General features: G+C 42.7%; 1 protein-coding gene and 3 long non-coding RNA genes across 12 annotated transcripts in view; 3 read left to right on the top strand and 1 right to left on the bottom strand.

Moving 5' to 3' along the window:
- Positions 1 to 14,660: 14,660 nt before the first annotated feature.
- On the top strand, positions 14,661 to 18,287 carry LOC135182306 (uncharacterized). The gene is made up of 3 exons (XR_010305163.1): positions 14,661 to 14,760; positions 15,549 to 15,628; positions 18,087 to 18,287. It is a non-coding gene; the product is annotated as an uncharacterized LOC135182306 (long non-coding RNA).
- A 1,946-nt stretch (positions 18,288 to 20,233) lies between these two features.
- MDFIC2 (MyoD family inhibitor domain containing 2) lies at positions 20,234 to 74,340 on the bottom strand. Of its 2 annotated transcripts, none has more exons than XM_064156248.1 (5): positions 74,119 to 74,340; positions 73,339 to 73,426; positions 40,818 to 40,856; positions 26,807 to 27,028; positions 20,234 to 20,568 (listed from the first exon to the last, which is right to left on the bottom strand). In XM_064156248.1, exons 2-5 carry the CDS (start codon positions 73,424 to 73,426, stop codon positions 20,309 to 20,311), a joined length of 609 nt encoding a protein of 202 aa, XP_064012318.1. In that variant the 5' UTR covers positions 74,119 to 74,340; the 3' UTR covers positions 20,234 to 20,308. The 2 variants fall into 2 exon arrangements, with proteins under 2 accessions (XP_064012318.1, XP_064012319.1); XM_064156249.1 differs by lacking the exon at positions 74,119 to 74,340 and adding an exon at positions 73,968 to 74,018.
- LOC135182305 (uncharacterized) lies at positions 24,870 to 34,971 on the top strand. The gene is made up of 4 exons (XR_010305162.1): positions 24,870 to 24,971; positions 26,874 to 27,015; positions 28,086 to 28,213; positions 34,813 to 34,971. It is a non-coding gene; the product is annotated as an uncharacterized LOC135182305 (long non-coding RNA).
- A 21,612-nt stretch (positions 74,341 to 95,952) lies between the features above and the next one.
- LOC135182302 (uncharacterized) overlaps positions 95,953 to 121,896 on the top strand; it is a 213,398-nt gene continuing 187,454 nt past the window's right edge. For all 8 annotated transcript variants that reach the window (XR_010305155.1, XR_010305152.1, XR_010305161.1 and 5 more), the window contains exon 1: positions 95,953 to 96,040. This is a non-coding gene — a long non-coding RNA (uncharacterized LOC135182302). The remainder of the gene's footprint in view (positions 96,041 to 121,896) is intronic.

The raw sequence follows: 121,896 nt of genomic DNA, 5'->3' as shown, positions 1-121,896 counted from the left end.
CATACACATCTTGAAAATCTAAATTACACACTGAGAATAGGTTTGGGTTGCAGTGTACTGCAAGAAATTTTCAAGTTTACAGTTGGCAAGAAATTAGCATTTACTATATGTAGAGAGACAACATGATGGAGTATATTTTGCTCTTTGTGTTAAACTTCCATTGATTGCCATGGGAATATTCTATGTGTGGAAAGGGGGTAGGAGCTGTGCCTTTAAGAGTAAACAACAGTGATAGTCACTGATGTTTCTGTCTGCACTGAAACAAAGTGCTAATGAAAAAAAACAACCCCAAACTGTGCTCTTATTGTTTAAAAGCCACAGTCGATAGATTTTTGTTTTCCCTACTGAGTTGAACAGTAAACTTCTGTAAACAAAATCTGACATGCCTATCTTGTTAAATGTAATGTAAATGAGCACTGGAGAAAACCAAAGATGCCTTTAGTGAAAAAATGCATGGGGTGGAACTTGGAAAGTTTTTAGGCAGCGCTGCTTTTCCCAGGTAATTTCGGGCACAGAACTTGAGTTTTCTGTTTCTTGCAGAAATGTTGCAGTGCCGCATTCACATGGGGTGTTTGGGACAGGGTGGGGAGAAGTTGGGACAGGGTGGGGAGAAGTTGGGACAGGGTGGGGAGAAGTTGGGACAGAATGGGGAGAAGTTGGGACAGGGTTTAGCATCATGCACTCTGGAGCTGTGGTGTTTGCGGGTCCTGTGCTTCCGTGGGTTGCACCCAAACCAGGTTAGATCCTCCCAGAGGATCGGGAGCCTAGACAGGAGCTGCACACTTCTCTGGTGCCTCCTTCCTCCCCCTGAACTCCCCTGCATACCAATCGACGTCTCTTTTCCTTTCAGCGCCAGCCGGGAATTTTAATGACCGTTGATGGGATTTATGTGCAGGCTTCAAGTGTAACGCAGAGACTTCGCTGACACACTCCGTGTGCTCCACCCACCCATCTGACCAGACACCGCTGTAATGTGGCAGCCAAATTTGAGGGCAGATTTGGGTGCAGGTATAAGCCCGCACCCAGCGCGCAAGGCAGCAGCCGCAGCAGGTAAGGACAGCCAGAGGAGCCAGGGCGCCTCTGCTGCGCTCAGCAGCGCGCCTGGGGAGATGCTCTGCGGTCCAGGCTGGCCTGAGCATCCGCAAATGTGCAGCTGCAGATCCGTCTGTAAATAGCTCCCAATCCAAATCAATCTCCAGAATGAATAACTGCAGGCTGTATGCTCTGTATCTATTGCTGCTCACTGTGCTGCTCGAAATTCCCCAGCAAGTCTTTCCCGTTTGATTCAGGCGAGCAGGTTTCTATTGGAGTTAATGGCACGGCTGTCATCTACAGTGAGCTGGGTTTGCACATTGCTTTGCCCCGAGTAATTTTATGGGCAAGTGGATCCTGTGAGGAGCTGATCGGATGTCCTGAACACCACAAGCTGTGTGACTGCCCTGTGACTCCTTGTGTGAAGCCTGACTGTCACGAACTAGTTCTGCAGGTTCACTGCACACGGGAGGAATTAAGCTGCTTTTAAAAATAGACTACTTCCCATCACATCCCAGTACTTTCACTGTTTTTTGCACTAATTTCCTCTGTCTCACCGACACTAACATTTCTGAAGTTTCTTTTTTTTTAATAAACAACATATGATTTAAAAAAAACCCCAAAAATCACAAACCAAAACCCACCCCAAACCCTGGAAGAAAATCTATAAGCGTAGTGCCAAGGAACTGTGGAGTGCTGGAAAAATGAATGTTTTTCTGTATTGATACAAGTTCAAAATGGATCTCATTTTCCTGAAATGTTTGCATGAAACAGGAACACAGGGGAAAGGAATCACTGTAAGGGCTATGAAAGCCTTTCAGGTGCATTGTGGCTGTAAGATGTGCTGCAAGGATCAGCTCAGCATCTCCAAGTCAGGGGCAGCTCTGGGGCAGAAAGCAGCACTGTCCAGTGAGGGCTTATGAGATATGGCAGATCACCGCACAGGGACGCAAGGTAGCCCAAAGCCCAAACTTCTACCATAACATCCCCTTAATGAACCCTCTCCCAGCCTCTTTTACACTGGCAGTAGGATGTAAAATATACACTGGAAGGAAAAGGTTACATTTTTGCCTTTTAGTAGCCTGTAATGGGATATTCAGCATGACTTTGATGGTCCCATTCTCTTCCCTACAAAGAACACCCAAGTGAAGGTATTCACTTGGCCTCTCCTCAGAGAAGAAGCAGGCTTTCAGCTTCTTGATTAAATCTATCTAAACTGCTTAAAAAAGAGTCTGCACTTTCATGCTAGAGCAATTTGCATTAGGTTTTTGCCAAGCAGATTTTTTTTCTTTTTAAGACATGGTTTTTTGCTTTATTCTGTACATGAATAGAGTCCAGGTAAAATATTTTTAATTCATTTCAGGCTGGATTAGTTATTGGAAAAAAAGAGATATTTTTTCCCCCTTGTTGTTACTTGATTTAATTAGTGCTCTGTTTTTAAAGTGGTAAGCCAAGTTTTGCCAAGTCTGGTTCTCTGACTCATGCTAACAGGGTTTTATAGCCCCACCTGCATTTAAGAGAAGAAAAAAAGGCCCTGAGCTTTATTTTTTAGCTCCATGTACATACCTCGTCCTTTCCATTAAAACACAAACACAAGGTCTAGTGCCCACTGGGTCTGCCCAGCACGGGTCTGTGAGCTGGAGCCCACCACCACCTGCGGTACTGGTGGTCCCTGGGATCTGCACGAGTCTGCAGGCAAGGATGGAGACAGGCGAGGATCTCCCTGATGTTCCCTGATTCCCATAGACAGTGCTTAGGTGAGCTGGAGGGAGAGGTTTTAATTTTGATGTGTATTGTTTGTATTATTAGTATTTTTCTCATACAGGAATTTGAGCCTTCACACCCATCCGGCAGCCAGGCACTCTGTGGGCAGATCTGGGACTGTCTGCAGTGGGTCACCCAAACCCTCACTTGTTTACCCACCCCCCATGTGAGGTTTTGGGAAGAGAAAAGTTCTGACTGCAATTCCTTTCTCCCCCCCCTTCTCCCCATTTTCTTCTCCCTTTCTCAAACTAGAAGCTGTTTCTAGCTGTGCTTTGCACTCCTGGACCACGAGCAGATGCTGATGGGGACTGTGAGGGTGAGCGTGCTGACCTGCAAGACTTCGCACAGCCAACCCCAGCTCTGAATTCCTCTTCCCACCTCACTCACCCCAAGGCAAGTGTTCTTCATTGGCCTCACCAGGAATCTGGGTGCAAACCTCTACTCTCATTAAAAAGCCTCATATTTACTACTGCTGACTTTTTTTTTGCAGGATGGGGCCTGCTGGGGTGAATCTGTTCAATCTTAAACCATTTTGGGTGAAAAAAAAGTAATTATGAAAACTGTCAAGGGTTTGGCATTTAAAAGTTTTCTTTTTTGTTTTGATTTTTTTTTTGGTTACTTTATTCTTCTGGCTAAAATCAGTCTTGGTAATTCTGTAAGGTAAAAAAAAAATAAGAGAAGATTTCAAAATAATCAAAACAAGTAATTTGCTTTAACTCTGCTTTTTTTTTTTTCTTTTCCAAAGGTCATCTCAGCAATTATTTTTGTTCTAAATCTTTCTTTTCTTCATCCTGAACTGGGCAAAAACAAACCCTTGAGACATCAAAAATCTGTGGCAATGTGGAAGACCCCCATCTTCCCAGTCTCTGCGTAGAACAACCCTCTTGTGAAGGTGTCAGGCTCTCTTTCCCTCCTTCTGTGCATCCCAAATCCATAGTACTGGAAAATAGAGGTTTGAGAAAGATGGTCCCAGAGGTGGCTGGTTCCTTATTCCCCTATCTCTCAGGGCCAGGATAACCTGACATGGGGCTTGCTTATTCTCTCCCAGCACCTTGCCTCATCCCATTGGCCCACAAGGGCCCCAATCCATCTCTTCCCAACGCCGCTGGCAAACTCCTCACTGGCTTTGGCAGGAACAGGTCTTTCACTGTTGATTTTTTTCCCTGTCAATCAGTTACTTTGACATCTAAATGTCAAATGACACCACATGGCATTTTTTTTCCCTTTTCTTCTTTTTTCTCCCCCCCTGTAATTTAATTGCAAGTGCAAAATGGTGGGTGCAGCGCGAAGGGTTTCGAGAGACTGTATCATTAGCAAATTCAATTAGCTGGCACTTGTGCTTGCTGGCATGGAGGGCTCTGACAACTGTGCCAGGGAGGCTGCTGCCACGTCGAGGGGGACGTGGTGGAGCAGCAGCTCTCCCAGGCTTCCTGGCTCACCTTTTCTTCCTTCCCTTTGAGAGCAGGAGAGCCATCTCCTAAACAACTTGGGATAAGAGGCTCCACAGGCAAATTCTCCTTCTGCAATGCTAATAATACAAGGGTCTCTCCTGCTTCCAGGAATTGTCTTGCTGTACCAGCAAATCAGCATTTCTTCAATTGTAACATCATTCCTGGAAATAGTGCTACATGACATGCCCTCACTGCCTGTCTCGGTGTGAATGAGAATGCAGCAAAGCTCATGTTTTCCATTGTTGAAATTCTAGCATAAATCTTTCACTAATGCACTGCTGTCTTTTATTATAACAGTCACTGCAGCAGAGAAAAGTACGTCAAATCTCTCCTTGTTGGTACAGTCAGTTGTTGGCATCGCCCTGACATGTTGTTTCTTTCCTTAAAATGGTTTTGTAAAGGGACTAAAAAATGAGTTGCTCAGCCTCTGGCAGCACCTTTGCATGTTTTGACAAATCTGCGGCTTCAATGTTGTACGTAAGAAGGTTCAAAACAGTAGGGAAACAGAGTCCTAATGATAGGTTTTGACAAAAGTCAGATGTGACAGTCCCAGATCTCATTATCGGGGCAGATTCTGTGCTGGTGCGGGTACAGCAAGAGGGAGGTGATGTGAGGGATGGGGCAAGTGCTTGAGAATGAATCTCTCTTCAATTGTGGGGTGGCCTGGAGCATTCATCCTGTGCCATTAGGATGTTTGTGTGTGCCCAAAACACCTGTGGATGCAGAGGATCATGTCCTCCTCTGGCAGCTGTTAACAGGGACTCACTTCAGTGTGTGGATACCAGCCTGAAGGAACTGAGGATAAGGCACAGCCGTGTTGAAGTTAAGATCAGTTGTCCTTTACAAAAGATTGTTTTAGGCTGTGCTGCAAGGGCAGTGGTTTGGAACCTGTCTTTTCCTCTGCTTTGTGGGGGAGACTAAGTTTGGACAGACATGTGAAGGTACCTATGGGCTTTGTGTTTCCCTCTCCAAACGGAGTATTTCTGCTGTGTTGGAAGGAAAGCTGAGAGTTGACAATTTGGGACAGGTTAAGCCAGTGGTCATATAGAGAAATAATAAAACCACACTGAGAGAAGGAGTAAGTGATTGGATGCCTGGATCCTAGAGCATCCTATATCCATCTGTTTGTGCCTTCTCCCATCAGGTCTCTTGATATGTTGTTGCCTTCATGTGTTGTAAGCTCCTCTAAAAGGCTTATCACTTCTCAGATGCCTCTGTGGCCCCTTTTGGCTTTTGAATGCTTTCCCAATAGAAGAAAATACTCTTTCCTTGTAAAAGACTTCATCACAGCTTCCAGCAGCTATGGGGCTATTCTGCTGCCAGGAGAAAGGCTGCTGAGGCAAACGCATCTGACGCTTCATCCCAGCCTGTCGGAGTCACCACAGCTTGACAGGAGTACTGGGGAATGGCCACCGGTAAAGGAAACACAGTAAGGAGAGGAAAGCTAGTTGGGGTAAAGTCTATTCCTTCACTGCTCTGCCTCTGAGCAGTGCTTGGCTGATGCCTTCTCTTTTCTCCATGTGCAGTGTAGGATGTTCTCCATCACCTGCCCCAGATAGGACACTGTTTTCTCTCTCTCACTTAAAAATTGCTGCACTTAGTATTGTTACTTCTCTCTTTGCAACAGACAAGTGCAGCTCTGCTCGTGTCCTTTCAGAGAAGCAAAGGGCACAGCCTAAGTCATCATTCACCTTCGTCCACTTTCTTTCCAAGCTTTTTTCCTTCTGGGCAAGAAGGAATTTCCTACCCATGAGACCTGCTCTCTGCATCTGCCATTGGGAAAAGCTCTTTCTTGGTGTGGAGGAGAGCTTGTCTTGTAGATCCCTGAAGGGCAGTGTGGGCAGCAATGCCAAATCATTGCAGAAGTACTCGTTAAAAAGAAGATAGCTCATGTACTATATTTTGCTGGTTTTCTGCTTCTTGCTTTCTAAACTATGGGACTGAGAAGGAGGTGTCCCTTCAGTAGCCAAGACAGCTGTGGAAAGGGCATATTAATATTTAAACATTTTTTCCATATAGGGAAACTGAGTCATGAGTCATGTCAGCAGGGTTACAAATGAATTCTCTGGCAGGACTGAAATTAAATTGTGCCTCAGATGGAAGTTTTTCTCCCCAGGGACATCAGACAGCCTAATCTCCATGCAGACATCACAAAACTGCTGCAGTCTTTGGGAACACAAGCTCTGCCCCAGCCCTTCTCCAAAGGTGCTGGCAGAAGGGATGTCCCCGCCTGGGGCTGTCATGGGGGAACTTTCTGGTGCCCCTGCAAAAGATTGCTAAGCATTTGGTGTAGGTGCAAATAAGCAGAAAGCGTTTGGCAAAGCTCCTTGGCATTTCTTTTCTTTTCTTTTCCCACTCTGCACAAGATGTTTTACAGCCTTTGTGAGCCCATATAGATGCTGGTTTCTGGCATGTGGCGTGCTGGAGACTGCAGGCTGTTGCTGAAGCCTCGGGAGTGCAGCTGGCCTTTAAACCCAGCTTTATAGGAAGGAAACTCTCTGGTCCCACTGGAGGGAGGTATGATCTTGTGACACTCAGTGGAAATAGAGCAGGTTTAGTTTGGTCAGAGGCGGAGTATTTCCAAGGAAACATGAGGGCTTTAAGAGTGCTCCAAAGCCAAAGCAAGTCCAGAAAAATCCTGCCCTGTTGTCTTGCTTTCCCAGGCTAATTTTATGAGGAGGCCCTAAGATGTGAATGAGGAGTGAGCTTGTTCAGCCTGAAAAATAAAATTAACACCAGTATGAAGAGGACTGAAGCCCAGAGAACCACAAGTGTCTTTTCTTTCTCTTAACCCAAGGATGCAAAGGATAGGCTCAGCTCAGGAATGTAATTGAGGTCCTTTAGAATAATGTATTTCATACTTGCCTCTGAGAAGAAAGTTACAAAAGATCCCTTTGGGTGGAATCAAGCCCATTTTTAGTGCAATAAAGGAGAAACAGGGATATTCATTCTCTTCCTTTTCTTATGGGGCTTCCTACCCTCTCCTGGGTTCTTTCCACTCAAACCTGCCATTTCTTTCTCTCCATCCTTCACAAGGCAGTCTGTCCTTTATTTTCTTTTTGTGTGAGTGCTTGGTACCATTACAGTTCTCAAAGTTCAACAAATAGTCCTGTGTCCAGCCAGGCAGGAGCAAGCCTGGACTGCGCCCCTCCCTCCTCAAAATTGATGGTTGTACTATTCTTTCTTGCCAGCAACTTTGGAGTTCACCTTGAGTCTCTGTTTTGTGCTTTATATGCATTTTGATTCCCTCTCTTTCCCACTCCAGCTCAGCACATCAGCTCACCTTCCCACCATAGGCACCTATTTACATCATCAACGTTTCAGAGGGGTTCTTAGAAAGCAATGAAAGATAAATCTGGATAACCCGGGATAGGTTGCGATGGGTGACTGCCTTAGGTAAACCGGAGCACTGATACTTATACCACTTCAGTTGCCTCACTCCCTGGAGTCGCTTTCTGAGGTGTGACTGTTTAGAGTCCAGTCCTCCCCCGTAAGTCAGATACTCTTCAATAAAACAGACTTCAGAAACTTCATCGCTATATATAAAGTTTTCCTTCAAACCTTTTCTGAACTAGGTCCTGTCTCCTCCTCAGGAAGCATCTGCTTCTCATTGCCAAATTCTTCTGCGTTCCTGTCCCTTTGGTCGTGTTTTCTCTGAATCCTTTAAAAAATGTGCATTTTGGCTGCGCGGTCATGCCAAGGAGTGTGAGAGTTTGCACATTTTGAGCAGGGATTGGCCCGTCTCGAATTGGTGCATCCAGGGAACCTGTCACAAGTTCCTTGAAGCACTTCTGCCTTCTGTTGTGCTGGCACCAAGCTGACGGGCGCTCATTTTGCATGTCTCGGCTCCTCGCTTGGCTGGGGAGGATATTTGCAAGGCTGGATATTTCTGGTTCTACTCCACAGGAGCCTTAAATGGAGTATTTGCTGTGCTCTGCCTTATGAAAAGGAGCCTAGTAATAAAACTTTGAAGGCTCCTGCTCAAAACCCTTATGTCAGACCTGCCTGGGTGGTGCTTTGTCTCTCTCTCTCCCTGTTTGCTGAAGGAGTTTCTAATTTTTTTGGCTGTCACCACTCTCCCCTAGTTTCCTTGCAGCTCTCCTTGCTTTGTCTTACCAGTGGATTTCACAGGGTTTTTTAGTGCCATTTCTTCCTATACCAGTCAAGCCATTTTTCTTGCGTAGACTCAGAAGTTTGGAAGTTGCTTGTAAGGCAGTTCAGACTACTTCCTTCTGTTAAAGACTGCACTGATGCTGGTCCCTATGCCTTGAAATACTCTTTTGACAGCAGAAAATGCCAGTGGTCTGAAATCCTAAGGCAGGTCCTTTTCCATGAAATATTGTATTTGGAACCTTAAAAGCTGCATTTCTGCTTAGCCTCTCAGGGCTTTTTCATCAGGCAGTAGCAGAAGGAGCCTGTACTGACCGATTAGCAAACACCAACAACTGTAGATCATTATCGTGCAGCTTGAGGCTCATTCATCCCTTGGTGTTACCAAACTAGAAGTGGTAGCATATGGATGCAGGTCTATCACCTGTCTCATCTGTCAGTGGTGACTTAATTATCTGGCACTTGGAATCCTCTTACTGTCCAAGCAAGAAGTAAGAAGCTGGAATGACTGATTTAAAACCTCCTTTCTCCAAGTGGATGCCGATCTCGTGTTGCCAGACAATTTTAATGGTGCCTTCTGACCTTAAGAGGGATGAAGCTAAGTTAAATATCAGGCATTTGGATCTTGGCAAAGTTCAGATTTCCAAAATGAAGCAATACAAATAGCTCGAAAGGCGACACTGCGCCTTCTCGGGACGGCTGAACAAGTGCCATTAGCGCTTGAGTGCATTCCCAACTAGATATAAAAGGAATCGGGAGTGTTAAGGAAAAACAGAGTAAAGTGAATGCCTATTACAGCTGTCGCAATAGGAAAGTTGCAACATTTGCTTGTAGGAAAAGATGCAGAAGCACACAGAGTACCTGTTAGTGCGAGCGAAGCCAGACTTGGGCAGGATTTCAAGTGTTACAGACACAATCCTGAAGGCTATATGCAGAGCAGCGTGACTTTTCCATGCTGATGGTTAAGAAGACGTGCCATTGCAAATTCTTTCTTTCTTTTCTTTGAGGCTGTTTAAATTTTCTTGGGCTTTTATAGAGCAGACACAGCTTAGGAGTGTTGAGTGCACCAAGGGGCTGAACTGAGGGAACAGAGGCCTTGGCTGTGTTATAAATACGACTTGTCCCTTGCCCACCTCGCTGCAGATCAGATTTCGAGTTGAGAAACAGAGTTCCCAGAGTTAAAAAAATCCACCCTCGTTCCTTTGTTCTGCTTTCCTGTTTGCAAACTCTAGTCTTAAGCTTCTCCCTCTTTTGTCTTCAAAATTAGGAGCTCTCTGGGTCAGACATAGTCATCTCCCATGTCACAGGATCACAGAATGTCAGAGGTTGGAAGAGACCCAAGATCATCGAGTCCAATCCCCCTGCCAGAGCAGGGCAATACTGTCTAACACAGATCACAGAGGAGCACATCCAGACAGGCCTTGAAAGTCTCCAGAGAAGGAGTCTCCACAAGCTCTCTGGGCAGCCTGTTCCAGTGCTCTGTGACCCTTACAGTAAAGAAGTTGCCCCATGTGTTGAGGTGGAACCTCTTTTGTTGCAACTTATGTCCATTGCTCCTTGTTTTCTCCCAGGGAGCAATTGGCCAGAGCCTGTCCCCCCCCTTCCTGACCCCCAGCTCTCAGATATTTATAAACACTTATCAAATCAACTCTAAGTCTTCTCTTTTCCAAACTAAGGAGCCCCAGGTCCCTCAGCCTCTCCTCATAAGCCATGCCCTCCAGTCCCCTAATCATCCTCACAGCCCTCCACTGGACTCTCTCCAGCAGATCCTTGTCCATAAAATACTGATCATGACAGAGCCATTACAGGGAAAGATAGGGAGATTATTCCATAAGAGATACTAGAGTGTGTGGGAATATAGTGTTTCAGGTAGATGTTAGAAATAAAAGAACTCTTTTTAATAATATGGGCCATTTCTTTGCAAAAGGGGTTTGTAATTATAGAATTATGATTAGTGTATAGTATGGTATGGATTCAGTGGAATGGCCTTCCAGTATCTTTGTTGGTGACATGGACAGAGGCACTGAGTGCAGGCTCAGCAAGTTTGCTGATGACACCAAGCTGTGTGGTGCAGCAGACAGGCTGGAGGGAAGGGATCCATCCAGAGGGACCTGGACAGGCTGCAGAGGTGGGCACAAGCCAACCTCAGGAGGTTCAACAAGACCAAGTGCAGTGCCCTGTGTCTGGGTTGAGGCAATGCCAAGCACAAATGCAGGCTGGGCAGTGAGTGGCTGGAGAGCAGCCCTGAGGAGAGGGACTTGGGGGTGCTGGTGGGCAAGAGGCCCAACATGAGCCAGCAGTGTGCACTTGCAGCCCAGAGGCCCAACCAGAGCCTAGGCTGCATCAGGAGAAGTGTGGCCAGCAGGTTGAGGGAGGTGATTCTCCCTCTCTACTCTGCTCTGCTGAGACCCCACCTAGAGAACTGCATCCAGTTCTGGAGCCTCTATTACTAGAGGGATGTGGAGATGCTGGAGTGTGTCCAGAGAAGGGCTCAGAGGGCTGCAGCAGCTCTGCTATGAGTGCAGACTGAAAGAGTTGGGGCTGTGCAGTATGGAGGAGACTCTGAGGCGACCTTCTTGTGGCCTTCCAGGATCTGAAGGGGGCCTACAAAAAAAGCTGGGGAGGGACTTTTTAGGCTATGAGGGAGTGACAGGACTAGGGGGAATGTAGCAAAGCTGGAGGTGGGGAGATTCAGACTGGATGTGAGGAGGAAATGCTTCATCATGAGAGTGGTGAGAGGCTGGAATGGGTTGCCCAGGGAGGTGGTTGAGGCCCCATGGCTGGAGGTGTTTAAGGCCAGACTGGCTGAGGCTGTGGGCAGCCTGCTCTAGGGTAGGGTGTCCCTGCCCATGGCAGGGGGGTTGGAACTAGATGATCCTTGTGGTCCCTTCCAACCCTGTCTGATTCTATGATTCTATCTGAAGGGGGCCCACAAGAAGGCTGAGGAAGGACTATTTACAAGGTTTTGTAATGACAGGACAAGGAGTAATGGGTTTAAAGTGGAAGAGGTGAGATTTAAACTAGATGTTAGGAAGAAGTTCTTTACAGTGAGGGTGGTGAAACTCTGGAACAGGTTGTGGCTGCTCCCTCCCTGGAGGTGTTCAAGGCCAGGTTGGATGAGGCCTGGAGCAACCTGTTCTAATGGGAGGTGTCCCTGTCTATGTTGGGGGGGTTGGAACTGGATGATCTTTGAGGTCCCTTCCAACCTAAACCATTCTATGATTCTATAAGGATTGTCAAAGAAAACTCACTCTGGGGAAAAAAAAAAGGAAAGAGTTTCTGTTCTAGGTCTTATTTCATATTGTAATGAATTCAAACATGGTTGACCTGAATCTCAAGGACTTCCCTGGCTCCTGGGCAGGTCCCTGGGTTATTCTTTCTGTGGGCTGCCAAAGTTCAGTAGAGTTCTCCAGGAAAATGTGCAGCTATCTTGCTCATGATGCTGCAAGGTCTGCTTTAGCGAAGGATCACTGTTTGTGAACAGCCTTTGTGCTGGAAATCTTCTGTTCAGCCTCAGCTCTGATAATTACACAGTTTCTAAAGGCATTTACAGTAATGTTGGTTCTAGTTGTGTCTTGAGGTTTCCATCGTGATTAAGCTTTGCCATTCTACATCCTCTCTTGCTTCTTGGAAGGCAGAAGCATCACTATAAGTATCTGTGAGTATAAATATGGATTTCTGTGTACACATACACACTCAAGTGCACAAATTGATATTTTATTGCATCAGATCATACTGTGTTGTATAATTTAATGTGATATTGTGTGTCTGCAATGACAAGGTGTATTTTCATGTCCTAGTTAAAGTCAAGCATCAAAGATTAATTTCCTTCTGCCTGAAATTTGCACAAAGAAAGTTGTCCTGTGCTACGAGGACAGGCTGAAAGTGTTGGGGCTGTTTGGTCTGGCTCCAAGGTGACCTTCTTGTGGCCTTCCAGGATCTGAAGGGGGCCCACAAAAAGCTGGGAAAGGACTTTTCAAGATATCAGGGAGTGACAGGACTAGGGGGAATGGAGCAAAGCTGGAGATGGGTAGGTTCAGACTGGAGGTGAGGAGGAAGTTGTTCAGCATGAGAGTGGTGAGAGCCTGGAATGGGTTGCCCAGGGAGGTGGTTGAGGCCCCATGGCTGGAGGTGTTTCAGGCCAGGCTGGATGAGGCTGTGGGCAGCCTGATCTAGGGTAGGGTGTCCCTGGCCATGGCAGGGGGGTTGGAACTAGATGATCCTTGTGGTCCCTTCCAACCCTGACTGATTCTATGATTCTAAGTTAGATCTGACTTTGCTGTGCCATGATAAACTTTGTGTAGTATATTTTGTATAAAGGTAAAATACATTTTCCATGACTTAAGCCTTAGTGGATCAATGTTATGCTAAGGGCAATTAGATTTAACATCCCTGGAAGCTCCAAAGGCATTTTAAAGGACTTGCTCTTTTGTTCCAACTCTAGCACTCAGAGACTGAGACATTTTTGGAATGAGTTTTGATGGACTTGTATGAAAATTTATATGACTAAGAACTGGAGTTGTTCCTCTGGAATATTATGGATTATTTTTATGTTGGAATTACATAAGTGTGCAGAGCTGCATGCAGTTGGCTTAATGTAGCTAAAAATACATCTCCTGATTTCCATTTGGAAAGGTAGCTGGATTTTTCCAGCTTCCCCTCTCAGTGATGACTTTATGGTGTGCATGGGCAACAGAATGTGTGGTAAAATCAAGAGATTTAAAATGGATTAATAGTTGGTCATAACTTTGAGAAGATGAATATTGGTGTCTGTCCTTCTCCGCTCCTCGTTTTGAAGTGTGTTGAACCCCTTTACAGATGAAACTGTATGTAAATGAGGAAGAAGTGAGCAGCACATGAGGAAGCAGAAATCTTCAAGAGCTGGGGCAAAGGCCTTCTGATGCTTGTCCTACATTCATACCTTGACTTGTTGGCCTCTGATACAGCAAAACTCACAAAAATTACCCTGACAGGAGAAAACTGTTTCAGGGAGCATCAGGAAATCATGAGCTAGTAGCAACTGCTGTGAGTACAACAACCAAAGTTACTTCATCTCTTTCTGCATTTAAATCCTTTACCTGTCTCTCTCTCTCTCTATATATATGTATATATACAGTAGACTTCACTGAATACTGTACTACTCAAAAAAAGCTTCTTGGAGACAGATCTTCCGGGCTATATTTTTGATGCTCACAAAGTGCAGAGTGAGCTTTCCTGTTCTGAAAATCCCTATCCCTGCATTTCAAACAACTGACTGCCCCTCTTAATGCCAACCTTCAGCACATTTTGCTCCACCCTCCACAGTGAGCAAAGATACATTACAGCCCCCCCCCCCCCCCCCCCCCCGATGATTTTAGGAGCTGAACCTGGTTCTGTGGGCAGCTTTGCTGTTTCCTGAGGAGAAGATTTTGTGGCTATGATGACTGTATCAAGTGATAAGTCACACTGACTGTCTGAGAGGATGACTGATGCACATACACTGCAATAAAGATGAAGGAAAGATGCCCCTGTAAATGAATGTCACACTTGCTATTTACCTAAATCAAGTACAGCATAAAACTGAGGAGCTGGTAGGACACTTCCATCAGGTTTTTAAAGGTTGCATAAGGTGGGATATGTTTTACAGCATAAACCTAAAATTTTAGTTCTCTTCTGCTGCTTCTGTCCCTACCCTGTATGTTTTCTAAAATGAACATGTCACTTTGGCTGTATTATCATATTTAGATTTGATTTTATTCAATCCCTGTCTTTTCTCAGCTGTTCTTGCTAATGGAATCACTCATGCTTTTTATACAGTGGGTCTAATAATACTTTCTTCACTGCTCTCTGGCATTATTTTTTATTTTGTAGAAATCATGGCAAAGCTGGAAGTATAAATTGAGTCTACATTTTGATGATATTGATGGTGATTTCCTTGTGTGCTTGCATAAGATGAGGTTTGGGTTCTCTCCTTTTTGCCATGGTCATTTTAATCCACTGTGCCATCACAGGATCACAGGATGTTAGGGGTTGGAAGGGACCCAATGAGATCATCTAGTCCAAACCCCCCTGCCAGAGGAACTATCTAACACAGATGACAGAGGAACACATCCAGACAGGCCTTGAAAGTCTCCAGAGAGACTTTTCTCTCTCCAGAGAAGGAGACATGAACATGTGAATGATTGTTTCAGTTGTGATATTCTCTAATAAGGAAGAAGACTTTTCCAGTATTACTCTGTTGCTTAGACTGCTCTGCTCAGGCAAGACACCAGCAGAATGTCCATAAGGCATCTTCTCTTTTTTTAGCTTCCTGTTATGTTACCAGGACACTCAAGTGGCCTGTGACCTGTCCTGCTGGAAATTCAACAGTCTCTCTTCAATGTGAGGAGGACGATGATGGCTCACCACTGGAAAGCACTAAGAGGTGGTAAATCTGTTGACTTCCAGCATTTTCTGTTTTATATGTTTCTTGAATTTCAATTCAGGACTGATAGATTGACACTTTTTAATTCATGACAATAGAATTTTTTTTTTGTCTGCATACATCTAGAAAGAGGACAAATTATATACTGCAATGCCTGACTGTGTTTCATTTTATTCTTGGCCAACCCTCATGCTGACACCAATGTGTGTAGGGGGAAAGGGCACAATGAGTGTGTCCCTTAAGAGTGGATTTTCTCCTTATTTTAAAGACAATCTGAGATGCCAACTGCTACCTCAGGAGCATGAAACCCTTTACAGAAGCAGCAGATGCAGTTCAGCATTGCTCTGTCTAATATGCTTCAACTTTGACCATGGAAGAAGTAGCTCTTGGGACAGAAAGTGCTCTGTTTACACTCAGACCCTGGCATTTTTCCTGAGGGTACTAATTATAATGATGGGTTTTACAATGTGGGCACACATCCATTATGAATTGGCTTGCACCCACTAACTCATTTTGCACAGGCCGTGGAACATGCATCAGATGGCAATGATTCCTATTGGTGTGCAATGTTAAAGAATAACAAATTCCATGGAATTGTTCTGTGGTGCAGTTATATGAAGTATGCTAAGAGAAAGTGCAGTCTCTCAATAACTCCCTCCTTTATTATTCTTTAAATCACAGGAATGATAGATTATGAATCAAAGTTAATACTCAGTTACTGTGAATTATAGTGAAGCAGTGCCTGGAATTCCCAGCCTGTTTGTTAAACTTGTTTTCTTGTGTAATAGGAAACTTACACTGCATTAAAGAGACCTAAAATATAGCTTGGCATGGATGAAGATTAAAGGAATGGAAACACCCATTGCATGTAAGTAAATGAGAAGTTTAATAGATACATTCTTAGTCCAACACTATTGAACAGTCTTTGATACTGTATAAGCATAGCAATTGGAGAAATGCAATTGCAAATATCTTAATTCTTCCCCTATTTTGCATTCTTCCTGAGAACCAAAGCCAGTTGTAAAGCTCAGGCTGAACCCCTAAGCAGCCCTGAAGTTAAGGCAGAGTTGTGTGTTGTCTTGATGTTTGGAAGAGGTTGGTCATTCTGGCTGTGGTGGCTTAAGAGTGTAGAAATGGTCAGAATGCACTGGGAATCAAAGTCAAAGTAAATAATGTGCTCCATCCTTGTATTTTGGGAGTACATGGGCTGATTTTTGTTAGCCCCATAGTGTGAATAGAAAGTAAGGCACCAGAATGATGCTATGGAAGGACTCATGTTCAGTCAGAGAATTGGATTTCCTTTGAAATAACTGATCTATAAAAACGCTGGGGAGGGACTCTTTAGGATATCAAGTAGTGACAGGACTGGGGGAAATGGAGCAAAGCTGGAGATGGGTAGTGTGATGGTTTGGGTGTTACCCCCTCCCCCCCACCTCTGTAAAATCACCCAGGCTAGACTCAGCTGGCTCTGGAAATTGGATGAAGCTTTATATTTACAGCTTAGCACAATAGACAAGCAGATATTTACAATATATACAGCTATAGACATAAAATATACCAGTTAAAAGGTAATACAGAAACACAACAGCCCTCCCAGAAACCTGAGTCCCCAGGAGGTCTCTCATAGCCCTTCCACCTTCCCCGACCCCTCACTACCTCACTCCAGATGCTGCCTTGTGCCCAAGGAAGACTGGGGTCAGCCAGGGGGTTAGGAAGAAGGTGGATTAATGACAGAGATAGCAGGTTAGGTTAGAGAGATGCAGCCCAAAGCGCACAGAGAGTGACTGTGTTATCTATATTTACATTCTTATTCTTATACATTTCAGCAAGCCTATGAATGAAGTAGGCATCACCATTGTTTTCTTCTCACACTCTGTAATCTAGTTCTTCTCACCAAAACATTCTAGCTAGCTTCAAACTAGCATAGATAGGTTCAAACTGGACATGAGGAAGTTGTTCACCATGAGAGTGGTGAGACCCTGGAATGAGTTGCTCAGGGAAGTGGTTGAGGCCCTATCCCTGGAGGTGTTTAAGGCCAGGCTGGATGAGGCTGTGGCCAGCCTGATCTAGAGTAGAGTGTCCCTGCCCATGGCAGGGGGATTGGAACTAGATGATCCGTGTGGTCTCTTCCAACCCTGAGTCTATGATTCTATGAGTATTTGGCAGATGAAAGTTTCTAGTGTGAAGAATTTGCATCCTAGTCTTTATTGTGCCCTGAGAACACAGAGTAAGCAGATGAAAAAAAAACAACATTATCCTTTCAAGGATGAGACTGCTGGGTCATTTCCATAAGGAGATCCTTAGAGAGCATCCCATGGTCCCTTCCTGTAGAAGGTAGCAATATAACTCTTCGTTATTATCTCTGTCTCTCTCTTCCCCCAACCAATCTGTCAGTGCATTTCTGGTGCTGAGGAGAGGCGTCGTGTCGGAGCGATGTTCCCGTTTGCAAAATGGTAACTTCTATTTGTTGTTCTGAGGAGCTGGTTTCACACACTGTGGAGCTGACATCTCTCTGAGAGCACAGCTGAGTCCAACATGTTCAGAACAGCCATCCACCCAAACGCCTCCTACTCAAGTGCTCAGACCTCCCTTCCCAATAAATAAAAAATACAGAGACAGGCTTGAATTGTTCCAAAGCTTTCTGTTTCACTGGAATGCCTACCCACGTTCAGATCTGATAAATGGTTATTTATTTGGCCTAGGAAGTCAGTTTAGTGTGGGAATAGGATGGCTCTCCAAAGAGGAAACCCAGTATATGGAATATTTAATGGGAAAGTCTGACTGATGAGTGTCAATACATTAAAAGGGTTCCTGTGCGTCATGAAAATACAATGTTGTAATTAATAATTTTATGACAGAAAACAAAGACATCATCAGCTGTTGCTTCTACTAGGTTCTATGAAATAACATGTTTCTCAAGGTTTCTTTGCTCACACAGAAGGCCTCTAAAAATCTACTTCCTAAGACAGGAAACTAAGCACTGTGCCATTGTATGCTGTAGGTAAGGAGACATTGCTGCGTTATTGATAAATCCCTCCACTCACTACACAGCAGCTCTCAACAGATCCCACAGTGGGAGCCAATTCATATTGTTGGGATATCCTGTCTAGTCATGGGTATGGCCACGACCATTGTAGTTCTGTCTTTGACCTTACCCATGACCTATAGTAGACATGACCTCAGTTTGCCAACCTGCGGATTATAAGTTGAAAGAAAAAGCTCTTTTGAATAATGCTTCCTAGGAAAAGAGTTGAAAAATAAAAATGGTGCAAGTAAGTCTTTAATTCAGGTCCCTGGCTGATGTGTCAATGTATATTGCCTTGCAGGTTCAGAGCTGGAACAAGACATCTCAGCTTGCAAGCCAAGTTCCCCATCTCCGGATTCCACATGGCAACACATTGGATTGTGCCACCCTCTGGTTTCTGCTCTTGGGCTTCTTCCAGCCATTGCATGAATTTTCCCCTTTTGGACAGCAGCATCGACATCAAAGACTGCCAACTTGCATCTCTATCAGTACTTCTCTAAGAAATGGTATGTGGGACAACTTTTGTCCTTTCTGAAACTTAAGTGCCTTAGGTGTCAGTGTCTTTATTCATTCATGCCCGCTTGCCGCATTGTTGAAGACAGTCTGTGGTAGAGAGTGGGTTGAACAAATCTTTGTGGCTTGATACACTGCACTGTGAGTATAATTGTAAGGCTCAGTATTGGGAAATTTAGGGTAGAAAGAGTCTATGGGAGTGTGCAAACAGAGCATTAAAACTTGGCATTGCTCAGTCCAGTGAGTGCAAATTGCTGTCTCCTGGGTGGTGATGGTTTGTGATTTTCAGGGTTGGATCCAGACCCAGTTGGCAGGCTAGTGCAGATGTGACAATTAAGCACTAATGGTTTTGTTCCTTTAGGTGGCTACAACTTAAAGTGTGACATCATGGTTGTTAAAATAAGCAAACCTCTTTTTCTGCCCACCGATGTCCTGGAAGGAGCACAGGAGCCAGGTATGCTGGGCTGCTCACTGCTCTCCTGTGGTTTATTATCCTTAGGTCTCTAAGGTTTGTACGATGCTGTCCAGAGATGTTAGCAGTTCTACCTACTTCTGGCTCTGATTTTTAACCCCTCCCCCTTTTTTTTTTTCAGAAGGGGGAGGGGGGGGGAAGGGGAAAAAAGGAAATTCACAAAAGTTTTTGCTTTCATTAAATATTTCTGTGTCAAGTTTACACATGTGAAACCCAGTGGCTGTAATGATTTCAGCAACGCTGAATGTCCCAGCATCTTGTCCAGGAATCTTGTTTGGGATTCACCAGATAGTTCTGCACTGGGGGGCTTGGGGAGAAGTTTTAGTGCTGATACAAAGCAAACACTGTCTTTGGTGTTTGTAAGTATCTGACATGTTCAAGCAGGTCCATATATTTATAGGTTGGACTGGATGATCTTGGAGGTCTCTTCCAACCTGGTTGATTCTATGATTCTATGATTTTAATCCATGCTTAATACTTGTGTTCTGCACACTTGGGCAGTTGAATTTACATGCTTTTGTTGCCAGATGTGTAATGTGCAATATGTGTTTTCTTTTTACTAATATGAGCTGCCATCAGAAAAGAGATAGAGAGAGATTGAAAGCACAACCACTGTCACTTACACACTGTCATTTTGCAGTCCTTTGTGCATGGGTGAGAGTTGCCTGTTCCAGCAAAAAATAGGTGGCAATATTCTGCTGCTTGCAGAAATCTTACAAATGGAAATCAAGCAAAGGAGGTACTGGTTATCCACAGGGTAATTCTCCTCTGGAAGTGTGCAGTCAGTTCCCATTTAGGCTAATTACACATAAGGAGACCTTTCCTATAACTAATGAACAATGGGCATAACCTGTTATTACACAATCATAGGCATGCACACTAAACCACTGTTGAACTGCACTACCCTGTTAAGATGCTTCCTCCACAGAATCCACTGGAGGTTTTCAGAGACATTTGCTGTAATTACTGCTAGCATGGTTTCTAATTCATTTAATTTTCTTTTCTACCTAAACTGAGCATATAAGTGTGTTTTAAGAGATTGAATAAATAAATTTTTAATTATAAAATGATGCTATATCATACATTATTAACAATAACCAACAATATGTAATACATATTTAGGTAGGAATCCATTAGGAAGATAAACTAACATATATCAGTCCTAAAATAATGTCCTAATTTGTCCTGTGTTTATGAATGGGGAAATCTGTGTTTAAAGCAATTAGAGGTTTATAAAAGCCTTGAACTGACCCACTGGTGAAGCATGGAGCATGCTTGGCACTTAGGAATTCTTGTGTTGTCTATGGCAAAGGAGAAGACCCTTTTTTTCCCCTTTATTGGTTTCAGCAGTTTGTGAAATCATACAACCAGGATGGTATAGATCTACAGACCTCCAGGATGGGAGCAGCAGGATGCACATAGTCCTGGTTAATATTGTTATAATTAAAAACCAAACCAAAACCAACCCACAAACTCCTCTGTAACCAGTCAGTTCACTTCCAGGCAGTTTTGGGGATATTTTGTCACTTATTTTCCTATTAACGGTAGCAAACTTCTGAAATCTCCATGGCAAGTTCCAGGCATTCACCAGTCTCATGGCAGGACTCAAAAAGGCTGCAATCAATGTCACAGTCACAGTTGCAATCGTTGTTGGCATGGTCTTCATTGGAGGTCTGGTAGTATCTATTGGATGGACAACAGGTATCTGTCAGCCAATGTTCACAGGTATCAGGCAGCATTATAAGAAAGTCCCAAAACTGGCAGAACAAGCAGGCCAGGATAAGTGTTGCACATTCATCTAAGAGAAAGGAAAAGCAATGAGACATAAGAAAAAGGGCATGTTTGATTACCCAGGTTCAGGCTAGTGTGACTACACAGAAATGAGATGTAAGGCAGCTCACAGGGTAAAAACAAATTGATAACAACTGCTTCCATAAAGTCAGATGGAAGGATTTGTTTTCCATGTTGTTTGTTCTGGGAAAACATTAGCAATGGGAAAATGATTTGAATGAAAATGCTCTGTGGCAGTGAAGTCCAGAGGAACAAGTGCTCTGTGACTAGGCTTGATGATCTTAAAGGTCTTTATGATTCTAGGCTTTTAAAGGGGTTGGGCTATACATTTCAGCACAGAATTGAGCACCGTGCAGCAGGGATGCTTTGATAGGGGTTTGCAATGCTACCTGTCCAATGCACTTAGCACTGAAGTTCATTTTGTTTGCTTTTTCACAAGAGTTTGCAGTGAAAAATAAAAATCACCTGGCTGCTCCTGCTATTTTGAGGAAGGGGGAAAGGTAAATCAACACAAAAACCCAAACAAAAAAAATTCAGGGGCATATTTGCCTGCATACAAGTTTGGAAGTGAATCCTTCTTACTTAAATGCTTTCTGGGCTGGAAGTTTGTTATGGACTGAATCAATCTGGGCTGGAAGTTAGTGTACATCCACCTAAAACTTTTGTGGAGGGTGGATCAGGACCTCAAACCCTCCAATTCTAATTCTTGCTGTTCTTTGTGGTCAGCATGGGATACATGGGATAACATATGCCTAGCTCGTGGATTGCATCTGGTAGTAAGACTGTCTAAGCAAAAACAGGGAGCAAAAGCACATCTAGAGAACAGCACTGAGGGCAGTGAGCTGATCAGTTCTCAGTCCAAGGTCCTTCCACATCTCCACCAGGATGGATATCTCAGATATCCACAGATTGGTTGATCTGAAAGAATATGTAAGTTTGGGAAATGGTGTGGCCAGTGGGACCAGGGAAGTGATTTTACTCAGCACCGGTGAAGTCTCAAATACTATGTTTAGTTTTGGGCTCTTCACTGCAAGAAGCACATTGAGATGCTGGAGTGTATCCAAAGAAAGGTGATGAAATTGGTGAAGGCCCTTAAACATGAGTCTTAGGAGGAGCAGTTGAGGAACTGAGATTGTTCAGGCTGGAGAAAAGAAGGCTTGTAGGAAATCTTCTCTCCCTCTCTCTCTGCAGATACCTGAAAGCAGGTTGTGGAGAGTGGGGGTCAGTCTGTTCAACTGAGTAACAAATGACCAAACAAAAGGAAGCATCCTCAAGTTGTGCCAAGGGAAGTTTGGATTGGATGTTAGGAAGAGCTTCTTTACCAAAGAATTGGCTTGTCTAAGGAAGTGGTGGATTTGCCATCTGTGGAGGTATTTAAGAGCTGTGTAGATATAGTACTTAGGCATAGGGTCTAGTAAAGGACTTATCAGTGTTAGGCTAGTGATTGGACTTGGTGATCTTAGAGGTCTTATGTCTAGGCCATTCTGTGTTTGTGTGATAGTATCAACTTGGATGAGCATCTGGAGCCAGTGAATATGCCTGAAAACATGGTCCCCATGAATCAAACGTGGTAGTGTGTTTGTTCCCCTCACAAATCAACACATTAAGTCCCACTGTTCAAACTGTAGCATCTGCGGTGGCTGCCTTTGGGCGCAGCAGGGCTCGGAGCAGGTGTGAGATTCTGACTGTGTGAATCCAGTTGGAGCGCAGAGACCCAGACCTTTCAATTATTTTTTCTTTACATTCCCTCCCCCTCCCCCTTGTTTTTGGAAGGGAAAAATGCCTTCAAACAATCTGAATGCCTTTTCATTGGTTCTTCCAGGAAAGCATATGGTTATAACCTCATTTCTTGCCCTAGGATGACTAACTGTGAACTCATTCAACTGCATTGGTTCTGTTGTGGCATTTTCTATCTCCTGCAACATAAAACTTCGCTGCCAGGAAGTTTCCAGAATTATGCTGCCTTTTTTTTTGGGGGGGGGTTGGTTTTGTTTTTTAAAGCTTTCTTGATGGAAAAAAAACACAATAAAAAAAAAATCATTCTGTCTTTATAACAACAACAACAACAAAGTCAGTTAAAGCAGGTAGCAAGAATAAATAGCCTGTGATTGAATGTCTTTCTAAGTACCATATCATCACCAATGCTATCAATTTTAATACTTATTTAAATATGTCAAGATCTATTTAAGTTCAGACAAGCACAACTAACTTCCAAGTCAGTTCTGCAGAATAAGAATGACTAGATTTTGGTGATACTTAGCAAATCCATGCTTATATTTTTTTCTAAGCAAATGAACTGAAATAATTACAAAATTGAAACATTTTATAAGGTGACACTGCTGCATTTAATTGTATGAAATTTGCATTGCAGAAAATGTAATTTTATCCAGTAGTCTTTGGTGTAATTAAGATTATTCTTTTTACATATCTCATATTTATGAAATGTCCTTCCTATACATAGATGTGAGAGACAAAATCCAAAGTTATCTATCAATTAAGGATCTTTCATTCCCCCACCCCCCTCCAAAGATCTGTTTTCTAATAACAGTGGTTTTTTTTTTTTTTCCTCCTAAATGTGTTAACCATAATGGGGCTTATGTAATCTGGAGAGAATAGATATGATTCTTAGGGCTTCATCCAGGAAAGAAAGCACACAAAAAGCACAAGATTTTAATAAAAAAAATAATGCTTCAGCACAGAGTCTGTGATGTGCAGTAAAGATGCTTTTAAATTCCCATCAGAGCACACACCATGAACTGTGATAATGGATGTAACACATTTCAAGAAATCTGCATGTGTGAGGCTTTTTTTGTCCTGTTTTAAGTGGGGTAATGTATATAAATAATAGATATTAGCAATTAAACATCCATTCCTATGCATTCATTTATATATTTGAAAATAAATTAGCCACAAACTGCAGAAAAGAAGATGCAATCTCCTGTTTTCTCTTCTGTTTTCCCTGCTGTTTGCATAACAGCATCACTGTATTTATCTCAGTGAGAACAATGACCTCAGCTCTCATTCTCTCCATTAGTAGATTAATTAGCACAAAAGAAGGACTTCTAAGGATTTTTCTTGCCTGCCTCCTCTCTAAATTTTCCTGCTCTTGCTCGGTGGCTGTCAGCTCTCCCTCTGCTCACGCAGATGACACCCTGATCAAACCTGCTCCTCACCTCACTGTGGCCACGATGGTCACTCTTAGTAAGACCTATAAGCTTTGGATTTGCTCCTCTCCCAGCACAGGAAACTAAATAATCATTGATTTCTTCAGCTATTACTCTGCCTTCAGAAGTTCTCCATGCACCAGCAAACAGGATTTGGCCTCGTGTGTGTGGAATAAGCAGTAAGTTGTCAGAGTAGAGTAAGTAGAGTATGCAGTGACAACCACAAATCTGGCTTCCTTTGGTTTTCTTGGCTTCCATCCAGCCCTTAACATTATTAATTGAGCACAGATTGGGTTTTTTGTGTAATTTCCTTCACTTTTAGCTTTTTTAAGGAGGATGAAATCTGTTATTTATGTCACATGGTACACACCTGTGTGCCAGTGATGGCTGAGGGGCCGTATCAGATAGTCAGCAAACTCAGAAAATAGTGAGAGTCTGGATTAAAGGACAAGTCCCCTAAATCAAATAAATGCTTCAGATCTTCAATGACATTCAGTATATTCTAATAGATGTGCCAGAGACATCCCTTTTATTACAGGATCTGTGATAGATAGAGTAGAGATGGGACTGTTTCCTGGAGAGCATGGGGGGTTTGTTATGTCGATCTGCATTTGGAAAATCTTAATTTAGGAACTGTTAAATGATAGATGTGATAGATTCCAACTCTGTTGGATAGAACACACTAATCCATTCTTGCAAAAGACACATGTAAGAAACTTCCAAAATGCTTCACAGAAACCCTTCCCCACCCCACCTGCATAACCAGAAATAGCTGGTTCTCAGCAGAACTCCACTAAAATCATGGGTGGTTTATGATTTAGATTAACAGGAGTCATGCCACTTATTACATGTCTGTAATAAATGTTTGCAACCCATTCGATTCCTCAACTCTTGGTTATGTTACTGCCTCTGAAATTCTCACAGAAGCAAATGCAAGTGTTCAGCTCTTTGCCTTGTGCTTCTACACAATAAAAAGGATCATCTCCTTTTGAGGCAAGGTAAATAAGTGCTGGTTCTTAGCCCTAGAACAAGTGTTGTTTTTACAGCACCCATTTGCTAAAATGCACTTGAACTATTTGGGCTCCTGCAGCAGATTTGGTTTGTAATCTCCTTTCATAACAATTTGTTTTCAGACACAGTTTCTCAAAACTCAGGGCATACTGAACTAACCAGAAGTCCTATCCACCTGGACCAGCTTCTGCAGAAGCAAGATAGACTATGAAGAGAGCTCCTCATCCTGACCCATGTGAGTTTTGCAGTGCAGTCAGCAGAGGGAGGCTGTGGTGATGGGTCAGCAGAATGGCAGGGTTGGATGTAATGGTCATAAAATCGTTTAGTGTGGAAAAGATCTTTGAGATCTTTGAGTCCAAACATTATTCAGGTACCACTAAACCGTGCCCCTCAGCACCACAAATGTGATGATGTCTGGAAGTCTTTTCCAACCTTTATGTTCTGTGATGTTTTAAATACCTCCAGGGATGGTGACTCAAACACTTCCCTGGGCAGACAGTCCCTATGCTTATGATCCTTTTGGTGACAGGATATTTCCTTTTTAAAACCTCCCCTGGTGAAAATTGATGCCATTTCTTCTTGATCCATACAAGAACTGCATGTGTAAGTTCACAGAAGTAATATACTGACCACCAAATAACAGCATCTGTCCAGCAACCATAGCAGCTGCTGTGGAGTTTCTGCTACTGGGAGATATATGTCCATGTGAGATATCTTTTTATCTGACAATGACACCAGTACCTCTGTGGAAACATTCATTACAGAACTACAAAAGCACTGTTGCACCACAGGCTCTAAGCTCCTCTTCTATGACTTTAATCACTGTCAATTTAAGATCATCTTCTGCAGATTCTCATCTATCACAAAAATGTCTGCAGGGCAACTTAATGCTGCTTTTGGCTATGTTCTTGAACTTCCTGTTCTGCATGTGAACTTTTATTTTGAGTTAGACTCACACAGTGCTCTTGCAGTGGGCAATCCCAAGCACCAGTATAGACTGGGCAGTGACTGGCTTGAGAGCAGCCCTGAGGAGAGGGACTTGAGGGTGCTCGTGGATGAGAATAATAGAATCATAGAATCAACCAGGTTGGAAGAGACCTCCAAGATCATCCAGACCAACCTAGCACCCAGCCCTGTCCAATCAACTAGACCATGGCACTGTGTGCCCCATCCAACCTATTATTTTTTAACACCTCCAGGGATGGTGACTCCACCACCTCCCCGGGCAGCCCATTCCAATGCCAATCACTCTCTGTGAAGAACTTCCTCTTAACATCCAGCTTAGACTGCCCTCAGCACAGCTTGAGACTGTGTCCCTTTGCTCTCAATATGAGCCATCAGTGTGCTCTTGCAGCCCAGAGAGTCAACCAGAATCTAGGCTGCATCAAGAGATGTGTGTTCAGCAGGTGAAGGGAAGTGATCCTCTCCCTCTGTTCTGCACTGGTGAGATCCCACCTGGAGTACTGCATCCAGTTCTGGAGCTCCTGTTACAAGAGGGATACGGATGTGCTGGAAGGTGCCCAGAGAAGGACTACGAGCATGATCAGAGGGCTGGACCACCTCTCCTATGAGGAGAGATTGAGGGAGGTGAGGCTGTTCAGTCTGGAAAGGAGAAGGCTCCCAGGTGACTTTATTGTGGCCTTCCAGTGTCTGAATGGGGCCTGCAAGAAAGCCGGGGAGGGACTTCTTAGGGTGTCAGGTAGTGACAGGACTGGGGGGAATGGAACAGAGCTAGAAATGAGTAGATTCAGCTGGATGTTAGGAAGAAGTTCTTCACCATGAAACTGATGTGACCCTGGAACGGGTTGCCCAGGGAAGTGGTGGAATCCTCATCCCTAAAGGCATTTAAGGCCAGGCTGGATGAAGCTGTAGACAGCCTGATCTAGTGTGAGGTGTCCCTGCCTATGGCAGGGGTTGGAACTAGATGATCCTTGTGGCCCTTTCCAACCCTGACTGATTCTGTGATTCTACGTTTCAATGATTCTACAATTCTATGATTCTGTGGTTCTTTATATTTATATGGGCATATATTCAAATTGGCTTAAATGTGATCTGTTTCATAAAACATACCATCACTGTCTCTCTGATGCACTGATGCATCATCCTCGATGTAAGTGAATTCTCTGCATTTCTCCAGGGAACCAATGGATGATGTGCTCGCAGCTGACAACTTCTTCTCATTCTTGGTGCCCTTTGATGAAGCGTCTGTGATGCTGAATTCTGCCACAGAACTCATAACTATACCTTTCATGGGCTTCTCATCTGTGTGTTTTTCATTTGTAAGCTGGTTATCTGGTGGGATTAGGGAAGAAAAAAAAAGAAAGAATGAAAAAGACTTGTTTGTGGTACTAAGAGATCTGAGAGAATAACATATGCAGAGTTTCCAAGCCTACAGTTTACTTCCAAGGCCTACCCCTACTTACCCAGTGGTGTCAGTCTCTTCATGCAAGCAAAGTTTACTCCTGGTTTAAATGGTTTTGAGCTTGCTTTCCAAGGTTTCCCTCTTAAACCCAGTGGACTCAAAAGGCTGAGTAATAATTCAGCTCCACTGGGTGGGATCAGGATAGGAGAGAGAACAGAACTATCGCTTTGACATCGATTTCAGGTGTGATCTCCTATACTTTGCTTTGTGTGATATAAAAGGAGGCAAAATAATTATCTTGTTATTTTTCAACAGCAGCTCTTTTTCTCTAAATTTACAGCCAACAATGTGTGTGTAGGTGGTACCTAGGTGCAGATGTGCCAGCTTGCCATGGCTCATAATCTTGCAGCAAAGAAAGCCAGATGGTCTCTGTTTAACATCCAGATTCATTATTTCATAACTTCAGCCACACTTGTGGTGCTGGCCTAGAAGTCAACTAGAAGATAGGATACTTCATATGCTGTCAGTGTGCCAGAGAGGCAGCTTAGAAAGCAGAGGGAAGCTTAATTTTAAATCCCAGCTAGGGGAAAGGTTAAGAAGAGTTCTGAGCTCAATTTCTTCTTGAAGAGCTTCTCAGGAACAGATAAACATGGGCTGATATATAGTTTCACTTACTCTCCAAAGTGATCAGGAAGCCAAGAAACACAGTCATTCCCTCTATGGCTGGGATGATAAAACCTCATCAGTTCTTATCTACAGCTGATTAACTCTTGCACCTCACATCAAGCACAGCCTCACAGTTTATCTTGCTTAAATCTTGTGATATGCTTGCTCTTGAGCTAGACATAGAAAATCAATTTTTACAAACATCTCAGTTTTGCAAGCCTTACTTTCTGAGAAGAACACTAAGTGCTCTAAGGCAGTTAGGCTGTGCTCTGCTGCAAGGACCTGGAAGAGGGACCCTGAATATTTCTTGTTTGTTTTCAGGTACTTTTGATCCCTGACACATATCAAGGTAAAGGCAAGAAAGTGAAGCATGGACGAGACTGCAACATGTCTTGTAGTATTCTTGCAGCTGAAAGGAGGAAATGTGGATAGGATGGGTGGATTGCAAGGTAGGTGCAAAAACCACTGGGACCATTTGGCTTGAATTTGGGGGAAGCAAGGATTTGAGATTTAACTGGTATCTAGAGCAAGTCCAGTGAAGGCTATGCAGGTGGTGAGAGGTCTGGAGCATCTGCTTTATGAAGAGAAGCTGAGGAAACTTGGCTGGCCTGGAGAAGAGAAGGTAGAGTGGTGCTGGGTGCTGTCTTCTACTTTGTAGCAAAGATAATGGGGAAGCCAGACCCCAACTCAACCATGTTGTGTGCAGAGATAAAAGGACGAGAGGCCACTTGGGAGTGAATAAGAATAAACACTAAGCTATCATTTCACTTTAACATTAAATCAGTGTTTTTAAAATGTGTGTTGACAGATGTTTTTGCTTGATTTTGAACTAGTAATAATGGCAATATATACTATGGAGGAAATGTGGATTTTTCCTACCCTGGAGAGTTTACAGATTTGCCTTAGGCAAGAAGCAATGGTTGCAATAGAAGTGGAGGACAGGAGGCAGTAAGAGAGCAGTGGCACAGAGAAGAGTCTCAGAAACCTACAACTGTCAGCTTTTATGAGTGTTATGGTGAAAGAAAGCCACAGGAAGGGCAGGAGAGGCAGTGGCTCTTCTGGGTGTGGACAAGTAGTCCAAAGCACAGTGGTACTCACCTGGTGTACATCTGATTTTTCCTAGCTGTGATAGTTTGTTGATGATTCTCCCACCAGAATAAGAAAATATAGTGCTTTTCCCCCATTTCCCCCCCTTTGTCTGGCTTCTTAGCCAATGTCTTGAGCCTGAGATGTGAAAATTCACGTGTTTTGGATGTACTTGCATGTACAGTAATAGCTGTTGTCCACTGTTATAAATCGCTGCCACACCACACTCTTTCCTGCACTTTCATTCAGCAAGATAAAGTCTCCAGGAACAGTTGTGCTAATTGAAGCATAAGAGCTCTGGAGGAAGCAAGATCCCACTTATGTATTGGATTTATTGGAGAGTAGTTGATTTGTGAGTCCAAAAGACACCTGCCCCACCTGTTATTCGGGTGCCAGTCTCACAAATGGATCCTGTTTGTCTGGGCTGAGAGCTACACATGGATCAGGTTGAAAGACCTAAGCAAGAATGACGATTTCCATCATTTTCTTCTTTCAAAACTGGCCCCAAAGTCTAAACCAGATCTATTTTAAATTGCAATATATCTGTTGAGTTCCTCATCTCTGCAACAATACAATGGCCCACAGAATGCATTTAAGCATTCAGCCAATCAGACTGGAATGAAAAACCTCAGACGGAAGTAATCAGTAAATGCCAGACTAACATTTACTGTATCCATCGACTTCTACTATTCATCCTCCGAGTCAATTTTTATTCTTGAAGTGCTGTTGAAGAGAAATCAAAACCAGAAATAGAAAAGCATAGACATAACCTGAATTTTTTTTTTTCGACACAGCACCATCAAACAAAAGGGTAACAAAAGCTGTCATTCAAGGCCTCTTCTGTTTGTTAAAGCATACTACATCTTTGGAAATACAGCACATTTCAGTGTCAGACTTTTAGTTTGAAAAGCTCCCTTTAAGTAATGTTATACTTGTCTTGTACAGCTAGATCAAGTCTTCGTGCAATCACTGTAACAAGCAACTTGCTATGACAAGTGAGATCCTTGCTTCCAGAAAACAGTGTGATAAAGGCTAAAGCAGTGTACAATTATAGGTCTCCATTTCATTTTTATGCAATTACCTTCAGTTCAGCCGTGGGTCCATCTACATTATGTCTTTTATCAATTTAATGTTTGCACAAAGTGTCTAAAGAAATAAAGATTATGCTAGAGCAGCATCAAAAAAAAGAAAGCGGTTCAGGGTGGGGAGGTTTCTCCCTTATTTTTGTTGCTGCATGGAAGAGTAGTGGTAGGAGAGTTTAGAATAGAGAAGTGGTGCCAAATAGGCTTAAAAATATGTTTTGCACAGTGTCTGAAGGGGGCCTACCAAAAAGGTGGGGAGGGACTTTTCAGGATATCAGGGAGTGATAGGATTAGGGGGAATGAAGCACGCTGGAGATGGGTAGGTTCAGCCTGGATATGAGGAGGAAGTTGTTCAGCATGAGAGTGGTGAGAGCCTGGAATGGGTTGCCCAGGGAGGTGGTTGAGGCCTCATTGCTGGAGGTGTTTAAGGCCAGGCTGGATGAGGCTGTGGCCAGCCTGCTCTAGGGTAGGGTGTCCCTGGGCATGGCAGGGGGTTGGAACTAGATGATCCTTGTGGTCCCTTCCAACCCTGACTGATTCTATGATTCTATATTATTTATTGTTACTGTTACATGAGAATGTAAAAAAATAATTACATTACAAATAGAGATGGGCAGAGGGTCAAACTTTGTTGCTACCTTTTAAGAGCCTGTGTTCAACTTCAGATATCCAGCAATGTCTGTGTTTTTGATGTGTAGAAATCATCTACTGAAGTCAATTAAAAGGGGGAAATAAATGTAAAGTGATGAAGAAAGCTCAGATTATTCAGCGTCAGACTGTTAGGCAAAGGCAGCTAGAGGTAAACCCCCACAGTGTGCCATTTTCAAGTGGTATCATGAGGTAGCAACTTCCTTCCTCACATGGGGAAGTTGAGACTTGCCTTGGCTGTTGCAGTAGAAGGCTGGGATTGTTCACTCATGTTTATATTAGAGGTGGTCTCAATGCACACAGGAAATCTCTAGGTTTTTAAATTTAGGTGTGTTGGGCAGCTGACTACAATGTCTAAATTCATGAAAGCATGAAGTAAATAACTTACTTTCTGCTGATGCCAGCCTCCATTTCCTCTGCTTAGTTGTTAGGAGCAGTGGTAGCAAGACTAGCACTTACAGTAGGGCCCCTGATCTCTATTTCTCTTCCTTGGCTTAGGTACAAAGCAAATGAAGATCTTGCAGCTCTGGTGAATCAGAGGTTGGAGTTTCCTAGAATGATTTTGGAATTATCTTTCATAGTTGCATATAAGGATTCTAAGCCTGGTTTTGGCAAGGAATGTGGGATGAGAGGTGCTGTATGGGAACTGCAGCAGTATGGATAATGCCAAAGAGCTGTTTAGAGCACCTGATTAGGTGGAGTTGTCGCTGAAAGGAGAACTCATCTATCACCCTATGTAGGGCTCATACATGTCTTACAAGCAAGGAATGAGAGAGCCTGTGGCTCTACTCACTTGTGGCTTTAGTTCCCAATCTACCTGGGCAGTGGTCCTTTGCCTCACACCCATGAGGCAAGGAGTCCCAAGAGTTAATGGTAAGCTGTATGTAAAGCTCTAGCACTTCAGGACGTGTAACTTTATCACCATGAGACATCTTTGTGTATAGGGGCAGTGTAAGAGCCAAGGGAATGCCTGACTGATCTCTGCCATTCATTATCCCATGCACCACTGTCACTACCTGTCTATTTAATATATCACATGCTCATCACTGAAAGAACTGTGTGCCATGTCCATTCAGTCCTGAGATGAAGCAGGCAGGGCTCCATCAGACCTGATGGATGATCATTTGTAAGTGTAAAGACTTGAACTGAACTCATTTGGTTTCAGAGGATTCACAGCAAAATGAAACACTAACCCCAGGCTTTGATGGCCGTGTTCCAGAAAAGAGAACGTTAAAAGAAAACCAAAATGTGTTTTCTTGCCAGTTTAAAGGGCTTAATTTGTCTTCTACCAGAAATGGGAGGGGATGTCGGGGGTGGGTAGCATGTGCCTGGGGCCAGCAGCTTACCTGCATGGCCCTCACTGCTCAGTGCCACCCTAGAGAGTGCCAGGAGAGGCAGGGATCTGGTGCAGCTGTCTTGGAAGAACAAAGCAGATCACAGGGGAAAACTGCAAATAAATGTGATTTGGTGCATGTATCAGTCCCAGCCACTTAGAGTTTGGCATTGGAACAGGTTGCCAATGCAGGCTGACAGTGGAGTCACTGTCTCTGGAGGTGTTGAAGCAAAGCCTGGATGAGGCACTTAGTGCCATGGTCTAGTTGATTGGACAGGGCTGGGTGCTAGGTTGGCCTGGGTGATCTTGGATGTCTCTTCCAACCTGGTTGATTCTACGATTCTAAGAGTTGTTCTTTGGGGACAAATAGAAGCTAGTGGGCTTTCTTGCAGAGGAGGTTACACAGCATGGTGTACTGTTTCTGTTACTCTCTGCCTCAGTTTTGGAAAGGAAGCCAAAAATAAAATACGGTTCTAAGAGGGAAAGTTTTGTCTGAGAAGAGAGGATTGTTGGGAAATACAGAAGGTCCTGTTTCAGGTAGGTACAGAATATTTTGAGGGTTGGTGGAAGGTCTGAGATGGGACATCATCCATGCCCAAACACCCTAGGAAGACTAGATCAGGTTCACAAATATCAGTAAAGGAGGAGAGTGGAAATTGCAGCCCAAGCTCAAACCTCCATGGCTTGGGTGTCTTGGTGGACAAGGAGCCTAAGGCCCTTGTGGCAGCAAGCCACATGGTTGTTGAGTTCCTCCACCTCTGCTCTGCTTGCCAGATGATCTAACTCCACATATAGGGCTTGGAGACTTGAATCTTCCCAGGGTCTAGCAGGTAAGGTAGGAGGAGGTGTGGGACTACTCCTATAGTGAGTGTAGCAGATGGAACAAACTTCATGGGAACTGCTTTCATCCACATAAGAGAGTCCAAGGGGAGAGCAAACGTCAGAGCTGACCTGAAGCAAGCTGCAAGAGACTAATATACCATGATTGCTTTCCCAGTTTGGTGCCCATTACATTTTGCTGAGCTCAGGCATAAGGATACAGAGGATTTAGAGACTGTTTATTTTTGTCATAAGGAAACAGGAAATAGTACACAAGGTTATAAATATATGCTGGGCTTCATATGACATCACAAACCTGTGCAAGTGCTTCTCCTCTGATTTATGATGATGGACTGGTAATTCACAGGAGCTTTGGGTTTGCTTTATTTTGCTGTTGCAGTCACAAAGCTAATGGTGTAATCCCGGGAGGGGCTATTTTATCAATAGTGAATTTTTGACCTCATTGCATACGTTTTAGCTTCATGAATTAGTGACCCAGCTGACTGTAAAGCCTTCTACTGGCTTCTTATAAATCTATCAGAGGACTGGCAAAAAATTTTGGCCCAGATCCTAAACTCTGACAGGCATGTGTTGATGGACTGCATAGCAAGCACTTCCACTAATATTTCTCACTAATTATACCATATATAAGAAAAATGAATGAAGCCAATGTTTATATGCAGCTTTAACTGCTTTTGATACAAGAAAGCAACACAATCCCTAATAAATTTTCACCTTCAACATTTCTATTCATTATAATTTCTACCATGATGATGAATGAAGTTAGAACTGGAGAGGGAGGGGGTTCATCTTGAAATCTGTTCAGTGAATGACTGAATTTACTTCCCTTCCCCAACTTGTGTTGAGGAAGGAGGGAACAGATGGACACAGGAAGAAGAGGGAGGCGAGTGCGGAACGAAGGAGATGGGTGAGGAACAGATGGAGTCGGGGGAAAGCAAAGAGAAGAGTCAGCAAGGATGATAGGAAAGTTTTCCACTTGACCTTGAGTTGAAATGAAGATCTGCATACACCATGGGCAGTTAGATTTTGGGTTGTATCTTTCTTTCTGTCTTTGGAACACCTCAAAATCTCTTGGGCCATCCCAGTAGTGTAGTCCATCCCAGGGGATCTGCAGAGCTAGAGCCTAGATTTTGCTCAAGGGAAAGGCTGCTGCAGAAGGGCATCTGTAGTGTGTTCAAGTCCCACAGTAGCAATGGCAGGGGAGAAATATCTAGAAATGCAGGACCAAAACTGGATTGGGATGTGGTAAGTTTCCCAGGCATCTGAGCCAACCCAGAAATTGGAGCTTACGATTCCGGAGGGGTATCCTACACCTTGTTTGTTAGGATCCAATGGCCAAAATACTCAAAGTGATTTACAATTTTACCTGCTGAAAGTAAGACATTTGAGATGGCCTGATTTTCAGAATATGCTGAGCATCTGTGCTTTGAGGTGTATTGAATTATATAGCCCAAATCACCAGTAAGTCTTGGAAAATCTTGATTATTTTCTTAATTCTGTTAAATTGCCTGCATATAGTCCACCCGTTCTGGCTTTGCTAGCTGAAGAATGGAAGAGGTGAAAGTTAAATATTGGCCATGTGTGTCACTCCCTTTGAAGAAAATGGGAGCCATGTGCACTCACCTAACAGCAAAGTTTGGCCCCAAGTATGATTTCACAGCTGGGCCCTAACTTCAGGAATGCCAAAGCACTAAATGACTCAATTGGAGTAATCTGATCAATGCCGTATTTTCAGGGTGGATTTAAATTGCACACACAGCAAGAGCAGAGTTCGTTTTCTTCTCTCTCCAAATCACTCTTCTAGGCAGATTTGATAGCACAGAAATGAAGCTTAGTCCTCATCACACAAATAAGGGAAACGGCTGAAACTGTATGTCAAAGGAAACGCACAGCATTAGGTTCTCTTTACTGTTACGGAGGCTAAGAAAATGGCTTCATTAATTTTGCCTGAATAAAAAGGTTCCTTTAAGGGATTTCAATAGGTGACATGAAAAACGTTAATCCAAATGATCAAGACAATGGAGGTTAAAACTGTTGTGAAAATATGTTTCTTTTATAGATCTCAGCTGTTGGAAGAGCTACAGAATAAATACACGGTAGTGCTGACATTCGGTGCTGTTTCATCTCAGCCAAAGAGTTTTTAATAAAGAAAATTCCTTTTCAAGGAATGCTTTCTGCAGCCAGTCTTCCAAAGGAAAAAAAAGGAAAGAAAGAAAGAAAAAAAAGAGGTATTTTTTCCCCCCTCCTAGTTTAACAAAAATTAATTTATGTCATATTGATACGTCGATATGTTTTTCAATAAACTTTTTCCACAGAGATTCTTTATTATTTCTAAATTCTCTTCACTTTAAAAATTATAATTATATGTCTTCCTCCCACTTTGAAAATGGCACAAGGTGCTCATTTGCAGAGCTCTACTGTTCAAATCTTCCCTGAGAATAGAAATGTCATGACTCAGTTAACAATGCTTTATTATTCGCATTGATCTTTTTTTACAGTGTTCTTTATCTCAAAAACATTGTAAATCAGATATCTTCCTCCCACTCTTTTGTTCATTTGCAAATTTGTATTATTCTGGTTTAAAAAAGCAATGGAGTGTCAAGAGTCAGTGTATATTGTTTATGTTCTCTTTTTTTTTGCTTTAAAATCACTTTTAACTATAAAAAGTAAGATGTACAGCGGGGCGTTTGGGGGGGGGAGGGAAGGCTGGATTTAAGGATGCTTAAAAAAAGAACTGAAGGGATCAGTGTGAATTTTATGTTGTTCACTTGCACTTCAGAGTTGTAATCGACTTTGCAAGAAGAGGGGCCAAACACTTCATGGAAAGGCTTTTTATGTGCTAATTCAAAATTGCCTATTGCATCAGGCAGCGTCTTCTGTGTTTAGACGCTGGACGTAATTCATGCTCTCAAAGAACACAATAGCAAAACTCACAGCTGTTTTTGTAGCACATCTACTGGGTGCTTTACAGGTGCCAGCCTGGAGACCTGCACTTTCCATCGTTCTGGGTCTGAGCTTGGCGCCGGGTCCTCAGGAGCCCTTGGCTGATAAGCACCGAGATAAATCACTGGATTTTCACAGGAACTTTACAGTTCTGGCATCAAGTCTTAACTGCAGCAGAAGCATTACCTCAGCTGGTCAATAGGCAATGCAGTCACTGAGGCCCATGGGCCGGGGTGGAAGATATGGTTGGTCATGCTCCAGAAGCCCTCAAGGTTGGTTGCTAGATTAGATCTTCCAAATTCTCCTCCAGCCACTGTTTTCTTTCCTACCAAGCCTTTCTGTAGTCATTCTGTTTTTTTTCTATGTATGTCCTTACTGTTGTGGTGGAATGAAATGCTCTCCAAACTGTGCCAGGACAGGTGTAAGCTGTCTGTTAGGAAGAAGTTCTACATGGAAAGAGTCATTGCCCATTGGAATGGGCTGCCTGGGAGGGTGGTGGAGTCCCCATCCCTGGAGATGTTTAAGAGAAGGCTGGATGAAGCACTTAAGGCCATGATTAAGTTAATTAGAAGGGTTAGGTGATAGGATGAACTTGCTGATCCTAGAGGTCTTTTCCAACCTGGTTGATTCTGTGACTCTGTGAAATACATCCATGTAGTAATTGAGGTTAGACTGGAGAGCAGCAGGATCTTGCTGTCTTTCACATGCTACTTGCTGATAGGTAAGTTTTGGGGTTTTTTCCTTTTGTCTGTTTTGGATTAATTTTCTCCAGTTTATGATCACAGCATCCTGGCATCCTGTTGTTACTACCACAGCTCTTGACAGAGATCATCCTCTATGAGAGTAATTGAGAGGGAGAGGCTACTCCTGAAGTTGAATTGAAGTCCCAGACTGGATTTTTTGCATCTTGTAAGTGATGAAATGGTCCTTAAAAAGCTTTTATAAAGAAAAATAAAGTCTTCTTTCTGTATTCTTTTGTTTCTTTCTGTTTCAAGGCTGTGCTCTCCTGACATTTCGCTAAAGGGATAATTAAACTCAGAGCAAGGATGTCTCAAACTGAATCCAAACTGAAAATACACAGCTTCATCCTTCCTCCACCCAGTAAAGGGCTAAACTTCTTTTAGCAATGTAAGTAGATCACTCCAGTAACTATAGAGCTATGCTGGTTTTTGTCCTTTCTTTGGGCTTCCAGTGAAGGGCTAAACTTCTTGTTTTAGCAATGTCAGTAGATCACTCCAGTAAGCATAGAGCTATGCTGATGTTTGTCCTTTCTTCAGGCTGCAGGGCTTTGGGATGCCCTCAAGACTACTACAGTGATGGGGCTGCACTGACATCCCACATTGAGTGCTGGGAAAAGCCCATCCCAGCACTCAGGGACCACTGCCTGTCACAAGAAATGACTGGATGAGGCACTTGGTGCCATGGTCTAGTTGACTGGATAGGGCTGGATGATAGGTTGGGCTGGATGATCTTGGAGGTCTCTTCCAACCTGGTTGATTCTATGATTGCAGGGATAACTCAAAACTCTCAAATTCTCTACGTTCCTCTCTGCAGATTTTCAATCTGGAGATTTTTATGCATTGTCTTATCTGAACTGATTGTCTTGCTTTCAATTAAAGGAAAAGCAAACCTTATTATTCTTATTATTATTACATTCCTTGCCTCAACAGCACTGCTGCATTAATTCAGTCTTTTTTTTCCCCTTCCTCTCACAGTTAATCAACAAGATTAAGACCTTCTGCCAATACGATCAAGTTTCAGAAACCAATTTCTAACCAGAATGGAGTGGCCAGAAGCGGACAGGACTTTATTGAATACGCTTGCACAGTAACTAAAGGTAGGTCTCACCTGTGGGCATCCTACGCTCACTGTCTTTAGCTGGAAAATGCATAGGTAATACAAAACCAGAAAATACTGAGTTTATTACAAAAGAGGTTTTTTTTTTTCCCCCCACCTTGTAAAACTCTGTGTCACTAAATTTGGAAAGCACTTGAAATTGTCGGTTTTATTTTTGGTAAGCAGTATCTATTGAAAAGTGAAAATATCAGAGGGATCTCTAGGCAGAATTTGTGAACTTTCCAATGAAAAGACAGCACAGTGTCTTCTTTTCATGTTCCAAGGTCTTTGGCAACTCTTCTGCTTTCAGAATGACACCGAAGTTGTGTGCCAAGAGTTTATTCCCAAAGCAGGTATTACACACAGCTATGGTCACAAAAATATCCTTTCACAGCACTAATGCCAGAGGAGCCTGAGGCTGTTAGCATTTTGATTTGGTGGGGAGAGCACAGCATCAAAACCACATATAGTCTTAAAATAAATCAAAATTATTTAAACACCATCAAATAGATCTGCAAATCACAGAAGATCAAGTACTCCTCATAGATGGTCCTTAAAGCTCTACTGGTGGTAAACTGGCATGTGATAATAGATGACTACAAACCCCCAGGTCTCTTAATAAGTTACAAAAGCTTGTCTTTGATTTGAATCCAATGATGAGTGGCAATCTGTGAGAATCTTATGTCTTCTAGAGACTTTCACAGCAGATACTCCCACCTGGGAGCTGAACTTGCTCACTACAGCAAACATTATTAATCTTATTCACATCTAAGCACCTCACCACATACTGCTGAGTAGCCTTTGCTGGGCTGTGCTGGAAAGCCATTTGTTTAGCTCCACGAGGACCTGATCCAGTATCAGTAGATGACAATGGGAAGACTTCCAGAGAGTTTAACAGGCTTCAAAACCATCTCTGATATGGAGCCTTCCTGGGTTCCCTTGATCTTCTCTTTAGAAAGAACCACAGGCAGAGCAAGTAGCAATCTCAGAAAGGAAGATGTATCATGTTACACAGTTTTTTTCAAAACAGTTTCTTTCCTGGAGGACACTGAAGATGCTGAACATCTATTCTGGGGGCACATTGATGTATCCACTGTGCTTTCAGGACAGCATATTTTTGAGTGCTCTGGCAAAGGCCAACATGGTAACTGCCCTGCTCACAGAATTAAATAGACTTCTCTTGCCATGCAGTGGAAGGATGTGTTTAAACTCACAGTCTATCACTATTCCTGCATAGTGTAGGAGCATCCAGGAACACTCAAGATGTCTTTTTATGTCTATATTTATTATTCAGAACAAAAAAATTGTTCTCAGAAAGCGTGGATCATATGGCAGAAGAAAGTTTCCTTCATGACCGTGCTACAAAGCTTTTCAAACAGCTGCTTGTTCATTTGGGTGAATGAAATATTAGGTTCAACCAGCTCAGAGGAACAAACATAATTTCTTCTCACCATGGCACCTTCACTGTGGCCATTTCCACCTGGCAACTACAGTGCTAGCACAATGTCTTCATTGTGTGAGCTTGCAGAGGAGAGCTGCAGAGTTGCAGCAAAAACCTCAGTGAAACGCCAGCCTCTCCCCAGCGCCTGCTGTTTCGTCCTGCTCTGCAAGGAACCCTACTCCCAAGGAGTTTTACTGCTGTCTGATGTGAACAGTGAAACCCAGAGGCTTCAGGTACTCCTAGGTGGTAGGTCAGCATGCTCCCACCCATCTGTGGACCATGTGCAAGGATCAAAGGATTGGTTGGGTGACCTTCAGTGCACCGAGCTCACCAAAGCCCCAGGAGCAGCACCCCTTGCCCATCTATCTAGGGGCTGCCTGTCCACGGGGTAGGTGACAGTTCAACCCTGTCCTCACTTCCCCACATCAAAACTCTCACTGAAGCTTTTGTCCAAAGCTCAGGTGTACAACCCCTTCCAAGCAAGGAGGTCAGAGCCCAGGCCTTGAGAGGAAAAAGTGGCTGTCAGCGAAATGGAAGAGGTGTCACTGTTTTAACACAAATTAGGCAAAATCTAACCCTCATTAATCCTTCAGAGCAGGGCCTCTGGTTTGTTCTTCTTCTGCAGTCTATTCTGTATTCAGAGCAAGTACATTTTTTTCCCTGTCACTATACCACTATTGTTAACAACTATAAATGTATTAAAAACACAGGGGCATTTTAGTATGTGTATTGTGCATAAGAAATATTGTTACGTGACAAGCTCCAATTGGCAAGTGAAAAGAGGTTTTATTGAAGGAAATAGCAGTAGCAAACAGTGAACTATGCAGAATAATGGTAATTTTTCCTTTAACATTGGCAGCGTGCGTTCACTTAATATGACTGCTCCTCTGTCTCTGCCTCATCCAGACCCAGAGGACCTGTTAGACAAGCAGGCAGCCACCTCTCTCTGGGATCAAGCTGTCAATGCAAACTTGCTTTCTTTCTATTTCTTGGAGCTAAGCTATACCCCCAGAGCTCCTGAAGCTTTTCCTGAGTGAAAGCTTTAAAAAAGCTCCATTCTAAATTACATCACACGAGCTGTTCTCTTCAGACTGACAGAACAAAAGCAAAGTGTGGGGGGGGGGGGGGGGGGGGGGAGAAATGCCAAAAGTACCATCTGAATGGCTTCTGAGTTGCACAGAATCATTTACCTCCTCATGCTTTAGCAGAGCAGACTAACGTTGTCTTGCCCTTGTCTACCAACGCTCCAGCAGTGTCCTCCAGCTAGCAAGTGAAAGTTTGCATCTTGTGCATTTGCAATACAAGGCTCACAGGTGCAGGCTTTTTTCCTGGCAACAACAGGGTCTTGGGTGCACCTTTAAGAAGAGTCCTAATGGGAGGCATGGTGCTTTCTAAACTTACACAGATGATGTGGTCTGTAAAACAGCTGGATCATCACTATTAGAAGACTCAATCTTTTGATGATTGCACAGCCTGCTGTGCTTGCCCTCTGATCAGTGATACCCCACTTAATGGTCATGGTGAACTCATGACCCTTTGGGGCTTCTTATCCAATTTTCATAAGAAAATGGTTGTAAGGTTAAGACCTTGTTCTCATGCTCAAAAGGCCCCCTGCACAGCACCTCTCATGTGTAGGACCCCCTGCACAGCACCTCTGTGCTTGTTCTGCTGTTTTGAGTAAACCTTGAAATGTTTCTAGAAGTCAACAATACAAAGAATAGTCACATTTTAGAGATGGTCTGAAGGCTCAAACAGGTGATGAACCATGGAACTGGAAGGACTGAGCTAATTTGCTTATACGTAAAGCATCAGTTCAGTAGCTGCAAAGATGTGATCAGACTTACCTGAGTCTCCAAGTTGCTGTAGGATGGGACTGTCCAGTTCTGCAAAACAAGAGTGAGAGAGGAAGGCTTCACTAAAGAGGAAAACTTGCCCAGCTGGTGAGGCATCAACATTTTGTCAGTGCCTCAAATGTGTGTTGTTATCAGAGGAAAGTGGGAAGTCAGGCTACTGAGGCTGGAACCTTGAGTCACCTAATAGATTTCAGAGGTATGGGGAAAGCATTTCTGTATAAAAACTGTGAAATATCTCTTTCCTTTAAGTATCCAGCATCCTCTGGCCTCTCACAGAGATGATTCCCCCTTCAGAAACTTAGAATAAAGATCGGCTCAATTTCTCTTACCCAGAGGAACAGAAACTCTATGAGGATCCTGCTTCACTAATGCAGCTTTCATGCCTGAGTTTCTGAATGAGTAAAGTTTAAGGCTTTTTTACTATGACTTTTTGGTGACTTGTGTCTGAGCAGTCTTCACCTGATCAGTGAAATGGCTCTGCCTTGATCCATATGAGACCATCCTAATGCCCATTAAAGCTGCTGGAAATGTTTGACTTCAGGGCATACTATATCAGGTATTGCATCTGCTTCCTACACCAAATCGTGAAAATCTTAATTAGGCAAAATCTTCATTAAAATAATTGCAGCAGAGTAAAGCACTGGTAATGAAGCTGAATACAGACCTCACCACTGTCTGCTTTAGCACATCTCTGCTCCTACCAATGGGACATGTGAAGATGTTGGACTTGCAGAATAAGTTGTTAAACATAAGTGCTGTAGTACCTGTGGTCCAGTTGTGCTAGTTTGAGCCCAGCTGGGATGTTTTAGTGAGAGGAATTAGATGATAGGCTGTGAAAAGGAAACAGTGGTGATGTCTACTGCACTCATATGCTTGCTGAGGTGTATAAAGACAAGAACACAAACATAGATAACACAGCTGTGTTTTGGCTTTGGCTGCCTCCCTTCTCTGTCTCTCTAACCTGCTGTCAGTGTAACTAATTCGTCTGCTTCCTAACCCCCCCCCCCCGGTTGATTCTCCAAACTCACTTTGAATGTAAGGCAAAGTCTGGGATAAGATAGAGGGGTGAAAAATGGTGGAAAGGTGGTTGAGAGCCCCTCCTGCATTCTCTGGTTTCTGGGAGGGCTGTTGTCTTTCTGTATTACCTTTTTGACTTGTCTATTTAAGGCTATAGCAGTAGATATTGTAAGTATCTGCTTGTATATTGTGCTAAGCTGTCAGTATAAAGCTCCATTCTAGTTTCCAGCTCAGCTGTGTCTGGTCTGGATCATTTCTTAAGTGTGGGGGGGCAGGTAACACCCAAACCATCACATCCTTTTATTTTGGTGGCAAGCCAGGCAACCGACCACTTTTCTGAACCATGGTTTTGGGATGTTTTGGGGGTTCAAGTTTAGGTCCTCCATCTTTCCTTTCTTTGGTACAGGATGGTAATGCTTCTTCCCACGCTTCTAGGTATATGCAGGTTTTGTATGACCTTTCACCACCGTGATATCTGGGTATCTCAAAACCAGTAATGATGACAAAGTGGAAAACTTTGTGGTGTTTGTAGCACTATGCTTTCCCCCTCTGCTTGGAAAGGAAGACACAGATCTTATGTAAATGACCAGACACTTGAGCAACATTGTGATCCTACTGGATGTGGAATTTTGTGCCACTTCTGCAGGTTTGTTTGTTTTTTTCTTGTGGGTAAACCTAGATCTCAGTGTGAACTGTGAAATATACTAGCTTACCTTGTCAATTAAATTGTGCTTGAAGTAGTGGCAATCAGAAGCCTGCTTATAAAATGAGGAAAATAAGATCTGGAGATAGTTTTGAGATGACAGGACACCAAGGTCCTATTTCCAAGCTCTTGATTCAGGCATAGCTGGCATTTGGGCAGCACAGCAATGAAATCCTTTGTGGCATTGGGACAAGTGTGCTTGTGAGAGAAGTCTCACGAGTGTTTGACATCAGTCCATAAGCAAGACCTGGAGTCCCTGGGGCACTGTGCGTCTGAGAAGAGATTAGTCTGCTTATGCCACTTGTCCTTGGTGTAGTGATGGTACTAAGGGGAACAGAGTGGCTAAGGAGGTGAGGAAAGAGCCCTAGTTGTGCTGGGGGAAGTATAGGCTGGATATGTGATGGTTTAGGAGGAAGTTCTTCCCAGAGAGAGTGATTGGCATTGGAATGGGCTGCCCAGGGAGGTGGTGGAGTCACTGTCCCTGGAGGTGTTCAAGAATAGCCTGGATGAGGCACTTGGTGCCATGGTCAAGTTGATTGACTAGGGCTGGATGCTAGGTTGGACTGGGTGATCTTGGAGGTCTCTTCCAACCTGGTTGATTCCATGATTCTCTTTGCTCTCATTTGGATCACAGTCTACTTTTCTAAACTTACTTATAAATCTGTAGAGAATTTCCATCCCTTTTCTTTTGCAAGTATATATAAGTCAAACTTTATGCTCTGAGCTCCCTAACAAGAGAACAGAAAATTCTGCCTTTTCCCATGTGTTTATATCAAGTCTTGACTCTTCTAGGAAGTGTGATTTTTTTATTTCTTTCCATAACAAATGACAGTGGTTAAGGATGCATCTTCACCAACCTCTTTCTAAGTGGTTTCAACAAGTTTACATAAAGAGACATTCATCTGCCACAGCATATGAAGGAGTTCTGAGGTAGTGTCTAGCTTATGTGAACCAAGTCCACTGAACATTAGATTGAGGAAGGAAATTCAAGGTCCAATAGACAACAGGATCACAAAAGCATAAAGCAATAGTTTTAAAGTGTGCTGCACCTGAAGGGAAAATAAATTGATTGGCTTTACCTTTCCTGATGGTACCAGAAATACTGGGAAAGGCTATCAACATCAACTGCCCCCTGAAGGTGGTGAATTCTTAAACTCTGGCTGCCACTCAGTGAGTGGGGACATGCATAATGTCTAATCATATATAGTTGTTTGGATGCTGAATTCATGTCCATAAGCTAACATATGCTCTGTAAATGTGTTTGTAAAAGTCTTGTGGTTGCCTTGTTCAGCTTCAGAAGGAGTTTTACATTTTTATGCAACAAACTTTTACAGCTTATGGTCACTAGTTAACTACAGCAGGAGGGTCAAACTTTGGAAACTGTAGTTTCTTTCCAGGCTGTAGGTTTCCTCCTCCTTCAAGTCTGTTTTCTACTCTTGCCAGTACTCTGCCTTCTGTTTAAAGGCATTAGTAATACCAAATAAAGCTAAAGATGCTGGTTATAACAACTAAGTTGTTTCCTTTTTAATCAGAGCACATGCTTATGCCAGGTTTGGCATGAAGAATCTGTCTGTGTGTCTGGTTTAGGGCACAGTAAGCTGATCATTTGTTAAAAGACTAGTGCACCACATATAATTTTGATTTAGTTGTACAGTTTACTGGGAGGTTGGTACGAGCACCACTAATCTAATTTTTGCTTGGTTGGAGGTGGTGGAAATATAAAGAATGGGAAATAAAAGGCTATTGCCATGTGTGCTGGGGTTGTGCTTTGGTAGCAGCAGTTGTCTTATAGTTAAGAGGCCAACAAAACCTTTCTTGGGGTGGCAATAAATTAAAAAAGAAATCTCCAGAAAATATATATCACTTTTCAAAGAGTAAAGAAAGATGCAGAGATTCTTGTGACACAGGTTTGCAGCCTGTTTCTGATTATCCTTTTGGCTGGAGAGTTGGGGTTTCTAATTGTAAGGTTAAAGAATCCTTTTTATCTATCTCTTGCCCTCCTAATCCCGTGCTAGACAGTATTGTTTTCTTTGCCTTTTGTCTTCTGGGGAAGGAGACAATCTCTGGCTCATGTGAACATCTTGTTAAAGTCTGCTGAGGATTAGGGGGTGTGACAGTTTTCTTGCTGAGCCTTTTTATTGGGGATTTTTATGCCTGCTTTTCTGGGAGGTCTTTGAAATGTCTTTTATGTAGCAATCATTTCACTCTTTCTTTGTTGTCTCAAATGTTGAGGCTGCATTCTTCTCATCTGTTCCTGTTTATATTCCACACTAGCTGGTCATAACAGTTTAGCTTGAAACCTTCATCACACTGTGCACTTCTGAACCGCAGAAGTGCTGCTAACAGCTCCAGGACAATTGCAAATTTGAGCTTTATTGCAGGGCATCTGAAGCTTTGGCATGGTTGTTTGGTATGAAATACTGTTAGAGAGATTGTGGGCAAAACCAAGAACCTAGGAAGTGGACATTTCAAGCGTCCATAAGTAGGTATAGGTATTTAAAACTGCTTCTGCTATAATGAGATGTGTCCCTCTTAAGAGTCATGGTCATCATACAGCTGCTCCTGTATGTGCAATGTTCAGTCGGGCCTGAACACTTGCAACAATCAACAGAAGAGAGAAGCTTGTCTTGCAGGTAAGTCATCCCATCTTGACACATAAATTTAAGCCAGTAAAAAAACCCTTGCTTTGTCTCTATTTTTGTCCCAGCCCCCTGCCATTGGCTACAGATAAAGCATAGATAATTATCCATACCAGAAAATAAATCTCTAGCTGACTGAAGTCAAATAATACAAAGGCTAATCCTGAACAAGGAGATTAAATAGCTTAGATTTTCACAAGAATTGTGAAAAACTTTCAATTTCAGAAAGCTATGTGGTTGGACAATGTACTTAAGCACAGGTTTTGTTTCCTAAAACTTATGTTACATCCACGCTTCTGTGTCTTGAGTGGCTATCTTCAGGCACATGGACTCCTCATCTCTTCTTTTAATGCCAAGGTAAGCACATTGTTGCTGATTTCCCACCGTGCTTACTTCTGACACTATGTAAGCCCAGATTCAGTGTTAAGGAGTCATGGTTATATAGTCTGCTTGAGAGTATCACGAGAAGGTTTGTGAGGCATTTGCATAGAAGAACTGGTTGCATTACCTTCCCCTTTGAGAGGACTGAGGTCAAATCTGGGTTTTCCAGAAGTCACTACCAAAACTGAGTGACTAATATGCACAAGATGCTGTTTAAGTTTTTAAATCTAGCTAAACCCTTATTTCATAGAACCAGTCAGGGTTGGAAGGGACCACAAGGATCATCTAGTTCCAACCTCCCTGCCATGGACAGGGACACCCTACCCTAGAGCAGGCTGGCCACAACCTCATCCATCCTGGCCTTAAACATCTCCAGGGATGGGACCTCAACCACCTCCCTGGGCAACCCATTCCAGGCTCTCACCACTCTCATGCTGAACAACTTCCTCCTCATGTCCACTTTAAATTTCCCCACCTCCAGCTTTGCTCCACTCCCCCTAGTCCTGTCCCTCTCTGACAGCCTAAAACATCCCTGCCCACCTTTTTTGTAGGCCCCCTTCAGGTCCTGGAAGGCCACAAGAAGGTCACCTGGGAGCCTCCTCTTCTGCAGACTGAACAGCCCCAACTCTTTCAGTCTGTCCTCATAGGAGACTAGCTCCAGCCCTCTCATCATCCTCCTAGCCCTTCTCTGGACATGTTCCAGCACCTCCAAATCCCTCTAGTAATAGAGGCTCCAGAACTGGATGCAGTTCTCTAGGTGGGGTCTCAGCAGAGCAGAGTAGAGAGGGAGAATCACCTCCCTCAACCTGCTGGCCACACTTCTCCTGATGCAGCCCAGGCTCTGGTTGGGCCTCTGGACTGCAAGTGCACACTGCTGGCTCATGTTGAGCCTCTTGCCCACCAACACCCCCAAGTCCCTCTCCTCAGGGCTGCTCTCCAGCCACTCACTGCCCAGCCTGCATTTGTGCTTGGCATTGCCTCAACCCAGACACAGGGCACTGCACCTGGTCTTGTTGAACCTCCTGAGGTAGGCTTGTGCCCACCTCTGCAGCCTGTTCAGGTCCCTCTGGATGGATCCCTTCCCTTCAGCCTGTCTGCTGCACCACACAGATTGGTGTCATCAGCAAACTTGCTGAGCCTGCACTCAGTGCCTCTGTCCATGCAACCCATAAAGATGTTGGTTTATTTCACTTAGTGTATCTTTTTTTAGAGGAAGGAGCTATCTCCTTAGATGTTTATCTTTGTACCTTTCTAAATGCTCTTTTTTCTCTTTGCCCTGTATAACACAGCATTTCCACCTGCCTTTCCTTGCAGCCTCTCTAGCCTAATTTTTAGTGCTTAAAGCCATATATAATACAGTTTCATTTCACACTTAACCACAAAACCCACTCTTCCAGATATGACCTCAGTTTATTTTATACTGCACATCTTTGTCTTGAAGTATTTTATACATAGCATAATATGCAATGATACGGCACTGATGTTTGTCAAAATTGTTTCACACTGTCCTTATTTCTATTCCTGTCTCTTGGATCAAGTAGAATACAGCTGCAGATTAATGCCACCTTTAAAAATAGGTTTAATGTGTTTGTTTTCTTACCACATTCATTCCGTCCGCTGACTTGTTATATGGATTACGCTTAATGGGAATCTTGTGGGCCCATCAAAAGGGCATTTATTTGCTATTGCTGGGGACAGAGTGACTGGAAAGCAGCCAGGAAGAAAGGGACCTGGGGGTACCTATAGATAGTAGACTGAAGATGAGCCAGCAGTGTGCCCAGGTGGCCAAGAGAGCCAATGGCATCCTGGCCTGCATGAGGATCACTGTGGCCAGCAGGACGAGGGAGGTTATTCTTCCACTGTACTCAGCACTGATCAGGCCACACCTTGAGTGCTGTGTCCAGTTCTGGGCTCCTCCACTCAAGAGAGATGTTGAGGTGCTGGAACATGTCCAGAGAAGGGCGACAAAGCTGGTGAGGGGTGTGGAACACAAACCCTATGAGGAGAGGCTGAGGGTGCTGGGAGTGTTTATCCTGGAGAAGAGGAGGCTCAAGGGGGACCTCATTGCTGTCTACAACTACCTGAAGGGAGGTTGTAGCCAGGTGGGTGTTGGCCTCTTCTCCCAGGCAACCAGCAACAGAACAAGGGGACACAGTCTCAAGTTGTGCCAGGGGAATTCTAGGCTGGATGTTAGGAGGAAGTTGTTGGCAGAGAGAGTGTTTGGCATTGGAATGGGCTGTCCAGGGAGGTGGTGGAGTCACCATCCCTGGAGGTGTTGAAGAAAAGCCTGGATGAGGCACTTAGTGCCATGGTCTAGTTGACTGGATAGGGCTGGGGGGATGGGTTGGATTGGATGATCGTGGAGGTCTCTTCCAACCTGGTTGATTCTATGATTCTAGCGAAGTAACAATGAAGATAACACACAAACTAATACAGCAATCAAATAAACCTGACAAATAACAAACTTTTTTAAAGCTGCAGAGACATGCTAACAAATCTATTTGATCAATATATGGGACGTGGCAAAAAGAAAAAAAAAAAGAAAGAGAGGAGACAAGATTGACTGATGAATAAAATGGAACTGACACAAATAGGCTGACAGCCAGTCGCAAGTCTCTTTAGGGCAAATGCAATTAACTTAGAATAATAGACTCAAATTTGATGGTTAGAAATGCATTTTTATTAACAATCGCAGCCCGAATCATTATGCACTCTTATGAATAAAACTGGAGTTATGCTGCAAAGCTGTGTGTACATGTGTGCATGTACATACACACACCAAAATCAAAAAGCCTTGTTGAAGGAGAGCTTTGTTTTCATAGAGGAATAGCTGTGTGAGATTTAAAATATAAAGGGCTCACGAGTCTAAATCTAAATATTCAAACCAGTGACATAGAAAAATCACATCTGCGGTACGCAAGTAGTAGTGATAAAGGCAGTAAGCATCGGTCCCAGGACTGCTTGTTCTTTTGGGATGTGAAATTGCAATCAGGGATTTACAGATTTCATTCTGAGGCAGAGAAGTCATTACTAGAAACATAAGCTCATTCTCTTTACTTTAATAGCCATTTTAAATCATTCATTTAGAAAATACATTAACTATTTATTGTGTGTAGGCAGTACGTTTCTATTGGCGCTCCGTTTTCATGCTCTGTTATAATCCTTTTTAACAAATTATTTTATTAAAAGAAGATTAGTATTAGCAAAAGGATCCTACCACCAATGTTTTGAAAGTGCTACTCTTGAAGAAGGATATTTCCCATTATTAACAGGTATGCAGTATTAAAACTTTAAAGGGAGGGAAGATATTCAACTGCTAATGTGTCCTTTTTCTTTTGACCTTCATTGCAGAGGCTGATTGCTATTTGTAAATTACTTTCAAAATTATTAATCTTGTTTAATTTCTGAATAAATATATAATCTCCTCTTTTTCTCTACCCCCCCCTCCCCCCCCAAATAAATCCCTGGGATTTAGATATGAATAGTGTGCTGCCTGTAGGATGTATTATAGTGCAGACAACTCTTATTTGTGGGAAAAAGATAAAATGCACCACTTAATGCAGAGAAACACGGTATTAGCAAAGTATAACATGGAGAGGAAGCCATGATACTGGCAATCACAGGGCATTAGGGGTCAGAAGGGACCCAAGGAGATCATCAAGTCCAAGCTCCCTGCCAGAGTGGGACCACACAATCTAGCACAGATCACAGAGGAGCACATCTAGACAGGCCTTGAAAGTCTCCAGAGAAGGAGACTCCACAATCTCTCTGAGCAGCCTGTTCCAGTGCTCTGGGGTCCTTACAGTAAAGAAATTCCCCCTTGTGTTGAGGTTGAACCTCTTGTGCTGTAACTTAGATCCATTGCTCCTTGTCCTGTCACAGGGAGCCTGTCCCTCCCCTCCTGACCAGCTCTCAGATATTTATAAATATTTATTAACTCCCCTCTCAGTCTTCTCTTCTCCAGACTAAGCAGCCCCAGGTCCCTCAGCCTCTCCTCATCAGGCATGGCCTCCAGTCCCCTAATCATCCTCGTAGCCCTCCCCTGGACCCTCTCCAGCAGATTCCTGTCCCTCTTCAACTGGGGAGCCCAAAACTGAAGGCAGTATTCAAGATGAGGTCTCATCAGGGCAGAGTAGAGTGGAAGGAGAACCTCCCTTGATCTGCTGGACACACTCTTCTTAATGCACCCCAAGATCCTATTGGCCTTCTTGGCCACAAGGGCACATTGCTGTCGCATAGTTAAGTTGTTATCCACCAGGACTCCCAGGTCCCTCTCCACAGGGCTGCTCTCCAACTTGGTGCTTAAATACCTTGAGAGATAATACCTACCTACAGTGGTAGGAAGTAAAGCTGCACTTGAAATTACTTAAATTCAGTGTTTTCCAGCTCAATGTCCTGGGTTGACCACTGGCTGGCCAGGGACAGGATAGCACCACAATGTGATGCTGTGCGATTGTCTATAACATGAAGAAGCTGCTGTAAAACATAATAATAGTTCTAAAACAGTTTCTAGGATTGCTGAGTTAGATGCAAGAATCAGCCACACTTGGTTTAGTTCACTCTGAAGGTGATTTTAGTCCTCTCCTGGAAACCACTGAGAACAGGGACAATGTATGGCTGGGGAACAGATTTTTGTGGCAAACACCTGATGTCTAGGGAATTTGTAGGCTGCCATTTTGGTTTTCTACCTCTAATTAGCCCTAAAGTCATTCCCACAACGGAAAAACTTCTCAGGAATTCCAACGGTTGGTGGAGACTTTCCAGTCCCCTTTTCCCCCTCATGATTTATCCTAGATACTCACAGCAGCCCACCACATTTTCTGTGCTGGCTTCTTGAATAGCTGGCATGGCCTATTCTTAGAGTGAAGATGGATGGATCACATGTTATTCTAGCACCACCAAACCTGACATGTGCCTAAAAAGGGAACAATACTGTCGGATTTGGCATAGTTGTTTGACACAGAAATTGCTGCAAAATGCTGAGAGTCTTGGACTGCTAAAGATTTCTCACAGAACCACATTTGGTCTCGAGGGAGTTGGAGTAGTCAAATTTATGTTATCTGTTCAATTTTTTCCTTACCATCTCTGTAGGTGTGCAGCAGGAGAACAATGGAGGAAAAGTTGCTTCTTGAATGCGATGCCAGAAAAAGAATATATGTTCTTTTGTGACCACAGGTACTTAATATTTTAAATGAGAAACAGGTCTTAAAATAACTTATATGAAAGTTTTAGTAGGTAAACAGACTAAGGAAGAAGGACCAGGCGATCTGCTGGTTTTAAACAGGGGGCAGCTTTTTTGCAGTCAATTCACAACTGGGCTGTGGGCTCAGTTCTTTCATCCTCCTGCCTTTAGACTGGTGAAATACTGGTGGTCTCCACACAAGGCTTCCTGATGTATGTGGTGATGTAACAGGAAGGAGTCTCAGGCTCTGCATGATGATAGACTAATTCTTCACTGCTGTAATCAACTCCAGAGCAAGAATGACTTCATCCATAAGTATCTTGGTGTCTGCTTTGATCACGCTGACCTCACCTCATTTACTTGAATGGGCCTACTCCTGAGTTGGAATGATACAGGTAAGAGAAAACCCAGACCCTTAAAAATCAAATCTTAATTAATTTCTCTTAATAGATGTTCTATTAAAAAAAAAAAGAGAGAGATTTTTTCAAACAATGTATTAGAATGCAAAAGAAGATCCTTTTAAGTGCATTAGATTTTTCCTTAACCTAGAAGTGATAGACTTGCTGGTGTTATATCATGCTTACAATATGTTTCTGTTGGCATTCAGGTTCCATATTTTTATATTCTCTTTTCAGAAGCTATGTCTTCAAAAGAAGATTAGAAGTAACAAACTGTAACTAGCAGGTTTTTCAAAGTGCTTATCCTGAAAGGGTTTTTTTAACAGCACCTGCTGGTTTTGTTGCACTCCCTATTAAACCCATTCAAGTTCAGAACTCTTGATTTCAACATCTCATGCTCCCCAAACATGAAAAGATTCCATTCCCCATCAGTTTATGCTTTTCTCAGTTTTTATCTTCTACAAATATGGCTTGGCCAAGATGTTCTCGATGAAACAAAAATACTTTTGCTTTACTTTCCGCTCACCTCATTCTCAAGCAGGTGCCAGACAATCTGCGGTAGTTGCTACCTGAGAAGTGTTCAGATATAGAAACACCAGGCCAGCCTCCGTTGTCATGGCATGGAAAGCCAAAAATAGATGACATGAGAACATATTTCTTCCCATGAAGATTTCTGCAGCTATGTGAAGTCTTTAGCTAGGCAGTTTTTAGTGTTAGAAAATAGTCATGTTGGAACAAGGAACTTAGACTATATACTTATAGGACAAAAATAGTCCCTAATATCTTATGTTTGGTTAGATGGGTATGGGCTCAGGGGTGATCTTATTACTGTCTACAACTACCTGAAGGGGCATTGTAGCCAGGTGGGGGGTGGCCTCTTCTCCCAGGCAACCAGCAATAGAACAAGGGGACAGAGTCTCAAATTGTGCCAGGGTAGGTATAGGCTGGATATTAGGAAGAAGTTCTTCACAGAGAGAGTGATTGGCATTGGAATGGGCTGCCCAGGGACGTGGTGGAGGCACCATCCCTGGAGGTGTTGAAGAAAAGACTGGATGAGGCACTTAGTACCATGGTCTAGTTGATTGGATAGTGCTGGGTGCTAGGTTGGACTGGATGATCTTGGAGGTCTCTTCCAACCTGGTTGATTCTATGATTCTATCTGAATATTCCTCTTTTCCCCAGCAAAGAAGAGCTGTGCCAACAACTGGTCCTTCGTGGCAGGTGCATTCTGTTTCTTCCTGTTAGGGTGGTGGGAAAGCTGCAGAAAAGTACATCATTTACAAAAGTCTTATTTGTAACCTATTTAACTGCAAACATACTGATTTGCTGTGTGATTCAAGACTATGGTGAAGGCTGAGCTGCACTAGGCATTAGCTTGGGTCAGTGCCACTGGCATGGAGGAAGAGAATGTATTTCCAAGCTGAGGAATGGTGCCAAAAAGAAACACAGACGACGCACCTGATAAGGACCTGCTAGTTCAGCCAGGTCTAGCCAGCATGGCTTGAAAATCTCTGCAGGATAATCCCTTAGGTGTTTGTGTCTCATTTCTTTTTAGACATCATTGAGTGCAGTGCACGAAATGCCTCCTGAGGTGCAACACTGCCTAGTCATCCTTGCTTAGAAGATGCTTCCTTACCATCCAAATTATCTCTTCTTTTCCCACATAAGCATAAGGGCAGGTGTCCTGCTGTGGAAGCCAAAAGGCACGTAATGGGGTAAGTCATTTAAAATGGAGTGGAAGAGTTGCCACTGCAGGTTCTTCAAACCTTGATTTTTCTAGAATATTATGTTTTCTATCTGGTGTTGGTGATGCTGCTTCTTTATGCTTTTCTTCACTGTAAAAGGTCACATTTTGTTCTCTCATGTGGATTTCTTCAAAGCAAATTGCTCTTAAAGACACTAAGGCAACCACCATTTCAGTCAAGAGCTAAATTTGCTAAGGTTTGATAGATATTTTATTTATAATAGGCAGTGTCAGTGATGATAGAACAACAGATTGATTCTGCTTTAGCTTTTATGACAGTGCTAATAAAGTTCTCCAGCTCTCAGATAACATCTAACAGGCACTGTACAGCAGTGCAAAATTATGGGGAAGGCTCAGCTGGTGGTTATTGTCCAGTAAATGTTCAACATATTTTAGTAGTGCATTAGTAGAAAGTTAACTGTAGTGCCTGCTGCTTCCTGCCATGGCCAGAAATCTGTCAAACTAGGTGCCCAGTGCAGATAGAGCTGAAACATTTCTGTCCCTGAAAACTTGAATTCTGTGTAGCTGAATCATGATGACTTTACAGAAGATAAGCTACTCTCTGGACAGGGCTTTTTTTGTTTGTTGGTTTGGGTTTTTTTTTCGTTTTGTTAATTCTGAAAAGCACCAAGGCAGCCTAGGAATGGCCACCTAGAAGACTTTGTTGATTTGAGTGTCAAGTGGTTCAGAACATAGTCTTCTGCAGTGACCTGTTCTCTGCTTTGAGGTCCTGTCCCTGGATTTTGGGCAGAGGAACAGCTTTATAGGATACAGTTCTCTGGTGTTGCCAGCATCTCCAAGTGAAATGTACTTGGCCAATTAAGTGGTTCTCTTGAGAATGGCTTCAGCTGGTCCTGGGGAGGGTTTTGCATGTTGAAGAAACATCAGGGAAGGATTTGCGGGCTCTAGGATTGTTCAGCCTAGAGAAGAGAAGACTCCTGGGGGACCTTACAGCTCCTTTCCATAGAATCATAGCATCAACCAGGTTGGAAGAGACCTCCAAATTCATCCAGTCCAACCTAGCACCCAGCCCTCTCTAATCAACTAGACCATGGCACTAAGAGCCCCATCCAGACTTGTCTTGAACACCTCCAGGGACAGTGACTCCACCACCTCCCTGGGCAGCCCATTCCAGTGCCAATCACTCTCTCTGCCAGCAACTTCTTCCTAACATCCAGCCTAGACCTCCTCCAGCATAACTTGAGACTGTGTCCCCTTGTTCTGTTGCTGGTTACCTGGGAGAAGAGACCAACCCCACCTGGCTACAGCCTCCCTTCAGGTAGTTGTAGACAGCAATGAGGTCCCCCCTGAGCCTCCTCAATGAGGTCCCCCCTGAGCCTCATCTTCTCCAGGCTGCACACCCCCAGCTCCCTCAGCCTCTCCTCACAGGGCTGTGCTCCAGGCCCCTCACCAGCTTTGTCGCCCTCCTGTGGACACCTTCCAGTATCTCAACATCTCTCTTGAATTGAGGAGCCCAGAACTGGGCACAGCACAGTTCCAATACCTGATGGGATTTCAAAAGAAGGCTGGAGAGGGACTTTTCATAAGGGTGTCTAGCAATGTGACAAGAGAGAATGGTTTGAAGCTGAGGGAGAGTAGGTTTAGACTGGATCTTAGGAAGAAGTTCTTCAGTATGAGGTTGGTGAGACTCTGGAATAGGTTGCCCAGGAAGGTTTTGGGTGCTTCCTCCCTGAGGGTGTTCATGACCAGGTTGAGTGAGGCCTTGAGCAGCTGAGAGGCATCCTTGCCTATGACAAGGAGGTTGGAGTAGATGATCTCTAAGGTCCCTTCCAACCTAAGCCACTCTATGATCTAAGGCATATTTTTCTCTACTTTTTAGTAGTCATAATCATAACCACTATCCTCTATATTTCTTTTAAATCCTTCCTTCATTTTCTTATGTAATGAGGGAGAGAACTACACTGATTCACTTTCTAGCTGGCTTTCCAGCTCTGTAAGGTGTTATCATTTTAATTCTTTTAGGTTCAGTTTGAGCTGTTTGTAGAACACTTATGTAATTTTAGTGAAACTTCTAATGTGCTCCCAGGAGAAGATGAATTTTTGAGGGTTGTTGCCATTATACTTCTCTTCAAACAAGCTCTCCCAAAACATTACAGAAGGAAAACCACAATATTGCACTAAAATGGAAAAAAAACCCCAAACCAACCAACCTATATAAAATGTTGCTTACTTGTGAAACTAAGCAGAACAACTGTAACTACCCTGGAATTCAGAGCAGTCTATGGAGCTTTATGATTTTTGGGAACAGGCTAGTCCAGTACAATTATTCTGTCTGAGTGGAGCTCACAGAACTCTATCCACAGTAATTTTTCCTTCAGAGGGATTTATTCTTTGCTGTGCTAGTGAACACAGGCAAACCCCACCACAGATCACCAGAGGCCCAGCTCTCTGCAGCTAGGTTGCTACCCCCTGAAAGCTAAAGAGAGTTTCTCCATCGACTTGGATGAAAGCAGGAACAAGCCCTTTATTTGCAACTTAAAGCAAGCAGGTTAGAATTATGAAGAATGATTATTTAAAATAGCAATGATGTAATATCAGTGTCAATTCCATTATTTTAACAGATGTAAATTTGCTCTGCTCTTGAACTCTGGTGAATTTTAATGGCAATATTAAAGAGATACTATTAAGACTACTTTAAAGAACTATTTGTAAAAAGTGTCTCCAGTTGGAGGGGAGGGAGGGGGAAAGTTTAAATTGCTTTTTTATTCAGTCTGCACAATTATTTATTTGAATGGGTTTGTATATTAGAAATTAATATGGATTAGAAGCTGACAAAAATCACAGAATAATTCTAATAGTCTCTGGGTATAGGAGAGCTTGCACTACTTAGACAAAGCAAATAGACTTCTTATCCAGCTGCAGTTTAGGTAGTCTTCACCACAGAGCAAATAATGGTTTTATAATGCACATTATGGACATTGCAAATGAAGAAAGAAGCTGAAAATCTGTTGTCTTTATGGTACATTTGCATGCATTCAAAGGCAAGTTCCATGTCAATAACTCCAGTGCTGTATTTACAAGATCTCAAGCCTGTCCAAGTCCCTCTGGATTGCATTCGTTCCCTCCAGCATGTCAACCAGAATATACAGCTTGTTGTCCTCTGCAAACTTGCTAAAGGTGCCTCAATCCCACTGCCCATACAGCTAACAAAGATGCTAAGCACCACTGGTCCCGGTACCCACCCCTGGGACACTGTTTTGACTCTGAGCCATTGATCACAACTCTCTGAGTGTGACCATGCAGGCAATTCCTTATCCAGCCAGTGGTCTACCCCTCACATCCATGCTTTTCCAGTTTGGTGAGCAGGGGCCCCAAGCCAACCTTCTGAAGTTCAGTGAGACCAAATGCAAGGTCCTACACTTGGACTGAGGCAATCTCAAGCACAAATACAAGCTGGGCAAGGAGTAGTTTGAGAGTGGTCTTGAGGAGAAGGACTTGAGGTTGTCAGTTGAAAAACTGGACACAAGCCAGCAAAGTGCACTTGCAACCCAGAGGTCAACTATATCCAGGGATGCATCAAAAGAAGTGGGACTAGCAGGATGAGGGAGGTGATTCTGCCCCTCTACTCTGCTCTTGTGGGACCCCACTTGGAGTATTGAGTCCAATTTTGGCAGCCCCAGTATAAGAGGAACATGGAACTGATGGAGCAGGTCCAGAGAAGGGCCAAGAAAATGATCGGAGGGATGGAAAATCTCCCCTGTGGGGACAGACTATGAGAGTTGATTGTGTTCAGCCTGGAGAATGAAGAGTCCTGGGAGATCACATAGCAGCCTTCCAGTGCCTAGAGGGGAGCCTACAAGAAAGCCAGAAAGGGACTTCTCACCTATAGTCCTATAGAGCTACAGGAGAATGGCTTTATGCTTGAGGAAGGCAGATTTAGACCAGATTTTAGGAAGAAGTTCTTTACAGTGGAGGTGGTGAGACACTGGAACAGGTTGTTCAGTGAGGCAGTGAATGCTCCCTCCCTGGAGGTGTTCATCCCCAGGCTGGATGAGGCCTTGAGTGATCAGGTCCAGTGGAAGGTGTCCTTACCAATGGCAGGGTGTTTCAAACTAGATAATCTCTAAGGTCTTTTGCAACCTAAACCATTCTATGGCTTTATGAATATGGTTATAATATGACTCACAAACTGCATTCCAGTGGGACACTGATGGTAAAAGGTCATCAGTGTGACCAGCCCTGGGAAGAGATCTAAAACTCATGTACAAGGCTTTTAGCATCTGCTGTCTCAAATGTGATGTATTTTCTGGAGGAAAAGTTTAGCTGCTTTAAAACCAGTTCTAGGCCCATAGTCCTGAGCCCATAAATTAAGTGGAAGATCTTGAACAGGCTGGCCTTGCACAGAGTAAAGTATCACAGGGCAAAACACACCCACACACCTCCACCCCTAGGGACTGTGTCCCTTTGTTCTGCTGTTGGTTGCCTGAGAGAAGAGCCCAAACCCACCTGCCCACAGCCTCCCTTCAGGCAGTTGTAGGCAGCAATGAGCTCTGCCCTAAGCCTCCTCTTCTGCAGGCTGCACACCCCCAGCTCCCTCAGCCTCTTCTAATAGGTTTGTGTTCCAGGTCCCTCACTAGCTTTGTCGCCCCTCTCTGGACATGTTCCAGTGTCTCAACATCTCTTTTGCATACAGATAAATTTAGACATCATTGTGTATAAATATTATCTCCATGGGCAGAGAGAGTTCTTTTCTGTCAATGGAAGTGCACCACGACTAACATCTTTTCTCTTATCTCTGGACATAGCAACATTTTCTACATCATGTAACAAATCTTTGGGTTCAATTGCCTAAAGTACATGTCCTTGGCCACCAGGTGATCCTAGCTTGACACAACAGACCCAGAGCAGAGTGTTCAGGGTGGCCTGTTTATGGTACAGTTGACCAAAGCAACTACAGCTCAGCACAAAGCTTTAAAGCAGAGCCAAATACATGCTTGGGCAAGCTGGGAAGAGATCTCCTGCCAGAATTCAAACCCTGATCTGCCAGTCTGCTTGTAACTTGCTGGTACAGCCTACATAGTAGCCTAGAGATTAATAAATACATAATCCCATATCCCATACCACACAGTGTTTGAAACATTTCCTATTAAAACAACACAGCACATGCAGGTAAAAATGCCAGGGCATCTCCTTAGAGGGAGGGTGGGGGAATGGGATTGGAAATAAGTACTATATTAAAGCCAAGTTTGGGGCTCTTGTGCAAAGTTTGTGAGGAAAAATGTATTTCTCCAGGTGGTCTCTCAAGCAGAGGGAAGGATACAGTTTCTTGGCTATGTTAGAAATTAGGAATGGGACAACGTATATTCAAGGTTTGGCCTCTAATCTTGCCCAAGATATTCTTCATCCTCCTCTTCTATCAGAAGTTGGTTCAGCAACATGCCTAAGCACAAGCCTAACTTCCAGCATAAGAGTAATTTTAATGACTTTGCTCTTGAAGTCTTGGTCAAAAAAGTCATATCCAATGTTTGCTTTTTGTCAGCATAGCACAGGTTGCTACAGGTTACACAGCAACCTGAGCTCTGATTTTCTTCAGCAGTAACACAGAACTTGTGTGTGACAAAGAGATGAAGGTAGGTCTAGAGCGGAGGGGGATTAAAGCCTTGGGAAAAATAATGCAGGGAAGCAATGTGATAAATACATGGATTGCAGACCTGCAATGTGAAAAGCAAAGAGGCCAAACCACTCAAACCTCTGTGCAATAAAATCTTTTCTTTCCATTTTTACAGGAATGCTTGAGTTGAAATCAGTACTGGGAAATGCTGTTGGTGGAAATGGAAGAGGGACAGTGGCATTGTTGCTTTCAATGAGCAGCTTGTGTTCTCTAGGTTTTATTGTTGACTCTCTTGAACCAGTTATGCTTGGGCAGAGAAAAGCAGATGTGCAGTTAGTGTACTGGGTCTGAAAGGCACCTTGGTAGCTGCTGGATACTATCTGAAAGAGCTGACTCAGATGGACCAAAGTCCTTTTGTTCTTGTGAGGAAAAGAAAAAACCAAACCAACCAACCAACCAACCAAAAAAAACCCAACCCAGTTCTCACCTACTTTTGCACTCCTTGGGTTGAGATAATCAAACCTACAACTTGGTGGGAGTTTTTTTATGGAAGCAGGCCTATTTAGTGTAGATCTACCAAACTGTATGTACTATTTCTACCATACTACCATAACTGTATATACCATTGCTAACTGCAAGTCTGGAGAGGACTCTAGCAAGTTTCCTATCATGTTTTAGGATACCATAGTCAAAATCTGGTGTATCTTCACCCAGGATCTTTGTACATCTCCCTGTTAGCATAGAGTTTCTGGAAAGTTCTTTAATCGCTGAAAAAGAAAATACCCACAGAAATTAGAAGCTTGGAATGAGAGGTCTGTTGGTTTTTCTGCTCACATAAATTGCCTACAAAACACACGTGGCTCTTAAAGGGCTATGTGGGGGAATAATTCCCCTGGCAGTGCAGCACCACATGTTTCTGCTGGGCCATGTGCTCGGTGCAGCTGCACACCGTATCACATAACGCCGTCAACTGCAGGCACGTTAGCTTGCTACTCCAGTGGGGCCCCCAGCTGTAAATAGCAACAGGCTAACTCCCCAAGACACAGCACTGCTGTGGGAGCATGAAGGTTTGAGCCAACCACCCATGCCTTGTCCTCAATGAGTGAGACTTGACAGGTGGCTGTGCCTGACCCTAGGCATTTGCCACAGTTGCATACCCTGGTCTTGAGTACAGAACCTTGGATGAGTGCCAGCATGGGTAAGAAGTTTCTGCAGCTTGCACTGAGGGCTGAGGAAGAGCTGTGGCCTGCAGACTAGGAAGAAATTCTTCATGGAAAGAGTGACTGTCCATTGGAATGGGCTGCCCGGGGAGGTGGTGGGATCACCATCCCTGGAGGTGTTTAAAAGAAGGCACTTAGTAGCATGGTTTAGTTAATCAGAAGGATTAGGTGATAGGTTGGACTCAGTGATCTTAGAGGTCTTTTCCAACCTGGTTAATTCTGTGATTCTGTGACTTGAGGCCAAATTACTTACAGGATGATGAGAATAATTTGGTCTCCAAAATCCTCTTGCTGACATTACACTGAAAAATCTTTCCTTGGGCAGAAGTTACACACAGTGTTTGTACAGCTAAGACTTTACTGCTAGTCCAGTTAGTGAGTTAACTGATAAAAGTCTTGATTATATAGAATCATAGAATTCTATGGGTTGGAAGGTATCTTTAAAGGTCATCTAGTCCAGCCCTCCCCTTCAGGGAGCAAGGACATCTTTGGCCAGATCAGGTCACTCAGAGCCCTAGCCACCTAACCTGTAATGTTTCCAGGGATGGGGCATTCCCCACCTCTCTGGGCAACCTGTGCCAGTATTTTGCCACTTGTCAGAACTTGTACAATCCACTCTATCTTTCCAACATCTGCCCTCTTATGCAGTGTTGTGCTCACCTTTCCCATATGTGACGTTCCATCCCACGTGACATCCTGAAGCTTCTACTGTACTTCCACTTTGACCATATTAGTCTGTCTCCAGGTAGCTCAGGTAATGCCTACCCCCAGGGATCCAAAAGAGATGAGGGCACTTCCCTAGAGCCAACAGGGCCCAACAAGGCTATCTGGATTTTGGAGATGTGACCTTGACTAATGCATCTGCATGGTTCATGAGAATACACAGCAGGAGAGTATGAAGAAGCAATGTTGGTTGAAGTAGCCTAACAGTACAAGGACAGTAATAAGGCTGTTTTCTTCTGTCTGTGTTTTTACCTCCTAGCTCTGTGAAACTCACTTCAGGAAGTGACGTAAATCACTGGGATGTTGCCAGTAATGGTGGTTGTGGACAGCCAACAGTAAGCCCAGATCTTCCTTCTGAACCATTGCTGGTCACTACATGCTGGGCAGTGCCATTCAAGATGCCCTAGACTAGAAATGGCAAATAGTAGTGATTTGGCCTGTGCAATTTTGAAGAGAACTTGCCCTAGTGCTCCTGGGCATCAGTGAAGAATACTGGAAAGAATAAACTCTATGCATCCAACATTTGCCCTGCGTGCAACAGAGATCACAGGTCTCTCCCTTGATGCTCCTGTTCACATCCAAATGGGCAGGAGGTGGGTGGAGTGCAACTGAGACCTGCCAGAGCCTTGGTTCTTGTCCCCAAACTTTCTTGCAAGAGTAACTGGCCAGGTATGAGACCTAAAAATTGGATGAGGCACTTAGTGCCATAGTCTAGCTGAGTGGATAGGGCTGGGTGCTAGGTTGGACTGGATGATCTTGGAGGTCTCTTCCAACCTGGTTGATTCTATGATAAGATAAATTAAACTATGCCTTTCTGTCTCTGTAGGAACAAAACCTTTATTGTGAAGTAAGGAGAAGTGGAGTAGTGTTGTGTTTATCATGGCTTCCATCAGGTGAGATGAGAGCCAAGAGAAGGTTATGTTAGATGCTGGCCCAGATGCTGGCCCACTTCAGTACCTGTGTAATTTGTTTTCCCAAAGCTGCTGGGAATATATCATTATAGTTCAGTCATGCATTGCTCAGCTGTCTGACAAGTTTTTGGTTTATGAAAATGTTCATAGATTAAGGAAAGCTAAGACCCAAACTTGGGGAAAAGATGGCATTTCACATATAAAACTGTTTTATTTTGTGTGAAATTTAACTGAAGTGATCTCAACGATTTATGTAAAGTGAAATATTGGGTTTTCCTTCTTCTTTCTCTTTTAGCCCTGGTCTCACACAGGCACATTAATGATTATTTGTCAAAGTCACACTGTTTGCTTACAAGGTACGAAGGCTTTTTAGACACTATAATGACAGCTTTTGATTCACTTGATAATATTTAGAATAAGCCATAAAAGCCAATCTCTGAACGAACAGACCGCTTTTATTGGCTTTTAGTGCTATTACTGCTATCATAAGTGGTAAATTGGCCTAATGCAAGTAATACTGCTGTGTCATACTGTAAAAACCACTGCTTAGTTTTATATTTTATTTATTTTTCATTAAAAAAAAATTTAAGGTATGGAGGCTGTACCATCCTTCCACAACTGTTGGTGATTCCCTTCAAGTGGCAGCTGGGAAAGATTTCACTGCTCTTTGGACTTTTTTTGCTTGGTGATTGCAATCTCTGGTGGAACAAGGCTGATCATCAAGTTGGAGACAAAATGTGAGTCAAGTCCAGTTCTGGGCTCCTCAATTCAAGAGAGATGCTGAGATACTGGAACGTGTCCAGAGAAGGGAAATGAAGCTGGTGAGAGATCTGGAACACAGCCCTGTTAGGAGAGGCTGAGGGAGCTGGGAGTGTGCAGCCTGCAGAAGAGGAGGCTCAGGGGTGACCTCATTGCTGTCTACAACTACCTGAAGGGAGGCTGTGGGCAGGTGGGGTTGGGCTCTTCTCCCAGGCAATCAGCAATAGGACAAAGGGGGGACAGTCTCAAGTTGTGCCAGGGCAGGTCTAGGCTGGATCTTAGGGAGAAGCTCTTGACAGAGAGAGTGATTGGCATTGGATTGGGCTGCCCAGGGAGGTGGTGAAGTCACCGTCCCTGGAGGTGTTGAAGAAAAGCCTGGATGAGGCACTTAGTGCCATGGTCTAGTTGATTGGCTAAGGCTGGTGCTAGGTTGGACTGAATGATGTTGGAGGTGTCTTCTAACCTGGTTGATTCTATGGTTCTATGATTTCCTGAGTCTCATTGGCTTTAGCACAACTTCATCTAACCCAAACGTCTCCCAGGTAGCATAATTTCTTTTTCCTACAATTCTTTCAACTTTTTCTCCTACCTGTCACCATCTCTTCTATTGTTTTGCCTGCTTATGGAATATAAGCATGGATTTAGGACACTTAAAATTTTGTCACCACAAAACTTCTTTCTTTAAATCAGGAAACAAAAATGGAAAAAAAATCATAATATAACTGTATTTGTGTTTGTAGTATTTACATTTGAGGAAAATGATTGAAAAGAAACAAAGTGAAAAGGCTTAAACTGACTTTTGATTTTCCATTCTTTTATCCTCATCTTTCTTCTGCTTTGACTAGGTACTATCACAGTGAATACCTTTCGATCAGGAATGCTGACTGAATAAAAAGCCATGATGCAGTCAACACAGGTGATACATCTATGTAATAGTCTTAAAAGCCATTAAACTTTAGCATGGTCTGACTCAAATTAAGAATTGTGGTCTACCCAGCTTTTTACTTAGGCTTCTGCTAACTAACAAGAGAGAAGTTGTGATTCAGTTTAGTATTGACTGCTTTGGTTTTCAGTAAGGGTGCAGAGCAAATGCCGCTCTCAAGGTAGCGAGCTGGAAAGAAGACGCCCATCTGATTGAGGTATGTTAGGTGAAGCAGCCCTACTGATTTGCAACTCTTTGAGGATGTGCTTCTTCCAGCTTATTTCTAAGGTCTATTTAGTGAGAGTCATGCAAAGAGCTGACATGAAGCCTGGGTTAAGAGTTAGGTTACCCTCAAAGACCCCTTTTCTGACTGTCAATACACAAGTCAGAACGCTGAGGAAGGCTGGAGATAGGGAATACCCACTCTGAATGTACCTTTAGTAATGCAGAATAAGAATGTGAAGCTGGGGTCGCTTTATCTGTGAATCAAGAGAGAGGCAACAAAAGTAGAATCATAGAATCAACCATGTTGGAAGAGACCTCCAAGATGATCCAGTCTTAGCCCACCACCCAGCCCCATCCAATCAACCAGACCATGGCACCAAGTGCCTCATCCGGTCCTTTGCTGAACACTTCCAGGCTACTCTACTACCTCCCTGGGCAGCCCGCTCAAATGCCAATCACATTCTCTGTGAAGAACTTCCTCCCAACATCAAGCCCATACATTCTGGTGGAAAAGTATGTGTTTTAAATTTAGCTAAAGCTTGAATATTCTCAAGCCAAATATAACTTCATCATGGTACACTATGTAGCCATTAGAAAAATTAGTCTAATGACAGAGAAAACTCTGAGTAATAATCACTAATTTAACTGAATGTGTGCTTGAAATGAATATTCATTTTCTATATGCAGTGGGAACAGGAAGAAGAAGCATATTCCAACTTAAAGTTTGGCATCCAAGTATTAGTAGATATGTGATAGCATTTTGGCATGTGTTAGTTGCCATGGGTGTGTAACAAAATGGAAAACTTGGGGTTTAAGACAACTATCTTTACAAGAATGACACAGCAGAAAAGTCCTCTCTGTAAATTTCATATCTCCTGAGTTTAACCCAGTGGGAAGATGTTGATTTGACCTGTGAAGAACTTACGTGATCTCATTTACCCCAAATCTACACCTCTACTTTTAAATGTCAGGTGCAGTGGCATAGCTAAATATTGTTCCTCTCTGTATCTTTTCTGCAATAGCATTTCCTTGCTTTTGAAGCTGCACATAGGCATATTTCAGCAAGAAGAAAACAATTTGTCAGTAATCAGTTCTCAGGTCTCTCAACGTTATCACAGCCAAGTTTGTGCTTTTCTGTAGAGCACACCAGTGAGGAGTGCATCTACATCCCTGTCTCTGGAGCCCACTGATGTGCTCAGGCAGAAGTTTTTCTTCCTGCACATATTTCTGTACTGTGTATATTCATTTATGTGTGAGAAGAAAACATTATCATGTTTAACTGCTGCAATCATAAGCACATTAAGTAGACAGATAATAAACAATCCATCTAAATTTATGATTAAGTTAATTGTGTCTGTGTTTTTCTAATGTGTTTATTCAGATTGAAGACTGAAATTAGAATGAGACTATATAATCAGGAGACCCTAAGAGACTGTGTGACTCCTATAAAATAAAAATTAATTTGGTTTAGGGGGATAGCAAAGCTCTCTGTAACACTTAAATATTGCTTAGGTGTTAAAGAGGCCTTGTGCAATTATCTTCAAAGAGATGAATCTCGGTTGGAGTAAGAGCTATTAAGAAACTTGCCTGACACTGAGGGCTTCAGCACCTCATTTTTGCATATGCCCTTCTGCACAGCAGGCACCAGAGTCCCAGACACAACCTTCTGTACAGCACGTGCAGAGAATCAAGTAAGTGATGCAAGAGATGAGGAAATGAGAGGAAGTAAAGCAGGAAAATTACTGAAATAAATAGGGAGAAGGAGAAGCCCATGCACTTATGGCCACTCCACTAGTATTGGGCACTGCTACCAGCCCCCACTCCTGAGCTTCTGCATCAGGAGATGCTCTAGTCCCTTCTTACCTTTGGAAGTCATATCCCTCCTGAGTTTGGCATGGTCCAGGCTCAAATCCCTCTCTGTCTGCTCTCAGCAATGTTTGGACCACTTGTGAAAGGTTTTCCACTTTTTACTTTAAAGAGCCAATCTCCTGCTCTTCATGCAGGTGATTTGCCTGCTGGTCTGCAGTCTTCTTGCCCTTCTCTCTACAGCAGTGAGCTTTAAGCAGCCCACCCAGACAGTAACACTTGGGAATCCCCAAACTATGATCTTGCATGAAGTATCTGATAGCTGGGGATGAGAGCTTTCTTCTGGAAGGAGGTGATGGAGTCACCATCCCTCCAGGTGTTCAAGAAAAGACTGGATGAGGCACTTAGTGCCATGGTCTAGTTGAACGGGGCTGGGTGCTAGGCTGGACTAGATGATCTTGGAGGTCTTTTCCAACCTGGGTGATTCTATGATTCTATGAATTCATTTGAACTTCATCTAACAGTGAATATTTAAACTAATTCCACTTCTGGTCTCTCTCTCTCTCAAATTTTCCAGCAACATCTTTCACAAACAGTAGACAATCGGAATGTCCAGAGGTTAGCCCATTCACTGCATTTTGCTTGGAGTCCTTAGAAGTAGTTGCATTTTGGAGAAAGATTGCAGATCCTCCATAAGGTGAGGGCCATAAGGGCCAATTTGGTTCATAATCTCATTATCTTTAATTATTTCACTGAACCCCTCCAATAATAAGGATTTTGTTACACCTCTGTGTGACTGCCAGTCTGGTTCTACACATCAATGTATAATTTTGCAGCTCCATAAAGCACCTTCTGAAAACTGGCACTGAACTGCTTGCATCCACAGTTATCCTGTCTTCAAGCTCAGGGTGAATCAAGCCTGCCTAGTGATTGTTTTGATGGGATTTCTATGAAGGAATTAAGGTCTATAAATGAACTAAATACTCATTAGTAGCTCTGTTTTTCATAGCTTTTAAAACATCTAATACTCACTTAGATTCAAAGGTCTTACTGTCTCCCTCCAGAAGAAACTGATAATAACCCTGAGGATATTTCCATTACTGCTCCAGATTAGAAGGAATGCAAGTAGTAAGTCATTTGTTGAGCATTCTGAAATGCAGGGTAATGTTGACCAAAGAAACCAACACTGGGCTCCTCCTTGAAGAGAATGAAACCACTCTGTGTGGTACATGTATTGGAATCTAAAGACAACGAGATCCTTAATGAGGAGAATTTATACAGTCAAACACTACAAATGATACAGTTTCTGGAATACTTACTACTTTTATTAGTACTAAATTTTCTTTATCACTCAGGTTACTTAATTCTGTTTATTACAAGCACCTTTCTGGCTTGCATTGCCTTAGATCTAGGTGATCCAGTTAAAGTTTAACCCTTCTCTCTTTGAACTGAAGTGGTAAAAATGAGACGCGTTGTATGTTCTTCCTGCCTCATTGATGCCCTGAGATGGTTACAGCTATCTGCCCCAAACATACTCTGCGAGCCAGTGCAGCTCTGCTGCTTTAACAGAATTACCCCTTTAACAGTGACTCTTAGGCTAAGACCTTTCTGTGCACCACAACTTGCCATCTTAAATGAGAAGCACTATGAAGGCTCTTGGAGATGTGGATTCTGCTCTACCAAGTATGATACTGAGAAAATCAACAACCTATTACTAACAACTAATTGTTGCTCTATTATTATTAACAACTAATTGTTATTCTATTATTATTAACAACTAATTGTTATTCTATTATTATTAACAACTGATTTTTATTCTATTGTTTTGTTGTACTGGTACAAACAAGGCCAAAATTCTGAGTGATTTGTCCAAGTATAGCAGATAATAGAATTGGCCTGCAGCACTTTCAGTGGTGAATGAAGCAATATCTCCAAGTCTTCCCTGGCATTGGAAGTTGCATGAAACAGACTTTTCTTCTTCCTTTGTGGAACAAAATATCTTCAGGCAATCAAACCTAGATAAACCTTTGTTATATTTTTAGGGTTGATGTCCAGCATAGAACTACGACTTTAAACTTAGCCCTACCACCCAGGAAGGACCACTATCTTTACTGAAAACTCATTCTACTTTTGTGGCAGTATTCAAAGTCTCACATCCCTAAGGAGCCTCCAGTTCAAAGATCAAGGACCACTCAGTTTATAAAACCATAATTAGGAGCGGTGAGCTGGGACCACTGCAGTTTCATATACTCCATCTCTATTGGAAGAGAGTCTTTAAATCTGCTGGTTTACAACTTAAAGGAAGGTTTGTCTTGATTAATTCATTTGGTCATAGTTCTGAAGCTGACAAGGCATCTTCCAGAAATTTGAGTCCCTTGGGATCCTTGTCATCAGTTTTTAACTGTGTGCTTTTTTGTGTGTGTTCTTATCTGGAAAGAGTCTGCTTGGATTACAGCATTCATCTTACAAGCATTTGGCATTTTCTGTGATATGAAACTGAGAGGTATTTCTGTGCTATCAGTCTCTACAAAGCTTTTCAATTCAATGACTTAATTCAGGCTGGGAGAAGAGAGTGAAAAAAGCTTCTGGACCCAAGTCAGCACAATTCAGGAAACAAGTGCCCAAGCGCGTGTGTAAAACTGCAGTCAGTGACTTCTGAGTCTTTAGAGAAGAAATTCCAAAGCTGTCACTTAGCTCCCTAAATGCAGGGATGCAAAGTCAGATCAGATCACTCTGCTGAGAATAGTCTCAGCAGAAATACAGGCCTTATACTTCTGCTCCAGCTTCTGCACACCAGGTCAGAGTATGAGAGGTTGTGAAGGAACTGGGAAATTCCCTGGGTGTCTCCAAGACAAGCCTCCTTCTGCAAAACCAGTCCCATGGGGTTATGTCCTTCCTGTTTTATTACTCCTTATGAAAGTCCCTTAAAGCCCCATGGTGATGTGGGAAAAAGACTTTCCTGAGTTCTGCAACACAGGAAAGTTTTTGCTGTTACTGCCAGGAATATAACCCCAGGACTAGGCTTAGGGATGTTCTGGTGTGGTGTGTTTAGGAATAATCTTCTCCTGCATTGGATTTCTGGGATGTGCCACTGAAAAAGGTGGCACAATCTCATCCAATGGGATTACTTCTGAAATAAGGCATTATTTGAATAATGTGAATGGTGTCACTACAGCCAGGCCTATGATGTGAGTAAATCTCCCTTTTCATATGAACTGCAGTCCTTGGAGGGGTGAAATATAATCCTGAACAGAGGCTCTATTTACCACTTAAGCCCTGTTTTATGGTTTAAGTGCTGACCTTGTACTGACCCTTGGTATAGGGCTGAATTTCACCCTACAGCAAAAATCTGCTGGCTAAAGCAGATGATTAAAGAAATTCGGGCTAGACTTTTTATTATTTGCAAGACAATGAAAACAGGCTTATTTTGGACAAAAAAAAAACCCCAACCATTTCTGATTTATGAGAATTTCAGTGCAGAAAGGGGCTGTTTTGGGAGAAAGTCTTGAGATTAGAATTTCAGTTATATTTTTGGCAGGAGAGCAAGGAAGCCATTTCATTAACTTTTCACTGGAAGTTATATATGGAGGGCATTTGTGTACACAGCTGGGCAGCATAAAACAGGAGGGCTTTGTGTGAAAATATCCTGAAATGAAATTTCATTTCTATGCAGCTTGGATCTCCCTTCCTGGGCTGCTGTGGCCACTCTGGGATGAAACCGTAGGAGGGCAGCATTAGGCCCTCACACATTTCCCTTTGCATTTGCAGTGGATGCAGAAATAGTGAACAGACCACTGTTGGTCCCTGTGCAAAATCAGTGGCACCTTTTACAGCTTTATGTCAGTCAGATAAGCTCCTGCCTGCTCCCATGTATCCATATGGCTGTAATCATCAAGTGATACTAAGAGATTTGTTTGTAAGGAACTCCAAAAGCCACATGCTGAGGCTGGTGTGAATTTAGCTGTGCTTTGACCTCCCTCCCCACCAGATGCCTGTTAATCTGGCATTAAATCACCACCACGGTGGAAAGAGCCCTTGTTCCACTGGGAAGAGGCAGCTCTGTGGTCATGGCTGTGCTATGCGAGCTGGAGTCATCCCTGAGTCAGCCCCTGGGAGTGTTTCTCATCCCTGGGTACTGCATTTCCAAAGACATGTCTTGTGTAGCTTCCAGATTTCACAGGACCTTCTAATAACTGCTTGATTAGGAGCCCACAGAGACATTTCTTCCTTGGGGTGTGATGGTCTGCTTGTTGCACATCGTGCAAGAGGTGAAAAGGGCGGAAACATGGACCCATGCAGAGGACACTTCTTTAATATGACTTTGAAGTTACAGTGGTCTTTTTTATTGCATATTCATATTTGATATGTTGTTTTCATTTGTGTAACTTTATGCACGTCAAAGCAAAATGAGAGCATAAGTGGGGATAGTGTCTGTGCTAAAGATTTCAACTTCATTTTTTTCAGGACAGTAATGCAGCTAACTTTGCCAGTGCTTCATTGCAAACGAACCCCAGGCTTTCCTTGAGTTGGTTCTCATCAGTGCTAAGGTCAGACAAACAAAGCTGCCTCTTCTCAGTACTCATTCTTACTGATTCTGCTTGAATTGCACGTGATGGTCTGGTGCATACCCTCCAAACACAGGTTTTCTCATCTGCTGTGTTTAGCAATAATAGTCCTGAGGAACGTGCCATACTGTCAGGAAAGATTGCTCTGACGTGTTCTTCATCCTGAGACAACTCAGGACAGAACTATGGTCATTTCATAGAATCATAGAATCAACCAGGTTGGAAGAGACCGCCAAGATCATCCAGTCCAACCAATCACCTAGCCCTAGCCAGTCATCTAGACCACCATCATTCCCAGTCTCAATCCAAGGAGTCTCTCATGTTGTCCACACCCAGATATGAGTGCTAAGTGCCTTAAGAGATAAAGACATGTCTTAGGCTATTCTTAAAGTCTACAAACCTAGAGCACACCTTTACCAGTCTACTTCCCTGGTAACATTTTTATTATGGTTTTACCAGGAATCCTACAAACTGCTAGTTGCTTTGGAGGACCTCAGGCTCTTCACCTCCCCCCAAAAAAGGCTTGAAGGATAAGCCAGAAATAAAAAGAAAGGGCAAATGAGCCAATGTCCATTTAAAAAATACAGTCTAGGGGCTATGGCTATGTAGGCATTTCTCTCCAAAACTGTGCTGACTTGTGCAACGTTATTTTTTCTCTCCCATGTCATCTTTAGCTCCCATCAGTCTTTTGGTGTACTCGTGGCAGGGATATGGGCCCAAAAGACTTGCTGAGAAGTAGAGGTATGAGTAGGACTGTTATTGCTCTCCCTGCTAAGATACAGTCCTGAATGCACAGCCTCATGTTTTTCTTTAATACTTTTTCACAAGGTGGTTTGGTTTCTCTTTTGCTTTGTGGGAGAAGTTTTTCCTCCAAACAAGGCTTTAATTTCTGCTTTTAGAGGCTTCAAGACAGAAGCAAAATATCTCCTTCCAAAAGAAAGTAGAAGATAAGTAAATGCCAGCCAGATCAAAACCTGCTCTCCTCCTACCCTGGTTAAACAACTTCTAAAGTTGACAGGCAAGAAAAAGTTACTTTGACTCACTGCACTACCAGTTAGTACTTTGTAAAGCATTAGGGGGGAAAAAACTAAGTCTAGGAAAGATACTTAAAGCCACAGCCTAATCTCGACTTTTTTGTTTATTTCTGATACTGTGTGGTTCATGATTGTTTCTTTTAGAAGGAACAAATAATCAATAGAAAGCCATGAATAAAAATAACTTTTCTTTAAAACTGGCTGCTAAAAGAACACATAGTCTCCTTACTGTGCCTGATGGAAACAGTGCAAGGCAGCTCTCCACAATTCAGTGTTTATTGGAATGCCTGAAATCTATACGGGAGGTATTTTTAAAGCATTTAAACACAGAAGTGAAGCTGCTGCTCCAAGACAATTTGGTTCACCATATTCTAAAACCCCACCCTGTACCACAGATGAGCAAAGAAACAATAGCAATGTTTTTTGCAAAAGCAAACTTCAGTTTAAGGGAAAATAATGTCTATAGTCTTGTCTCAAGGAAAAATTATTTCCCATACACCCTGCCTGATCTAGGGTAGAGTGTCCCTGCCCATGGCAGAGGGGTTGGAACTAGACGACCCTTGTGGTCCTTTCCAACCCTGACTGATTCTATGATTAAATTAAATGGTTCTGATTTGTGGATTTATTAGTGTACAAATATCTCTAGTTTTAGATCCTCTTAGCCTATATCTATGTGCCTAAAGGAAAAAAAAGCAACAAGGTAGAGGCATTTTATCTTCTAAAGGTGTTAGATTCGTTCTCTGGTCAGCCTGATCAAGGGTAGGGTGTCCCTGCCCATGGCAGGGGGGTTGGAACTAAATGATCCTTGTGGTCCCTTCCAACCCTGACTGATTCTATGATTCTATACAAGGCAGATTTCAGCTATTTATTGACCCAGCTTTTGTATAAGACCTTCAAGGCTCAATTCTGCTTTATGGCACTTTAAAGAGAAAAAGTGCCACTCTGTCTGAAAGAGGTTGTGTCTCCTCCAAGAGCAAAAGAATCAGATTGTTATTGATGATCTAGAAACTCAGATGAAGTTTCTCTTTAGGAAGTGGAGAAATAAAGCTTTGTGGATTAGCATCTCTAAGGGAATGATCTTGGAAACATACAGGTGTGAGAGATGCTACCTGGCTACTGCAAGAGTCCCATATGAGACTCCTAAGGCCTGTGCCATTATACTTATCCTCAGAAGCATGGACGAGTTAAAGCTGTCTGCCACTTTATACCTCTTCTGTAAAGCTGCAAATCTTTTGTGCTCAACTCTCTCCTGATGGAATAATTACTCAACTCAGTTACATTTGCTGTTTACAAGCTAAAGTGCAGTGTTATCTTGTAGGATCAGACCTAGATCTCACTAAGCTGTATTGCCCTCTGTGATGCTCCACCTGCAAAACTCCTGCTTGCAGAGTTTTTAACTGAAGTTATCTCACACCTTGCAAGCAGAGGATTTCAGGTGTCAAGCCAAACAGTCTGCATGCTGGCCAGTCAGCTCTGCTCGAGCATTCAGCTCTCATCCTGCAAGGTGCTGCATAAACAATGAAGTCTGCAAGGCAGAGGCATTAATTCAGGCCTACTGTATTGCAGACTCTCTAACAGCTAAAAGATCTAATGTACAATTAACTAGATGGGCTTAAAATAGTGATGCATATTTTGGGAGCAGTGGCTATAAATGAGCCTTAGGCACAGTAGTGGCTATAAATGAGCTACTCAATGCCTCCATGGTTAATGTTTTCAAAAAAGGAGGTGACTTGTTGAGTGTTCTCAAAATACATTTGTTAGGATAAGAAAATAGCTGTTCTCATTAAAAGCCAGAATTTGCACCTAACCACAAATACCTAATTTGTATCACATGCATCTTGAAAGCCTCTGCTTTGAGATTCTACTTAATCCATGTGAGGGTTTTGTGTGTGTGTGTGTGTGTGTATGAAACAGAGCAAAGTGACTGTTGTGACCAACAACTGCACAGAGATGTAATTAGCTATGGACTGACTTGGTAAATCTCTTTTTTTTTTCCAGTAAGAACATATCTGAAGAACCTTCCATCTTGATGCATCCAGCGGTAGGCAATAAGAAAATCTTTACAATAGTATGTCCTGTTCTTCTAAAATAATTTAACAGATAGTCTTTGAAATACCAGAATTTGATGGAAATTAGTTAACACTTGCCTTTTTTTCCTTTTGGCTTTTAAAGCTGGAAGGGTTCCCTCTACATGGTTTTTATAACTTCTCTAATTCTGAGAGCTCATATTTCATAAACTGCTGACAACTGATGGTAGTTGACTCTAAGACAAGGCAAACCCAAAAACCAAATCCAAAACTTCAGGGCTGATTTTCACTGGCGTTTGAGAAAACCAAACAAAAATGAAATCCAGTCCAGTCACAGTCTGAGTTAACAAAAACTTTTCATCAGAATGATGATGGTGATGCATACTTTCTGGTAGCTTACAGTTCAGGTTAAATGAAACTTCCCCAGGAATGCATGGATATTAGAAAAAAAGAGTTTTCAGGTTACTTTAAAGTCTGTTAATTTAGGCCTTTCTTCACCATAAGCAAATGCTGATACATGTTTTGTAGAAGTCAAGCTATGGAATTTGTGTGGTAGAAAATCCTGGCCATGTTTAAGCCTAGAAGGTATTCTTATGCCTTTTCCTTCCAAAAAGAATTTTGTTTATAAATGAGAAATATCTCTGAACACAACCCAGCAACTGATACTTCAGCAATGCAACCTACCTTTCTTCAGCCAAGATATATTTTGCTTGTCATGTTCAAAACTTTCTGCTGGTTTGATTTTTACCTTCTCTGTCTCTGCTTCTGACATCTGCGGGGGGAGAAAAGAATTTGGGGATGTCAGGATCTTTTAAAGAAAGTTTCTGACAAAGAAGTATGTTCTCTGTTTAGGTCCCTGCTATAATAAATTGTGCTTATTTACACAGACACGTTTTTTCCCCGACAGATTATTGATACTATGCAATATCCGAGTCATTCAATTTATGTTCTGTTCCTAAATGCTTCATCAATATTACATAGTTGCTGTTAGTAGATGGACTCTTTTGTAACTATAAATTACATTAAGAAATGAATTATATGTTGATAGCATGCAGGTAATAGATGTACATTTAACACAGAGAATAGATACAGCCTGGCTAAAAAGGAGGTGCTCAGTTTCCCTGCTTGCTGTGGTTCAAAGTTGCTGCAAAGGCTGCTGTCAGAGAGATACAATTAGGTAAATAATCATAAATATTTCTAAGGCAACTTGAACAAAGTGTATTGAAACAAATATACAAATGAACAAAATCTTTAGTACCAGTTGCAACAATTTATTTGCTGCAATGCAAAGAATCACATGCAAGATACAGTACCTGAGAGTATAATGTATACAGCAGCTACCAGCCCAGACACTGTGGTTTACTTCCACTGCCTGCTAGGAATAAGATTAGGCTGTCCAGGCTGCTTCTAACTGCTTTATATTTTCACTGAATCCAGTTAGCTAAAGCATTTTGCTATTTTTACCTGTATCTTCCAACCGGAGGTGAAAGCAGCAGGGTTCAGACAGCAAGGAGGAGAGCTTTCGGCCGGATCCCTCGCTGTGTGTTGATGTCCAGCATTCCCATACACTGACAAAACAGAAAGGATGAGCAGTGCACTCTCTGCCTGCCTGCTGTGTGGTGCTGGATTTGTCTTCCTGCCAGAATCAGCCAACTTATTGCTGAGGGTTTTCTCTCTCTCTCTTTTTTTTTTTTTCCTTTTTCTTTTTTTTCTTTTTCTTTGCACACACTTCTAGAGCAGGGTAGGGCAAGGAAGGGAGAGGGGTAATCAGCATCCCAGCACTAGTGGAGTGAGGGGGAGTGGGGGGTAAAATTAAGCTTTGCAAAAAGAAAAATTGCTTTGGAAAGGTTATTACTGCAGTTCATAACCCAATGAGTCTGCAAGAGGAGGAAGAAAATAAAAAGGGAGCCAGGAAATTAATAGTGACAAATCGGATAAGTGTGTCAATGTTTTGACTAAATGTAAGTTAAAATAGTGAAGGACGTAGAAATTAGACTCTAAAGGTCTATTTACAGCTGCCACTTTGGCAAAGGAATGGTTTAATCCTGTGGGCAGCTAAGTGCTGTGACCCTCCCAAGCTCACAGGAGGTGGAAATCCCTCATCAGGCAGGAGGGTAGGTCTGTAGGGATGAAAAGTCCTTACCTCCACTGCAATAGGGCTGAGTGGTCTCTGACATGGGCAGCCCCTGTACTGGGTGGGCTTGACAGGCAGTAGCACAGAAGGCAGGGCTCAGTCTGGACTATGCTATTACTTTGAAGGCACTAAAAAATCAAGGTTATTAGAAGGCTTTAAAATTTCTGCCATTCTACCAGTTCTATCCCTACAATTCTGTTTGTCTGAGATGCTCTGGCCATAGGTCTCAACCATACTCTTCTAATGTTAGGGCGAAGCCCCAATGGAGCAATATTTTCGTGTGCTGCATCTCTTTCTCTGGGGGGTAGAAAGGTGTTACTCTGTTTCCCAGAAGTGAATTTTGAAAGTGTTGGTGGCAGAACACATGGAGAATTACTCAGTTATCTTACCTTTTAAAGTAATATTTACAAAATTTCAAGCAGCATTTGTCACCAGATACTATAATCCAAGATCCCAGTGCTTAAGTGTGGCCAATAAATAATAACATATTCCCTTTGTTATGACAATTATCTTCCTCTACTCTCCCATCATATGTCATTCTTGCAAGTAAAAAAAAAAAATGTTTTCTTTCTTTTCTTTTTTTAAATCTCTTGTGCCAACATGACTGAGATTCCTCTACCATCCCTAGCTAATTGTGAAATGCATGGTAAGTGCTTGCTTACATCTCTGAACTGCAATGATTAGTCTTGCATGGTTTGAAAACCTATTTTAAGTAGGGTACTACTGGGAATAATTGAGACCACAGTGAGGAAACCTCCAGGGGTAATATTCTTAAGATTTTTTTGTTCCATTCTTCTTGGATTCAGCTTTGAGAATCATGCATTTTTTTTTCCCTTGCAATTCCCCTCTTTTTCCCAGGAACTTCCCTATTTTTTTCCCATGTTGTTGCAGCCTGAAATCATAGAATCAACCAGGTTGGAAGAGACCTCCAAGATCATCCACTCCAACCTATCACCCAGCCCTATCCAGTCAACTAGACCATGGCACCAAGTGCCTCATCCAGTCTTTTCTTGAACACCTAATGCTTTAAATTGATCAGTGGTGTTGATTTCTTCAGCTAGATTTGTCAGGGCAGGCTGTAGAGCACCTGGTGGGATCTAATAAAATCAGCTCAGCTCTTCACATGTCAGCTCTCAGCTCTTCGCATCTCAGCTGAGACCCAGCTGATTGCAACTTAGCCTTGGTGCTACTGTGCATTTCAGAAGCACTGTTGAAAATCAAAAGATAGGTTGTTTCCAAAATAAATAAAAGTAAATTCTGTCTCTCTAGTTCTTTCAGCATCTCCACTTTTGTTTTGTTGGGTTTTTTTTAAAGAGATTTTTGAGAAAATCCTAATGTGTCCCCCAAAAAATTAAATCTGAGAAGAAAAGCTTCCCCAAAACCACAGCCTTGAAAGCTGCTGTTGATAGAAATATCAGTCTCTGAAGCCTTTGCTTTAAGAGATTTTTCTCATGCCTGGAGAAAAGGAGGTTCAGGGGGGACCTCATTGCTGTCTACAACTACCTGAAGGGAGGTTTTAGCCAGGTGGGGGTTGATCTCTTCTGCCAGACAAGCAGCAACAGAACAAGAGGATACAGTCTCAAGTTGTGCAGGGAAGGTCTAGGCTGGATGTTAGCAGGAAGTTGTTGCCAGAGAGAGTGATTTGCATTGGAATGGGCTACCCAGGGAGATCGTGGAGTCACTGTCCCTGGAGGTGTTCAAGCAAAGTTTGGATAAGGCACTTAGTGATTGGATAGGTCTGGATGCTAGGTTGGACTGGATCATCATTATTCTATGATTCTATGACTTAAGCTCTTTTTGAAACCAACAGGAGCTCGAAGTGAGTCTACACTCAGTCTCCTGGAGTGCAAGAAGCAGCATCATTGGCAGCCTATTGCTAAATGTATGCCCCAAAGCATGACCATACCGATTTGACAAAATCAAGCAAATGCAAACCCGTTTTTCCAGCTATGCTCCAAAGGTAATGTAGATTCATATTCTGAGACAATCTCTTCAACTGCTGTTGTCAGCTGAGATACCTTGCAGGACCTTTCTGTGTGTTGGTAGCATGCAAATCTGCAGAAGTTACCTAACCTGAACCTCAGGAAATAGCCTACCAGTGTGTTAAGAAAGCATTAAATAACTTTCCCATTCAGAGTATTCTCCATTACTGGCTTTCAATTAATGGTCCTAATGTTTTCAGTCCAGGAACATTAAATGTAACCTTTCTTAATTGTGATTAACTCCAGTTTTCTACTGAGGCACTTCTCTAGGTGCTATTTTTTGCCGCTTTTAATTAAGTTATTTTGGATAAATGCATCAATATTTCTGTTTCCTAATCAATCTTAAAGTAGTTAGAGGGAAGGCAGGCTTGCCGTGCATCCTTAGTAATGCCAAGCTTTGCAAGGGAGGAAAAAAACCATTATGAGAGAAGGTCATTAAAATATTGAGTAAACTTGTTTCTATTAAAGCTGTAATTGAATTTTTAAAGCCATGGTCCATTTTAAACACCCAACTTTAGTTTATGGTTTGATAACTCATTTCACTTTTATTTTATAGGTTGTATTTTATAGCTGTTAAACAGCTATGGGCCATCACTTGTTCCTTTTTTTCCTTCCAGATTGTGAAATAAGGTATTTATATGAAGGATTTAAAAAAAAAAAGTCATGTTAAAAAGTCATAATTCCAAAATAGCTGTGATATCAATCAATTGCCAGATAAATGTGCTGTATCAAGTGCTTCTTGAGATTTGAGAGTGTATTTTTTCTGGTCTGCTCAGCTGGGAGTGCATTCAAGTCTTTGCAGAGTTGGAGGGTGAGAAAATTTAATAGGTGGTAATAACCATCAAAGCAGAGGGGAAAAAAACCCTCATTGTTGGTCCCAGCAAGCACCAAATTGTCAAGTTTTTTTTTGTCTTCTTAATGCTAGGTGAGGAGTTCAGACTCGAGGTCTATCCTGCATCTAAGGGAGGATGAGTAGCCATACACAGAATGTCTTTGGTTACCAACATATACAGGATTATGTTTCACTGCCTAACAACTTTATGCTTGAAGATAGGAGCTATGTGCCTAGAAGTCGAATTTGCCTGTGTGGAATTTCCATAGTGTAGCATTAGCTGAAGCATTTATTTCTTCTTTGCACAACACAGGTCAAATTTAGCCACTTGTCCACTGGCAAGCGGCGCTCTGTAGCTTTGGAATGCCCCACACTGCAGCAAATGTGGTTTAAAAAAGAATAAGGGGGGAGAGGAAAAAAAAGTATGATGAAACTATGTCTTTGCTCCCTTTTGCACCCTGGGGTGATCATTTCCAATAATAAAGTGAGTATAATGTGATGTGCCCTGTCAAAGTTAAGGAATCTCTTCTTGATCATGCATCTGTAGGTAGAATATTAAGTTGTGGGAACACGATATACAGCCAAATTATCCTGGTGATTACATGTAAAATGCATGGTTTTCCAGCAGAACCATCATGTCCTGTGAGTGCTTCAAATGCAAAACAGTCTGGTTAGAGGGACTACCTCAAACTGGCACTGACAAATGATCTATATGCTGCAGAAGCTCTGAGCAGTACAAAGACAGTAGGATTTCACTCTCCATCACTCCGCCTTGCAGACACCCCAGGTAATTGTTCAATAACTCTGTGTCCCGTAACATGGGGCCATGTTTCACTTTGCCACCCAGTGCCACTGCAGATTGGTGAACATCTGAGAATAAGCTTAGCCTGGAGAATTGAATAAGAGCTGGAAAAGGCTTGCAAAGACAGATTAGTGTAGAGGTCACTAACAACCTAGGAGGAAGAGCAAGCCAGTAAGGTTAAGAACATTCCATATTCTGTTGAACAGTAAAGAAAGACTGTGTGTCTCATCTTCCACGTGGACAGGAGGGAGGTTACTTGGTGTCTGCAAACAACCTAGAAGGAAGAACAAGCCAGTAAGGTTAGGAATGCTCCATATTCTGTTGAACAGTAAAGAGAGACTACGTGTGTCTTATCTTCCAAGAGGACAGGAGGGAGGTTACTTGTCTGCAAACAACCTAGAAGGAAGAACAAGCCAGTAAGGTTAAGAATGCTCCATATTCTGTTGAATGATAAAGAGAGACTGTGTGTGTCTCATCTTCCAAGAGGACAGGAGGGAGGTTACTTGTCTGCAAACAACCTAGAAGGAAGAACAAGCCAGTAAGGTTAGGAATGCTCCATATTCTGTTGAATGATAAAGAGAGACTGTGTGTGTCTCATCTTCCAAGAGGACAGGAGGGAGGTTGCTTGGTGTCTGAAAACAACCTAGAAGGAAGAACAAGCCAGTAAGGTTAAGAATGCTCCACATTCTGTTGGACAGTAAAGAGAGACTGTAGCCAGGTAGGGGGTGGCCTCTTCTCCCAGGCAACCAGCAATTGAACAAGGGGACACAGTCTCAAGTTGGGCTGGGGAAAGTACAGGCTGGATGTTAGGAGGAAGTTCTTAACAGGGAGAGTGATTGGCATTGGAATGGGCTGCCCAGGGAGGTGGTGGAGGCACCGTCCCTGGAGGTGTTCAAGAAAAGCCTGGATGAGGCACTTAGTGCCATGGTCTGGTTGACTGGCTAGGGCTGGGGGATAGGTTGGACTGGATGAGCTTGGAGGTCTCTTCCAACCTGGTTGATTCTATGATTCCAAGAGGACAGGAGAGAGGTTACTTGGTGTCTACACTAAAAAGTGGTGATGTGGACAATATTAGAAGAGGATGAAGGCCAAGTGTGACATAAAGCTGAGAAGATGAGGGTGTGGTGCTGGGTTGAGGAGGGCAGAAAGAGCCAGCCTCCAGCCCTGGAGCTATGGAAGCCTTGTCCCAGCTGCGAGAGGGCCTCTGGGTGCAGCACTGCATTGTGGGTATTTTTGTTCCTGTCAGAAGCAAACCCTCAGAGGCCGCAGCCAGCAGGAAGGCCTAAGCTTTGTAAGAGTTTTGGAGTCAAATGCAAGCTGTGTATGCCTTTGTATAGCCTGGCTTCAAGGGAAAATGCTGTTTCATGTCTTCTCCGTCGTGGGCCAAGTTCTCACCCGCCTCTGTGTGCGCAGCCTGCTTCTACATTGCCCTGGCATCTAGGTAGGTGCCTTCTGCTTCTGTAAGCAGGTTTTTATCCTCCTTTCAACAAACAAGGGAACATTCTCACATGTTCCCTTGCTTTTTTTTTCCCCCCAATACTTAACATTTAGATCATATTAATTAGTTGATGGTCAATTTTATGATCTCTGGAGCTTCATCTTTCTGATGATATGGTGTCCAAAAGTGGTCACAGTCCTCTTAAGGCTCTGCCAGCATGGAGAGAGGCCTGGAACGCAAGGCCTATGCGAGGCCTGGAACATAAGGCCTATGAGGAGAGGCTGAGGGAGCTGGGGGTGTGCAGCCTGCAGAAGAGGAGGCTCAGGGCAGAGCTCATTGCTGTCTACAACTACCTGAAGGGAGCTTGTAGCCAGGTGGGATTGGTCTCTTCTCCCACACAATCAGCAATAGGACAAAGGGGGGACAGTCTCAGGTTGTGCCAGGGCAGGTCTAGGCTGGATCTTAGGAAGAAGCTCTTGACAGAGAGAGTGATTGGCATTGGAATGGGCTGCGCAGGGAGGTGGTGGAGTTGCCATCCCTGAAAATGGTCAAGCAAAGCCTGGATGAGGCACTTAGTGCCATGGTCTAGTTGATTGGACAGATCTGGGTGCTAGGTTGGACTGGATGATCTTGGATGTCTCTTCTAACCTGGTTGATTCTATGATTCTATGAATAGCAATGAGATTTTGGATGTACTTTACAAGCTTTCCCCCTGTTTGTGCACTCCAGTGCCATGTTTGTCATTTTCATGACCGGATGAAATCGTTGACTTATGTTTGGTTTATAATCCATCCTCTTCCCCAAGTTCTGCTCTGTAGCAATGGCAATGTAACCAGCTGTTTCCTTCTTTTTGTGCAGCTCATTATTTCTGCCTAAGCACAGGACTGTGCAGCTGGGCTTCTGGAACTTCACCCTAGCCTTCTCCATACTATTTTCCTGATTTGTGGAGATCATTTTAAGCTCTTGTTCTGCCATCTGAAGTGTTAGTTCTGATCTGTTCTGGTTGGATTGGTGAGTGTTTGCAGAATTCCAGTGGAAATCACTTCTTTCTGCAACAGAGGCACGCAGATCAGGTCAGAAATGAAGCTTTATGTTTCCCAAACTTCATGTTTGTCCATGGCAAAAGTGTCCCCAGTCTGTTTCCTTACAGGAATCCATGAACACCTTTAGAATCATAGAATCAACCTCCAATCTCATCCAGTCCAATCTAGCACCCAGCCCTGTCCAATCAACTAGACCATGGCATTAAGTGCCTCATCCAGGCCTTTTTTGAACACCACCAGGGACAGCAAATCCACCACCTCCCTTGGCAGCCCATCTCCATCTTTTCATGTTAAGATAGAGCTTTTGGAGTATCAGTATGACACATCTGTGTATGTACCTAGGTGGGATCAAAAGGACAAATCCCTCTTGTTTCAGCAAGTGCAGAGTGCATACTGGGATTGCTGGCAGCTGGGTCTCACCATCTTTAACATCAGGTGCAAGCCAGGTAGGCTCAACAGTGATTTGCTGCTTGTTCCATCATATGTAAAAAAAGCCTGTGGAAAGTATTTTTTAATGGAGAGGAATCTGAGCACTTATGGATTCCTCTGCCGACTGGCAAAGCTTGACAGCACCTCCCCAAACAGCACTATCCAGGATAAGATGTCAGAGAAAGCACTGCACTTTTTAAACAGCGAGAAAACTGACCGGAGTGGTTTCCTTCATGCTTTTAAGTAAGCTGCTTCCCAACAATGATTGAGATGTGGTTGCCTTCTCGGAGGTGCTGAGTAGAGCTGAGAAGGGAGAGGCTTTGTCCAAATTACTCTTATAAGAAGAAGACAAAATTAGACCTCCAGCTTATTTCAGGAAGGTGTCAAGGGAGCTTGTAGCTGCCTTGAACACAGCATTGCTATTTCTCGGCTAACCACTACCAAAATGATTTTCTTGTTCTTTTGCTAAAGTTTCTCCGTCTTTGTTTAAATCCTTGTCAGGGCAGAGAGGAGAAAGCAGCAGAGACAAAACAGCAATTTCGTGAACTTTTAAGTAGTTTCCCTAGGGTAGAAGACACCTCAGGTCAAGTTCCTTATGAATGACAATGTTTGCTCCTAGCTGGAGCGAAACAGATCTAACAGGGAAGATTAAGACCTCGTCCTGAAGGAACTGATAGGTTGGTGGATATGAGAGTTAGTTGGGATCTTTCTTCCTAATGCTTCTGTGAGATGCTGTGTAAAGGTCTGTGATTTGGACTAGTGAAATGAGAAAAAATGAAGCCTCAAAGGTTTGTGGAAGAGGAGATAAGTTTCCTGCCTGAGCACGTACGACTTCAGCTGAAGTCAATGTGAGCTCTGGGAGTTCAGCGCCCTGAAAATAAGGCCTGATGTCTAAATGAAATTGAACTTCAAAAAGAAAAGCAGTTTTCAGGCCCTTTTGGAGCCCAAACAAAAAAAGTATTTATTCCATTTGATCAGCTATTCACAAATGATGCCTTTGTATCTTTAAAATAACTACAAACCAAATGTAAAACTGGAAGCTCTCATCTTTGATGTTATCTGCAGATAAGATACAGCTTTGAAGCACTAACAGAGACTAATTGGAACAGAATACCAATACAACTGAAAATTAATGGAAAACACAAGAACTGTTTGGAGCACTGTCACTCTAAACTGGGATCATTTCTTTGCAGATGTTATAGAATTTCAGGGGAAAAGTGCAGTTCTCTGCACTGTAGATGAAAGAGGAGAACTGCCCGATTTCAAGGTGGCACGATGCTTCAGAAACAATTGGAGTTTTAAATTGTTTGTATGTATCCATTGTGGTTTTAAGTATCAGCTCCATTCAAACATGTAACAGCCTGGAAGATGGTGAGGAAGGTTTGTCATAGGTGATTTAGTATCAAAATCATAGTTTTTATTTGAAACAGGCTCTCCTCTGACCTTTGTTGTTGTTGTTGTGAAGACAGGATTTCTTTGCATCCTGAGCTTGAAAAGAATTTGTCAAAGTTGCTAGAAGGGAAGGGGGGAAAAAAGCCTAGCAGTGCTATATATAGAAAGCATGCAGATGAGAATAGAGTAAAATTAGATCTGCAATCAACCCTAGACCTGAACACAGATAATAAATTGTCATCAGTCCTAACAGTATGCCAGGTGGCAGAAAGGAGACAACATTTTTCCCTGGTGTTTCCACTCATATCTTGTAGGTCAGGCCTGCTCTGATGCTCTTCAATGTTCAGGTGGCTCATAGATGAGGCAAGGCAGGGAAGAGCAAGAGCAAAGTGGGAATATCCTTTGCATCTGTTCTGAGAAACAACTTGGTGAAAGCTCAAGCAGTATCATAGCTGTGCTGCTTTGCACTCTGGACAACCTCAGACCCTAAGCTGAGTTGATCCTTTCCAAGTTTGCCAAGGTAGTGGAAGTGAGACACGTTTGTACCCTAGCTCATAGTAGTATATGAAGCCAGTGTGCTATGTAGATCTGTCCAAGAAAACCACTTGATATTAAAAGAATATTGTTCTAATTACTTTGCCAAGCAGTCTGATATGCCAGAGCCGAGGTTGCTCAGGCAACCTTATTCCTATTCCCTCATTCATTAACACGCTCGGTGATCATATAACTGAAGCCACTAATGCTTAATTCAGACCATATCTTAGCTTTAGAGAAGGATTTGTGCAATACTCCTTGTTTTACCAATGAAACCCCCAGAAAAGGGTTTCAGAGTTTTTCAAATGTTGTTAGCCTGGAGAAGAAGAGGCTCAAGGGTGACCTCATTACTGTCTACAACTGCCTGAAGGGAGGCTGTAGCCAGGTGGGGTTGGTCTCTTCTGCCAGACAACCAGCAATAGAACAAGGAGACACAATCTCAAGTTGTGCTGGGGGAGGTCTAGGCTGGATGTTAGGAGGAAGTTCTTCCCAGAGAGAGTGATTGGCATTGGAATGGGCTGCCCAGGCAGGAGGTGGAGTCACCGTCCCTGGAGGTGTTCAAGAAGAGACTCGATGGGGAACTTAGTGCCATGGTCTAGTTGATTGGATAGGTTTGGGAGCTAGGTTGGACTGGATGATCTTGGAGCTCTCTTCTAACCTGGTTGATTCTATGATTCATATGCTTTGCTGAAGATGTGAGGAGCAGGAGGTGGCTATTCTGAAAAAGATCTGTCAGATGTGAGTGAAATCATCTTTGAAGGAACTGTTCATGTCCCAGCATGGAGACCTCCTGCCTTCTTGGGACCACACTTCACTTTTTGCTGTCTCACTTTCACAAGGGTTACCCAGACAGCCCAGCCTCTATATCCACTGCCCTACATACCCATTTCTGTAGCTGTGGGTCTCGCATTGGGCAGCACTTCTCTGACCAGATGCTATCCACTGATACTCTTAGTCTAGTTGTAAAGCATCACCTACCCTGGTCAACATTCCACATGAAAATAATGTTGATGTCGGTGCCTAAAACGTTTCAAACCACTCACTGTGGCTATTCTGTTTTCTCAATTGGTTTTCTACCTAAATATTTCTTAGTGAATCAAACAGTGACTGTGTTTTCAAATACTACCTACATGATAAAACATCACATTTGTGTATTTTTGTAAAGGTCTCCTTCCACTGTGTATTTGGGTTGAAAAGAATCCTAACTCTTATTTAACTATGCCTGGTTTTCTTCTTGAAAGCAGAAGATGTCTCTTTTATCTGTAACACTCAAAAGCAGTACAGTATCAGCAGCTTTTGTTGTAATGACCATTGCTTTTTCTTCTCCAGAACCTGGAATTTTGCAATCCTCTTAAGTGCTTGTTTTCTCCAATAAATATTCTGCGCTGCTGCTATGTTTCAGTTGTTAGGTTTCTCAGGGGACAGAGGCAGCAAAGAAAGAAAATGAATAAATAAACATCTCAAAGTCTTGAGTGTCCAAAAATATTGCAGTTTCTTGATTTGAATAATCGAAAATTGAGACACATTATTTGGGTACATTTCATCTCATTGAAAGCTCTGCATGCAAATGTAAAGCTGCCACTCTCTCCAGTTCCTTTGAACGTTCTCATTGCTGGCCTTCTGTTTTGTCTGTTCCAACCAAAGGACAAGCCTCTGTGATATTTACAAATAAATGAAATAACTCTTTCATTGAAGGAAAAGAAAATATTGACATTCCACAATATAAAATGGGAGAAGTGTCTTCCCATATTTTTACCATGATTTGAAAAGGTTCCCTTGATTTTCTTCTTTTGTTTTACTGCAGGAATAGGAGAAATCTCAACTTTTTTTTGGATATAAATCCCCTTCAGAATACTTTAAGCTTCACTTTTCTTAATCTTAGCTGGAAACACTGAAAATAATTAATAATTAATCTTATGAAATCAAGCAACAAGATTCTTGCTCCCACTACCTTATTGGGACATTGGACTTAGAGGGGGTTTAATGAAGTCATCCCAAAAAAGAGCACTTTAGTGAACTTCTGTTTCTAATTACACTCCAAGACAAAGCCAAGGGGCAGCAAAGCCTGACTTGTCTTACCAGTGGAAAATGCTGGAAGGGCTCCTTCAAATTACATCTTCAGTCCAGATCTTTCTTTTCATGTCTAAATGAAGGAAAGCATTATAGCCACACTTGAAGAATGAGAAGAGCCTCGTTCCTACCATCCAAAGACACCTTGGTCCTTCATGTAAGCTGCTCTCTACACTTTGCCCACTCCTTTATCTCAAAACTCCATTTCCTTTAGTTTGTGTCATGATCAGATTACGATGGAGAACCCAGGAGCACTCTCAATTCAAGAGAGATGTTGAGGTACTGGAACATGTCCAGAGAAGAGTGATAAAACTGGTAAGAGGCCTGAAACCCAACCCTATGAGGAGAGGCTGAGGGAGATGGGGGTGTGCAGGCTGGAGAAGAGGAGGCTCAGGGCAGACCTCATTACTGTCTACAATTACCTGAAAGGAGGCTGTAGCCAGGTGGGGTTGGTCTCTTCTTCCAGGCAACCAGCAATTGAACAAGGGGACACAGTCCCAAGTTGTTCAGGGGAGGTCTAGGCTCGATGTTAGGAAGAAGTTGTTGGCAGAGAGAGTGATTGGCATTGGAATGGGCTGCCCAGGGAGGTGGTGGAGTCACCATTGCTGGAAGTGTTCAAGCAAAGCCTGGATGAGGCACTTAGTGCCATGGTCTGGGTGATTGTCTAGGGCTGGGTGCTAGGTTGGTCTGACTGATATTGGAGGTCTCTTCCAACCTGGTTGATTCTATGATTCTATGACTGTCCTCAGGTAGACCTGTATCACCAGGTCTGTCCCAAATACATGGAAAAGAGACCCAACCTCACCAGTTGGACAGGACGATGACATGCTCGGAGGGAAGGTGGCTAGGTGTGGAGCCACAGCGTGCCTCAGCAGGGAGTCTGATGCAGTCCTTGGAGACGATTCTGAGTGGCAGGAGTACATTGCAATGGGGGCCTCCAAAGGCTCTCGTTGCCTGGCCCTGCTTGTTTGGCAGTACTTAATTTTTAACATGTGGAAATTTCTGAAATATGCAGCTTAGGATATCTGCTTAGCTTGCCTAGAAAGCTTTAATAATTAATGGAAATTCAGAGTTGAGGTATAGTAATGATTTATACAGGGAGTTGTCTTTACACAATCTGCTCTCAAAGCTTTCTAGAGTATTACTCTTAGTGTCTAATTAACTTCCGAAGAGTGATACTGCTCCTTTCACTACACTGATTGATCAAGGGCTTAACTGCAAGTCATATTTTCCAAGTGATTCCCCAGCGTCCTCTCAGCTCTTATGAGTTCTTGCTGAGGAACAGAAACTGTCTTGGACATCAAGAACTACTCTCAAGTTTTCAGATGCATCAAGGTGTTGCTGTTTAGCCCACGTAGCCACACAGAATCTTCTAGTGCTTAGATTTAACTTAATGTCATGTGATCTAAATATTGTTTCTTTTCCCCAGAAGCAAGTCTTGTGGTTCATCTTTTGAAGCATGTTCTTGTCACTCTTAGGGATCCATGGTGTTAAAGATATGCTAATACACTAAATTACACTGAAAATTCAAGTAACTGATATTGATTTAGAGCTAAGATGTATTACAAATATCAGCTACCAGCTGAGAACTTTGAAAAGAAAGGCTCGTTTCACTCTTCTCCATTTGCATGGTGAGTCATTTGGGTAAATCATTGTATTTTCCCCATCTGTTAGAGAAAAAGTCATCATTTGTTGTGGGCTAGATAGGAAAAAGTCATCTATAGGGACCCAAGGACTCTTACAGTTACTGCTGTCTCTGGTTTTAGGTCGCTGGGAATGTTATTTATTTGTATGAGAGTCAAAAGGTGATAGGATGGTGAACAGGAGCAGATAAGGCCTCATGTAGGTCTGGGGTTTTGTTCTTACTGACAACAAATTTTGTCTGTTGCAAATAATACAAAGCCCTAGAGACTCATGGATACAAGAAACATGAGGTGCAGGACCTTTCTTTCAGACTTGCTCTCTTTTGAAGTGTGCCATTCATTTTTCAGAGTAATTTTTAGGGTTACCAGAGGATACTGGGAAAAAATGCATTTCTTCTTACCATTTAATTCTTTGTTTAAGACCCATTTGCCCCACCACTTCCCTGTTGCTTGCTTGGGATCTCAAAGAATCATAGTTTTTGGCACAAGGTTACTTGTTATAAGCAACCAACACATTTTATGAATATTTGCTCACACATACCTATGTTTATGTTCAATATTGGTGGCTCATCATCAGGTGATGAAGTAGACCTTGGAGAGGGGCAGTTTTTCACAAGCAGCCTGGTTTCTTTTGAGACCTAGACAAGCTATTGATGCTCAGAGGGCTGGAGCACCTCTCCTATGAGGAGAGGCTACAAGAATTGGGGGTCTTTAGCCTGGAGAAGCAAAGGCTTCAAGGAGACCTTGTATAAGCCTTCCAGTATCTGAAGGGGACCTACAGGAAGGCCGGGGAGGGACTATTTAAAAGGTCTTGTAATGATAGGACGAGGAGTTTAAACTGGCAGAGGGGAGATTTAAACTGGATGGTAGGAAGAATTTCTGTACAGGGAGGGTGGTGAAACACTGGCACAGGTTGCCAGGGAGGTTGTGGGTGCTCCCTCCCTGGAGGGTGTTCAGAGCCAGGTTGGATAAGGCCTTTAGTGACCTGTTCTACTGGGAGGTGCCCCTGCCTCTTCTGGGGGATTGGAACTAGTTAATCTTTGAGGTCCCTTCCAACATAAACCATTCCAAGATTCTATTCTAACCCTAGGAGATCCTACCACCACTGATACCTTTCTTCAGATATATCAGGTTCTAAATTGTTAAGCAGTTCCCTCTCAGTTTGTGGCAAAGAAAGAGTATTTTCCAACATAAGCTGCATTTACAACAGTATTGGGTGTTCCACGTGTTCCTAGGGTCTTTTATTGTCTTTGTCCTTTACACAAAGACGATGTCTTCATCTTGCACCTGAGGGCTTTGCACTGATGGCACTGGCTTTGGAGACTGTGCTCAGGCTCATTTATCACTGACAGCTACCAGCTTGAAAGTAGTTACTTCCTTCAGATCTGAATATTCCTCTGACAGAATTAATGGCCTCATCTTTTAAAAAATTAGCTATACCTCCATTTCCTCTTTCCATCCAAACAGCATTTCTGATACTAATAACATCAGCCAGAGCAAAAGAGGAGATAAAAGCACTGGTGGCAGAGTTCCATGTGTGAAGGAAGGTGTCAGAAAATCTTGGAGGGCTCATCCAAAGTTTGCATCTAAATGAATAACTAGCTTTGTCATTTAAATCAGTTTGGAACCCTAATGTATTTATCCTGATATTTCATCAGGAAAAAGTTAGACTGAGTGTTTTCTGTTAGAACTTCTCAGAGCATTTCATTTCTGTGAGGCTGGAATGATGATATTTAGAGTATCTGCACAGGTTACAAGCAGAGGCTGATAACTGAGTTCAGGCACTTCTGGGTTTTTCCTTTCTTTTGTTGTATGTTGCTGAGATATGAGTGAGTTTGGGCCCTGCTTTGTGCTGAGATTCTCCAAGGAGAGCTGCATAAGGACAGCACATGTTGGTCTGGCATTTCTTTCAAACTGAAGCATTAAGATTTGACACAAATTACATGAGGGCTATCCTACGATCATGCTTCAACTAAACTCTTACATTTATATTTTGCCAACAGGAAAGAATACATGGAAACTATCTAAACAAACAAGGGTCTTCCCCAAACAGTTGTCTTCTTCAAATTTATATATATGTATAATTTTGACATATGGATATCAATTAATGCTTCATTCTCCTATTTGTAGAGTTACTTTCAGAAAGAAGCAGTTTGTCATTATAAAACATGTGCTAGGTATAGCTGAAGCAAAAGTATAATTCATTGCAGATAACAAAGTTTTGTCCAAATAGGAAAATGCAATGTTGGAATTTTCTGATGTTCTGTGCTGGCCTGGTACAGCTCCTGTGGAAGGATAAAACCAGAGTTAGCTTTTCTGCAGGTTTTGCAAAGCAAATCTGGAAAAGGCTGGGTGAGGCACTTAGTGCCATGGTCTAGTTGAATGGACAGGGCTGGGTGATAGGTTGGACTGGGTGATCTTGTACAGCAAATCTGGAAAAGGCTGGGTGAGGCACTTAGTGCCATGGTCTAGTTGAATGGACAGGGCTGGGTGATAGGTTGGACTGGATGATCTTGGAGGAGGTGTCTTCCAACCTGGTTGCGATAATCTCTTGCAAACATCTTACCCAAAATCACTTACAGAAATATTACCACATATTGGAAGAACTATAACTTTGTTTCTTATATGTAATCTTTCAATGGTATTGGCAGAAACTCTTGAAATCATAGAATCATAGAAGCAACCAGGTTGGAAGAGACCTCTTCTAAGATCATCCAGTCCAACCTATCACCCAGCCCTAGCCAATCAACTAGACTATATGTACTAGTTTGAGCCTATCTAGAATGTTTTGGTGAGAAGAACTAGATTATAGGCTGTGGAATGAAAACAAGGCTGATGTCTACTTCACTTATTGGCTTGCTAAGATGTGTGAGAATAAGAATCAAAACATAGATAAGGCACTCTACTTCTGCTGGGGAGCTCTGAGCTGCATCTCTCTCTCTAACCTCCCCCCACATTTTTTTTCTTTCCTAATCCACTTTGCTTCTTGTATATTGTGCTAAGCTGTAAATAATAAGCTTCATTCAATTCCCAGAGCTTGCTGAGTCTAGTCTGGGTGATTTCCAAAGTGTGTGGGGGCTGGTAACACCCAAACCATCACACTGTGGCACTAAGTGCCCCATCCAGTACTGTCTTGAACACCTCCAGGGACGGTGGCATCACCACCTCCCTGGGCAACCCATTCCAATGGCAAAATGGCCTTATTCTAAACCAAAAGCTTCCAAAATATGGCATGCCAGCTGTGACAAAGAGGGACACAGTTTGGTATGGCCCTGTTACTGCTTCTGGTGCTGCAGAGCTACTCCTGATAAAATATCTGTGAACCCTTGGGCGACAATAAGTATTTTCTGGGGAACAGTAAATATTAACATGTAGGAAAGCAATGTCTTGATACAAGCACCTGTGTTTCCTGATAGAGATATCTAATTTATCAGCCTGCCTCCCTCCTTGTGGCATAGCATAGAGCTGCCTTGACTTGCAAACAAAAAAGGTGGGAGGAAACCCCTTACAAATCAGGGCAGACAGTTGTCTTGGCACACATGAATCATTTTGGAATGCTCACATTCCTAATGCCATAATTTTAATAACAAAATACTTTCTCTGTGCAGCATGGTGTTAAATGTGTGCAGCTCTTTAGAGGAGAAGAGCTGCAGACAGCAACATTTAAACTGTGGGGCTTTTCTGGGGTGAAGCTGCAGAGGAACTGATCAGTAAAGCAAGAAATCACTGCTGCAGTGTGCAAGGAAAAGAAGTAATAGGGATGCTGCTACCTGAGGAAAAGGGCAAATCATCTTACAGATAAGAGAAGAGAGAGAGCTGTAAGGGGAGAAAAACATGTAAGGAAAGATTAGGGTTTTTAAAAAGTGGAAAATTATTTAACATTGAAAATGTATCTCAAGCCAGTCCTGTCTATCCCAAGACCACTGCACGTTTGCAACCTCAATGTTGTGGACCACGCTGTTTCTCTTAGATAACAAGGATATGCAGAGAGGGAGAGGCACAAAAATAAATTAGAAAAGGATTTCTTTAATGCTTCTAATAATGTATTGGGACATGATTATCATAATGAATCTTGTAAAAGGAATTCACCGTTTCCCCTTTTATGTGATGTGTTTCTGACCTCAACCCGCTTGCTATGCGATTCCTATTCAGCAAAGGTGCCCATAATAGAGGGGCAAGAAGGATGATCAGAGTTCAAACAATAGGTGAGAAATGCAGAGCAGTGGGAAAAAGCTTCCATTTTCCCATAAGCTGGGGCATAGAAGATACTGCAGCCTCAGCTCTGCAGTATCTTATGAACAAACAAATTATGCATGAGTTTGCTCAGGGGACTACTCAGCTACTCAACAATAATGGGTAATTGCCCTCACAAACTTATCCTCATATCACTCATACACACCAACACTTATACTGAAAAGAAAAGACACGAAGAACAAATTTCAATATAAAACACATTATTATTATGAAAATGACACATTTCCATTTAACCCTTCTCTGACAAAAAAAGAACTCGCTGCATTTCAACGAAAAAAGAGGCTAGGAAATGTTAAACCTAAGTCTCAGTATTTTCCCTTGGAAGGCACACTCAAGATTGTTTTACTTGGCACATTCTGTACTCTTCATTGTAGCAAAGGCTTGCGGGTATCTAATGACACAATCACAGAATGCCATCGAGATTTGGAACCAAATCCCCATCTTCGATACAATTCAGCAGATTCACGCCATATGGAAATCCTGCTGTTTAATGTAACACCATTAAAAGCCACATATTGCTAAATTCATCTCGCAAAGATTTTCTCAAAAGTTGCAGGAACAATATTATTTCTGAGTTTTTAACCTTTATTCAGCCTCCAGCATTCTCGAGTAATCGAATGCATGTTTCATAACTAGAAATCTAACTACTTATGCTGGTGATATTTTGATTTCCCAAACATATGCAGTAATATAATGGTCTTTTCTCCTTCATAAAGAACCAGTAAGTCACAGCTTGATCAATAACTTGGAAAGAGATGAGCCATAGCTAGAGCTTAGTGTTCTAAAATATGATAGATTAACTTTAATTTATTCTATATATCTTCACCCTAAGCATCTTGTTCGTTCCTTTTGTTTTCCATTTTGTCTTGCAACACTACTTCCAGCTCTAAGTGTCAGAATCCCTCTGCCTGAGATTGTGTGCTAACATCTGAAATTGTGAAGCAGTTTGGTATTTCTGGACTGCAAATGAAAACATTAATGAAGTTATTTGCCGCACAGCCACCCATATGCATTTTCAGTCCATCCCTTTAGGAAAATCTTCTGTTGGAAGCAAATGTTAAGGATGCACAATATGAGCAGACAGAAGGAAATTCTGGCTGTGGTGTACAAGCTTTATCGAAGCTCCCCCAACATTTTCAGCCACATCTGCACAGATCTCAGGGTTCCTTACTGGACTGCTTGTAGGTGCAGTGATTTCCTAGCTCCATCTGCCAGCAAGAGTTGCATCAGAGAGGATATAGGAAATGACAGCGATTCCAGCCCATTGTTGCAATGTGTCTCCCCAAAATCCTACTGAAATCTGAGGCAATGTCTCTACCTGGTGTGAGAATGTGATTGATGCCACCACAGAGATGCCATGACAATGGAGTGTGCATGCTGTTTGCCATATCTAAAGGAGTATCTTTAAACTCAGGAATACCTTGTAAGATCTGTGTACCAGGGAATTTAAAGGTGTCCTACACAAGCTGTAAGTTGCCTTTTCAGTTAGAACCTATTTCAGATTAATCAATTTTCACTTCCATGTCTAAAAATGGGATAGGGATTAGCACGATGGTGGAGACCAGCATCTCCAGGTGTGGCAGTTTTAGCCAGAATTCCACAGAGCCTGCCTTAGCAGGTGCTGCGCCCTCCTGAGCACATGGCAATCACAGGTGTCTAGAGAAGGGCCAACATCTTTCCAAAAAGATCATTCAGGAAGGATTTAAAACCTATTCCAAATCAGCAAGAATAAATGGCAGGCAACTCAGAGCCTGAGAGGTTTTGCAGAGACTTCTGTTGTTTATGTACTGTGTCAGGGAAGAGCAAGATGGGTAGGTACCACAACTTCAGGAGATGACAGAGGAGTCACTGGAGCTAAAATAGGAAGAGAAGGGAAGGATAACACGAGTAGCTCTCTATCTTTCATTTGCAAAACCATCATTTATGGGAATATTGCCCCCAATCTACCAGGTGAAGCTTGTTCTGGTAGGTTTTCAGAGATCACTTTACACAGCTGTCAGCAGTCTCGTAAGCCTGGGGCTTCCACTCTGGAGTTGCAAGAAGATAATTACTCACTCTCCCTTTGTCAGTGCAAGCAAAGTGGGCTTTACATCTCTTTAGGGAAAACTGGCTTAGTAGCAAACAGTCATAAAGGAAGGAATAGCTCCTTTAATAAGATCGACACACTATGAGTAACAAATTACCTGGATGAGAGAGGAGCACCAGTCCTAGAAACCTCTCCACTTTCTGGCTGGTGCACTTCTAGCAAGTCAGAATGTTTCTTTGTAGCAGTAAGCCACTGAAGCTGCATCTGAGGATTGTGATGACATTTGTATGTCCCTAATATATTTATAACTCAGGACAGAGTACCTGTGTGAATGTCTCACATTTTTTTCCCTAGTAGATATGCAGAGATTTAAGCAGGTGAAAATGTGTCCACAAAGGACCATAAAGAAGAAAAGGAGTTATAAGGTAATGCAGCAAGAGCACTGAGGCATGGTTATTGAAAGTAAAAATGGTTAACATGTGGAAAGAGGTATATAAATGACTGCAAGCCACTTTTTCAAATGTCTTTCCCTGTTGCTCTTAGCAATATCACTGAATATGATCAAATCGTTTTTCCACTCCTTTGCCACAGTAACTTCTGCAAGTTAACAGCCATCTTAAAAAGAGGGCACAGAGTGCACAGCAGATAATGTACGTTCTGTTGTGTGAATCTCAAACACTCTTAAGGCTCTTCATGTGAGAGTTTAGAACCACTCATGGACTGGCTTGCCTTTGCTCCCACTGGTGTTGGTGGTTGAGTGTCCTGGGGCTTGCAGGATGAGGCTATTTGCTGCAGATTTAGTAGCACCCAGTGTGTATCAGATCCCCATGTGTAAGCCTTGGTATAGTTTTAATTTATTTTTAAGAACACAAAGATACATGATTTAAATATTGTGAAATCCTGTATGTATTTTGGCTCAGTCAGTCATATGCCTGTTTACTCACAGATTCCCCAAAATCTGCATTTCCTCAGGCATTCATGTCTTTCAGATTCTTTATGCTGCTTTTTCTGTCTCAGTTATTTCTTAACACCGTGCCGCCTGCTTTCCCTGAGACCCAGTGGGATATGGCCTTCTTTTCTTAGCCTTGGGTTTAGGGAGCGTGGTCAAGCGACTCCCTGCTTGACTCCCTAGCCACAGTGCCAGGAACATTTACTGCCAAGGTGGGAAACACCATTCTGTCCTCCATCCCTCTCTGTGTGCCAAACCAGCATTATCACCACAAAACGAAGAATGACAAATCACACAGAATCATAGAATGTTAGGGGCTGGAACGGACTAAAAAGGTCATCTAGTCCAACCCCCCTGACAGAGCAGGATCACCTAGACCAGATCACACAGAAACCAAACAGGTCTTGAATATCTCCAGAGAGGGAGACTCCACAATGCACCCTGCTTGGTGCCTGGCTGTGGCTGAGCTATAGAATCACAGAATTCATTGTGATGGAAGGGACCTATGAAGGTCACTGTGGCTGTTTGAGCTAGATTTCTAGCTCAGACATAAAACTATTTGGAAAAGAGAAACTTTTAGAAGTAGAAGCTCTGAGTGGAGAGGTGAACATTCTAGGGATGGGCCATACAATGGCAACAATGGATAAGTTAATATAATTTCATTGGAGCATCAAGAGCTTCATGTCTGGAAGCACAGCTTGGACCTTCTCCTTGCTGCTTCTGTTTCTTCAGCTGTGCCCACTGCTATCTTCCCCTGCCGCTGTTTTGGCTGCTGCTGCTTTTGCTCCTTCACTGCTGCTTGATCCCTTCCCCATCTTTGTTAAGGTTATTATATTTCTCTAGTAGTTTATTCTCCTTATGCTGTTATATTTAAACTATAAGAGATACAATTTCATTTTCCTCTGACTTTCCAAAAATCCATGTTGTTGTGAGCTTATCCTACCAGGGGGAGGGATCCAGACTAACCCAGGACATTAATTTAGTCCAACCCCTTTGCAGTAAAGCAGGGACATCCACAACTAGATCAGGTTATTCAGATCCCCATCAAGTGTTGTATGTCTCTAAAGATGGGGTCTCCACCAACTCCCAGGTAGACTTGTGTCCTCCTAAGCCAGGAGCAGGGACAGAGCTTTCTGACATCCTGAGTGAAAACTGTTTGACTTAAAACTTCTGCAAATTGAAACAGCTTCCTCCTCAGGTCTTTGTGTAGGGTGGATTTAGGCTGCTGGATATTGAAAGGGTCAGATTTTGGGTTGTGTTTTGCTTGGAAGTACCAGAGCAGCAACACAGAGAGATTGCTGACGATTTGGGTTTTCCTTCCATGGGGACAGGCACACACCTCCATACCTGGCTCTCAGCTTTTCTTCTCATTGCAAAGTGAGCAGGTCTCCTTCTTTCCTCTCTCTCCAAACATAACAACCCGGGGAGTGACTGTGCTGCACCTAATGTAATGGGGTTCTGCTCCAGGTTGGAACATCTTGATGTTAACAAAAATAAAAGAGGTTGAACAATTTTGGTTGCCTGGGAAAAGTGGACTGCAGGAAAAAACACACCTGCAAACTTCAGTAAATATGGTCATTGAGAAATCTGTCATTGAATTCCCCTTTCCCTCTCTTACAGGAAAGATTTTATATATAGACATATATTTTTTAATAGCAGTGGTTTAGGGCACTTGCATTATCAAAGAGTTTGCAAACCTGATTAGAAAATCTATTTAACCTGGTGTCAATTGGCCTCCTTGATGTGAAAATCCGCCCAAATCCTGGGAGAGAGGGCAGGCAGTGCCCCAGTCAAGCTTTCTGCAGAAACAACTGGGTTGAGGAAGAAGCAGAATGAAAGCTACAGCAACAGTCAAAAAGTGAGTACAATGTCTCAGTGGAGCATTGAAAGGAATAGATGCACACTCTGGTGATGAGATTTTGTTTTAATCATAGTGATAAACCTTTTAATTTTGGTGCAGAGCAACGGCAGCTTTAAAAATGAAATGAGGGGTTTGTGACTAGCAAGAGTCCTTGGTGTTGCTTCCAGAGCATTGCTTGGGCTGTTATTAAAGCCCTGCCAATGGTTTCAAGTGGAACAGCTAATGTTTCAAGTGTTCATAAATAATTGTTTAATGTTCCAAGCACTTTAGGAGCGGGTTTTAAAAACTAGCCTTGCACTGATTATTTCCACTGCTGTAAAAACATTCTTTCAGCAGTACCTCTATCTGCTGCTTAGAGGTTTCTGTGGAAAACAGAAAAGAGAACAATCACCATCCTCTGTGAGGTGATACAGGAAGATGCACCTGTGAAAAACCCTGAAACTAGGAGATTTCTTCTCCAAAACTGCCCCAAATTTGGAGTATCTTTGTGGTATTGTGAAAGCAGGGTCACATCCACGGCTGGCATTTGAGTAGTGATGCAGGTGTTGAGGGGTCTGGTGCGATAGCACAAGGTCCTGGAGAGGTTGTGAGGTGTCTTGGTTTACCCATCCCTGTAGGTGATGTTTTGAAGCAGAGTTAGAGGTGAGGTTCTACCTGGGGAGCTCTTACTGCCTTCAGCACAGTCTGAGAAGAGCCGAGACCTGGGCTGGTGGAAGTCTGGGGAGTGTGAAGCTTGGGAAGGGGTGAAGGCTATTTGCTGAGGCTGTGCACAAACCAGGGCTGCTGGACACGAGACACATGTTGGCACTGCTCTGCTTCCCTGGCTGGGGGGAACAGCCCCTGAAAGAGTAGGAAGGAGAGGGGGATCCAGCCCTGGAGAGTGGGCAGCTGCAGCAGCGCTTCTGTTGCTCCTGTGATCCTCAGGATTGTCAACATGTGGAAATCGTGGTGGGAAGAGATTAGGATATGCAGCTTAAAGTGATTCTTTAGGTCAAGGTTTGCACTCTTGATGGTTTTGGTTGCTCAAACCAAGTATTTGTTTGTTTGTTTTTTAACCCAAGCTGCGTTCTGAGGAGTAAGAAACTTTTATTAGCAGTCATCCCATTGGAGTAAGATAAGTTGGAAGACACAATGATTTTTCTGCCAAACATTCACACCAGTTCAGAGGGAGCCTTGCAGTTTGATATCCCTGCAACTTTCTGCTATTTGTTTGAATGCTTTTCCCTGAGATGATGCTTTAATGCTATTTTGCACTTGTCTATATCACAGTTAATTCTGATGGCTGAAATCCTGCTTTGGAAAGGTCTATATGAGCATGTATCTGGACACACAAGTTTGAGTGATTGGAGATTTGTGTTTAGTAAAGCAGGATTAACACACTTTGAGCATGTATCTATTTATCAATATGTATTTATGAATATACATAGAACCATACATATAATCTTATGAAGAATAGTCCCAAGTGCATCAATCCTCATGTGAATGAGGTTATTCAAGACTGGACCCTACTCTGAGGATTTAACTAGCCGCCTTTCCACTGCTAAAATATATTCCCCATTGTTTACTGTTATAATTTGGAGATAAAAAAGCACCACTTTATATCTGCTGTTTATTAGAAATAGGTCATGGCATAAGAGTGGAAGCTTGGGGCATAAGACTGGAAGTTTGGGCAACCACCTCATAACACATCATTTGACATTTTTTGTAGTGTTTTGGAGTTTGTTTGTTTGTTTGTTTTTGGGGGGGAGGGATGGGGATTTTGTTGTTTTTATCTTTTTGTTGTCATTGGTTTTGGTTGTGGAGGGGGTTTTTTTCCCCTTTCTTAAATATTTCATTGGTTACCTGGGCAGTGGCCACCTGATTTTCTGTTCAGGTGTGGAGAGTTAAGCAAGTAGTGGGCTGGGTTGGCAAGGATGTGTTTGGAGAGGGATGGAGAGGAAGAAGTGGAAAGAAAAAGAAAGGAGGAGAAGGAGAGGAAAGAAAAGGGGAGAGAAAGGAGGGGAAAGAAAAAAGGGGAATATGGAGAGGAAGAAGTGGAAAGAAAAAGAAAGGAGGGAGAAAGGAGGAGAAGGAGAGGAAAGAAAAGGGGAGAGAAAGGAGGGGAAAGAAAAAAGGGGAATATGGAGAGGAAGAAGTGGAAAGAAAAAGAAAGGAGGGAGAAAGGAGGAGAAAGAGAGGAAAGAAAAGGGGAGAGAAAGGAGGGGAAACAAAAAAGGGGAATAAGGAGAGGAAAAAGGAGGAATGGGAAAGAAAAGGGAGAGAGGGTGGAAGAAGGGAAGACAAAGAGGAGGGGAAGAGGAAGGGGAAAGAGAAAGGGGGAAGGAAGAACGGGAAAGAAAAGGAAGAGAGAGAGGAAGAAGGGGAGACAAAGAGGAGAGGAAGAGGAAAGGAAAAAAAAAGCGGGGGGGGAGGGAGGGGGAAGAAGAAGAAAGGGACGGAAAAGGGGGAGGAATTGGAAAGAAGCGTTGGAGGCCGATCGTCTGCTGTGAAGTAGCTGGAGCCAGCAGCAGTCCCGCTCGGGCCGGATTATTCCTGCTTGGCTGCCCTCTGCCGGCAGCCCCGCTCGGTGCAGGGCCGGCTGGCTGCGCACCCAGGCCGGATCCGACCGCGCAGAGCTCCGCGCGTCTCCGCGTGGGCGGGCCATGGTTACTTTAAGCATGAGAAAACAGCCAGCGTTTGTATGGATCAAAGAAAACAATTGTGCAGGATGGCTGACCAGAAAACAATTGACTATTATTGAACGAGAGCATCACTCTAATTAATCCGCAAGATAAACCCACTGCTAAATGAGCTGGAGAAAAGGCTCACGACTAGATTTAACTCTGGAGCAAAATATAGCTGAGGCAAGGGGGGCAGTTTATGACTCAACACAGTAGAATTTCTGCTTGTAAATGTGATTGCTAACATTTTTCCCCCTTTTATTATTTTTTTTCTTTTCAGTCACAATTTTCCTAACTTGCAAATGAATCTGAAATATGTAGAACTAATAGTGTCTGTCGTGTAAAATGAATGCATGTTTTTTTCTTCTTTAAGGTTTTATTTTTAACTGTCTCTAGTAAAAGTGCATTAGTCATATTTATCTCGCTCATGAAAGAGCCTCTTTTCTGCAACTCGCTTTGGGTTTAACCCCTTTGAGGTTATCTACAGTGTCAGCATGTTATCTGTTTTAGGACATCAGTGGCTGTCCCTAACTCGTTATGGATGTTTTATTGACATTTGGGAGGGCTGTGCTGTTTCAGGGAATAAACATAAATTCAACAAGAACCAGCAGAATGTCACCACTGTTCTGTTCATGGTCAAGCGATCTTATAAATGCACAGGGAGAATTAAGGCTGAGGTGGTGGAGTTGCCATCCCTGGAGGTGTTTAAAAGGAGAGTGGATGTGGCACTTGAGGTTATAGTCTAGTGATTAAGGATGCTGGGATGAAGGTTGGACTGGGTGAGCCTGGTGGTACTTTCCAACCATAACGATTCATAGTGGTTAGATGTTGTGCTGAATGATTTGGTTTAGTCAAGGACTTGTCAGTGTGAAACTAATGATTGGACTCGATGATCTTGAAGCTCTTTTCCAATCTGAGAAATTCTGTGATTCTGTGAAAGCAGTGGTGAGAAGGGGGTGTTGCTTCCTTCATTCTTACTCCAGTGTTTCCTTTCCCCTCCTCACTATTCCCATCTCCTCTTATATTCCTCAGTTTAAAAGCTGGATGATTGGTACCTGTGACCCTTAAATTTCTTATTCTCCGTTACATTTACACGGAGAAGATTATTAAATCCGCAGATAGAATTAGAGGCCAAACTAAATTCTTTTGTATTGATATAATCACGGGAGCAGTTTTGAACGTGATGGATGTAACCTGAGTGCAGAGTACGTCCAGGATGTCTAAAAGGCAGACGCTGTGTGAGTAGTTATGGAAAAAAAACCCTCTGTGTGCTCTTAAGATGTCACGCATAATCCGCACTGTGTGTCTCTTCAGTGTCACAAGCACATTTACATAGATTGTCATGAATTTCAAATTGCACCTCAAATCAATGCCAGAGTAAAATTACCTTCGAGCACAATGCAGCCTTACTTTAAGAGTTAATCACACAGGTCTCGCTCTGTTTGGAGGTAGAGCTAGCCCTCCTGTGACCCTCGCTGCTCACGGAGTGCCGACGTCAGGTGCCCCAACGTGTTTGTAACACCTCCGTGGACCGAGTGCCAACAGTCTTTAGTGCCATCTTATACCCTCCTCAAAACGCAAAGCATGAAGGCATCACGTTACAAATGCATCTCTCTTCTTAAATGGGGCCAGCAGTGTCTCCAAAGGCTATTGTGTATGTGCTTAGGGATCTGTTTTGACAAACCATTTGTAAACATCCCATGGGGACTTTGCTCTGACAGGTACAAGAGCTCTGAAGCAAGCATTTTCCCAATGCCGTAATATTGTTGCCGTCATCTAATTGCATGGGCCTTGATTGTGGGGCAAGATGCCTTGAGTGTGATGTTTTCTGGTTTGGTCTAACCATAAAAGACTAAACATGGCCTTGCTCCAACTCCACTGGTTGCAAGCATTCAGACTGGACTAAGATTCAGTCAGCAAGAGTTTTTTGTTGTGGGGAGACAAAAGGAACCAGAGATTTCACAAGGACCTCTATGGCAGCTGGTAAGAACAGCTAGGTCATCTGATCTCAGGGTTCTTGCCATGTCCCAGAGCATGTTACACCTCTCCGGAGAGTAACTGCTTTCATTATGCTTAGAAACAGCATTTAGCTGGTGTAATGGATTTATTTCTGGAGAGAGACCATACAACTGAAGCAGTTTCTTGTGGCAGACTACCAGTTACAAGTGCTGTAAATCTTGGTGTATTCGATATTTTGCCATGGGTCTCCTGCAGGCTCTCCACCAATTCCCTTTCTGCTAATATCTGTCTCCAGAAGCAGGCTTTCAGCAAACATGGTCATTCCAGCCTGAGGCTTGAATTGCCACACGAGCTGGGGGCACCACGACTGCTTCTGTAACCGATGGGAAGGAAAAGGAGGAGTGTTTGGGCCGATGGCATTGCAGTGATGAGAGACATGTAAATGCCAGCAATGCTATTTAGCATTTCTCAAGCAAGAGAATGGGCCAGCAGATACGTCGTGGATGCTCGCCAAGCATGTAGGGGGACATGTTGTTAACTTGCTGGTGGCTGCTGTAGCCAAGAAACCGAGTAGCCATGTAGGGACTGTGGCGGGCGGGAGAGAGAGAGGGAGCACATGTAGAAATAAGGCTTCTCACTCAACAAATTCTGCTGTTTGCATGCAGAAAAAGAGGTATTTTTGCAAGCGGGGACTTAGGAACAAGATGAAATCTTCCCACTTTTATCAGCGAGGCAGTTAGTGACAAGCACATGGTGAAAAGCTCAGATTCTGGTGTAAATTATCATGAAAATAACTGAACACACAGAAAAAAAAACAAAATTGCAAATATTAGGAAGTTGTGGCTTTATGGACTGTCAAACTGGAAAAGGCGTTCGTTCTTAGGAGTTTGGTTTGCAATTTAGTCCTCAGTGCACTGTCCTCACTTCATGGATTTGCTGCAGGTTGAGACATCTCTGCTAAGAAAGGCTACTGGCATTTTATGTGTAATGATCTTGGTCACTTGGGACATCTGACTACGCGTGGAAACTGACTGAGACCAGAGCTATTTGTCCTTTGAATGTTCTGGAGATCAGCCCTCTGCATACTTAGCTGCTCACCTGAAACTGTGGAGAACTTCTTTGTTCCTTTCCAATCGCATTTCAAAAGATGCAGGGAGCTGAAAGGGAGTGTTTTGTTCCATCCTTAAGGTAGCCACAGTTTGGTGGTAGGTGAAGTAATGACTATATATAGTCACTAAAGTGCCTCTGGATAGCACTGGAGAACAACTGCTGTAAGAATTTAAGGTATTATTATTATTAAGGTATTATTATCGTAACTTTGCCACAAGTTGCAACGAGACTGTAAGAATTACCTTGGAGCACCTAATACTGGCACAGCTGTGGAGTTTAAAGTTCTATTTCTGTCAATATTGTGTTAATTTTATCTGCTGCTTTTGATTAAACAAACTTATCTGGAACAATTTCAGTAGCTGATTTTCTAAATAGAAAAGGCACTAATAAGTGAACATCAAGCTGCACCCCTCTGGCATCCAGAGAAAGGAAAAATCTTTTATGAACAAATCAGATGTGGTCACACTGAGTCCTAAACACTGTTCAGCTACCATCATGCTGATTTAATCAATCCTCACAAGGTAAAAAAAAAAGGTAGAAAGTGGAGAATAATGTGCCTGATGAGGAGATATTTTAATGAAATGCGTTGGGATAATTTAGTGGGGAATGAAAGTGCTATGGATAAAAGTGAGTCAGAAAGCATGAAAAACACCAAACGTATCAGAACTTGTGTATAATATCAAACGAGGGCTGAACAGCATTAATCTGTGCTGCACAGGTAAAGGGACAAATTAGAAGAGATTGGCCTATGAATCAGCGAGGTCAGGAACTGGTGCAAGAGCTAAATGATGGCAGTAGTTTGGGCATTGAAGGGAATGTGGTTCTGTGGTTGCTACATCTTGCTAATTCATTAAAAAGCTCGAGGAGGGAGCTCCTGGAGTCAGGAAGCATGTGGAGTGGATGTCTTATAACTGTGATCCTGTGTATTTGTTGGACTGCTGGCTGTGGAGGCTGAAATGAGGTCCTCAGTATCCTAGTGAGAGCCATTGTGGGCTGACTTATGAAATATCTGCTTTGCCCTCGATGTGCAAGGTCATAGATCAGCCTCTGTGGACCTGCAGTGTCCTGGATACGTTGTCTTTCTTCATGCATGGTAAGTTTGAGAAAGGCAGAAGTGTGTTGCAAGTTCTTATGGAAGGGTAGATGGAGTTAGGTAGTCATGTTTAGACTACAGTCTGAAGGCAAAGAGAAGCTCACTGCAAGCTGTACTTGAACCTTTTGTCGGTGAAGCTGATCTGAGATAGGGGCCACAGATGCATGTTCAGGTAATAAGATCTCAAGTAGAATGTAGGTAAAGTCCTTTTAGCTACATGGGTCTGAGTGATTTGGGCAATGAAGGAGTACCAAGAGATACTCTTCATACTGGCAGATAATGCTGAGTGTGTGTGAACAAGATGTGAATCTCTGTTATAATCATCCCATCCTGCTGTGTGCCACCAGATGTGTTATTGACAGCTACAGAACAGGAAGCTGGAAAGAAAAGAAACAACCCCTGAAGACACAAATGGCAATTTAGAGAAAGATTAAAATATATGCACCTATACATGTATTATTTATGTGATCCTAACAAATCTTTAAGCAGGAAGCCCATGGGACAGGTCTTCAGCTGATGTTGAATTCTCATGCCTTGATTAGGCAGCTGGAGATCAGGTCCATAGTCTTTTCTAAAGATGCCCATTTTTTTTTCCCTTCTTTTTTCCTTTCTTTGCTCTCGGAATGTACACAGGGAGCAGATCTTTTGAGTAGGAAGGTGCCATTTTTACACAGTCACTGTTCAGACCATAGCCTCACTTGAAGCCAAAAATAGAAAATATATTTTAGAACTTGTTAAATAAAAAAAAAATTAAATGGGGGGGAAAAAAAGGAAAGAAAAGGGGAAAAAAAAAGAGAGAGAGAGAGGAAAGAAAAACCTCCAGCAGAACTTCACATTCTCTGACTTTTCAGACTTTCAGGTCTGCTCTCCTGATTACACATTTTCTAGCTGATGACATGCCATCAGCTAAAGATGGATTTTAAACACAAGTCATGTCAAAAGTTTCATTTAACCTCTTCAATGTAACAAGCTGCTGATGGTTTACATTTCTGACAGTAGAGGTAAATTAATCTGTGATGGATGTTTGGAAGGGAGAGAGAAGGCTTTGCAAAGAGTGAGGAAGACATAAAGTGGTAACTGGTGAAGACACTGGACATCTTCTGGAGTGTAGTGAGTGGTGGGTGGGCTGTGGGTGTGGTGATATTTCTGGATCTGCATCTATAAGTAGAGCTATATCACACTCACTGTCTGTATGTATGTGTGGCTTTCAAATAAAAATAGTTTCCCCTTCTCCTGTGCTAGTCTGACATTTGATGAGGTAGAATATTTCCAGATGGGTTGGATTTTGGAGAATAGGGAGTAGGTTATGATTTGTCTAATGAAATGTTAATTTTTTTGGCAGTCAGAAGGGTTTAGGGTAAATCAGCTAAACCCAAAGATGATTAAAAAGGGATTTGTGAAACTTTGGAGTAGTAATTAGTATTAATTGAGACCATCATTATTTTTTTGTGTGTGATAAAGGTACTATGTGTGTGTAGTTGGGCAACAAAAAATGCTAGGCTCATCTTTCTTCTTTCTGCGGGTTATAAAAGTTTGGGGAGGGAGCTCTTGTTAGTAAGTAATCCCAAGAGACATAACATGGTGAAACCTTGACACAAGAAAATTCAGCCAGGAGACAGCTGATTTCTCAGCTGGGAGGTACTTCGGGAAGAGATGGCATCTTGCCGTCTCCACCAGGACTTGGTAATAATTCTCACTATTCATGAACAGATGTCTTTGGTTAGATTCCCTAGGTGCATTTGAATTCATTAAAGGATCTAGGGAATCAAGATATTAATTCTAAATTATTACATATTATAGATTTTATTTTCTGGAAGAATGGGGAACATGGCAAAAGAAAAAAAAAAGGTTGTAGTAGAAGTGTTAAATGATGTCAAGGTAGCATGATCACAGAATACTGCTATGGCACTCCAGGTAATGTTTGGTTGGTTGGTTTTTAGTTTGTTTGGGGGTTGTTTTGTTTTGGGTTTATTTTTTTTTTTTGCTTTAACACTGCTTGTCTAAAAGAGTTGGGTGGAAATGGGAGCTGTAAACTGTGTATGCTGTGAGGCCAAAGTTCTGTAGTTGGAGACATTCATAAGGGGTATTTATCCTTATACTCCCATGAAATAAAGTACTGGTGCTCTGTTGAAAACAGTACGAGGATATCAATTTACAACAGATGAGGATCTGAACTGAAGAGTTCTGTAATTGCAAGCTGAGCTATTTCATACCTATTTACAACAGACTAAATTAAAGGACTACCAATCTTTAACTCACATCATCAGTACTTCAATGTTTTACTGGGACATTGGAGGACTGACTTGAACTTCCTGCAGATGGAACTTGCACTTTTGAAGAGCAGCCTGCAAGCTTTCCTTTCCCAGGTCAGCTACTTTTAGGGAACATTGTAGACAATCTTTGAAAACTGAACATCCAAAAGCTCTTCAAATCTTCATGACTAAACTCCATTCCGGTACTTTGGTTGCATTAACAGATGTGATTTTTTTTGTCAATGGGAACTTGGCAGAAGAACAAATTTCATCAGCTAATATTTGTAAACTGCTTTGAGATCCAGTGACGGAAGGAAACCTGGACTGAGAATAAAAAATGCCAACTATTGAGGCTTCTTTGCTGAATTTTCCATCTTTGGATCTATATATATAGGATTTCTTCACATCTATTTAATTATCGCCTTCCAATTTTGTTCCTCTATCTTTCTGCCCTATTTTCTGTGTACAGATGGTGCTTTAGTCATTTTTCTGTTCACCCGAGGCTTTGCTGACACAAAGAAGGGCCAGGTCATTTCAGTTAGTCTTACAGGTAGCTCAGTTTGAATTTTGTACCTCCTCTACCTTTTCCTAAAGACAATTTGATTCGTTGTAGCAAATACCCAGGATCTTTATCCTGCTTGACATTAAAAGATTTACATTAAAATACAAAGCATTGTTTCATTTCAGTCTGAATCAAAGGATATTTTTATCCCTGGTTGGTTTATGATTTCTCTCATTTGATTGTTTTGGGGATTTTTTTGTTCTCTCTCAATTTTTGCAATGGACTTGAACAAAGGGAATCCTCTGCAAATGGCCTTGGCAGTGAGGTAGTCTGAGAGTGATGCAGAGGATGAGCAGGGCAAAACAGCTCATCCACAGTAGCAACGCTTGCTCAAGCTGCAGCATATCTTACAAGGACTCTTTAGTCTTTTGTTGCCTTCTTCAGTGTGGTCGTGACTCAGGATAAAAAACAGCTGTGCATTTCTTCTACCTCAGTTCAAGAGAGATGTTTGGGTACTGGAATGTGTCCGGCGAAGGGTGGCAGAGTGGGTGAGAGGCCTGGAGCACAGCCCTGTGAGGAGAGGCTGAGGGAGCTGGGGGTGTGCAGGCTGGAGACGAGGAGGCTCAGGGCAGAGCTCATTGCTGCCTACAACTACCTGAAGGGAAGCTGTAGCCAGGTGGGGTTGGGCTCTTCTCTCAGGCAACCAACAGCAGAACAAGGGGACACAGTCTCAAGTTGTGCTGCGGGAGGTCTAGGCTGGATGTTAGGAGGAAGTTGTTGGCAGAGAGAGTGATTGGCATTGGAATGGGCTGCCCAGGGAGGTGGTGGAGTCACCGTCCCTGGAGGTGTTCAAGAAGAGACTGGATGAGGCACTTAGTGCCATGGTCTGGGTGATTGTCTAGGGCTGGATGCTAGGTTGGACTGGATGGTTTTGGAGGTCTCTTCCAACTTGGTTGTTTCTATGATACTTGTACTTCAAAAATTCCCAACTAGGCACTTTGTTGCAGTTGTAAAGTCAGTTAATATAGCACAAGGGTTTGTTTAATTTCTTTGCACAGGCTCCAGAATTGCAGAGTTTTTTAACATGTAAGAATTTTCCTGGACAGGCATCTCTTCTAAAGTTGGTCTGTGCTTTATTTTCCCCCAGCACTACTGCAACATATGTTTCAAGCCAGTCCTGATAATGTTTTTCAGTGGTATTCATCTGTGATATTTGTAGTGAGTTTCCTGGTGTAATTGCAATGCAGAAGTTGTCTGTAGCCCTGTGATATGTGCATAATTGTCCCTGTCCACTGTACCCACCAGCACCTCTTGTCAGCAGGATTGATGGTAATGTTTTGGTTCCTTTTTTTTTCCTTTAATAATTAATTGCTGTTCCTTCCAACAACAGGGGGTTCAAGTAGGGCTTTTGTTGTTCTAAATTTGAAACCCGAAGTCTGTGGAGATGTTTCCAGGAGGTATTTTCTCCAGTTCAACATACACCCTAACCACAGGTGTTGTATCATCAAAGAAAGAACCCATATGCTAATTCAAAAAAAATAACAGGCCTGTTTATTGTTGCAGTGCATCCTCATCAAAGAAAACAACAACAACCACCTGTCTTTAGCTGTGTAATTAAAGTGATGGGTCTTTATTCTGCGCTAAATGATATGGTAATATATGGATATGGAGAATAAGAGAAATCTTCCTTTTCAAGTTATGAGATGTTGGCAGCACTGCTGAAAACTGCCTCTTTTTTCTTTAAATAAATTAAGGTTATTTAGAAGAAATCTGTTGCTATTAAGATGCTTTTTCTAGTGGAGTTATGCTTCCTTTAGCACTTCTGGCCATGCTGGACATTGATCTTTCCACAGCTTGGGATGGCTACCCTGATCTAGGGTAGAGTGTTGCTGCCCATGACAGGGGGGTTGGAACTAGATGATCCTTGTGTTCCAACCTTGACTGATTCTATGGCCACCTGTCCTAGCATCATCTTCTCTGTGATTGTGTTGGTTTGAGGCTAATTGGAATATATTGATGAGAGAAATTAGATCATTGGTTGAAAAAATAAAGTTTATATAATTAATTGGTTTGCTGAAAGGGATAAAAAGCCAAAATGTAAATAATTTGTCCCTCTTTGCTCTGAGATGTTTCTCCCTTCACTCCTCACTAATGTCTTTGCTAACCAGATAAACACCCTAGCAAAACTTGGTTGTTTTGTTTCTGTCTGGGAAGGGAGAGAGGCTTTGAGCCCCTTCTGGGCAGTTTCTTTGTTCAGGAGGGAGTTTGGATTTCTGTATTATTTGTATGTAATTGTAAATACTTGTGAATATATTGTGTGTATATGCTTGTAAATTTAGCTTTGCTGCAAATATAACTTCATCTTACTTCCAAGCTATCTGAGCTGGCCTGGAAAGTTTCTTGCTGGGGGGAGGCAGGAGGGAAGTTCCTTAACCCACCACAGTGGGCTTCAGTGATGATTCCTTCAGCCTCATCTTTTTCTTGACCACTTTTAAAGGTCTGGGTTTTTTGTCTTTCTCCAAGTAAAGGCAAGCTTAACACCAAAGCTGGTCCATACCATCACCAGATAAAAGGCAGGTACCTCCTGTCTGTCTTTCTGTCCCCCCAGCCCACCTCCTCTCACAGGCAGTGGTGGTCCTGTTCTGCACACAACAGGAATCTGCTTCTGTTAAAACCATTATGACATTGATGTTTCTCCCTTCTAGGCAAATACCTCAGGCTTTGAATATTACTTCTTGGCAAAAGAATCAGTCACTGAATCTGCACATACCTAAGTCTTGTGTGGACTATTTCCACACTTATGCCGGCTCTGGAATGTCTCGGTCAGACATCTACAGCCAAATCTTCTGCCAGTTGACCATGTTTCCTACCAAACCCTAGCTCTTTGAGAACATGCCTACTCCTACAGCGACTTTAATCAGACAACAAAATATAATGTTGTTTTCCCAGATCACTACAGAAACTCATTTGACACAGAAACTTGCATAACTAGCGCTCTGAGATGAGTAATCTGAACCATGTTTTCCTTTGAAAGGCCAATCCTAAATCCCTTTTGCTAGACCTGTTAGTGCAGGCAGAAAATTGTATTGGCCTGCAGGGATGTGTCATACTGAAGCTGTCATATAGGACATGGCTCACAAAGAATCTGGGGCATTAGGAGTTTAAAGTCTGTGATAAAGTGGCAACTCATTACATATTTTGCTCAAGAATTAGTGGGTCCTACTTTTTGTTATGCTCTTATTTAAACATTTTACTCTGCTTAAAGAAGAAAGGTATGCCTTGTCAGCTGGGAGCTCTGCACCTTTCCCTGTTACCTGAGAAAGGAGGTGTCCACCTCTCTGGAATCCCTTCTATCAGAATTCAGCCTTATCTTTTTAGGCTTGTTATCAAATATACACTTTCCTCTTGTCCTAAACTCTTAAGATGAGGAAAATGTGCAGGTCTAACATTAGAATAGCCTGCCCAGGGCAGTGGTGGAATCACCATCCCTGGTGGTGTTTAAACATCATGCAGACCTGGTACTTAGAGACATGGTTTAGTGTTGACCTTGCAGTGCTGGGTCAAAAGTTGGACTGGATGATCTTGAAAGTTTCATCCAACCAAAGACGTTCTGTTGTTTTTGTGCTGAGTTGCTGAAGCAGATGTTCTTTACTGCAAGCTAGTAGTAAGTTGAATTTTCTTCAGTGGGCTGATGTGAATGAGTTAATGAGTGTGTCTTTTGTGGCTGTGATTTAAAGATTTGTTTATAAAGTTGGCAGTGGGAATTATGGGTCTGCTCTATCTACATTGTTGTACTAACAATGCACAATAAAAGTACATTGTTGTATGTAAAGGAACCAAAATAAGGTCAATCCTTTCTACTCGGTTAGGAGATATGGTCTGCAGAAGCCAGGGTACTCAATACTCACTACTCTTGTTTAATGAGCACTGTAGTAAACCTGATGGTCTTTTCCGTGTGAATGTCCAAGGCAACAAATTAGCTCCACTGGCCTGCTGGAGTTCATATAGTCATTGATCTGAAACTGTTTTATGCCCTCCTCACAAATACCATCCTGCAAACTGCTGAATTTTGCAGCGCAGGTCCTGCTCCATAATATGATCTAGACCTGATTGCACTGGCAAATCTCTCTTGTGCTTCTTTGTAGGACTCTGTTCCCTAGACTTATTTCTAATCATCCATAAATAGACTCATCTGTGTTAGGTCTGTATGTCTGAGTAAGGGAAGCCACATGACAGCACGCCTCACTTGTTGGAGCAACAGCAGATCTGGGGGGGGAAAACTTGGCTTCATGGGAGTGGATGGAAAATTCTCATTGAATTAAATACATCCAAAATCTGCCACAGCTTCTTCCCCAGACTCAGATTCCTTGTGTGGGACGGGGTGAGCTGCACAGGCTTGGTTTCTCCTTTGAAAATATGGATAGTAATACTCAGTTCTGCAACAGATCTGGATCCTGGGAGCAGAAGAAGCTAAGAATATTTAATTTCTCTCTCTTTTTTTTTTTTTTTTTTTTTTTTTAAATCAACACATGCAGTGCAATTTGCTTTGCCTTTTCTGGATGGCTTTGACCACTTTATTTTTTGAAACATGAGTGTTATAGGAAGCTTTGGAGTAAGGCATTATGACCAGTTAATTGAATCATAGAATCAGTCAGGGTTGGAAGGGACCACATGGATCATCTAGTTCCAACCCCCCTGCCATGCCCAGGGACACCCTACCCTAGAACAGGCTGCCCACAGCCTCATCCAGCCTGGCCTTAAACCCCTCCAGGGATGGGGCCTCAACTACCTCCCTGGGCAACCCATTCCAGGCTCTCACTGCTCTCATGCTGAACAACTTCCTCCTCACATCCACTCTGAGTCTCCCCACCTCCAGCTTTGCTCCATTCCCCCTAGTCCTTTCACTCCATGATATCCTAAAAAGTTCCTCCCCAGCTTTTTTGTAGGCCCCCTTCAGATACTGGAAGGCCACAAGAAGGTCACCTGGGAGCCTTCTCTATTGCAGACTGAGGTTATTGTTCTCCAGACATTGAGGTTATTATAGACACCAGGCATGTGCTGTAAGGTTTACAGGATCAGTATTCACACTTCACTGTAGATCTGAGCTAAGAGAGAGGCTTTTTTCAACACATAATTTGATAGTTTCAGCTTGTATCTTTCTATTCTATGACTTCAGTGAGCGAAGGATGTAACTCTGGCATTTATTGAAGATGATTGAGGAAAACACAAAAATAAAAGTATATATATTCCACTTTAAATTTGATCATTGAAATAAATTTTTTACCACAAGCTTTCCCTTTTTAGGAAAAAAAAAGAAATATCTAAAATGTTCCTACTAGAAACCAGAATCTTTCAAAAATGATTCTTTCTAGTTTTGAGAGGTCCCAATGATTTCATCAGAGCTCAACCCATGGTAAAAAATCCTGAAGCAGTGAAAACCAAGACCAAGGCTGTGAAACAGTTTGTAGCACATTACATATAAAAGTGTGTGTATTTTTTTTTCCCAAGAAGGCTACAACTTGAACTATCTTTTATAATTAATAACATTTCAAAACTACTCCATCTTTGCAATTTGTGAGCTTGTGTATATATAGGTTGCCACTTTCCTCAGGCTACAGGACAGGTATGGGTACTATCTTCCCCATCTTGCCACCTTAAGGCAGGATCATCTGTACCTGTCATGTCTGATGGATATTTGTCTAATCTATTCTTTAAGACCTCCAATGACAGAGGCTCTTCATCCTCCCCAAGCAATCTATTCTAGTGCTTCGGTAGCCTCATTGTTCAGTAATTTTCCCTAATGTTTAACCTTAATCTTTCTTGCAGCAATTTAATCCCATTACTGCTTCTCCTATCTGCCATGGGCATGGAAAATAGATTCCACCCTTCTTCTTTGCAGCAGCTTTTTATGTCTTTGAAGGCTGCTCTCCTCTGCCCTATCTGACTTGTCATCTTAAAGCTAAGCCACTCTAGTTTGTTCATTTTCTCAGAGGTTCCCGTGGTCTCTAGCCCTGAGTGACTCTTCAGGTTGCATAGGTGTGGTTTGCATCGTTCTCCAAATACATTTCTCAAGTTTCAGTGCTGTGTTTTATGTAGCTGAGGAAGTCTTGATGCTAGGAAGCCTTGCAGTGTAAAAGAGTATTAAAGTCAGTGGGCCGAGTAGGGTAAAAGCTACATCTTTTTGTGCCTGTGGACAGGTCCCTCTGTCACTGAGCTTGTCACAGTTCACTCATGCTGGCTGCTCTTTGAGTAGAGCAGAGAGGGTACATTTTGCATTTTGCTCCTTTGCAGAATAGGTTTCAGCTCCCAGGGGCTCCTGCAGCAGCTGTCACAGGGCAGCCAGAGATGGTCTGTACCTCCTTGCTCCCATTACTCCCTACCCTCCACACACGTACCTGCCTCATGCCATGCTGCAGCATTATTTTCTGCCCTCTTCTACAGCCTGGGCATATGGACCTGAAGCAGAAACTTATGGGTATATGCAAATGTTTTAATGATGCTATTTGCATATCTGGAAGTGATTTACAAAACGCTGCACATGGAGCTGCTTAAAACTTGGCACCAATAGTGTGCAGAGGATCATGGCTCAACACAACAGAAACTGAATATTCAGCTGGGTTTTGCCAGCTCTCGCAGAGAAGCAGTGCGGTTCTGGCGACCGAGGAAGAGAGTCTGTCAATGAAGGAAGAGATTCAGTCCTTACATGAGTATCAGCCCTGCCCAGGGGGAAAACATCTCATGATGTACTGCCTTTCTCTGCTTTCTTGCCACTTCGGGACGAGCAGCCAACTGCGGTTGGTCCTGGCGATGCGGAATGCTCTCCTGCACACCCTCAAGAGTGCAAGCAGACAGGGAAGTGTGGAGGTCGGAGAAGTCCAGGAGCTGCTTTACACAGCCACAGAATCTTTTTGCTTAGAAAAAACCTTTATGATTGAGTCCAACCAGTGTATCCAGCACTGCAGGTCACCACTAAACCCCGTCCCTGAATTCAGCTAAAGGCTGTTCTTCATGGGAATATTTACCTGTTTCATCCCGTGTATAGGGTTGAACGTACTGCTGGCAGCTATGTGTCTATGGGATGTAGTGACATGCTGGGATACTAAAAGCAGAGTATTTTTGTCTATAAGGAACAAGAATGTCCTGTTGCAAAAGACAAAACTCATTCCCTGGATTGTCCCTGGTCCAGACAATTCACAGCTAACGTGCTGCTTAGAGCACATTTTGTTGCCATTCTGCTAACATTGCTTTGTACTTTATATTTTCTTTGCAATTGTATAAATAGCATATAGGAAGAGAGAGACTATTTAGGGAAAATACTAATTAAAAGGAACAATAGGAAATAGGAGATCTCCTGTTTCTAAAATTAGAGGCTGGTTATTCAGTAATAAATAGCCTTGTCATTATTAGTTTGCAGTCCCTCCTTTCTCTTGCCTGACACACACAATATCACTGTTATCCATGGCTTGCCTGTCTAAACATGGTTTCTTTCCAATGCTCTACATTGTTTGCTAGCCCTCATTACAAAAGCTCCCCAGTTCTGGGCTTATTGGGTGAAAGAAAATAAGAAATATTCTTTCTAAACAAAACAAACTTGATGAAGGAATAAAAAGAACACTAATAAAGGTACCTTCACACCAGTCCCATTCCTGCTAGATATTGCTTATTGGCCTCTGGTTGTTTCAGAAGCCTGGGAGCACCGATCACAATTTTATTTCCTAGCAATCAGTAAGCACTTAGACTATTTTAATGACTTTGCTAAGAATGTGCTTGCTTAACTTCAAAGAGAAAGTTTGCTTTGCACCTTGGAGTACAATGAGCAACTGCTATGTACAGGTATGACTGCCATTGAGGATAACAGGATGTTAGGGGTTGGAAGGGAGAAAAAGAGGTCATCAAGTCCAACCCCCTTTCCAGAGCAGAACCACACAATCCAGCTCAAGGCACAGAGGAACCCATCCAGACAGGGTTTGAAAGTCTCCAGGGAAGCAGGTTCCACAACCTCTCTGGGGAGCTTATTCCAGTGCTCTGTGACTCTTGTGTTGAGGTGGAACCTCCTGTGCAGCTTTGGGATTTTTACAACTTCAGCAAGTGTGGGTGCAGTTTATATGCTGAAGGTTCTCCCAAGCTTCTCCTCTTGTGGAAAATCACCTCTTCCCAGAGGACCCACCATTGCATCATCCACAAAGTTGTTTCCCTTTGGGGCTTTTAAATACTCAGGAATGAGTCCTGCTCATACTAGAATTTTCTTTTCTTGCTACTCAGTGATGAGATTGTGTTGCTTGTCACCAGTTTGTGTTTTGGATCTGTTTGAAAGACACTGGCCTAATGGAATCACCTTGTGCTGTCATTGCTTCATTTCTATTGTTATCTGGAACAGAAAAAAAGCCCAACCTCTCTGAAAGGTGAAAAGGGAGTGTAGAAGGTATAGGAATCTGTGTTGGCTCAAGGGACTGTAATAGGGGAAATAGAGAAAGGAAGAGAACAAAATTCCCAGGGAAAAGAATAAATACAAAGGAGGAGCAGGAAAGAAAAAGACATGAACAGTCATAAAAATCTAGTGCTGTCAGCTGAAAATTGGGGTGATTCTGTCATATTAATGACAGGAAACCATACCTTTCTTGGCTTTCACTGACAGAGCTGCAAACAGCTGCTCTGGAAGGAAGGTGACTCGAGCATGAGTGAAAATACATAAGACATTGTGCACTTATTTTGTAGAGAAAGAATTTAGTGAGGATTTGTCTGTCATTATCACATCCTCTGTTGAACATGTTGCCCTTGGCAATGGGTAGTCAGTAACTAATTTAGTATTTTGTTGTTCAATAGCAAGATTTTCCTGCTTAGTTCACCTCATATCTGTGATATTCAAAAGTCAAGATCAAGCAAGCTCCTGAATTATCAAATAGATCTTACGGAACATGTATTTGGATTCTTGCTGCCACCCATCTTCTGGCATTTAGAATCGTAGAATCAGTCAGGGTTGGAAGGGGCCACCAGAATCATCTAGTTCCAACCCCCCTGCCATGGGCAGGGGCACACTACCCTAGAGCAGGCTGGCCACAGCCTCATCCAGCCTGGCCTTAAATATCTCCAGGGACGGGACCTCAACCACCCCCCTGGGCAATCCATTCCAGGCTCTCACGTATACATCTCAAGTAGACTGCTTGCTAATGGCTTTACTGGATCTCCTGTTCCCAGTCATAACTACACATTAAGCTGAGGTGTTGATGGAAGTCAGAGCTTTCTATTTTACTAACTGTTTTGAAATTGAGTGAAACTTCTACAAAACCAAAGTATAAAGGTAGGGAAAAATCCAGTAGATGTTTGTGCACTCTCAATTCTCAGCACGGGGCTGGGCTCTTGACTGCTGTATGTCAAGATGCCAAGTGCAGGAGTGTAGTAGTCCAGATAAAGGGAAGCACACAACTTTCTGCAAAATAACATATGGCTGTGACACTTGCAGCAAGAACACTGAAATAAATTTTTCTCTTAAAAAAAAACAAAGGGTGGCAGGAGATTTCACTGTCTGCACAAGTTCCTTCCAAAGACATGTGAAAGACTTCAGGTTGTAGTTTATGTGGGGTTTAATTTATTTAAGTTGAGGGAGAAGAGCTGGCCTGACCCTGCTGAGATTCAATCCTATGGCTCCTGGCAGCCAAGCTAGTCCCAGCTCAGTGATTAGGTCATTCAGCCATCCCTTGCTTTGCATTTATCATTTCACAAGTGCAATATTGTATCATAAAATGGAGAAGGTGCACAGCAGACATCAGCCCATATTTAAAGCCCTAACTGAATGAGCAGTAAAAAGCTTCTGGGAGTGTAAAACCCAGACAGCTTTCACTAAACCCATCTGACCACTCAAAGGGTGAACTTGAACGAAGCAGTTCACTGTGTGCTACTCAACGTTTTGTGGTCATGTGCTAAGCTTTGTAGGCTTTAAAAAGTTCACAGCAGTTTAGGATAGGAACCAGTCTGAGAAAAGGGGTTCTGGGAAGGGACTCCTCTCCTTTCACTGTACTGATTTTCAAATCTGTGCTGATCAGGAGTTGTTGCATTAGGGAGGGGGAATCTTGGGTGAGTTTAACTTAGCTCTGTCTTCATACAGTTGTAGATCTTACAGTGCATTCACCCAGAAGACTTTTGCCTTCGGCTGATCTCTAGGGTGGCCACTCTCAAAGTTTGCCTTTCTGCCTTATAGTCTCACTGGGACAATGGATGTTTCTTATCAATGTCTGGGGCCACCTTCTGGTAGATGTTAGGAGGAAGATGTTCACGGAGAGAGTGATTGGTATTGGAATGGGCTGCCCGGGGAGGTGGTGGAGTCGCTGTCCCTGAAGGTGTTCAAGCAAAGACTGGATGAGGCACTTAGTGCCATGGTCTAGTTAATTGGCTAGGGCTGGGTGCTCGGTTGGACTGGATGATCTTGGAGGTCTCTTCCAACCTGGTTGATTCAGACTCAGGGGAAACCTCCTTTAGGGGCTGACTCTGCTGTGCTGAGCAATTCCGTGCTCACAGGCATTGCTGGGATGAATGAGCAGACAGCAATAACTCTCCCATCCCGTTTTGGTGGTGACAAGCCTCTGGACATTGAGTAACTGTCCCTTGCGTCTACGTGGTCACAGACAGCCCTGCAGAGAGAGGTGAGGCAGAGGACAGGCTGTGATGTTTTGGAGGAGTATCCTTCACTACCTTTACAACAAGGCTTTATCACTGCATTAAGTCTTTCTGAGGCTTTTTCTATCTTCCTCTCCACTCCCCACTCGCTCGTTGTTCACTTTGGCTTCATTCCTTCTCCCTTCCCAGCTGATGTTAGAAAAATAGAGGACACTAAAGTATGGAAGGTGTGGTGGTTTTCAGAGTTAAACAACATTGGGAAAAGTACTTTCCCTTCATTTAGTATTTTTAAAGAAGTAATAAGTAACACCGCAGGATGTGATTGTAATAATACAAACAACTCTGAGGTATCTGAAGCTTTATTCCTCTGCCTCCTGCCTCTCCTGATCACTATAAGTCATGCATGAGCTATTACTTTTACTGTACATAATTTCTAGTATCCTTTGAGATCAAATCACTCCTTTGCTAAAGTGATTTTCTGACAATTTCAGCCACGTTTCCATAGCTGTTTGTATGTAGGCAGATGTAATTTATCTGTTTATTATAATTCTTATAATGAAAAGACAGTGAAATGCTATTATAAAGCTCAGCATGGCAATCAGTTTGTCGTTATGGCTGGTCATGACAAGCATTTTAAAGTCTCTGTTTTGACACACCTTTTTTCCAAGGTGGACAGGGTTTAGCCATGACTTTAATGAAGGTATAGGATGATAGCAGTGCCATGTCCACACTTTTCTTGAACACTTCCAGGGATGGTGACTCCACCACTTCCCTGGGCAGCCTGTTCCAATGCCTGACTGCTCTTTCAGTAAAGACATTTTTCATAATACCCAATCTAAACCACTTGTTATGGTTTGGGAGTTACCTGTGTTCCCCCCCCCCTTCCCCAATCTTATGAAATCACCCAGACTAGACTCAGCCAGCTGGAAGTTAAGGGATGAAGCTTTATATTCACAGCTTAGTACAATACACAAGCAGGTTATTTACTATATGTTAAGTGTATATATATAGCTATATACAGAAATATACAAGTTAAAAGTATTGGAATCATAGAATCAACCAGGTTGGAAGAGACCTCCAAGATCATCCAGTCCAACCGAGCACCCAGCCCTAGCCAACCAACTAGACCATGGCACTAAATGCCTCATCCAGCCTTGGCTTGAACATATCCAGGGACGACAACTCCACCACCTCCCTGGGCAGCCCATTCCAATGCCAATCATTCTCTCTGCCAACAACTTCCTTCTAACATCCAGCCTAGACTTCCCCTTGTATAGCTTGAGACTGTGTCCCCTTGTATAGCTTGAGACTGTGTCCCCTTGTTCTGTTCCTGCTTGCCTGGGAGAAAAGGCCAACCCCCACCTGTCTACAGCCTCCCTTCAGGTAGTTGTAGACAGCAATGAGGTCACCCCTGAGTCTCCTCTTCTCCAGACTAAACATCTCCAGGACCCTCAGCCTCTCTTCACAGACTGTGCTCCAGGTCTCTCACCAGCTTCATCACCCTTCTCTCAGTGCTGTGGTCTAGTTGATTGGACAGGGCTAGGTGCTAGATTGGACTGGATGATCTTGGAGGTCTCTTCCAACCTGGTTGATTCTATAATTTTGAAGTCATGCATCCATACTAAAGCAAATTAAACAACAGAACAATGCATAGTCAAAGGCTAATGGATATGTAGCTGTGTGCAGCCAATGCTTCCAAGAGAACTGTCATAGAATTAGTTTTATACTTGCACAGTAAAAGCAGAGGGAACCATTTCTCAGGCACTGGGCAAACAGGTTTTCTAACATTGATGGATACAAGCTGGGAAAAGTATTGAATTTTTTTCTAATTAGCCTTTTTTTCCTACAAAATTGCCTCTCAATAATTTCCCTTCATGTCCAGTGCATAAAGGTATCTGTGTATATGAATTTAATTTATATGCCAATGATGTTTTATACATTGTCTTGTCTGCATCTCATTACTGTCATTAATAAGCACTCCAATACATCTCGTTACAAGGTTAATTGGGACAAATCTAAAATCCGTCCTCTTTTATATTGTAAATATGATATCTCCTGGCAGCACATTCCTGGTGGATGGACACACAAGTTATGGTGTCTTATTAAAGGGTTCTATAAGGTATCATAGCTGCATTTAGTGACTACATTATGCTGTAAATACAGCTGTATGGAAAATCAGCTGCATACAACATAATCTAGATGGAAACATGGACGTTTCTAGGACTGGATGAAATACAATTGTGTGCAGCAGCTCTGGGAGGGGTTTAGCCACACTTATGGGTCAGAGTAATTTGTGCTGTATGTGCCTGTCTTTTTGCTAAGAGCTGATTTCTGATGTTGAATGCATGTCTTTGAAAAAGTTCTTCCCCTCACAAGACTCAGCCCTACCCTCTTATAGAAGCATAGAATCAACCAGGTTGGAAGAGACTTCCAAGATCATCCAGTCCAACCTATCACCCAGCCCTATCCAGTCATCTAGACCATGACACTAAATGCTTCATCCAGTCTTCTCTTGAATACCTCCATGAATGTTGACTCCACCAGCTCCCTGGGCAGCCCATTCCAATGGCAAATAACTCCCTCTGTGAAGAACTTCCTCCTAACATCCAGCCTATACTTCCACTGGCACAACTTGAGACTATGTCTCCTTGTTCTATTGCTGGTTGTCTGTTATGGTCAATAAGAAACATTTTGCAAGTGAAAGGTGTTTTCTCTGGGCAACAGACATGAGCCTCGATGCTTTCATATCAAAATGCATCTCATGTCAACTCTGTCAGAGTCATCTTAGATAACACAGTATAGCAGGTATATGGGTCACATATATGCCTCTACTCCAAAGGACCATGGGTTAAAACTCAGGGAAAGTGGGACTCCTATTGAAGTGTGCTCTCCTGTAGATGTGGCTTACACCCTCAGACCCTCCTGTCACACAGATCAAAATCACAGATGAAGCCTCTGTGAAGTGGTTGGAGAACAGGGGCTGCAGAGAAGAGGCATGTCTGGCTGCTCTGTTCCTGTCCACTTATTTTTTCCTGGGGCAATTGTGGAGTCTCTGTGATGACTCACTGAACTTGGAAGATGTGTGCAGCCCTCCAGGCTTTGGTGGCTTTACCTTGACTTTTTAGCTCTTTAATGCACAGGCATAAAGAGGATGGCTGCTGCATAACCTGGTCTGATGAGTGGAGAGCAGTTTGGGTTGGCTTGCTACCTGGGAGGTGTGCTTTAGCACAGTATGCAAGGGAATTTTACCTGGATAGGCACTGAACTGGTAGTATTTCCCAGATTCTTAGTCACACACCTGGGCTGGGAACTCTGCTGGGGAGATCTGTGTTTACCCCTAGCCATAAGCTTTCTGGATGCTTTGTCTGAAAAGCACAATTTGCCCTACAGGTTTTGGGGATTGAGCTTGTTCATTGACTATGTTGAGTATGAAGGGTTAAAAGTTTCTGTAGCATCTATGAACTGTATTTGTGATGATCTTCACAGAGAGATTTATGTTCTATACTGGGAGTGACACTCATTCCTCTCCAAAGGTCTGTGCCAAGACTAACAGTCCAACTAAGAGCCTGAAAAGAGGGTTGTCCTGGTCTTTGTTTTGCCTTTGAAAAAGCTGAATTTCAGTATTTCTCTAATCCTTAGTCAGGAAACCACCCTGCACAAAGTCTTTATTATAAGCAGCACCTAGCTGGAGACCAAAAGCTGCTGAAACTCTGCAGCTCCAGCCTTTCTTGTGAGTTTGATGTCTGGGTGTTGAAACACTGACAGAAGCTTATCTCAAGTGTGATGAACATTTTATTTACTGCACAGTCTACTTGGACAAACAAATAAATAAATAAATGGGCTCCCTTAATGCTGTTGCTATGGGAGGCACAGAAATATTTTTCCTGTTCTCAGTTCAAGAAAGACACAACAGTACAAGACACTGGACAAGAAAGTGAGTGTATATTACAGAAAATGGTGAATTCCAGCTAGTCATTAGCACAGTAAGTCCAATCATTTTCTCCTGACATACTATAAAGTTTCACATCCCCAAGCACCAGCTAAGTAGCTTAGGAAAGCTGTGTAGCTTAGCCCCAATTTAACAGATACAGTTACTTCAAACAAGCTGTATTAAGTGGCATGTTATCTCTACTGTTGTTTGTTCCAGACCCTAGGCAACAATTAATTTTGTCATGCCAACAAATATTTAATTTGATTTCTAATGTACCATTACCATAACAACTTGGATAAATATATCCTAATAACATAGGATATTAGGATGAATATATCCTAATAACATCCATAGATTAGGGGGAAAAATATCCTAATAACATAATAACATCCATAGATTGGGGGGGGTGTTTTTTGTTGTGGTTTTTTGGTTTTTTTTTTAAGGGCAAGTAGTTGATAAGAATTTGGAAAAAAAAACCCACCCACCTAATTAGCAAACATTTTTTTCCTGGTTGTATGGTTTCAAACCAAGCAACAAGCAGGAACAAAACCAACCAAAAAAAACCCAAGCAAATGAAAATCACAACACTGTTACCCTGCACTCTGAGGCTGCTCAGTGGAATCCTATATAGGACGTGACTTGGAAGACAGTAAACACAGAAACCAGGTGGTCAATGTCAGTGAATAGTGCAGTGTTTGTGGATGGTTTCAGTGACCTGTTTTGCAATGCAAAGTTGCATGGTGCAACCAAGACCCAGGATCATGAGTCATTGAAAGGGGCTTCACGTGTGGGAACCGACTCTAGTCTTGCTGTAGATTTGACCTAATCATGGTGGTCTGCATCAGTGGTACTGACTGATGCGTAGGTGACCTGCTAAATAACTTAATTGTATTTGTTTGTTCAAGGAGACAAATGAAACATATAATTCTGATAGGAAATGTGATGGGCCTTTGTGTTAGAAACAGCCTGCAAGTAACGCTCTGTATTGCTGATGTTAAGTAAAAGTTTCAACAGAGTAAACTCCAACAGTTGCTATCGTGCTTGAAACCTCTCTAGCTTGGCAAGAGCAAAACAAATAAGGGATATCAGAGATCTCATCCTGTGGAAAGTATGCCTCAAACCAAACCCCCAAACATGTGCTTTTATCTCTTGAAATCATCCACTGTACACATGCATCTGTCAGCTCTGGCTGGTAGTTAGGAACTCTATAGTGTACTGAGAACAGCTTACTTAGTGTTTAAACTTATACTTGCTCTGCAAGTGTCTGGAAAAACAAACTTTTCCTTTTCTCATGTCCTGTGTGAGTACTGATGAAACAACATCCGTATCAGTCTCTTCACAAACACTTTTCAACTAACACCTTCATGCACTACAAAGTCACTCTATTCTGTTGCTCTTAGGAAAAGAAAACATTTCCCACATATTAAAAACCCAACATATGTCCTATCAACACCTTACACCTGATTTTTTTGGTGTACTAAATTCTTCAGGATCTGTTATAGATACTAACATACTCGTGTCCCTGCCTTTTAAAAGCCTTATATCATCTCATTTTAGTTTTTTTTCCCCTGAATGGCCAGAATTTCCAAAAGAGTCAATATGAGGTAGCCACCGTGACAAGTAAGAGCTGTAGTCCATGTGTCTGTGCATATGTACACTGACGTCCTTGTTGAACTGCCTGTAGCCCATGTGTCTCTGCAGATGTACTGATGTCCTTATTGAACTTTTGGGAAGA

This window comes from Pogoniulus pusillus, chromosome 16 (genome assembly GCF_015220805.1).
Source record: "Pogoniulus pusillus isolate bPogPus1 chromosome 16, bPogPus1.pri, whole genome shotgun sequence".
NCBI classification, from domain to species: Eukaryota; Metazoa; Chordata; class Aves; order Piciformes; family Lybiidae; genus Pogoniulus; species Pogoniulus pusillus.
This window is presented reverse-complemented; position numbering and strand designations above follow the sequence as displayed.

Coding starts and splice junctions, on each gene's coding strand:
- MDFIC2 (XM_064156248.1), bottom strand. CDS start 73,426: ATGTCAGAAGCAGAGACAGAGAAGGTAAAAATCAAACCAGCAGAAAGT. Junction 27,029..40,817: donor ACAGCAACTTGGAGACTCAG/GTAAGTCTGATC, acceptor TAATCCCACCAG/ATAACCAGCTTACAAATGAA. Junction 20,569..26,806: donor GCATCAGAGAGACAGTGATG/GTATGTTTTATG, acceptor CCTTTCTCTTAG/ATGAATGTGCAACACTTATC.